The 142,223-nt window shown below is 41.2% G+C and overlaps 9 protein-coding genes across 20 annotated transcripts; 6 read left to right on the top strand and 3 right to left on the bottom strand.

Annotated features, from left to right (window-relative positions):
* The first annotated feature begins 4,749 nt into the window (after positions 1–4,749).
* slc10a3 (solute carrier family 10 member 3) lies at positions 4,750–6,706 on the top strand. The gene has a single exon (XM_028585697.1). The coding sequence runs from the start codon at positions 5,222–5,224 to the stop codon at positions 6,629–6,631; it is 1,410 nt and encodes a 469-aa protein (XP_028441498.1). The 5' UTR covers positions 4,750–5,221; the 3' UTR covers positions 6,632–6,706.
* Positions 6,707–12,748: 6,042 nt separating this feature from the next.
* Positions 12,749–42,791, top strand: fanca (FA complementation group A). 3 transcript variants are annotated; one of them, XM_028584863.1, is made up of 42 exons: positions 12,749–12,977; positions 13,345–13,457; positions 13,842–13,938; positions 14,283–14,437; positions 17,976–18,071; positions 18,732–18,805; positions 20,057–20,166; positions 22,680–22,790; positions 22,975–23,038; positions 23,695–23,807; positions 24,436–24,512; positions 25,030–25,171; positions 25,709–25,842; positions 26,729–26,839; positions 28,012–28,107; positions 28,316–28,378; positions 29,065–29,153; positions 29,310–29,370; positions 29,502–29,551; positions 30,245–30,315; positions 31,070–31,168; positions 31,800–31,933; positions 32,065–32,135; positions 32,395–32,494; positions 32,693–32,880; positions 33,022–33,118; positions 33,350–33,553; positions 33,746–33,819; positions 33,922–34,050; positions 34,933–35,011; positions 35,110–35,276; positions 35,616–35,721; positions 35,898–35,957; positions 36,083–36,187; positions 38,315–38,430; positions 38,940–39,099; positions 39,688–39,750; positions 40,341–40,434; positions 40,633–40,708; positions 41,160–41,295; positions 41,484–41,582; positions 41,790–42,791. In XM_028584863.1, the coding sequence occupies exons 1-42, from the start codon at positions 12,917–12,919 to the stop codon at positions 41,886–41,888; spliced, it is 4,344 nt and encodes a 1,447-aa protein (XP_028440664.1). In that variant the 5' UTR covers positions 12,749–12,916; the 3' UTR covers positions 41,889–42,791. The 3 variants fall into 3 exon arrangements, with proteins under 3 accessions (XP_028440664.1, XP_028440665.1, XP_028440666.1); XM_028584864.1 differs by lacking the exons at positions 41,160–41,295; positions 41,484–41,582; positions 41,790–42,791 and having other exon boundaries at positions 40,341–40,500; XM_028584865.1 differs by lacking the exons at positions 39,688–39,750; positions 40,341–40,434; positions 40,633–40,708; ... (1 more) ...; positions 41,484–41,582; positions 41,790–42,791 and adding an exon at positions 39,797–40,313.
* Positions 42,080–51,735, bottom strand: znf276 (zinc finger protein 276). 3 transcript variants are annotated; one of them, XM_028584866.1, is made up of 12 exons: positions 51,586–51,735; positions 50,461–50,765; positions 49,297–49,615; positions 49,156–49,196; positions 47,932–48,348; positions 47,160–47,241; positions 46,288–46,371; positions 46,073–46,192; positions 45,415–45,490; positions 44,807–44,924; positions 43,465–43,564; positions 42,080–43,270 (listed from the first exon to the last, which is right to left on the bottom strand). In XM_028584866.1, the coding sequence occupies exons 2-12, from the start codon at positions 50,708–50,710 to the stop codon at positions 43,042–43,044; spliced, it is 1,836 nt and encodes a 611-aa protein (XP_028440667.1). In that variant the 5' UTR covers positions 50,711–50,765; positions 51,586–51,735; the 3' UTR covers positions 42,080–43,041. The 3 variants fall into 3 exon arrangements, with proteins under 3 accessions (XP_028440667.1, XP_028440669.1, XP_028440668.1); XM_028584868.1 differs by having other exon boundaries at positions 49,297–49,612; XM_028584867.1 differs by having other exon boundaries at positions 50,461–50,762.
* Positions 51,736–64,571: 12,836 nt separating this feature from the next.
* Positions 64,572–66,406, top strand: LOC114560854 (C-C motif chemokine 24). Its single transcript, XM_028586511.1, has 3 exons — positions 64,572–64,739; positions 65,589–65,706; positions 65,858–66,406. The coding sequence occupies exons 1-3, from the start codon at positions 64,670–64,672 to the stop codon at positions 65,952–65,954; spliced, it is 285 nt and encodes a 94-aa protein (XP_028442312.1). The 5' UTR covers positions 64,572–64,669; the 3' UTR covers positions 65,955–66,406.
* Positions 66,407–70,954: 4,548 nt separating this feature from the next.
* vps9d1 (VPS9 domain containing 1) lies at positions 70,955–96,225 on the top strand. Of its 4 annotated transcripts, XM_028585698.1 has the most exons (19): positions 70,955–70,971; positions 71,225–71,318; positions 72,046–72,260; positions 73,708–73,780; positions 74,583–74,792; positions 74,950–75,115; positions 76,001–76,112; positions 77,872–77,934; positions 78,491–78,543; positions 79,720–79,807; positions 79,955–80,040; positions 81,933–82,081; positions 82,302–82,664; positions 82,835–82,964; positions 84,471–84,676; positions 85,785–85,869; positions 90,825–90,929; positions 92,730–92,846; positions 94,451–96,225. In XM_028585698.1, the coding sequence occupies exons 3-18, from the start codon at positions 72,117–72,119 to the stop codon at positions 92,839–92,841; spliced, it is 2,145 nt and encodes a 714-aa protein (XP_028441499.1). In that variant the 5' UTR covers positions 70,955–70,971; positions 71,225–71,318; positions 72,046–72,116; the 3' UTR covers positions 92,842–92,846; positions 94,451–96,225. The 4 variants fall into 4 exon arrangements, with proteins under 4 accessions (XP_028441499.1, XP_028441501.1, XP_028441502.1 ...); XM_028585699.1 differs by lacking the exons at positions 70,955–70,971; positions 71,225–71,318 and adding an exon at positions 71,482–71,576; XM_028585700.1 differs by lacking the exons at positions 70,955–70,971; positions 90,825–90,929; positions 92,730–92,846; positions 94,451–96,225 and adding an exon at positions 86,223–86,325 and having other exon boundaries at positions 71,173–71,318.
* Positions 96,226–103,027: 6,802 nt separating this feature from the next.
* On the bottom strand, positions 103,028–120,421 carry si:dkey-238o13.4 (uncharacterized). The gene is made up of 6 exons (XM_028585774.1): positions 120,126–120,421; positions 118,888–118,995; positions 107,436–107,575; positions 106,579–106,675; positions 105,159–105,283; positions 103,028–104,563 (listed from the first exon to the last, which is right to left on the bottom strand). The coding sequence occupies exons 1-6, from the start codon at positions 120,298–120,300 to the stop codon at positions 104,387–104,389; spliced, it is 822 nt and encodes a 273-aa protein (XP_028441575.1). The 5' UTR covers positions 120,301–120,421; the 3' UTR covers positions 103,028–104,386.
* Positions 120,422–121,221: 800 nt separating this feature from the next.
* spata2l (spermatogenesis associated 2-like) lies at positions 121,222–127,221 on the top strand. 4 transcript variants are annotated; one of them, XM_028585169.1, is made up of 4 exons: positions 121,222–121,344; positions 122,367–122,733; positions 123,622–123,915; positions 125,540–127,221. In XM_028585169.1, the coding sequence occupies exons 2-4, from the start codon at positions 122,380–122,382 to the stop codon at positions 126,560–126,562; spliced, it is 1,671 nt and encodes a 556-aa protein (XP_028440970.1). In that variant the 5' UTR covers positions 121,222–121,344; positions 122,367–122,379; the 3' UTR covers positions 126,563–127,221. The 4 variants fall into 4 exon arrangements, with proteins under 4 accessions (XP_028440970.1, XP_028440972.1, XP_028440971.1 ...); XM_028585171.1 differs by lacking the exon at positions 121,222–121,344 and adding an exon at positions 121,345–121,415; XM_028585170.1 differs by lacking the exon at positions 121,222–121,344 and adding an exon at positions 121,499–121,684.
* Positions 127,222–128,221: 1,000 nt separating this feature from the next.
* pdf (peptide deformylase, mitochondrial) lies at positions 128,222–131,545 on the bottom strand. 2 transcript variants are annotated; one of them, XM_028585676.1, is made up of 3 exons: positions 131,411–131,545; positions 129,594–130,272; positions 128,222–129,327 (listed from the first exon to the last, which is right to left on the bottom strand). In XM_028585676.1, exons 2-3 carry the CDS (start codon positions 130,216–130,218, stop codon positions 129,170–129,172), a joined length of 783 nt encoding a protein of 260 aa, XP_028441477.1. In that variant the 5' UTR covers positions 130,219–130,272; positions 131,411–131,545; the 3' UTR covers positions 128,222–129,169. The 2 variants fall into 2 exon arrangements, with proteins under 2 accessions (XP_028441477.1, XP_028441478.1); XM_028585677.1 differs by having other exon boundaries at positions 131,416–131,545.
* On the top strand, positions 131,204–140,071 carry LOC114560359 (uncharacterized). Its single transcript, XM_028585675.1, has 7 exons — positions 131,204–131,927; positions 132,489–132,712; positions 133,145–133,246; positions 133,735–133,836; positions 136,097–136,210; positions 136,565–136,673; positions 137,395–140,071. The coding sequence occupies exons 1-7, from the start codon at positions 131,756–131,758 to the stop codon at positions 139,170–139,172; spliced, it is 2,601 nt and encodes an 866-aa protein (XP_028441476.1). The 5' UTR covers positions 131,204–131,755; the 3' UTR covers positions 139,173–140,071.
* The last annotated feature ends 2,152 nt before the right edge of the window (positions 140,072–142,223 follow it).

The following is a 142,223-nucleotide window of genomic DNA, read 5'->3' as shown; positions in this document are numbered from 1 at the left end:
AGAACAAAACTGGTCCAAGCACCGAGCCCTGTGGAACGCCATGCATAACCCTCACGTACTTAGAGGATTTATCATTAACATTAACAAATTGAGATCGATCAGAAAAATAAGACTTAAACCAGCTTAGTGCAATTCCTTTAATTCCGACTAAGTGTTCCCATCTCTGTAACAGTATTGTATGGTCAAAAGTGTAAAATGCAGCACTAAGATCTAATAAAACAAGTATGGAGACAAGTCCTTTGTCTGCAGCAGTTAGAACGTTGTTAGTAATTTTCACCAGTGCCGTCTCTGTGCTATGATGCTTTCTAAATCCTGATTGAAAGTCTTCAAATAAGCTGTTGCTATGGAGAAAATCACATAACTGATTAGCAACTACTTTCTCAACGATCTTGGAGAGAAAGGGAAGGTTAGATATAGGTCTATAGTTTGCTAAGACCTCAGGATCGAGGGTGGGTTTTTTCAGAAGAGGTTTTATCACAGCTACTTTAAATGACTGCGGTACATAACCTGTTAATAGAGACATATTGATCATATCTAGTAGAGAGGTGTTAACCACGGGTAATGCTTCTTTGAGTAATCTCGTTGGGATGGGGTCTAAGAGACAGGTAGATGGCTTTGCTGAAGATACCTTTACCATTAGTTGTTGAAGGTCTATAGGATAAAAACAGTCTAAGTATATGTCAGGTCTAGTCGTTCTTTCTAGCAGTCCTGCGTTGAAAGGTGAGCCGTTAGAAGTTGAGGGCAAAAGGTGATGAATTTTATCTCTAGTTGTTATAATTTTATCATTAAAGAAGCTCATGAAGTAATCACTACTCAGAGCTAGAGGAATAGATGGCTCAGTAGAGCTGTGGCTATCTGTCAGCCTGGCTACAGTGCTGAAAAGAAACCTTGGGTTGTTCTTGTTTTCTTCTATTAATGATAAGTAATAGTCTGATCTGGAATGTCTGAGGGCCTTCCTATAGGTTTTCAGACTGTCTTGCTAGTCCAAACGAGACTCTTCCATTTTGATGGAGCGCCATTTGCTTTCAAGTTTTCGCGAGTTTTGCTTTAATTTACGAGTTTGGGAGTTATACCAAGGTGCAAGTTTCCTTTGCTTCATCTTCTTCTTTTTGAGTGGAGCAACAGAGTCTAAAGTAGTCCGTAGGCAGGCCGTAACACCATCTACACAATTGTCAATTTGAGAGGGACTAAAGTTTACATGAAGGTCCTCTGTTGTATTAAAACAAGGTAATGAGTTTAGTGCTGTTGGAATGTCTTCCTTAAATTTAGCTATAGCACTGTCAGATAGGCATCTAGTATAGTAGCTTTTATCTAATTTCGTATAATCGGGTATTAAGAATTCAAAAGTAATTAAGAAGTGGTCTGATAATAAAGGATTTTGCGGGAATACTAATACATCTTCAATTTTGATACCATATGCCAGCACGAGGTCGAGGGTGTGGTTAAAACAGTGCGTGGCCTCATGCACACTCTGACTGAAGCCAATAGAATCTAGTAGTGAGTTGAAAGCAGTACTAAGGCTATTGCTGTCAACGTCCACATGGATATTAAAATCACCTATAATAAGTACTTTGTCTGATTTAAGTACTACACATGATGAAAACTCTGAGAATTCAGATAAAAATTCAGAATACGGACCTGGAGCTCGGTAGACAACAACAAATATAATTGGCTGTACTGATTTCCGTGTTGGATGCTGAACATTGCTGGGATAAAGCCAAACATCCGCCCTGGATATCCCTCCCCTTCCACTATCTTCACTAACTTTTTCACAAGGCTACTGTCGCTGCATCCGGGGTTTGGCCCCACCCAGGACCAGGACGCTTGGGATTTGTTTAATAGAAGCAAGCCAAAGCGTTTTTTCCCCATATCCCAGAATAGATAAGCGGTGTAGCCAGACCATATGGAGATAGGTCTGGCAATACGAGACTAGGTTACCTACTGTATACTGTGAACAAATGGACTGTATTTAGAAGACATTATTATTAAATTATTAATTTGCCTGTGAGTGTGTAAAACCTGTGAAGTCATCCCAATGTAAAGTCTATGGACCTGACGTTAACAGGGAGGAAAGGCTGTTACCGCCCAGCTGGTTTGGATCTTTAATTGGATCTTGATTCTCCTGGCCTTTTTCTTTCATGCCTGGTGTATCATATATGCATCATATCATATTCAGGCAATTCTCAAAGGCGCCATTTTGGGGTTCGGGATTTCAGTTCTTAAAATACATCTTTTGTAATTCCTGGCAATCCCCCCCACACACTCCCCCTCACACACACACTCGCACTCACACACTCACACACACACACACACACACACACACACACACACACACACACACACACACACACACACACACACACACACACACACACACACACACACAAAATAGATAGAAATCAGGTGTTCCCTCTCCCATGTGACCGCCCCTGTTTATTGGCTGAGGGACGGGGAGAGTTTGGGCCGCTCCGATTGGATTAAGGAATGGTTACGTCAAGGTAGTCGGAGTTACCCAGAGAGAGACAGGAAGTAGAGGTATATTTTTCTTTAAAAAATAAACGCACGACTATCATTGACATATATAAAACGACTATTCGTCATAAGGCTACTAATGACTCATTAGTTATTACATGTGTGTCCATAACAATTTGGAGAAACAGTGTTAGGTAAGAAAACATTAATGATCCCTGTGTGTGAAGTCCAGAAAATATTACAAACCTATATAATATATATCTAATATATAATAATGGCTGGATATGTGAACATGGCTAGATTGACCTGATAAGTGGCCCTGGGAAGAACTGCTCCTTCACCTTTCTGTGTAATGTGTAGCCTAGGCTACAGTTGTAATAAGCTAAAATAGTCCCTGGCCCCAGATCTGCTGTGTGGTAGTTACTTAACTGAAACAATGAAGGTCATTAAAGGGATAAGCCACCTGAAATAGGGCTTATCACGGTCTTCCCTAGCTGTAGATAGGTGGGCCAACGCATGTTTTGTGCATGCATTGTTTTAGTCCGGTAGCAGCGCCGCCGCTAGTTAGCTTAGCATAGTGAATGGAATCCTATGTTGCCGGTTAGCATTTTGTGAGTAAAAGTGAGCCAACAAAAGACAAAAAAACACCTAATTACTTGCACTGAGACAGAAAATGCATTGGCCCACCTATCTACAGCCAGGGTAGACCATGATAAGCCCTCTTTCAACAAACGGTGGCGTATTCCTTTAAGTTCCTCAACATGACAGGGCCTCATAATCAGGTCATCATTTTGTCATTTAAAATGCTCTTCTTTCTTTTCCCATCTACTGCATGTAGGCCTATCTTTTGACCTGCAGGTTGTGAACTGCTGCACAATTGCCCTTACAGGCAAATTGTTGAATTAAATTGACCACCTTAACTCTTGTTGTATTGTCTTCCCGTCGACCATGCACTATTTGTCGTCCCTCATCAGAAGTGACCCGGACTGGTTTGTCTGTTCATAAAAGCATAAAAAAGTATCACCAAATTCTGACTTACATCTTCTTAGCCAAGTTCATTCCAACTCATGTGAACTAGTTTTACACTTACTTTTTGCATTCACGGTCAAAAAAACGTGAAAATGATACGTAATGTCTCAGTAAAATGAGGAATTAAAGTTTTGGATTATAATAGACTGGTATATGTCAAATATTAGCCAGGATATCCCCAGGTCAAAACCAACTGATGCTTTTTTTTCACAAACAACAGAGCAAACAAAAAGAGCAAAACTATTTTAGTCTTGAAAACATTAGGGTTAAGGTTAGTTAACGATAAACTAGCACAGACCAGTTGATACACAGACTGGAGTATTTGGCCCCCTGGAAGTCCACGCACAACATATTATTCAATGGTTTATTTCAGCTCTTTTCTCTAAAAACATTGTAATGCAAATGTCTAAAATTAGGAGAAATATGAAACGACAGGTTTGTATTTTACTGTAGTCCTGGACTAAAGGGCCTGGTTGTTGGGCCCCTAATGATTCCCTTCTCATGGCCCTCCTGTAGCCTACCACCTGGAGGTACCTGTTGCCTCCAGATTCGATAAGGCCAGTGAAACCAGTAGGCTATGCTGGAGTATAACACTTTAATAGAGTTCACTTGTGGTAACTTGACTAAACTCAATTGTATTTAGGAATTTTCCCTATGTGAGCACAATATATAAAAACAAGCTCTTAAAAATAGATTTTGACACAAACCCAAATGAGATAGTAATCCAGTAGCCTACCCTCCTAACTTGATAGTAACCTATGCTTTGTTGTAAATTAAGATCAAATAAAATTAGATAGACTTTATTAATCCTACACTGGGGAAATTCCTGTGCTACAGCAGCTCAAAAGAAAAACAATGTACACACACCAGAATAACACAAATACACATTAAGTAGACATATAATATAACATAGAAAAATATACATAAAGTATAAGAAATAGAATAAATCGAATTAGTTATAATAATAATAGTAATATAGCAATAAACAGCCTTATATAAACAGACAGTATATAAACACAGATATACAGATAAATAGAAATGACATATTGCACAGTTGGAGGTAACACAGAGTAATAAATAAATAAATATTCATAATGCAGAATATTGTTAGCAATATTTAAAATGACCAAACGTATCTGCCCATATCACACTTTATCCAGCCATATCATAGACTGTATGAAGCCTATTCCACCTGTTATTCAATAAGATAAGTCGTTTATTTTGGCATTTGATGGCCGGAAGTCCAACTATACTCGAGCGAGCTTTAAGGATTAAGGAACTAGCCGTGAGCAGCAAGCAAACGGCAGTGAGCTCCGATTTCATCAACCGGGGAGACAATAAGAACGGGAGACGAGGCGAGGCTTTGGTTTACCGGGACACAAATATTCCCTCCGAGTAGACAAAGGGAAGCCCGTCAGAGAGCCGTGTGTGAGTGTGTGTGTGTGTGTGAGTGTGTGTGAGTGTGTGTGTGTTTCCTGCGGGCTGCTGCTGCTGTACAGGACAGGGCGGGGCGGGGTGATGTTTAGGTTCCGGTATAAAGGCAGCGAGAAAATGGGAACCAGACGAGATGTGGAGCCCGCTGCCGAAGCTGTTGGTTCATACCGGAGACTAGAATGAGAAGTGGACCGTCCTGGTTTAACGGGGCGCCGGTGTAACCGTGTGGGGAGGCCGCTGGGCAGGTAGAGGAGAAGCGCCCCTCCACCCCTTGTACGTCAATAAGATGAGGACGCTATTTCCGCTATTCTGCTGTGTCTTCCTTATTACCGGCGGAGCACACCGGGCCACCGGGAACCTAACTGTCGACAGCAGTAACGACACCAGCAGCAGCAGCAGCAGCAGCAGGTATATCGCGATCGGCGACGGGTCATCGCAGGAGTTTGAGTTTCCTGAAAACACCAACGGAGTGATCGTGATCTCCAGCCAGTACCGGAGCGCCGCGGCGAGCAGGAAGGGCCGCCAGAGCTGGAAGCAGACGGTGACAGTCCGCTCCCTGGACCCGGAGGTCCTCTCCATACTTAATGTGACGGATAGCGGCCACGCAGGGCCGGCCAAGAGCTACATTATCAGCATCCGCTCCGGGTTCCCAGGCATGGCTCAGCTGCAGATCCAGCTGCTGGACCTGGACCAGGACTCGGTGCCCGTTCTGGTCGAAGAGAGGACGGATTACTCCATCAGAGTGGCGCCTGGTACCGATGACCCGGCCACCCGGCTCGTCCAGTCGGGTGGCCTGTCCCATTTCTCTGAGAACCCCGTGCTGTTTGCCCTGCTGCCCCTCATCTTCGTCAACAAGTGTGCGTTCGGCTGCAAAGTGGAAGTGGAGGTTCTGCGGGGTCTGCTGAGGAGACCCGTGCCACTGCTGCTCGGGGTGCTGGGTCAGTTCCTGGTGATGCCGTTGTATGCCTACTGTGTATCCCAGCTGGCCTCGCTGCCCAAAGCGCTCTCCCTGGGCCTGGTCATCACCTGCTCCGCCCCGGGGGGCGGCGGGGGCTACCTGTACAGCCTGCTGCTCGGAGGAGACGTCACCCTGGCGATCTCCATGACCCTGGTGTCCACCGTGGTGGCGGCGGCCGCCATGCCTCTGTCGTCCGCGCTGTACGGTCGGCTCCTGGGCGTGCACGCTGCCCTGCACGTGCCCTTTGTGAAGATCCTCGGCACCCTGCTGTTCATCGCCATCCCCATCTCGCTGGGCATGCTGGTCAAGCTGCGGCTGCCCGCCCTCACACGCGTCCTGCTGGCTCTCATACGACCCTTCAGCTTCGCGCTCATCGTGGGGGGCATCTTCATGGCCTACCAGATGGGCGCGTCCATCCTGGCCAACGTCAAGCCCCAGATCGTGGCAGTAGGGGTGACCGTGCCTTTACTGGGGCTGTTGGTTGGGGCCATCATGGCCAAACTGGCGGGCCTGGCCCCAGCACTGAGGAAGACGGTCAGCATCGAGGTGGGGGTCCAGAACAGCCTGCTGGCTCTCGCCGTCATGCAGCTGTCCTTCCGCCGGGTGGAGGCGGACTTTGCGTCCCAGGCGCCCTTCATCGTGGCCCTCAGCAGCACCTCGGAGATGCTGCTCATAGTTGTGGGGTACTACGCCCAGCGGAAGTTGTGTGGGTCTGTCGTCCCCAGGAGTGACGCCTGATTGTAGCCACAGTTCTTTTTGTTTTTGTCAAGGGCATCGGACTTGTGGGGGGGGAGGGCACTGAGTACCCAGGGCCCTCAAGTAAGGAGGGCCCAAAAAGATGCTAGAATGAATAGCTGTGGATGCGGGGAGGGGCCCGTAGAAAATGCCTTTCTACGGGGCCCAGAGTTTTGTGCTACGCCCCTGGTTTTTGTTCAGAACTTTTTGAAGAATCAAGTCTTTTAAACCTGTGGAAATGTTGTGTCCCAGTCTTGGCTACAAGACCCCCAACAATCACCAATCCAGTCATCACTGTTGGTGGTACACAGGACAGTGAATGGACTTTTTGTGTTTTTCCGTTTTTGTTTTCGTATTTTTCATGAAAACCAAAGGCCTTTTACCCCCTTCTGAGACCTTTTTTGTGTATTTATTTTACAGTATGTACTTTTTAAAATCAGATTATACTGTGAGGTACTCAGTGTAAATATTCCTAAGAAGAGACATACCTATAAAAGAAAAGCTATTTTTCTACCAGATTACTTTTTGTAATCAAAAAGCAAAGATTGATTTGCATCATGTTTACAAGAGGTCCATGTGTCTTAGCCTGGGGGAGAATTTTGGGGTTAAATGGAATCGTTTGGGAATCTAACAGGAACATGATGATGATTATGAAAGTATTTGCTACTGATTGTGTTTTCCTGGATCTGCGAATCCATGTACTTGAATATGGGAGTGGAGAAATTAAGAAAACGTAAATAAAAACATTGTTAAAGCAGGTTTCAGTTTGTGAAGGAGTATGTGTGCCACAAAACGCTCCTAACAGGTCCGTGTTGGAGAGAGCCAGCCAACAGGCGCTAGCTGTAGAACGAGTGTGAGCAGGCTGTGTTTTAGCAGAAAACACTCAGGGACTGTTTGGTTTCACCTTTGCACACAGATGGTAGAACGCTTGTTCAGCGTTTTGCATGTTTAAAGAGCAGCTTCATAGTATGTGCTGAAGATTTTGACTTCTCTAATTTCATATGCGTTTGAATTAAAATTACTGATAAAAGTTAAATCTATTTAAATGTCACATTTTGATGCCAGACATAGCAGAAGACCATTGTTTTTTCTTCTTCTTTTGACTAGTGTCATAAGGGAGAAAAAGCCTCTCAAACAGCAGTTACACACAAAACTAAACTCTCCACAAACACAACGTAACACACAAACACCACAAACCTACACCATCAAGTGGAAAAGAATATTGTTATAGTTGTTTTTCCATACAGGCTACATGTGTAGTATTGTGACTGACAAATCAAACATGGCTGCACGGACTGGAATACCTTTTTAAAGGGTCAGTACACAAAAAAAGCAAAATTTCTTTGCTTAGTTTTGGATTTATGAGCTGAGATTTTTGAACAACTTCTGTCACACTACCCTAGTACTAAGGGTGGAAAGTAACTAAGTACATTAATTCATGTACTATACTAGGAACAATTCTAACTTGTTCATTATGTGAGAATTTTAATTCCATGCTACTTTATACTTCTATACTCAGTTCAGTTTTATTTTGTCATTGCTACATCATAACAACGAAATATTGTTAGAGTAAAACTATACTTCTATACTCCACTCCATTTAAGAGGATAATTTTGTACGTTTTACTCCACTACTACAAAGCTTTAGTTAACTTGCAATTCAAGCTTAAATGAGTGTAGAAAGTAAAATGTAAATGACCCTATTGTAAAACAGCTTTAATCAGCTCCACCTTGAACAACATTAAAATGCTGTTTACTTGTTAATGCTAATGGTTAATACTGATTATTATCCAATGGTATAACTGGCATAGTCCTTTTTGACTAAATACATTTTGCTGCTTGACTTCTAAGTTTTCTCAAGTGCAGTTTTCAATGCAAGACTTTGTCTCTTGTATATTTACATTGTGGTGAACTGAATTGAGTTTGTGCTGCTCATAAGTGTTAAGACAGTTGGAAAAAAAGTGCAAAAACTCAACAGTAAAATGTATTTCTAGAGAAATTTTACATTTACTTTACATCATCCACTAAACACAGTCAACACTTTTCCAAGGGTTATTTATTTTTATTATTATTTCTTTGGTACAAAGTGCTTTTAGTACAGAGAACATTGTTTCTGCAAAAGACAGGAACAGGAACTGGAGATGTAAATGTAGAAAAAACCAAAGAAACAAGCTTTGCAAAGGGCCAGTGGGGGCAGTATATTAGTGTAACATGGCCTCAGTTTAGTAAGTTATCCACCAAAGGACAAGGTTCAGTTTAGTGGTAAACTCTTGTTGAGGTAAACTGATAGCAGGTTTGGAATTCAGAATATGTGCTCATTGTTCACAATCAACACACCAACCTTCCTGTTTAGCAAACTGGTCCAGTGGAAAAAAAGGGGAAGTTTTTACTTGCAGGTATTTTTATGTAAAGACTGCACATCCTGTTTGCGCGTCCAGAGCAGCAGCATTTGATGTGCTTTCATTACCACGCCTTGTGAGGGGGTTTTGTGTGGAAAAATAAGGGAATTCAGACCTGCTGTTTGGGTGCAGCAGTTCAGACTGAGCTCTCAGGAATGTAGCACAGCTGTAAAGCTTACAGGCAGAGCTTAAATTGATAAGTAGAAGACTCAGTCAGTGCTAATGGTATGTTTCAACTCTAATGGCCGCCTCTCATAGCAGCAGTTCTGTTTGTGCAACATGATCTTTCTGAGTCATGATCGCTTTTCTCTTCGTCATACATTGGAACACAAACCTTTTTGTGGCTTTCCTATTGATTTTGGTCACTAAAGGCATGTGTAATGGACAGAGCTGTTCTCTGACCTACATGGGTGTGACTATAACCAAACAAAGTTACATAATCAGTGGAAAAAGATGTTAGTTACACATATCAGAAACTCTTTTGAGACATTTTTTCTACTGTCTACTGGATTTGCAGTACAATCTGAATCTTTACTTATTTCTACTTCATTTCTTTCTTTTTAGGTTATAGCTCACTTTGAGGTACTGAACATTGACTGAATTTTTCTTAAACTTGTTTTTTCAGTTTTGTAATTCAAAGATGGGAAAAAATGAATTTTTTAAAGGTCCAATGGTATGAAAATGTCACTTTATTAGGTTTTTTAACATTAATATGTGTTCCCCCAGCCTGCCTATGGTCCCCCAGTGGCTAGAAATGGTGATAGGTGTAAACCGAGCCCTGGGTATCCTGCTCTGCCTTTGAGAAAATGAAAGCTCAGATGGACCAATCAGGAATCTTCTCCTTATGAGGTCATAAGGAGCAAGGTTACCTCCCCTTTCTCTGCTTTATCCGCCCAGAGAATTTGGCCCACCCATGAGAGAGAGACATCATGGCTTTCAAACGAGCAAAGTGGCAGTTGGTCAAGGCCACACCCCCACCCTCCACCTTGCCCCCCCCCTCCCCCCCTTCTCCTCCTCAATAGCTACAGACACAGAAATGGCACATCCTAAGGAAAGCTCATTGTGGGACTGGCTCTAGTGGCTGTAATTCTGCACCAAGGCTGAATTTCGGGAAAGAGACTTCAGATACAGTATTAGGGGACCACTAAGGTCTATATAAAAGATACTTCAGATACAGTATTAGGGGACCACTAAGGTCTATATAAAAGAGACTTCAGATACAGTATTAGGGGACCACTAAGGCCTATATAAAAGAGACTTCAGATACAGTATTAGGGGACCACTAAGGCCTATATAAAAGAGACTTCAGATACAGTATTAGGGGACCACTAAGGTCTATATAAAAGAGACTTCAGATACAGTATTAGGGGACCACTAAGGTCTATATAAAAGAGACTTCAGATACAGTATTAGGGGACCACTAAGGTCTATATAAAAGAGACTTCAGATACAGTATTAGGAGACCACTAAGGTCTATATAAAAGAGACTTCAGATACAGTATTAGGGGACCACTAAGGTCTATATAAAAGAGACTTCAGATACAGTATTAGGGGACCACTAAGGTCTATATAAAAGCATCCAAAGAGCACCATGTTATGGGACCTTTAATAGCCACATAGTACAAAGTCAGTCATTAGTTAATACATAGTAAATAAGTTAGTGATTTCTTCAGGAACAGCTGTAAATTCTGTCTTTTGTTCCAGGCTCTTTTTTTACTTGACATGCATGAAATCTATGTTTAGATTTGGTATTTTTAATATGCTTTATGTGTGAGCTAACCTGCTATTGGAACCGATTGTGCAGTTTTCATGCAATCACAATGACATCATGTTGACATCATACACACACACACACACACACACACACACACACACACACACACACACACACACAAGAAAAAATCCTGCTTAGGTCCAGATTCAATCAGTCCTTTATCCAAACTTTGCCCCCCAGTGTCAGTGGCTCACTTGATTCCAACAAGAGCTGCTACTGTAACTGTGTGTGTGTGTGTGTGTGTGTGTGTGTGTGTGTGTGTGTGTGTGTGTGTGCACACGCGCATGTGCGTGTGTGTCCTCAGGTGTCACTGTGTGTTGTTCTTCATGGAGCTGACAGGTGATGACACTCGGCCTTGCTGGTAGGTTTGCACTCAGCCCCATACATCAGCACTCCTGTTTATATTACCATCCCACACATTAGTGGCACAATAGGAAGAGAGGGCTTTTAAAAATGCATGAGGACACATTGCATTACATTTTCATGAGTTCCTTTCACTGGCTCCCATGAGACGGCTTTCCTGCTGCCTGCTGCTATAAAGCTGGGAAGTCCAGAAAATACACAGGAGGCTGGAGCTGTATACTGTGAGGAATGATCTTCACTCAAACACACAGAGGGCAAGATGGAGCCTGCTGCTGTACAGGGATGGTCCCGCAGTGGGATTAGGCAATGTGTGGCACTCACCATGCAACACCTGAACTGAGTCACAATCGTATTCGTCCTCATCGTTTATTAATCTTGCACATCACAACCTCATTGAATTTAAAAAAAAAACACTGCAGCTTCCCACAGTACAGTACAATAAGTCAACCCTTTCAGACTTCAAAACCATGGGTCAGATCTTTATTATGAAAAAGGGGAAGCTAACATTACAGCCACTCTTGTCCTTACATGCCCTGCATCCTGTACCGGCTTTACAGGGCATTAAGTCATAGCACTTTCACAATGAAGAAATGGATACTGTTGTCCCACAATGCTAGAAATGGAGTAGTAACGGTTGAAAAAAAACTGTGAACAGAAATACATCTTTGGAAAAGTAGATATAGTTATGTTACAGATTCATTTTTCACATAGAAACTATCATCAGCTTATAACATGTGATGCATTACAGCAACAGCCTGTATACATTTACAGCTGAGAATAGATACAATTATGGAAAAAGAACAGACATACCCTACTGGATGCTACGATGCAAAGATGTTGCTATGATAGAAAAGGGTGCAGTAAACCGATGCTCCTATTCTCTTTAGCTGTGTTTCAAAGGAAGGCAAGTAAGCTACACAGCAAAAGTTCAGGTTGAGTTTCAAAACTGCTTTATGCTTAATTTTCCTCTCTATGAGCACGTGAAATGTTGTCCACCAAGTTCACCAACTCACTTCAATTACCAGAGCCTACTTTTGAATCATTACTTTTCAAAAAGGGAATTTATTAAACATACAAAACTATTTGGGGTTACAAAAATAAAAGTATTGGCTACTAAGTTTAAAACAAAAAAACATAGGATAAAGACAACATTTGAAAAATTGAGTTAAATTCAGTTTTAACTACATGGGACCACTCAGAGGAGGAGGCACCAGCGGAGAGTTGTTTCCCCCCCGGTGGGGTGGGACTTAAATGCGCTCTGTCCCTATCCCTTCACATGCGAAGGCATGATCGGCTGTACTATGCCTCTGATTGGTTCAAGAGATACCATGCCTTTTTATTTAATCTGTTTTGCCCCGTTCGCCCCGAACCCCTGAGGGTAGATTCTAGACATAGAGATCGGATCCGCTAGACGTGTCGACGTCACAGGACGTGCCTCGTAGCCCGCCTTATTCTGCCTTATTCTGCTTCTGATTGGCTGACCCTGGTATTCTTACCCTAACCCTAACCAATCCCCACTCCCCAAGCCTTAATCTCAGCGGATGGTCTTTCCTGATTGGCTCTAGCACAGACCAATGGGAGAGAAGGGCGCGACGGGAAACATGGAGGAGAAAGTAAACCAAAACAGCAGCTTCAAAAAGCTAGCCAGAGAATTGACACTTTATTTCTAAAACTACTGTTAACATATAGTTTTCAAACTAATTGGCTTGAACGTCGACTAAAAGTGTTGATACGCATTCAGCCAAAGTAAAATATGTCACTTAGTGCAACGTGTGAGTCGGTTTCTCAGAAAAGGACTCTGTCGAGCCTCTTCGGTGAGTGACATATACACCGAATTAACGCTACGTTAACGTTAGTATGTTTATTGAGCATTATCTTAAACAATACGTGAATACATGAAAACAAACACTCAAACCTGTAGGTTTGTTAACTTAACCACTTTCGGCTATTAGCGTTGAAATGTGAAATTGGCAGCTGTTTAAGTGGAGTTTGGCGTGACCCTTAATACAGAACAAATTATATTTACTTAGGTATATGTATACAGTAACGTTATGTCATCTATCTAATCATGCTTTAAGTTGGCCAACATTTGGTTAACTTAGCTAACTTCAATACAACAAAGTAAGCACTGTTATTACGATACTAAAACTTGTGAACGTTGTCCTGCTGTTGTACTCCCAGCTGGTCGTGTGGTTAAGAGGCTGAAGCAGGAGGATGGTCAAAGGCTGCAGGAGGCAACAATCCAGCTGTTGGAACAGCAGCAGAACATCTGCAGTCTACTCAGGGAGGTGGGGGTAAGTGAGTGGACTTTAGGATGGGTCAGAACTTACTTGTCTGCACAGCCAATGAGCAAACGTTAAAACATTATGATAGTGACATTTTATACTAATCTGTGGACTGAGAAAGAACCCGTAAAAACTGACAGTGTCATGACATATATACATATATGTCATGGATAAAGGGGATAAATACACTGTTGCAAAAGAAATGCTTCTAAATGGGCCAAGAATGCAAATTTCTGCAAGTGCTTCTTGGTGAATTATACATGTATATAATTTTATACATATATATAAAATCTGCTTGTATCATCAGAGGGGGGACAGATGATGATGTAATATGTTCATATTTAATAGTTGCTGATCTTTCATTAATAATATTTCTTTTACACTTTTTTGTAGAATCCACATCTGTGCAACATTTTCCGGACTCAGAATGGAGAACAGAAACAGGCAGAGTCTGAAGGCATCTCATCTGCCATTGCAGTTTCATTGCTGGGTGAGTGAGTGTTTGATACTAGGTCTCAGAAATAGTGTCTGTGCTGTACATCAATTTTTCCAATGTACCAAAGTTGACACGCTCGTGTGTTAGGACTTTCCAACATCTCATATGTGAGTCAGCTGCTGAATGGCAGACATGACCAAATTCCCATAATCTTTTCATTACTCCCATCTTTGTTAATTGTTTATCTTCTGGACAACTATCAGTTTTTCAGATTTAATTTATTGGCATATATATATATATATATATATATATATATATATATATATATATATATATATATATATATATATATATATATATATATGAACTATAGGATGTGTTGTATTGTGTGTGGACAGTGTGTGAGCTAAGGCGTCAGGCCTTGCAGCTGGGTGTCCCGGTGGCGGTGCTGTCAGTGAAGATGATGCTGGAGAGACTGATGGAGATCACTGAAACTGAAGAAGTGAAGGAGGAAGAGGACAAAAGGAGTGGGCTTCTCACTTCCTCTCAGAGAGTGAGTATCTGACAGTAAGATTTGATGTTGGCATAATCCAGGGTGAGCATTCAATCAGTACCCTCATGCAAAAAAATATGAATTCACAAATTGTTAACTGTGGACCATCTAAACTTTCACCAGGCACCTCATCAACATGTTGTTGGTTCAGTAAGTTAGTGCAAGTGTAGCACGTACCCACGACGATTCATTTAGGGGATTGCTCCGGTGCCGGCAGATAAAAATTTTAGCCCTTAAAAAGTCTTAAATTCGTTGAAGTATTGTGTTCTAGGTCTTAAATAATTTTAAACAGGTCTTAATTTTCCTACGTCCATGTAACGCTACCTCTAATGCTCTTTTTTTAATTATTATTCTGTGGTGTTGAAGTTCTTTCTTTCGCTAGTCCAAATATAATTTAGCTGTATTACGACCAACATGCTACTTATATTGTAGCTTTTGTGTTAACAGCGGGAGTTTTTTTTTGGATTGTACCACAGACATAAAACAGATTTTATTCTTCAGCTATGGGGAAGTTCAAGTTAAGCGATACTTGGCTTAAAAAAAAAACAGAATTTAGGGCTTAGTTGATGTTGTGATAAAGGTCTTAAATTTTATTCATAATGGTCTTAAAAAGGCCTTTTAAAAAGCCTTAAAATTGACTTGGTGAAACCTGCAGAAACTCTGTCAAAACTCTGCAGGGTAAATCCAGACAGCTATCTAGACTATCTGTCCAATCTGAGTTTTCTGTTGCACGACTAAAACTACTTTTGAACGTACACGTTCCACCAAAACAAGTTCCTTCCCGAGGTTATTTTGCAGAGGCACCGTGGCTCCGTCCGGAGCTTAGCACCGCCCAAGATGATTGTGATTGGATTAAAGAAATGCCAATAAACCAGGGCACGTTTTTCTCCCATCCAGGAATGCTGTGTTGAGGAAGGTTTGGCAATGCGAGACTAGTGCAAGTGACACTAGAACTATTGTGTGAGAGAATATGTAAATATGGTTTAATAGGTGTGGCAACAATGGCTTTAGGGTGTCGGGTCAGGACACTACTTCAATGTTCAGGTGAGAGTGTGGGAGAAAGGAGATGCAGAGTCCAGGGCAAAAGCAAACCTAAGCTAAAACATAGCCATCTACAAATAGTATGTATAGAGCAATATTAATGGTTAATAATAATAACTAGAGTGCAATGAGCTCAATTAAAGATTAGCAAACACAAAGGCAGTCATGTAAGCTTATAATAATTACAGTGTTTCCTTTAGGATTTATTTTTAGCAGTGGGGGCAGGTCCACAGCCCCCCACCCCCATGAAACGGTCCTGACACTTCGCTGCAACACAAACAAATATATTTATTCACCTCTATTGACACACACAATGAGCACTCTAACAATGCAGCCCTATTTCTGATACCAATGTTGCCGTGGGGGGCCGCCACAGTCAAATCACCATAGAGGAAACACTGAATTATAACAAGCATTTACACGGAATAAACAACCAAAATATTCAGTGCACAGCATAGAAACAATAGCTGACTATTACAGGCTACCGGCTAGCACTGAATCCCATCGTTAACTAAACAGAAACCTAAAATACATCCACGGCCAATAATAAACAATAACTGTGTGCAACCTGACACAACAATTAAACTTACATTTCCATGGACACACACACTAGAAAGAATCTGTCCATCAGAAATCGCTGCAGTCTAAAGTCAAGTCCAGCTGATGTCTGCTCCTCCGTGCTTCTCACTCGCTGCTGTGTTCAGGGGCGTCGTCAGCGTGGGCACACAGAGTGCACATGCAGAGCGCGTGATCAGGCACGGTGGATACAAAATGGGAATGCATGGCCTTTTTTACAACTATATAGGAGGTTGCTTGTATCACGTACTTGTGCACTAAAGTTTAGAAAATTCTGTTTATTATTATTTTTTTATTTCCTGCTGACGTCCAGCAGAAGAAAACAAACAAGGACAAATATACAACACGTCTCCTTTGGCTTTCAGCATCTTCAGTCTACAATATCAGTATTGGCTTTTAAAAACCCATATTAGTTTTAATTTATAAAGATCTCTGACTAACGCTGTGTCAGTATATTACGTCCTTTCTCACATTTAGGACTACTGGTCAGACCATAGTGTTTCCCAAATCCTCTTATTACACACTAATTCTAAGCAGTTTTTTTTTTTTAGGAAATGTGACAAAATGAAGTCTACTGAAAACCGAATACTAAAATGCGATCAATTTCTTAGTCAGCACTATTCTCCCACAATGCAATGCGCAAAGGAAATGGAGGAGCTGCTTCGTGGGGTTGTGGTGAAACAAAAACAAAAAGAATATTGAGAAAGACATTTTGCCTTCTCTTCGGGGTTTAATTGGCAGTGACATTCACAGTTTCATTTTGTTTGACGCACAATGTTTTACTTATTCTTTTATTTATTTCTATAAATTTGGACCAATCTAAAGATTAATATGGTTAGGACGATGTGTTTTTTATGACTGGCTATGCTTGTTCCGTCTTTTTTCTGTCAATTCTTCTGCTGTTCTCAGGTCTCATTTACGAAAAAGATCTTGATCTGTAAGCAGATTGCCTAATTAGATTAAATGTGTAATAATAATAATAATAATAAACAATAATAAATCTGCATTTATTATATTATATATTTATCTGATAGATTTTTCAAAACAATGTCACAAATTCACTTCTATTATAAAGGTCAGCTACCCCTTTAGTATAGTGTCTATAGCATGATGAATGTGTGCCTATGTATTCTTCTCTGACTCATCGTGGTTGTGTCATGCACAGTGACTTAGTGTTCTGGTTATCTTCTCTGGAGCCACAACTTTAATGCTATGTCACTTCTGCATATTGAAAAAGTGCTGCAGATCTTTCATATTTTTCAGCTACAGTGGCAGCCACAGAAGTCTCCACCCTGAGTTTCGCTTTAATTACTGCAGGATTCTTGTTCAGAGTACAGAAAGCATGTCAAATAACATGTCACCAACCAGACTGAAAACTAAGGGTGACTGTGCGGCCGATTTCGGTAACAGCCCCTCGGCTTTGGAACAGCCTTCCCTTCAGTGTGAGATCGGCTGACTCCACCGCAGCTTTTAAACGCCTCCTTAAAACTCATTTTTATAAGATGGCCTTACACTTAACTATGTCTTCTCTTCCATTCTCGCAACACTGCATATTTCCTCTTTTTGCTACTCTCTTATGGTTTTATTTAAATTTTACTGTCATTATGTATTTATATTATGCTTGATTTGTATTATAATTTTAGTGTTTTTAGATGCATGTCCATACATGTTTCTGTTATTGACATTCTATCTTGCACTGTCCCTGTTTTATGAAGTGCTGTTTGCTCTAATTTTTGTCATGAGGGTTAGGGGGGCTTACATGGCTTTCTGATTCCACATTTATATCCTGTAAATCTTTTAATCTGGAAAGCAATTTGTGCTTAATGCTTGAAAAGTGCAATATAGATACAATTATTATTATGATTTTTGTTAATAAATATGACGTATATTATAATATAAGTCCTATTCCTGTCCTCTCTAGGTCCAGCTGTGTCTCCTGCTGGAGTCCAGCAAAGAACTGCTGTCACAGGGAGCCCTCTGCCCTAAACTGCTCTGGCAGGAGTACAGAAGAGATCAGGTGTGTGTGTGTGTGTGTGTGTGTGTGTGTGTGTGTGTGTGTGTGTGTGTGTGTGTGTGTGTGTGTGTGTGTGTGTGTGTGTGTGTGTGTGTGTGTGTGTGTGTGTGTGTGTGTGTGTGTGTGTGTGTGTGTGTGTGTGTGTGTGTGTGTGTGTGTGTGTGTGTGTGTGTGTGTGTGTGTGTGTGTGTGTGTGTGTGTGAGTGAGTGAGTGAGTGAGTGAGTGAGTGAGTGTGGTGTGAGTGAGTGGGTGAGTGAGTGAGTGAGTGAGTGAGTGAGTGAGTGAGTGAGTGAGTGGGTGAGTGAGTGAGTGAGTGAGTGAGTGAGTGAGTGAGTGAGTGAGTGATTCTGTTAAGTTATTGCCTTTGTTGAGCATTTTCAGTCTGAGTTCTACACACATTTTTTAAGAAAACGCATAATCAAGGATTTTTGCCCGCAACAATCACAAAAAAACTCCGCATTTTTCTGGAAGGACTGTATACAGCTGAGTCAAAGAAACAACACAACTAAACAAGTTAAGATGGAATTAAAAAAAAAGTCATTTTCACACGCTTTATTTATCCCTTTACAATTGGTCCAAACTGCCACAGTAGGAAAACCCCATTATGGCTTTCTTATATAATGGATGTAGTAAGTTCAATATTTAATGTGGTGTTTTTACAGAGGCTACCAAAGCTGGAGGTGGTGTACCATCTTCACTTTCACAACATCGTCACTCTGAAGTACATCATAGAGAGGTAAGAAACATCATTTTTTGGGGAAATTTAGTTTGTGCTGCCTTGTTAGGAAACAGGGTTGGTCAGCTGCTGTGGAGCCACAATAGTCTCTAGCATACAAAGATTAATATCACACAACTGTTGGCTGCATAGGATAAGGCAGATAAGTATTATACTTTAGTATTTTCACTTCTACAAACATTATGGAAGAAAACCCATTTGAATCTTATAATTAACTGACTGGTTAACTAAGTTCTTCAATTTAAAAAAACATGATTTTAAGTCAAGTACAAAAATCAGGTTGCTCAAATTGGATTGATTAAATTCAAATAAACAGAATTTATGATGAAAAATTCAAACTTGAACGTCCAGACTACCAAGAATTAATCAGACCTCTGTCCTATCAGGATATCGTCTCAGTTCAGATCCTGGATTTTCTATCTGAATGTGTGAATCCTTCTGGTTATTTCAGAGATTGCAAATCAAACTACATGAATTCATGAAGGATGTTTTTTTAAAAGTAATATCATTCAATACTACAACAAAAGAAACTTGGCTATCAGTTTTGTTATTATAGTGCCCCTGTGTGGATGTTGTAGGGGCCGTTTTTAAATTGTTGAGTTCAGTTCACAGAATGATTTAAATATTAACTCCACACAAATGAGTAGGTTTTTCCAAGTCACCCTGAGTTTGAGGATAGTGAATGTTTGAAGCATGGCTGAAATGTAACCAGGGTTTCCATAGGGTCTTTAAAAGTCTTAAAAAGTCTATTTCAAAATACAATTTTTAGACCTTTTAAAAAGTCTTAAATTCGTGGAAGTATTGTGAACTAGGTCTTAATAATTTTAAACAGGTCTTTAAATATTCCTTCGTCCATGTAACGTTACCTCTGATGCTCTTTTTTTTATTTGTATTCTGTGGTGTTGTAGTTCTTTCTTTTGTAGTTTGAATATAATTTCGTTAGGACTACAAATGAGACCAACATGCAACATATATGGCAGCCAATCAGCTTTCGTGTTATTGGTGAGAGTCTCTTTCGGGTTGTACCACAGACATACAACAGACTTTATTCTTCAACTTTGGGGAAATGAAAGTTTAGCGATACTTGGCTTGAAAAAAAACTGAATTCAGGGCTTAGTTGATGTTGTGATAAACGTCTTCATTCATTCATAATGGTCTTAAAAAGTCTTGAATTTGACTTGGTGAAACCTGCAGACCCCCTGTTTAACTTTTGACTCTGTTCTGCCCTCCTTTTGCTTTTCCTCCATGTAGTGATGAAGGAGTGAGGCTGTGGTTGGTGTCTCAGGCGAAGGCTCTGTGCGGTTGGACGCCTCCACGGGGAGAAGAAGACACCAAACAAGTTCAGCGGAAAGTGTTGTCAAGTAAGGACACAGATTTCTCTCACTCGTCTAGTTTTAGTTTAGAGAATTGATCCTGATCAGCAGGTCTCCTTGAATTTAGTTACCCTGGAAACCAGTTTCATCACAAAATACAATCCGAGTGATAAAGGCTCTGTTAGGGTAAAATACAGATCTGCCACCAAGGCCAGATTTAAATGGCTCGGACCTGAACGCCAGCTGCCTTATTTCAACTGCTTCCCAAAAGGGGGGTCAAATACTTGTTTTTCCTCATCAGATGGTTATCAATTTTAATAAATTCATATGATGTGATTTTCTGGAATTTTCTTTGGGATTCTGTCTTTCACTGTTAGAATGTACATATGATTACAATTGTAGATTTTTGCATTCTTTGTAAGTGGGCAAACCTGCAAAATCAGCAAGGGGTCAAATACTTATTTCCCCCACTGTATGTCACATTGATACACATCATATATTTCCCCATAATTCAATTAAAACCAGATTTTTATCACATTTTGACACAACAGCTCCCTGTCAGGAAAAAGTCTCTGAATCTTGATTCCAGTGCCACCAGCTCGGTTAAGTTTAGTTCAGACCTTTGTTGTCCCACAAAAGTAAGTTCTTTTTGCAGCTAGGCAGCAAAAAAACCCATAAAAGCAGGAATAAGATTGAGTACTAAATTGCGGGTTTTTTGGTGTATTATGAGCGTGTTTTGCACATGGAAGGGATGAAAAGTGAATCCTCCTGCGCTGTATCTCTGAACAGATGGGAGGATGTTAAATTCCTTAGCATGTGTTCACACACACTGTGGCGGTTGTTGGGACGGTCTGGCGAAAACGCAGGTCCTTCCATTCATTGTGAATGGCGGTAGTGCGTTTGCGCTGCAGTGGAGGGGGTCGCAGGGGGGAACCAAAAAACACGGCAGTAGCCTGCGGCGAAAAGTTGAGACCAGTTCCACGCAACCCAAAGTCACCCTGCAGTGTTCAGGAAAATGGGAAACATCACTGCCTCTTTCACTGTCACGAGAAAATGTTAAAACATTATAAGAGTTTAAAAAAAAAAAAAAAAAAACAAAGCACTGAACCGCCCCATGAGTTTGTGTAACACCTGACCTTACCCTTCCCTTCCTTTACTCCGTGAAATGAAGCTGCCTTCAAGTGCGGTCGGAAATGTCAAGATCTATAAACGATCTGACCGAAAACAATAATTGTGAAATATGAATCGTGCTACATTGTTTGGTTAAATAAGACAAATGGGCCATTTAAGTGACACTACCACTGCCGCACAACATGAATCGCCGGATTGTTTTGCACATGTCCTTAAAGTGAAGATGCTCTGGATTTTCTTCAATGGATTTAGCTTTTTGTATCATTTGCTGGCTAAAAAATGGCCGAGATTGAAGGTTGTGTTGAGAAACAGACTGGAAACAACTAATCTGGCTGTGTCCAAAGGTAACAAAATCCGACCACCAGCACATCTTGTTTGTGTGGGACTATTTTTAACTTAACTCAACAACCTTGAGGTTGCCAGGCAACCAGCGGAGACTGCAGGAAGTTACTACTACTGAGCAAGAAATACTTTGCCACATAACCACAGTTAAAACCACAACTTGTTGTTTCTTAAATGTTGCCTCAAGAAAGGGTAATAAGAACTATTTTTTTCACAGCACAACATTCTTATTGGTTACCTAATCCTTTCCAATCAGTATTAAAGAAGAGATGATGTGTGAACTTGAGCTTAAGTTCTACATCATCAGATTAATTTCAGAGGATTCTGAGGATTTCTGTTACTTACTAACTATGGATGCACGATATCAGAAAAATATGCGATAACATTGTTGTATATGCCGATAATTATATTACTTGTGATAAATAATCAGATATTAAAGTGCTCTCAGTTGTGCTACTTTCAGTATTCTGCGGAAAAACAACAAACTGCTTGTTGAGTTTAAAACAAAAGAAAGGAAATAATTTCCAATTTTCTTTTATTGAACAAATTAAACTAAAATTGAATTGAATATAAAAGGCAGCACTAAAAATAATGACTTTTTCAAGCATTCAAGCAGTCTTCTACTGATATTGTCTTTCAACTAACACAATAAATCTCTGAGTGTCTTTCGCGATATGTTTATTGCGCCAGTTGATGTTGCGATGACAATAAAAAACTAAACGATATATTGTGCAGCCCCATTACTAACTATTTCTTTTGTGATCTTAGTGGTTTCTAAGCCCCAGTCCCTTGATTACTTAATAAAACATTTTATTTATATTATTACATGGTACTCAAAGACACTTTACAGTAAAAACCGATAAGCAATACAACCAACACATAAAACAAGCATATTAAAAGCAATTAAAAAGAATAAAACCAGTAACTATCAGGTGAGAAATGTACTTGGTAGATCAGGTCACTTGCAGGGTTACGAGTTTTAACTGCAAAACAAAACAAAAATGCACTCATGGTATCAATTACACTGGATAAAATGTTCTGCTGCTGAGGATGATGCCAGTTCAAGGTCTTCTGTGTGTTTTTTTTAGCTGTGGTTGGAGTCTTGTTGGGAAGTGGCTTTGAGCTGAGCCAGGAGTCAGCAGCTTCAGACAGGAGGATCTCCCAGCTCTGCTGCTCAGTGCTGGACGACATGCTCTTCTGTGAGTCCCACTTAACCCTGTCCTGTGTTGATGAAACATTTAGAAAAAGCACTTGGACTCACACCTCCTGACTCCGAAAGCTATTTTTCTACGTTCTACTTTAACTGCTAAGATGTCTAAGTGTCATTTTAGTACTTTTCCTTTTTTGTCTTGCTTTTAACATTTAATTGTCTGTCTTCTTCAGGGCTTCTAGACACTGTGGAAGAAGGTCTGACGCTGCAGTGTGCTGGAGCAGGAGCTGAGCTATGGTTCTTTGTCTTTTATTTGTCTTATTGTTTCCCTCTATGAAATCAGATCAGGTCTGGTTGAGATTGGAGTCTCTTTCTGAAAAAAAGAGACCTGAAAACAAACATTACAGCAAGATGTGACAGAGAACATACACAGACATTTGGCAAGATATAAGGGCATCATTTAGTTGTACGAAATAGCAATGTTAGACATCATAGAAACATGTTATATTCTGTACAAATGCCCTAAAATCACTGAAAAGGACTGAACATTCTAATTACAGCGAGTTAAGCAGGCTACACCATTTATAGTGTACATAGTGTCAGAGTTGTATTTAATAAATGGATGGATGGATGGACTTTATTAATCCCAAATTAAGAAATTACCATGTTACAAGCAGCAAATTAAAAGGACATACACACATATTCACTCACACACATACAGAAAAACCAAGAAATATACTAGAAATAATAAATAAGATTAAAAAAAAAAGAGTATAAAAAATGCCACAACTACTGACAAAAAGATATATACTTAGAGGGATGAAAAAGAATGTACATGTATATACAAATGTGTTCTAGGTCATTTTATCTGTTTGGCCATTGCCTCAGCAGTGAGAGCATGTATGCTGTTAGATGCCTCTGTTTCTTACTCCTCTGCCCTGTGTTTTGTACAGGATTCAGATATTTGATGCTTCACTGTGTGGAGTTTCAGCGTCAGTGGATACCCTTCAGCGTTTCTTCACACACTCCCTTACACAGACTCTCACTTACAAGCCTCGACTAACAGGTAAATACTGGTCCTAGACCAATTTTAACAGCTTGGTGCTGTTTTTCACGTTTAAAATGTAGCTGTATACACAATAATCTAGTAAGAACTTCAATCGGTGTCATAAATGTCAGGTTTGGGAAGACTTTGAAATAAGTATCCTGATGTACAGTGCATTAGGGGTGGGAATCACCAGAGGCCCCACGATACAATATTATTGTGATTTTTTTTTTTAACATATTGCAATATTCTGCAGTATATTGCAATTTATCACCATTTTTTCTAACATCAAATTATGTCCCCAAAGGAAAACTTTGTCAACATCTGTTTGATCTAAAAAGAAACATCTCTTTGTTCATCTCACTTTAATTTTATTGCTGCAAAATGGGATTGTCAAGCAGACAAACTGAGCAACCGTGTCATTAAAACCTGTCAGAAATGTTGTCTGTACCTGACAAACTGAACTGTTTTGTATTACAGTCTAGTCCAACTTAATAGTTAATTACAGCAATTGATTTTTATTATTCTAGTGCCAAAATTCTTGGGTGCAATTTATATAATAAAAGATTTTATATAGTTTTTTATACAGTGCATGATTTCATAATGGTAACTAAATCTGAAGGGTAACAACTACATCACATATCCACAGTGTCTGATGCCATCACTCTGCAGAACGAGTGGACCTTTGCAAAAGCAAGCCGGTTGTTGACCTCTCTTTTCTGTAAGGTAAATGTAGATCACATAAAAACAAGCTTTGACACATAATAGGGTATAGGTACAATAAACTGTTTATTCTATCTTATCAAAGAAATATTCTCTGCTCTCAGTCTGTCACTCCTGCCTTTGGATTTCACAGCCATCTGTGGATTTTGGTCCGACAGATGACTGTTGGCTGGTGTCCCTGCAAGTGGCTGACTGCTAATATCTGTGCTGTGTTAAGCAATTTTCTTTTATAACATTTTAATTAAGTGAAACTGCACATCATTTCAGCAGCAACAAGCCTCACTCCTCTGCTGCTTACACAGTCAATGCAATTTCTGTATTTTAAACTGTAGACAGATGCAACAGCAGTCACATTGCTTGAGATGTACAGCCTTCGGCCCAGAGGAACACAGCCTCGAGAGTATTGATTTATCTATTATGATGCTCTTAGCGGCAACAAACAGCTTGCATGCCAGTCTGTCAGTCACCCCCTTTGAACTAACAGTAACTCGTCCGTATTGTTGCTGTGTTTCTGTAAAAGCTGGCTGTGATCTTCACTGTGGAGCAGCTGCTGTGTCACCTGCAGCAGGTTTTGGAAACCCATGAGGTCAACTGGAAACACGTCCTGTGCTTCCTCTCCACTCTAATGGTTTACAACCCCTGTGCCCAGAGCAGCCTTAAAGGTAAACACGAGGGAGCAACTGTGGCCCGGGTGCCTGTTGTGTTGGATTCAAAGTGCCAATATTACGAGCTGAGAATGCATTTCTTTCCAACCGTACTTATGTAAGCACACTGTCTTTTTCTGTATGTCTGTATCTCTCTCTCTTGCTCTCTCTTTCTGAAAGCTGTCCTCCCTTACTACTTATTTGGAATACATACAGTATCTGCCTAATCTGTTTATTTTCTACTTGTACCATAATTTATGCTGGTCTGAAAGGGTTTTAAGTTGAAATGTTAATTTTATGTTATTACGCTACTTGTGTACATATTTAATTTTTGTGTCAGCACTAGGAAAGTGTTTATTGAAAATGTGTCGGAATAATCCTATAATGGATGGGCCGTGTAAGCGGCCACGCACGAAAATAAACAATTCAATTAATTTAAATATCAGACTAGGGTATACACACATTGATAGAAATCAGATGTAAAAGGGACTTCTAGTTGTATTGCATAGTGTTAAAAGGCTTGTCCTTTCTGTTGTGTTTCTCTGCCTCTACCAGAGCTGCTGTCCAGACTGCTGAGCTCTGCATTTGAAGGCTATGACCTGGAGAACATGATAACTGCCTTCCTCTTGGCTCGACAGGGTGCACTGGAGGGACCGGGCATCTTCCCTTCCTACAGCAACTGGTTCAAGGTTTCAAATTGGCTTTTCAACACTAGTCTTTAAAAACAATAGTGTCTAGACCACATAAAAGCCTTACACTGACACTCAGGATAATAAAACAAATACTTGTCAAGGTGGACAGCCAGTGTAATGTTGAGTAATTGTGCACTTGTCTAATTGGCACTCTGCATTATATATCAGAGGTGAGTGGCAATGGCTGGCACCAGATGTCGTTCATTTTTATAGACAATTTTGATGGATTTATTCGGGAGATTTATTTTTCCTGCACTATTGTATAACCTGTTCTTTAATGTGCAATAAGTGTGTTCTTACTTTTCTGGACTGTTTAACAAAGGTGGATTGTGTGCTTGTGTGTAGTCTGTATCAACAACGTTCCACTTCTGGGATTGTTCCGTTGCCGGCGGAAATTTCCCTGGATGTCACTCTATTCGGCCAGGTGTCCGTTACCTTCCGTTTTGTTTGTGTTGTAATTTTAAACTCTGGTGGATTTGTGGGGACTATGGTTAACTGCTCCTCAGATCTCTGCAGGGTAAATCCAGACAGCTAGCTAGACTATCTGTCCAATCTGAGTTTTCTGTTGCATGACTAAAACTACTTTTGAACGTACACATGCTCCACCAAAACAAGTTCCTTCCTGAGACTATTTAGCAGAGGCACCGTGGCTCTGTCCGGGGCTTAGCACTGCCCAAGACGATTGTGATTGGTGTAAAGAAATGCCAATAAACCAGAGCATGTTTTTCTGGTTGTTGATCAAACCAACAACACAACTCAAGTTTACAAGATCATGGGATTGTCTGTTGTTGCAGTTTGTTCTTGTCACAGATAGAGGACAGTAGAGCTAAATCTTTCTTCTTTTTTTTTTTACTCGTAGCGTTATTCTTTTCTGCCTTTTCAGATGTCTTTCGGTGGAGGCAGTGGCTACCATGCGACCAGTAAGAAATCTCTGGTGTTTCTGCTGAAGTTCCTGTCTGACTTGGTGCCCTTTGAACCCCCACAGTACCTCAAGGTGACATTACGATTCTGCATATGTCTCTGACTCTGAAATTATTGATTTATTTCACAAGACATAAGATACATGGTTTTTTTTATGTTAGACAATCCTTTAATGATCCCCATGGGCAAACTGGTTACTAAAATGTACTAAATATATGCAGTATAACATACCATAACTACTTAAAAAACTTGTACACAGGAATATGACTTCATACCCACTATATAGTATGCAGCAGTAACTTCAGTATATCCATTTTATGCTACTTTATACTTCTACTCCACTACATTTCAGAGGGAAGTATTGTACTTCTTACATTTATCCAACAGCTATAGTTACTTGTTATTTTTCATATATATATGAAGATTTTTTTGGGATAAAATACGATAAGTTTATAACCTACATTGAGTTTTAAAAAAAACAGTAGTACTCAACATTTTGGGTTTATGATCCCTTTAAAAAAATTGTCAACCTGGGGCTCCCTGTCTTGTTTTCCAAGTCGTTAAGCTGTTGGTAGATGGTTTCGTATAAGGAACTAATCAAGGTTCAAACAGGAACAATCATTTAATATTTCACAAAAAAGCAAAAATTGTGGATTAGTCTGAAAGAAGAATACACACATCTATAAGAGAACGTCGTTTTTCTCTAACCCATTAATCATTTTACGACCCTACAGATTTATTTTGTGAACCTTTACAGGGGGCCCGACCCCTGGGTTGGAAATCTCCGGACTAAACTACCCAAATCCTACTTAGACATATTTGCAACCGTATTAACAATCTAACAATGTGATTATGTTTCAGTCACAGGGCATGTCTTACTGTGTATTGAGTACTTTTACTTTGATTCTTTGAATGTGTTGAGCTGCTAATACTTCTGTTCTTTAACTGAAGTTATATAATGACTGCATGACTTTAACTTGTACATATAATGTTTTTTTTGATAGTTGTATTGGTACTTTTACTAAAGTAAAAGGTCAGAGTATGTCATCCACCACGTATTGGTACTTTTACTAAAGTAAAAGATCAGAGTATGTCATCCACCACTGGTCTGCAGTCTGTGCTAGACTAGAAAACCAGAGCAGTGGCTGAAAAAACAGTTACAGTGTAAGCTGTAAGAAAACACTAGCAACGGAGAAATGACACAGCTGTGATTTTTGACACCTCCCTGTCATGTTCACCTGGTAGGTTCACATCCTACAACCTCCATATGTACCTGTGAAACACCGCAGCCTCCTGATGGAGTACGTCTCTCTGGCCAAGACCAGGCTGGCTGACCTCAAGGTAAGAGCGGGGGTAATAATGAATGGTCCAAGAAGAAGGAGTTTGTCCTCAGTACATCATTACTGCTTTATTTCTAAACTGTGTGTGTGTTGTGTGTGTTGTGTGTGTTGTGTGTGTTGTGTGTGTTGTGTGTGTTGTGTGTGTGTGTGTGTGTGTGTGTGTGTGTGTGTGTGTGTGTGTGTGTTGTGTGTGTTATTAACACATGCAGGAGCCAGTGGAGGACATGGGTTTATATGAGGATGTTTCTGGTGCAGCTGGAGCATCATTGCAGGTAACAGTGACGCCCAGTGGTTTAATTGTGTAATGACACCTGTTGATGAATTGTTAGTGCCTCAGCAGTCTGGCCAATTGGAGATGGTGAGGGATGTCAGTAAAGAATGCCCTCATTGTGAGAAGGCCTTTAATTTACTGAGCTCAGGAAAGTGGCAAAGATATTAAAAACAAACCTCTCATGCATTGTGGTTAAACTAAGATTTGAAAACTGGAAACCTCAGCAGCTGGGGCAATTATTAGTGATGCAGTAAATTATCTGAATCAACTCTTTTACAGATGTGATCATTTTGTTCTGTATTTAACACATATTTCAATATTCTGGTTCTGATACTATTCTTGAGTTTTGTTTGCAATATCAAATAAATCAATAATTAAAGGATAAACATGTTTTCTACAAAGCTTTGAGTTTCATTTAACAGAAGAAGCCAATGTTCTTAAATGGTATCTTATTATAAGAAGCTGTACAAGAACTTTGCCTTACTAAAATTGCCAAAATTCAGATCAGTGTCTGAAACTAGATGATAGAGACATACAGTACAGGCCAAAAGTTTGGACACACCTTCTCATTCAATGTGTTTCTTTATTTTAATGAATATTTACACTGTAGATTCTCACACAATCCAAATGTATATTAAGATACGTATCTTACCAATATATACCAGTATAATGTTTGTGTGTTTGCAGCCCCAGTGCCAGGCTGTCCAGGATGTGGAGAAGGCAGTGTCTCTGTTTGAGAGCACAGGAAGAATCTCTGCCACAGTCATGGAGGCCAGGTATTCAGTCACATTATCACCTCAACTGCAGCGCTTTGATAAAGTACATCACAGGATATGAAGGTCCTTAAAACAATATGGGTTTCATGTAGATGTAAGAACTGAATTGGACAGAGACATGGACAGACATGTCCTGACACCTTTGTCCTCTCACAGTATTTTTCGGAGGCCGTATTTCCTGACACGATTTCTTGCTGCTCTGCTGACACCGAGGATAGTGAGCTCTTTCACCTTACTATTATGCTTTGTTTAATCTACACATTCTTAAATGTGAAGTTCTTTTGTTATTTTGTCACAATTATTTACATCACATGCATGAATTGAAGTTTACCTGTCTTTCAATTCCAGCTTCCTGTCAAAGCTGATGCTCGGATGAGTTTCATAGAAGCTCTGAAAAAGTGAGTTATTATCAGAAGCTTGTAAAATGTCCGTTATAGCTCTTTCCTTCCACCAACTTTTTAGACTTGAGTTTATATAATTTTATCCTGTCCTGTATCAATTGTCTGAATGTGTTCTCGTAACAGATTTAAAGTGGGATAATGGGATCATTTAATTTTAGCATCAGTGTTTTTTTTTTCTTTTTGTGCTTGTGGGCCTGTTTGGAATAACCATTTAGATTGTTAAAGTTATACTTTAGAACAGTAGTTGTCAAATGTATCACTCAAAGTCCTGAACAATTGGTGGTAACCAAACAACATTAAATCAACTCACTTATAACCCTAAAGCAGCATAAATTCAAGTTGAATACTCTGTTTTCCTGGTTCACTTTTGTACAGATACCCAACAGTACCTTTTTTCGGTAGCCTGCTTTCTCTCTGTAATAACAAAAAATAAATTTTAATTGTAAATAAGTTGTAAGACCTATTATCCTATTTAAATTTTGTCTTTTAGTCAGAACATTTTTCACACCACACACAATAAAACCCATCCTACAAACTGTTACACCATTACTGTATATTCAATGTCCTTGACAATTTATTGATCGGTAGAAAATGTATTTTAAAAAAAAGAAAATGTTACACTTTCATAAGGTTTTGAATATAACGCGAGCTCTATTTTCACTGGTATGACTCTTGTTTGTTTGTTTTCAGGGCAGATAAGATTCCTGCTGCACAGTATTCATCTTATGTGGAGTCCTGCCAGAAACAGAGGCAGCAGGATGGTGGGTCATTCACTCATTTATGGTATACTCCCAAAATGTGTACTTTATTTTTCAAGTACATGAATCTGATTTAGTCTAGTAATACTAAACAACCACATACAAAACAGTACAAAGTACAGAAAAAATACTGTGGCAAACAAAAGTTTACAATAAACAAGCAATCGATTTAGCAAGATAATCTTTGCAAATCAACACCACTTTTATGATTTTTTAAGCATAAATGCAATCACCCGAAGTAAAAAAACTAACGTAAACCACCGCTATGTTCCATCCGTTTCTAGCTGATTTTCTGTGTTCAGAATGATGGAGTTTTGTAGTCTCATTTAGCCACTTGTTAGCAACCACCTTTTTGAAGACACGCCCAAGCTACCATATTCACGAATGCGGTATTTACTGCTGTATTTTATGTCATAGAACACAAGGTGACAATCTCTTAAGCTTGTGGTAACCACAGAGCTTATTTCGGGCATCTTACCAAAAAAAACATTCTCTTTTCTTATCATGACAAAGATGGTCTCGCTTTGCCAGACCTTCCTGCACAGCGCTGCTGAGGAGGGTCTGGCCAATCCACACAGCATTCTGGGATGGGAGAAAAACGTGCTCTGGTTTATTGGCATTTCTTCAAACCAATCACAATTGTCTTGGGCAGCCCTAAGCACCGGTCGGAGCCACGGTGCCTCTGCTAAATAACTTCTGGAAGGAATTTGTTTTGGTGGAACTCATGAGTGCATTTACACTGTGTTTTTTTTTTCAGGGAGTGCATTGTGTCTGGACACTAATGATGATCCTCTGGAGGTCCTGAAGATTCAGCTGCAGGAGTTCACAGAGCTGGTTGTTGAGGGAAATGACGGAGGTAGGCAGGTATCGAGGAAGGACACAGTGCAAACACACAAACGTAGTATTCCAGGGAAAAGACTTTAATGATAAGTAGACACTCATGTGGACTTTTTATTGTCCTTGTCATTGTGCTGCTCAGGTGTAAACAGAGTCTGAGATACAAGTTTATTAAGAGCAAAAAGGGAAATGCTCCAGCTTCATGTCTTCTTTGTGTTTCTGTGTTCTGTTTCCGCTCTGTTTAATTGTTTTTTAGTTTTGTCAGTTTGATTTGGGGATGCGTGGCAGTCTAATTGTCAGGTGTGTTTCCGGTGAGGGTTCCATAATTTCAGCTAGTATTCAAGTGTGTCCTCCTTATTCAATGACACTGTGTAATGTGAGAACCTACCGAAAACTGTCACCCGACTGCAGCTCCCCAGCTTTATGGCGCTTCGTAGTGAATTTCAGCTTATTGTTCAGCTGTCCAGCAAACAGGTTCACTCTCACCGCTCTCAAAGTCGCTGTCCAATCGTTAGAAGTTCTGTTTCCTCCACAGTATGTTCAGCCATGTCATGTGACACATCCCCAAACTCAGAAAGACCTACTACACCGTTTGCTGTCTCTTTGAATCCCTCATTTCCATACCTGTCTTGCTGGTCATGTATCCGCAGAGATGTCTGCCCAGCTGTCCAGGATCTCACACACTCTGAGTGTCATCTTTCCTGGCCGTCCTGATGAGCTGATTGGACAGACAGTCATCACAATTCACTTAAACACCCCTCCGTCCCCTGAGCTCCACGTCAAAGTATGCACCGATGAAATTCTCTGTCTTGTCTGTTTTCATGTTTTTATATTGCCAATTCTGCAGTTATCAGTGTTCTGTATGTCGGTCAGTAATAACAGGTATTTCTTTAATTGTCTCCCTTGTGTTCTCAGGTTGTCAACATGATCCTGAGAAACTTCTGCCAGTGCATGTTGGACGCTTCCAGAGCAAACCCTCCTAATAAGTGAGTGATACAACTTCTCAAAAAGAAATTATATTATTGCCAGGGTTTGATAAATAAAAAAAAAAGCTGACAAATATATTATTAAGTGGCCATTCACGTCCGTTTATCTGCATACAGCACAGGGTGTGGAACAGGCACCAAACTCATTAAATCCAGTTTTCAGTGCACAGGTCTGGAAATAAACAGATTCCATATGTGTTATGAGGTTGCCTCTTTCTTTCTGATGTGCGCCTCACCAGATATTTTTCCGTCTCCCCAGACAAAGTCTGTGGGCCTCCAGATTCGTCAGTGTGATGCTTGGTAACACACAGTTCCTCTCCAGCCTTATATGCAGACTCTGGGACCTATTTCATAACCAGGTACATCCATCCATATTCTAATGCACTTCTCTTTTCATCCGTCTTTTGCTTTGTGTCTCATAACTCTCTCTGGTTTACATCTTGCCTGGGTCTTTTAATTTTTAGACTACATTAAAATCACTTTACCTCTTTATTCCTGAATGCCACTTAAACCAGTACATTCACTCGTCAGCTTTACTAACCTCTTCTGTAAAAAAGGGGTCGTCGCTGAGTGCTGCCCACTTACTCGGCCTGGCAGCATTAGTGGTCCATCTCCACGCCTCCATGTCCCATAGTCCTCTGGTTCAGCTGGTCCCGCCCATTCTGCCTACGCCGGTACCTGTTGGAGAAGCTCTCAGCTCGGCACTGGTCTGCAACACACATGTTGACATGCTCTTCTGTGTCAGGTGAGGTTTCTTGTGCAGTGGGATGGTGACAAACGTGAACCTGACTCATTAAGGAATTGAATGTTCTTGTGTTGCGAGTATGTGATACTGGCACCTAGCCTGGTTGCCACCGTGACTCACAGTCTTCTTGTTTCTGTCCAGGTTGTGTGTGGCAGCTGTGTGTTATGGGATCTGCAGAGGGGACTCACTGCCTCAGCAACAACAGCAGGACTACATTCTCAACAGCCTCTATAAGAAGGTGTCTTTCTCTCTTACTTGCCATAATGTCATCTAATCATGTCATGAAAGAGCCACTTTCTTCTTGTGTGCTATTTTGTATGTTTGTTTTTGTATGTATTGTTTGTCATATTAATGTTCAACATGTTTGTTTGTTTATGCATGCACCAACCATCAAGGCAAATTCTTTGCATGTGTAACTCACTTGCAAGGAATCCTTTTCTGATTCTGATGTGACTGTGTGTTTGTTTAGCTTCTCTACCTCATCCCAAGACTGTTGCCTGAAGCCAGAAGAACTGCCATTACTGCTGGCGGTCCAGTTAGTGAACACCAGGAGGAGAAGCTGCCCGGCCTGTGGAGCAGTATCACAGACACCAACAGCACCTGGATGAAGACTGCTTGGCATCTGTGGAGGCACCCAGCGTTCCGTCAGCTTGAACACATGCCACAGTATCAGGTAAAATGGGTTCACTGGCTTGTATGAAGCCTTGGCTTCGTAAGTGCTGAATGGTTTAGGTGTAGAAGAATATATGTTCAGTGGGCATCAGAGAGCAATCAGTATTGCTTTCACCTGCATGTAAAATGAAACTGATTGATGGATTGATCTTATTGACAAAAAAAGTAATCCTCAACCATTATGTTTGTCAAGTTTGTTTTCTCAGAATGGCTGGCTAGTGAGCTCAGAGTACATAGAAGTGAAGATGCTCTGTCAGACCCAGAACGGTAAGACACACACACACACACACACACACACACACACACACACACACACACACACACACACACACAGACTCTCACAGGTAACACGTAACTTTGTGTGTTTAGTCAGGAGTACCAGCAATGGGCCTGCCTGGAGCTCTACCTGTCTCGTCTGGAGGAGCATGGAGGCTGTGGAAGAGACATGAAGAAACTCTGCTCTCATCTGCTCAATGCCATCATGGACCAGCAGTTAAGGTGGGTGTACATGTTTTACTAAAGATCATACATTGACAAATGTATAAAATACTTTAAATCATAATAGTTTTATTTCTATTGTGTAGCTGAATGCTACTGGCTGGTTTGTGTGTCAGATCTTTTCGATAGAGGTCAGCATTAATAACATCCGAAGCGTATGCAGCTTATTGTTAAGAGTACAAGGTGAATTGTACAGTCATTACTCATCAGGTGTTTAAAAAAATAAAAAAAGTCCAAAATCTATTCCTTTGACAACAAAGTGCTCAAGCATATTGGCAGAGCCTTCAGTGTGAAGACAGTGCAGGCAGAGCGCTCAATGGTGTTTTTTGCCCCCAACTCCTCCTTCCAGGCAGCGCTGCGACCGCTGCCTTCAAGGCACCTAACCCTAACCCTAACCTTAACCTTAACCGTAACCTTAACCTTAACCCTAACCATAACCAGTGCCTCCCAACGGTGCCTTCCAGGCAACGGTACCTACCAGGCAGTGCTGCCTGGAAGGCACCATTGGGGGCAAAAAACACTGATAAACAGGCAGAGCGTTGGTGGTTCGATCCCTGGCTGCAATGCATCAAAAGCAACCTAATAACAACACATATACACGTGCTGAGGAAGGCAGTGGCTGAAATATCTGTGTGTTTAATAATAAAAATAACATGTAAGAAGAAGACAGTTTGTGAGTACTTACTTCCCTAATCCTTATATGTGAATATAATAGTCTCTATTGTACTGAAGCACCCTAAATGACTCAAACAAGTAGAGCTTGCTTCCTTCCTTTGTTTAACATAATCATAAAATAAAATAAAAACCTGTAATAAAAAGATGTAAATGTGAATTTCCACCTTTAGTAAAAATGTCACTCTTCTGTGTATTTTATGTGGACAGTGACCGGAGCCTGGAAAAGCTAGATTACAGAGTGTCAGATACAGGGACCTGTCTGCCAGACATCCTGTCCAGGTTACAGGTGTGTACGTTTCATATGTTTTGTTCCAGTTCATTAGACTTATGATGTGGTCCTAAATACATTCATAGTGAAAAATAAAAAAAATTGTGTGTGTATAGGAGCTTGTCTACGAGATGGAAGTGACTGACCTCTTTGGCAGCCGCCGAAGCACAGCTGATGTGTGTGACTTCCTGTTTACATGTGTGTCTGAGAGATGCTCCTCCTCAGCTTCACTGAGGATCAGCACTGAGCTCAGCCTGCAACACACACTGAACACATGGAACAGGTACACACACACTTCATTTTTCATTTATTTGACAGTGATAGTGCTCATTAATCAACAGCAAAGTAACTCTAAATGAGCCAGAGTTAGCTCAGCTGGCTAATTTTTATTCGTTGTAAATGGCAAGTTTTAAAAAGACATTAAAATGACATAAAAGCAACATACACAGAGCAACATTCAGACAGGCACAATGCACAACAACAAGTAACAAACAACACATCAGACAGCAAGCAAAAACCAAGACAAATCTGCAGGCAGGCAGCAAAACACATATATATCAGCTCTATCATTTAATGTATAGCCACTGAAAACATTCTGTGTGTGTGTGTGTGTGTGTCACAGAGTACTGCTGGCTCTCCCAGCAGTGTTATTGATTAAAGTAAAGTCTGATGGGGGGAGGGCGACTCTGGAGTGCAACACGCTGATAGAACATGTCAACCAGCATCAGGTGAGCTGCCAAATTATTTTTCTAATCAGAATTTAATACATTTCTCTTCTGAATCTGATCCGTTGTTTGGAAAAGTGCAGTGATTGTGGGTGAGTAATGTCCATTTTTAGTCAAATGGACTAAATAGTGCTCACGTCTTTCTTTGTCTGCATTCCTCTTCTTCTCTTCAACAACAGAGGAAGGTGTGTTCTCCGGCCGGTTTGCTGTCCTGCCATCTAACAGCACACCTCCTGAGAGTGAGAATCACTTCACTGAAAAACTAATGATAAATAAAATCTTTGATACATTTCTTACAGTATTTCCACAAGCTCATGTGAGAAAATCAAGTGGAGTAAGTCTGCTGTCTGTGTGCCCTCTCCAGGGTGTGTTATGTGCCAGCGTACGTTGCGGACGCCCACAGGAAGAAGTCAACAAAGCCTGGTCTCAGATCAGTCTACGCTGTCCTCTGCTCCTGGTCTCCACGGTGGTACTGTTTGTTCTACATATAGCTAACAAACTTATTAACTTTCCATGCTGACGTCAAGTCCTACACACTTGGCTTCAACCAGTATGCTTATGAGGGTTTAAAACCAAACACCAATGGGTTTTTTTTATGGGCATTTGGACTTGTAACACTAAGAAAAGCACAGGTGTAAATGATCAAATTAAAGACTGCTGAATGCTTTTTAGCTGCTGCAGTTTCAGGGTCCTTGCATTGTTCATGCTTGCACACTGTCACAAAGCCATCATTCAATCAATGTTTTGTACTATGCCAAGGCAAGGCAATTTATTTATATAGTAGCACAGTTCATACAGTCCATGCAAAAACCAAAAAAGAAGCAATTCTTAAACTTAATTCAACAATGGAAAATGTAACTACATGGCTTGAAAATTCTCACCTGTGTTTAAATCTATCAAAAACTGTTTGTGTGTTTTTTTCAAAGACACTCCGTTTCAGATTGTGAGCACAAAGTTTATGTGTCTGGTGAGAATATTCAAGTTGTCTCTCATGTTAAATATCTTGGTATCATCCTTGATTCCAACTTGTCTTTCAAAAAACAAGTGAAAAAAGGTATTGGAATAACTAGATACAATATTGCCAATTTTAGGTATATAAGAAGCTGCCTAACAACTTCAGCAGCAAAATTATACTTGAATTCAATGATTATTCCTCATCTACTATATTGTATGACAAGCTGGACGCAAGCAAACGATACAACCCTTAAGCCTGTTCTTTCTCTGTATAAACAGGCCCTCAAAGTGCTAGACAGAAAACAAAATACTTATCATTATTGTAAAATTCTTAACAAATATGACATCCTTAGTTGGGAAAATCTAATTAAATATAATGACATCTGTCTAATGTTCAAGATCCTAAATGGTAAAGCTCCACCATCACTCAATTCTTTTATTAAACAAAAAAACTCTAAGAATAGAACCACTCGGTCTGTTTTGAGAGGGGACAGTGTAACCCCTTACAGGTGCAGTTCCTTTAGTCAATCGTGCTTTTCTGTTAGAGCTTCTAATAGGTGGAACACTCTACCAAATGAAATAAGAAACTGCACCACCTACCATCATTTCACACAAAGTCTCAAGACCTGGCTCTTGGATAGTCAGACTTGTGAACATTTTTAGTCGCTTAGTATTTTTTATATTAATGTTGGTATTGCTAACCTTCTGCTAATATGTTTAATGTTTCGATATTTTGCTAGGTATTAAACTTAGCTCGCTTTGCGTTGCTTGAATATGTATGAATAACAAATTTGTATTTTAAAATCTTTTACCATCATATTAACCTGTCCTATATTAACGCATCCCTCACGAGTGATGTAACTTATTTTATCTTTTCGTTATGGCTTGTTATTGTTTTGCATGGTTGAACGCTGTTAGAAGATGGCTTGTGGCCTATGTTTCTTGGCCGTGTTTCGATGCTTGTATAATATCTTGTACTGAATGTGAATGCTGTTTGATGTTTAGATATGCTGGTGCTTTGCTGCTTCTTGTGGCTCTGCATGGCAAACAGGGATAGCTTCTCTGATGCTCTAGCTGTCTGTGTTGTGTCTTGTTGACTTCTGTCTGTATAATTTAACCTGTACTAATGTCTTGCTTCTTCCTTTTGCTCTGGTCTAAAATTATCTGGCCAAAAGGACTGCAGTTGAAAATTAGCCGGCTGGCTAACACTGGCACATTTACAGAAATGTTGATTAATGTGTGTTGTCCTTTTATAAATAAAGAATAAGAATAAGAATACACAAAGGCATTTTACATAAGCATACACGTACAAAGCAAATACAACATCAAATTCAACAATCCTAAAAACAAAAACAACAAATTTAAAAGACTTTAAAAGCATAGAGGTGTAGAAATTGCCATCTCTAAGTGACCTCAGTAAAATAACACATGGTTGGGGCAGATTGTAAGTGTTTAGGAAGTTTATTCCATAACTGCGGTGCGTAAAAACTAAAAGCTTCTTCTGACCCTGGGGACGGTGAGTCTGGTAATGCGAGACTACGAGGAAATTGACTATGAACAACAGATGTACTAATGCAAACCTCGTAAATGTTTTTGTTTTGTGGGCTCAGGCCGTATTTTGATGCTGATTTTGTCTGTGTAGCACTGGTGGGAGCGTCTATCTCCATTGCTGTTGTCACTGTGGCATCGGCTGTGTGATGGAGAGCCTCTACCAGAGCATCTGCAGCTCCTCGCTGACTGTCACAACTGGGCCAGCAGGTAGAACCTCATTCTCATAAACCACCATCTCTGAATCTGTGTTCCACCTCACTCCATGCCACTGTTGAAACATTTTACTGTGAGTGTAGTCTATATCCACATCGTTCCACTTCCGGGATTGCGCCTTGTTGCCGGATGTCACTTTTTTCGGCTGTGTGTCCGTCTCCTTCCTCTTTCTTTGTGTTGGTGTTCTAACCTCCGGTGGATTTGTGAGGACTATGGTTAACTGCTCCTCAGATCTCTGCAGGGTAAATCCAGACAGCTAGCTAGACTATCTGTCCAATCTGAGTTTCCTGTTGCACGACTAAAACTACTAAAGGGTCTGGCTAGTCCACAAGCTCTGGCAAAGTGAGCCTACTGTGAGTGTAAGGGATGAAAAGGACTGACATAATCCGGTCCCCTCTGGATCCCTCTGCCCCCTCATGCCCTCAGCTTCCATTTCTGTGTCAGATTAATCTCTCTGGTGGTTTACTTGGCTCATATTGAGGTGAATTCTGTCTGTTGTGCAGTTTAGAGAAGGGGCTGTCGTCGTCGGCATTGCCTGCAGCTGCAGCTCTGCTGCTGGCTGCCAGCCTGCATCGTGCCTGGCGAGGCCAGGGGTGTGGCAACCAGGGCTTCAGTGCAGCCCTGAATATGCTGCGACCAGAGAGGGGCACAGAGTACCGACAGGTGAGAGGAAACTACTTTCTCCTATTCATGTCATTTGTACCACCTCCCATTCAAACCCAACCAGTGTATTTGTATTTACATTAAAAAAAATTAATCTTTATATACAGTAATTTACGGTTGCTATGTTACAAGATGAAAGGAGCACCAGGAGGATGAAGAGGAACATTGTTTTTTTCAGTTATCTGTCAAATGTGCTACTCTCAGAATATAGTGACAGTTTGAGCCAATATGAAAAAAATTTAATTTTATAAAAGTTAAAGTGCAGCTTTAATGGCAGTCAGTAATGGTGGGTAAACTGTATTCCATAAAAAATAGTTGGTTTGTTCTTTATTACATTATATCCGATCATAAATACAAATAAACATGATAGGTGGTAACCTGCAGCTAATTAATATTAATGAGCTATTTTTCTAAGCCTGTATCAACCTTAAGGCCTCATTAGTGCTCCTGCGCTCTAAAAGTGCACATTTCAGATGTTGATCATTTTGTGTCATCATCCACTTGCTCTGTAAACAACCCCAGGTTGCTTTAGGCATTTTTTCCATCTTTTATATATGTTACCTGCTGCTGTCTCATGTCTTTGTCCAGGTGCTAGTTTTTCTGCTTTTCCTGTGTGTAAATGACCATCTGTCATCACTCCTGTATCCTCAGGTAATTAATAACTTTACCCTGCACTGTCCCAAACTATATCCACAAGCTCATTATGTTTAGGTGGAGGTTAGATGTATGCAGTTAGAGAGACAGGTCTGTCTTAGGCCGAGCTCCGCTTCGTAAACCATAGTAAGCAACATGCACACTCACATACAAGGAACTGAACCACACTTGTTTAGAAATACAACAAAGTCCAGGAAGGAACAGAAGTTATTGGTTGTGGAAATGCTAAACGTTTATTATTAAAGTAATGGATAATCAATGTAGGAAGCATACTCTACTGCTTCTCTCTGAACAGACGTGTCAGGCAAATGGCTACATTGTTAAAGGGATAGTTTCATATCTATTCAATATAAAGCTATAGCCAGGAGACAGTCAGTTTAGCTAACATGTACATTTGTGAACATTAGAGTGATATCAATCTACTCATCAAACACTAAGTAAGAAAGCAAATAAGCTTGCTTCCCAAAATGTTGAACTAACTTTAAGATAATGCAAAGATTTTATACATTAAGTAACTCTTTTGCTTCTCCTACACTACAGCATTTGGGAGTCTCTGTGTAATGTTGTGTCTGCAATTATTTCTGTAGGACAGGAGCCATCAGAACGCCACAGATTTATGCACAGACCTTCTGCTCGTGTTAGTGGACTCGGCTGACTGGCTGCTCATCTTTGAATCAAACAGTACGGTGTATACAGTACATCTTGTAAAACCACAGCTCAGTTCCCTCCACGTGTTCAGCTGCTAGTGTACATCAGCTTTATTTTCATTATTTGACGGATTAAATTTAATGTTAGCACTGACATTAAATGATTTTGTCTCGCCAATATTTATTCATTGTCAAATTAGCGGCCTGAATGTTTTTCCCCCCCCAACTCTAGAACAAGGTGTTTACCAGTCGATCACCATGGTGACATCAGATGAGTTTACTCGACTGATGCCTTGGGCCTTCTACAGGTTAGTTTTTTTAACATCATATTTCCACTTTTAGAGTCACTGTAGACACTACCTATAGTTAACTCTCACAACACCTTTAATCAGCCAATTCATGACCAAAACTAACTGGACAATACAGGAGTGCAAACTCATCAGGGGTGAAAGGGGTGACAAAGATAGGGAGGGGGTAGCTAGTAGGGCTGCACAATGAATCGGTTTTGTTTTCATCTATAATTGTCATCGCAATATCAACTTGCACAACAACACAATAAACACAAAGCAAAATGTGTCTCATTTGAAAGAGAGCTTCAGTAGAAAACTACACTTTAAAATGTCGTGTTATTGGTGCCTTGTGTGTTCAGTTCAATGTTCAATTCAGTATGTGCAATTTAGACCTACTTAAATAATTCTCTCCCTATATATGTACAGGACCTACAAAAAAACGTTTTGTGTGTGTTGTTTGTGTATTTAGCCTGCTGCTCCAGCAGAGTGCTGAGCTGCTACAGAGAGCTGTGTGTTGTCCAGGGTTCCTCCAGACTGCTGTCCTCTGCTACATCAGTCTACTGCAGCTTTTCCTGGAAGGACACACACTTACACCAGCCAATCAGGTGACTGAGCCTCAGATCATGGTTTATATCAGGGTGATGACAACATCATTTAAACGTGTGTATATATGCTTACGTAAAGCACTTTGAATTGTCTTTGTGTACGAACTGTGCTATATAGAGTAAATAAATTGCCTTGCCTTAAACCTGTGGCATTGCTCTGAAGTCAAACCTATGAATTGTATTGTCAGATGGAGCCTTTCCAGATTCTGAGCTACGCCAAACAGTTTCTTCTGAGAGCGATCTCGCGGACGCCTCCAACTGCTCTGTCCTCCAGCCAACTCCGACAGGTAGCTGACACACGCAAACTGTACATACAGTACACACTGTATTCAATTTTATGTATATTATCAAATCATAACAAGTTATCTTGAGACACTTTACAGATGGAGTAGGCGGAGCCCCTTGGTAACATCTACTATTGACAACCTTCACTTATCTCTCTCACGCTCTTCTGTCTCCTTCCGGTCTATCTGCTGCTGGGTCTCCTGGTCCAGCTGGAGTCCCAGTGTGCAGACCTGGACCCAGAGGTTGCAGCGGCTCTCTCTGTGCACCTCGACCCTCACAGCCTCAGCCCAGAGATGGACTTCCTCTGAAAAGCCGCAGACTGACGTTCAGACAGAGAAACTGCCTAAAGTGAACCGTGAAACCCACATGACTACAAAAATCTTCTCTATTCCCTCGAGCTTCGGAGGGGTCTCTTTCACAGTAATGGTAACTGACGATTAGCAGGTACTTTATTTGTTTTAATGTAATCCAACTTTATATCTAACAGAAACATGTTCCTCTCTGTCATATTTATTAAACACTGTTTAGATCTTACCAGTTTTACCAACATTTTATTTGTCTTTTTATACATAATGCACACAGGACTTTATTATACACGTTCATCTGAAGCCCTTTTTACAATACAGATTTACACTCTTAAAAGTACTTAGCATTGTAATAACTTAATAAAAAACAGTGACCTAATACAATTGAACTGAATGTTCTTGGAAATCATTCTGCACAACTATTTGCACTGTGAGGCAGTAACACAGCACATACGAGTGCTTCACATATATGAAGGTAACAAGAATATTACATTATAGGACTTAGAATTGAATGCATGTAGGTTACGCAGTTGTTAACCTGTGGCTGCTACTGCGTACTTCAGCTATCATATAAAACTGTATTGTTACTTTATTTGGCTGCGCTGTAAACCGATACGCCAACTGCTAGTATACCAGTGGTTATTTTTATTAAGTCCCAATCTGTGTGGGAACAAAACGCCCCACATGTGACCCTCCAGAGATTTGTCAGTGATACCATGTGAAGGAGCTTTCCTTCTGCTGTTTCCCCGAAAACAAGCTGAAACCTAAACTTGTGGTATAATTGTCCTGACAATGAAAAGAAAGATTAAGTTTGGAATGGAAAGTGATACTTGAAAACTGTAAAGAGCTAGTTTAGAGATGGTAATTATGAGCAGGTTGGTCAATAAAATGAAACTTGATGTTGAAGACAATAGTTTGACTTTGTTGTTGTGACCCAAAAGCTGATCTAAATATATTGGTAGAGAACTGAGATCAACATCTGTATTGCCATACAGCAGGTTCCTACCCCAGTCCATGACCTAAATTTGAAAAAAATGTAAACTAGTGTACAGGTTGTCAGAAACTGGGAAACTCCCAGTTTAAGCACCCGTGCAGCAGACGTGGACCTGGACTCCCTGTCCTTATGTGTCCTGGTCTTGCTGAACCTCCTCCCCGGTCAGAGTGATGGCGTGCAGGTCAGATTACTCCGGTGGCTGCTGCCTTTCTGAACCTCGGCCTGAATCAGCGGGTGGACCATGGACATGTGGACGTTCAGGTTGTGGGCCTTCTCGAACCGCTTCCTGCACATCAGGCACGCAAACTCCAGGTCAGCCTCCGCCTTGTGTTTGGTCATGTGGTATTTGAGCGACGCTCGCTGGCGACACTGGAAGCCACACACCTCACATCTGAAGGAAAAAAAACGAATGGAAGTCCTGACAGCTAATTTAAAAGGCACAGTTTCTGATTACAGGATGTGTGCATTGATCCTTTCACAGTATTATTAGCACCTCCACCTGCTTTATTAAATAAAAGACATGGAAATCTAACATTCTACAATATGGGACCTTTTAAAGCGGTAAATTCCATCAACAGTACTTACTGTAGTGGCTTGGCCCCTGAATGTCTCATCTGGTGAACTGAAAGGTGTTTCCTCTGTTTGAAGGTTTGGCCACACTGGTCACAAATGTAGTTCCTCTCCTCTGGAAACACACAGATGGCAATCTTAAGTACAAGCCAAAATACACATCAACACCTTTTTGATTTAACTGATGGTACAGTCTGTTTAACATGGCACAAATATTCAGATTTAAGACAAAGTGTAGGCTTCTTATGAGTCAAATCATTCAACCATAACAGCAAAACAAAGTTGGTATAGTTTGTATGTAACCTATTACTGAAACAAATGTTTATCTTATCATTCTTCCTATTGTTAACATTGTGGCTAGGTAAACACTAGTGATGGGACGTTTGACACAGAGGCACCGAAGCTTGTATCACTTCCGCAAAGCACACTGGTTCGAAACAGTGTGTTGGAGCTTGTATCAAATTGAATAAGCATGTGACTGATGACGTCCGAAGCTTCGAACGTCACTGAAACTCCAGAAGGGTTTGCTGAATTCATGTCGATACGTGCTTACCAATGGCCCGTTAGAATTCACTGGAACATCGCAGGGTTTATGAGTGTGGCTTGCAATTTATTTGATTAGCCTATTAATGGAAATTAGCCTACTTACCTGTACGTAATGTTACGTAGCAGTAGAAGGTGGCATTGTTGCTGCAGTTTATTGAATTCATATTCAGCCTAATTAAACATACTTACATTCAAATCCTGATCACAGTAGTTTATATTATTATATTATGTTATATTCAAACATAGGCTTTATATTTTTAATTCCGTCATGTCATGTTCATGTCATTTAATTCAAGCCAGTCATGCCATATGCATGTGTCCATTCTGTCTCTCCTATGTTCATATTATAAGCTTCATTTGGCTGTGTAGAGTTGATAGCCGCTGTCATTTCTGCTGACCACCGGATGTCACTGTGTTGTCTTCGATGCTTTGGCTCATTTTGCAATACAATCAGGAAGAAGCTTCAGAGGCTTCACAAGGCTTCATTCGCCCATCACTAGTAAACACTGACAATTTAGACACTCACAAGTTTTTTTTGCTGGAAAAGCCAGATCTGCCCCCCAGCAGACTGCTGTGTGCTGCTGCTCCAACAAACATAAAGTACACCCCCCCCTTCCTCTCTCATGTGCCTCCCCTGAGTTAACTGAGCCGATTGATCAACATCTCTATAATAGCAGTTATCAAGCATCGCCAACAATATGCTTAGTGAAGCCGAGTAACCCAAAAAGAGCCAGACTGAGCTGCCTTATGATACAGGCCCAGCACGTCTTCGCGGCCTAAAAACAAATCCAAATCTTTTTGTTGAGCTCACCTGTGTGGATAAGCTTGACGTGCCGCTGCAGGTAGCGGTCGATCATGAACACCTTGTTGCAGCCAGGATGAGGGCAGGGTCGCGCTCTCACCTCCTCATGATGCTCCTTGATGTGCTTCTAAAAAAAGAAAAACACCCCATAAGAAACCCAGACATCTGTACACAGAATCTGGAGTAGTATGGAGAACAACTGTCTTGTCTGGGGGAGGATGAAAAATGACTGAAACAATATTTTTATTGTTCTCTTATGTCACATCATAGAAAAATAAAGTGACATTATCTTGGTATAGGCTGGACACCTAATACTAACTACTGAAGAGTTCTTAAAAATACACCATTATTGATCCAGTTACAAAATATATATTACTTAAAGCTATAGTACGTAGTTTCTGTCTCCCCCCAGAGCTAATTCTAAGTAATGATATCAACACTGTCGGCGCGTCCACATGATACAAGCCTTCTGTGATCGCGGGCACTGATAGTCTTAATTAGCTTTGTAGAAACTCATCTGGCAATGGTTTGAATGTAACGGACGTTCATTAATATCAAAAAGTTACACACTACAGCTTTAAATAAAAGTGAAATGATGTCAGTTTGGGAATTCTGACCTTCAAACCATCAGGAGCTCTGTAGACAGCTGTACAGCCCTGATACAGACACTTGTAGATGTTGGGCAGCTCCTCTCTGAAAATAAAAAGACAATAATAGTTTGTTAATGCACATGTATGCTAAAGCACAACTATATGAGCTACTGCTGCCTGGCATAATATATTAAAATATACAGTATGGTTAAAAACGACCAAGTTCTAAGAAGTGTATCGTAAAAATGTGGTTTAAAACTGTTATAAAAAGTCAATTTATGACCTCTGGCAGACAACCGCAACCCTGATGCATGGGCAAAGGGTGACCTTAACCCTATGATATTTTTCTCTGGGTTTCCAACAATGTTGGGAACATTTGGGATAATGTAAGTACACAACTCAACATAATATATAACGTAGGTCTAGTCGTTTTTTGACATTTTAATGCGGAAATTCTTTATATTCATATTATATCTTTAATGCCTGTGTGTGCATGTGTGTGTTTTGGGCCTGTGTGTGTAATGTAACGACAACAGTAAAAATTAAATCTCCCCATTAAAGGATTAATAAAGTTCTTCTATATATAAGATGCTTTAAATATTACATGTAGCTTATGCTGAATGGATGTTGTGTATTAAAGGAAATGTAGGACTCAAGTTAACTAACTTAAAATATGCCTCTGTACCCCTTAGGTTTGAACTTGTTTTTCCAGCCGGGTTTGGGTCCAGGTTTTTTTTTGATTTTGGGCTCCTCCAGAGCCTTCGGGTTTCTTCTTCTCTTGTTGGGGATGGCCACCCTGCAAGCTCTGCCAAGGGGGAGAGAAATGTACATTAAACACAGTACCCGGGATTTCTGTCAGAACTCATTTTCAGTCCTTTGCTAAAGAATATCTGTACCCACCTCTTGTCTGAGTACGGCTCGAACAGCTCATCGTCTGATAACCCTCCTTTTTTACTCTCCTCAAAGTCATCCTCCGAGATGACCCTAGAGAGAGAGAGACACACACACACACACACACACACACACACACACACACACACACACACACACACACACACACACACACACACACACACACACACACACACACACACACACACACACACACACACACACACACACACACACACACACACACACACGTCTTGTAGATGTTATGGCCTTTTATCAATCTTAATCTAATCACTTTAAAAGCAAAGTAGAGACGTTCCAATGCCATTTCTTTTTTTCCCGATACTGATTCTGATACCTGATATTGGGTATTGCCTGATACCAAGTAGTACCGAACAGCTGTTTACTACTAACCCTGTATGGATGTGATATGGTTGCTACCACTGTTGTATTGCCTGGCTGAGGCTAAACCCTTTTTGTGAAACATATGAAGGAAATACATACAGAGAATTAATGCCATATAACTTTATTCTATTATCTAATTTGAAAGTCAGTCATAATGGAAAAAGAACATAAACTACTTTAAAAGTAGAGACTAGAGATATTAAAAAGACAAATACATCTGATTGACCAAGAGCTGTGACACTGTTCACACAAAAAAAGTTGGCAAACTTTTCAAAGTAAAGGCGAGTAATTCGGGGGCTAAATGATGTGGTATCGGATCCATGCATAGACTTGTGTACTCGCCAATACCAGCGTTTTTCAAGCAGCATCGGAGGCATTTCTAATACTGGTATCGGAACAACTCTACCCGAGAAGCACCCAAAAACTTGGTGGTTATAAGACAAGAGGAAAGACAGAGACAGATACAGATGACTAACCTGTCGGACAGGTCGCTGTCAGCAGCCCTGTCCTCCAGCTGGGCCGGGCCAGGAGACAACGCTACCTCATGACCTGTAAAATCTAACGCAGGGGACACCAAAACCACATGAGGATTCATACAGACACCACACAAGCCAGACCAACATTCAGAGGATGTGAGGATACACAAAATGAATGTCATTTGACACTGACTGATTTTGTGTTTGGACAAGTAAACTGTGCTATTTGGTTATTAATGCATGTTCCTATTCTTAGGATGCTAGGAATATGTCTGCTGATGGCTTACAAATGAGAAGATCACTTATGGAGAATTGATATTTGAGTACTAGTGGTTTCAGTGGCAAACACAAACACGTATCTACAGATTTGGGGTGGCAGTAGCTCAGCCTGTAGGGAGTTGGGTTGAGAACCGGAGGGTCACTGGTTCAAGTCCCCATCAGACTAAAGTATGGTGGTGGACTGGTAGCTGGAGAGGTGCCAGTTCACCTTCAGGGCACTGCCAAGTTGCCCTTGAGCAAGGGACCGAACCCCCAATTGCTCGGGGTGCCTTTCCATGGGCAGCTCCCTCACTCTGACATCTCTCCATTAGTGCATGTATAGGTACGGAGCATGTGTGTGTAATTCAGACCTGTGTGTAATGTGTGTAATAACAACAGAGTGAAAACATTGGAATTTCCGCTTGCGGGATTAATAAAGTATAAATTATTATTATTATTATTATGATGCTGCGTCACACCTTCTCTGGATATCATAAGCTATAAACCGTCTCACCTTCAGTGTTGCTGGTCCAGTCAGCCAGCGCTGAGCTCGGAGTCTGCACTGGAACTGCAGATGGACTGTGAGGAGCCAGAGAACCTATACTTCCCGCTGGGGTCCTTCCATTCCCGCTGGGCTGCTCTTCTTCTTCATCATCTTCCTCCTCTGACATCATTCCATCACCATTGCCACTCCCTAACGCTCCACTGCTGAAGTTCACCAGGTACTCTGGGTTGGTAGCGGTTGTGCACTGAGAATCCATGACGTATCTGTGACCATTGACGCAACCCCAAACGGCCTTCACGGAGCCCCAGCACTGGCCCTCCAGCACATCCTTCAGGTTGGGACAGGAGCGGCAGGCCTCTCCGTGGTGGTGAGCCCAGGACACCAGGCTGTGGAGGCACTTAGGGTCTGAGGTAAAGGACTGGAATGCTGAAAGAAAACCGCAGAATGTCTAAATGTCAGAAAATGTCCTAATCATTTTTCAGCATATTGTAATTTAAGTGGTCTGAGAGAAAACAAAACGTCTGAATCTACTTTTTGGATCTGTTTTCAGGATGTAGAACATCTAGCCTGTGACAGTTTTGGCCTTTTCTGACCAATCACAGGTCATGAGAGAGAGAGAGAGAGAGAGAGAGAGAGAGAGAGAGAGAACCTGCAGATGCAGACGTTCCTTCAGTGATAGTTCTGTTTACCTTAGCCAAAGGCTCAGGGCTGCAGCTAATTCAAGGCTAAACTATTAGATAATAAAGTCTTTATTGCCATCCATCTATATACAGTACATAGAGGAACAAAATTGTGTAAAAACGTAGTCAAGTTTATTGTCTGTGAAGTGGATATTTGCTATGAAAATAGTCGGGAGAGCTGGTCTGCCTAGCATGAACATTGGCTCTTTTGTCGTCTTTAGTTACCTCTCACACAGCCTTTGGCGTCTCCTCGTTTGGATGGCAGCATTAGTCTGCTACGAGCACCAGAGGCTGAAGCCGCAGCACTGCCTACTGCTGCCATCTGAACCAGGACATGCTGGCAGCGGTGTGAGAGTAAACATAACCACGGAAGGCGAGCTAGTAGTTTAGCCTTCTGCTCACCGTAGCTCACGGCTGCGGCTTATTCAAGTTCATGTAGCTAAGTAGAGGCTGAAATCACAGTATGTCATCTCAAAGGGTTAGACCCATCACTGGCCACACAGACAGACCCTTCTCTTTATTTCTGTTAAAAAAAAGAAATGCTTTTATTTACGTGTTGAGCCATGGTTTACTGAGGCATCTGGACATTTCTTCCTGAAATAGAAAAAAAGCAGTTGCTTATATTTGTAGATTTTCTGCCTGAACAATTGAGAATCCTACAATAAGTACACATTTTTAAAGTTATAGGACTCACCAGCTTTTTAGGTTCTCTTTCCCAACTGGTGGGAGGTTGACTCTCTGCAGAAACCTGATCAGGATGCTATGGCACTTGTAGAACTTTGAGTGGCATTTCTTGCAGATAAACTCTGATAATCGGGGGTCACGGTCCAACTGGACCCCAACCAGTCGCTGGAAGTCTGTGTGGAATAAAAGGGGTGACTGGGCCGCTGAGTCGGACTCATTGTCAACGATATCAATGGAGTCCTGAGGCCACTTGTTGAAGGCGTGCCGCAGGCTTCGTGGAGAAAACTTCCCATGGCAGAGCCGACAGACAGTAGTTGACAGTCTACCTGCTGGGAGGAATAACAGATCAGTGGATGCTATTTCTGATGGGTCTCCAAAGGAAACTGAGTCAAGTAGGTTATCTTAACTTGAATGAAAAGGACATCATAGCAAACTCCATTAAAAAAAACGCAAATCAACCTTGACATTGTTTATGTCAAATGGGTATACAAAACATGGCCTGTCAGTGGTTCCCAAACTTTTTCTGCAGGGCCCTCCTTTTGTAGATAAAAAAATATTTTCAAGCCACCCCCCAAGGGACAAGAGAGAGGGAGACAGAGATATAAAGAGACAGAGAAGAGCGCCACAAGCAGCTGTTTCACCGAGACGTGATAGTCAAGAAAACATAATGTGATTTGACTGTCAAATAAGGTTCCATAGATCAAACTGTCGTCACTACTACATATTTTCTTGTCTTTGTTTTGGTAGTTGTGGCGTTTGATGTGTCTTCATTGTCTGCTTCACATTTACCTGGCAGTCTGTTCACAAAAGTGTCCCAGCTTTGCTAGCAGTGCAGCAGAAAGCATGCATTATTTGTTTATATTTAGCTGTTTATAACTCCTGGCACCCCCAAGTTTGGGAACCACTGGCTTAAAACTTTTTATTTACAGTTAAGACAATCACATCAGCATGCATCTGATCCACTAGCAGCACGTTGTTAAAAATAATCCACTTCCTACTGTCCACTAACACCAACAGAATATTTGATTATTAAATTATAATAATTTTGGTAACAGCAGAACATTACAAGGGAACAGACAGGGAAATATATATTGAAAATGTTTGCTGATAAGCAAAGCAACTCTTCTCAGCTGCCTTTTTATTGAATGGGGTTTTCTGGTACTGAGACACTCACCTGAAGATCTAGACTGGCTCTCTGGATGTTTCTGTGTGTCGTCAGCTGCTGTCACACTACAGTCTAAGTCAGCAGTCTTGTCTGTTGCAGTGGTGTTCTGGTAGAAAGGGTCTGTGGTTACAGGGACAGTCTTCCGAGGTCTCCTTCCAGGTGGACTCTTCTCCTCACTGACGCTCCCAGTTGTCTGTGTCCTGCTGCTCTGTGTCTGTGATGTCTCGAATGACCTAGGACATCTGCTTTTCTTCTTCATAGTTTTCCTTTATACCCGTACACTTGTAGCAGCTGATCCCGATGATGGAGGCCTGCTGTAGAGATGTACAACGTAGTTCTTATGACTTTATCTTAGTCTTATCTATGTTTGTATGATAAACAATGTATTATTTCTCTCTTAAAATGACTGTCCATGTTTCATTAGTTATATAGTCTAAAAATAAATTCTCATTTTTCTTAGAGTAAGCTACTCTTCCCCAAACCTTCTGTGCACCAATTTTTTTCCATTTTAAACATATATACACTGCCAATAAGTTAACATGTTATGTTTCAATTTAGCAGTAGCATTTATTTATATAAAACACAATTTGTTCTGATTCCATTTTCGGTATACGTGTCCCAAATGATGAGTCTTATTGGAGACAGGTTGCCCTAACTCTAACCCTAACACCTGTTCAACAGGTGGTTTAGCAGGTTCATAATTAAGGACATTGTATGGGGAATTTAGGATACTAAACAGCACGTATACCCCAGCTATCAGCAACATCCAGTACAGTTTCATAAATAGCATATAACGTTACAAAGAAAAACAATAGTAGGCTAATAGTTAGAGTTAACGTTGCATTCAAAAACTTTGTATGCTGACTGCTAGTAGGTTAATAAGAGCCTAGAGAAATATATTATTTTACATGGACGTCATTATATTTAACCACATTTCCATTTATGTTCGGGACAGAAACGTAACTTCGACATTACGACACATTTCTGTTCCCTGTTGTTAATTTCAACAAGCTAACGTTAGCTAGCTGGTTAGCCTGAGCAGCCTGAATGAGCCTGCTACGTTACTGCTAGCTACTTTCAAAATGTTGTGTCGTTGAGTAATGATGAGTAATGCAGTCCTGTGGCATAGCCTACCGTCAGAGTCTATGAATCCTAGTACTAGTTATGTTGTTAATAACATAAAAGATGCTTTTCATGAGCTCTGTGGTGTCAACGCTGCTGCCAGTTGTAAACATTGGAACCCGGAAGTGCTGATGGAACAAAATCCAGGAGAAAATATGATATAGCGCCACCCTCCGGAGATACTACTACTACTACTACTACTACTATAGTAGTGATGGCAGTAGTACACACAACTTAAACTTAAAGCCTCCTGTCCACTATCCATAGATATATATCTATGTCAACTATCCATATATCTATGTCCACTATCCATATATATATATATATATATATATATACAGTGGGGGAAATAAGTATTTGACCCCTTGCTGATTTTGCAGGTTTGCCCACTTACAAAGAATGCAAAAATCTACAATTTTAATCACATGTACATTGTAACAGTGAAAGACAGAATCCCAAAGAAAATTCCAGAAAATCACATCATATGAATTTATTAAAATTGATAACCATCTGATGAGGAAAAACAAGTATTTGACCCCCTGGACAAACAGCATGTTAATATTTTGTAGAAAAGCCATTATTGGCCAGCACAGACGCTCAAACGGTTTTTATAGTTGGTGACAAGGTTTGTGCACATTTCGGCAGGGATGTTGGCCCACCCTCCCTGCAGACAGCCTCCAAATCATTCAGGTTCCGAGGTTGTCGCCTGGCAACTCAATTTTTAAGCTCCCTCCAAAGATTTTCAATCGGATTCAGGTCTGGAGACTGGCTAGGCCACTCCAGAACCTTGATGTGCTTCTTCTTCAGCCACTCTTTTGTTGCTTTGGCGGTGTGCTTAGGGTCGTTGTTGTGCTGAAACACCCATCCTCGACCCATCTTCAGCTCTCTCACTGAGGGAAGGAGATGTCGGTCCAGAATTCCACGATACATGGCCCCGTCCATCCTCCCCTCAATACGATGGAGTTGTCCCGTCCCCTTGGCTGAAAAGCACCCCAAAGCATGATGTTGCCACCACCATGCTTGACGGTGGGGATGGTGTTCTTTGGGTTGTACTCGGTGTTCTTTGCCCTCCAAACACGACGAGTTGAGTTGAGGCCAAAAAGTTCTATTTTGGTCTCATCTGACCACATCACCTTCTTCCAGGCCTCTTCTGAGTCGTCCAGGTGGTGAATGGCGAACTTCATGCGGGCCTGTACAGGTTTCTTCTTGAGCAGGGGGACCTTGCGTGCACTGCAGGATTTCAATCCATGACGGGCGTAGTGTGTTACCAACCGTTTTTTTGTAACTGTGGTCCCAGCTGCCTTCAGTTGATTCATCAGTTCCCCCCTTTGTGGTTTTGGGATGATTCCTCACCGTTCGCATGATCAGGGACACCCCACGAGGCAAGATCTTGTGTGGAGGCCCAGACCGAGGGAGGTTGGCGGTGGTGTGGTGCTTCTTCCATTTCCTGATAACTGCACCGACAGTTGATCTTTTCTCTCAAGTTGCTTTCCGATTCTCTTGTAGCCCATCCCAGCCTTGTGCAGATCAACAATCTTGTCCCTGATGTCCGTGAGAAAGCTCTTTGGTCTTGCCCATGGTGGTGATGTTGGATGCAGGTTGTTTGGGTGTTGACAGGTGTCTTTTATACAGGTAACGAGGTGAGGCAGGTGTATTTGATGTAGATAATTGGTTCGGATTGGGGCTGTGTCTTAAAGAAAGACTAACTGGCTTGTAGGAGCCAGAATACTTGCTGTTGTCCAGGGGGTCAAATACTTGTTTTTCCTCATCAGATGGTTATCAATTTTAATAAATTCATATGATGTGATTTTCTGGAATTTTCTTTGGGATTCTGTCTTTCACTGTTAGAATGTACATATGATTAAAATTGTAGATTTTTGCATTCTTTGTAAGTGGGCAAACCTGCAAAATCAGCAAGGGGTCAAATACTTATTTCCCCCACTGTATATATGTCCAGTATGTAGCAGAAGATCATTTAGACGCAGCCTTGTCACTTGACCAGGCGAGGTCGCTGTTACTGAAGCTTCAAAACAATTATTCTCATTGGTTCAGCGCTTCACACCAAGACCCGCCCTTCAATAGCAGCCCGATTGGTTGGGGTTAGGCATTTCACCTCGAGTGGTTAAGGTTAGGATAGCCGATTGGTCAGGGGATAGGACCTGTACCAATGGGGTTACGTTACCTTGCGTAAGCCTGGACGTCTGGCCAATAAATACTATTGAAGGGCGGGTCTTGGCGTGGCCATAGTGGGGTTCGTAATATCGCTGGTGGACGTCGGACTAGTGGGCTGTATGCATGGATGTGTGTGTCTGTATATATAAACACACACACACACACACACACACACACACACACACACACACACATTTGCACAGTAGGCCTATACTACATTTGCACAGTATACTACTGTGTATTCTGTAGACTCTTCCTCAGCCTCCTCAGACCCCAGGTACAACACGCCCAGGACCGGCTGCAGTATGCGTACCAGCCAAATGTTGGTGTGGAGGATGCCATCCTCTACATGCTACACCGAGTCCACTCCCATCTGGATAAGGGAAGCAGCACAGTGAGGATCCTTTTCTTGGACTTCTCCAGTGCTGTCAATACCATCCAGCCCCCTACAGTTCAGGACAAACTGAACAGGATGGGAGTGGACCCCTATCTGGTAAACTGGATCAAGGATTACCTTACTGACCACAGTACGCCACAGTACGCCAGGCTGAAAGACACCACGTCTGACACTGTGGTCAGCAGTGTCAGACGTGGTGTCCTTCAGCCTGACGTACTGGGGCCCCCAGGGCACAGTGCTGGCTCCTCTTCTCTTCACCCTGTACTCCTCAGACTTCTGTTACAACTCGGAGCTGTGCCAAATACAGAAGTATGCAGATGACACAGCCATAGTCGGGTGTATCAGGGGTGACAGAGAGGAGGAGTATCGGAGTCTGGTGGGGGATTTTGCTCTCTGGTGTCACACTAACTGCCTACAGCTCAACACCTCTAAGACGAAGGAGCTGGTCATTGACTTTGGGAGGTCCAGACCAAGACTGCGACCAATCCAGCTAGAGGGAGCTGAGGTGGAGGCTGTGCAATCCTACAAATACCTCGGGCTGTGGATGGATAATAAACTGGACTGGACAACACACACCAGCCACCTGTACAGAAAGACACAAAGCAGGTTGTACTTCCTGAGGAGACTGCGGCCTTTCAACATCTGCAGCAAACTGCTGTTGATGTTTTACCAATCTGTGGTTACCAGTGTCCTCTTCTACACTGTGGTGTGCTGGGGGGCAGTATATCCAAGAAAGACACCTCCAGCCTGCATAAACTGATCAGGCGGGCCGGCTCTGTGGTGAGCATGAAGCTGGACTCACTGGTGACGGTGGCAGAGAGGAGGACACTGGACAAACTGCTGGACATTACTGACGATGCCAGCCACCCCCCCCCTGCACACCGTCATCAGCAACCAGAGGAGCCTGTTCAGTGGAAGGCTGCTCCTTCCCAAGTGGAGGACCAACAGACTCAAGAACTCCTTTGTCCCTCATGCCATCATACTCTACAACTCCTCACTTGGGGGGAGGAGGAAATAGGGTAAAGAGGACAGAACAGAGCACTTTGCAATAAATTATTAATAATCTACTCACATACATACCTGGACACTCTAACTGCTCTTAGCTGCTAATTTATGCTAAATGTCATTTATTTATTAACTGTATAATAACACAATACCATACACAGTCCTATATACCTACAGTATATATCTATCTTTATTTATCTGTAGTTTATTGTTGTTTTACTGTTTGTTTATTTTTGTAAAAATATTTAGCTAAAAGTTTTATTGTTATTCTTATACTGTATTTTTCTATCTTTTTTCTATTTAAAGAGTGTTTTGTAAGATGCTAAAATCTGCTGCTGGAAATCGAATTTCCTTGCGGGAGTCATCCCAAAGGGATCAATAAAGAGAAGTCTAAGTCTAAGTCTACTACTGTGCAAAAGTCTTAGGCAGGTGTGAAAAAAATGCTGTAAACTAAGAATGCTTTCAAAAATATAAATAATGATTGTTTATTTTTATCAATTTACAAAATGCAAAGTGAGCAACAAAAAAAACATCTAAATCACATCAATATTTGGTGTTACTACCCTTTGCCTTCAAACCAGCATCAATTCTTATAGGTAGGCTACACTTGCAAAAAGTCAGGGAATGTTGAGGATCGTAGACACAGTGGTCGACCGTGGAAACTTAGTGCAGCAGATGAAAAACACATCAAGCTTATTTTCCTTTGAAATGGGAAGATGTCCAGCAGCAGCATCAGCTCAGAACTGGCAGAAACCAGCAGGACCCAGGTACACCCACCTACTGTCTGGAGAGGTGTACCGAGAAGAACTGATGCTGTCTTGAAGGCAAAGGGGGGGTCACACCAAATATTGATTTGATTTAGATTTCTCTTCTGGTCGTTCACTGCATTTTGTTAATTGATAAAAATAAACTATTAACAATTCCATTTTTGAAATCAAATATATATAGTATAGAGGAGTTGTGTCAATTGGTCTTGGTATACAGGCCAAAAGTTTGGACACACCTTCTCATTCAATGTGTTTCTTTATTTTCATGACTATTTACATTGTAGATTCTCAATGAAGGCATCAAAACTATGAATGAAAACATATGGAATTATGTACTTAACAAAAAAGTGTGAAATAACTGAAAACATGTCTTATATTTTAGATTCTTCAAAGTAGCCACCCTTTGCTTTTTTTGATAACTCTGCAAACCCTTGGTGTTCTCTCAATGAGCTTCATGAGGTAGTCACCTGAAATGGTTTTCACTTCAATTAGTGGAATGTTTTCCCTTATTAATAAAAAAGCAAAGGGTGGCTACTTTTGAAAATCAACTATTGACCACTTTTCAAGAGCTTCAGGCTTACAATTGAATTTAGATAAATGTGACATTTTAACATTACATGATTATCCCTTGCAACCTCTATATAACATAAAGGTTAAGTCAGAAGTTAAATACTTGGGGATTGTTATTTCCAGGGATAAGACAACGTCAGACAAAATGAATGTATGGAACAATATAGATAAGTGTATATCGCATTGCCTCCATTGCCTACCAAAAAAGAAAGTAAAGACAGGAGAAGGAGATAAAACAAAATAAGGGGAAACAATTGGTAACTGACTTCTTTTCAAAGAAAGGTGAGCACAAACTAGGAAACCAAATCCATGGTGCTAAACTGCTTGAATATCTCCGTGACTGTTGGTGCTAAAAACGGACTGAGACAACCCATAGAAAGAGCAGAACATACACTTTCAAATGATAATTTGGTTATACTTCTGAGGTAAAGGCTAAATAAATAAACTACTCTAGCAATGCTGTTTGCATATAACACACCATTGTAATAGCCTAATTTAAAACATGCTTAATTTTTAAATTAATAGGCTATAATTTCTATAATTAGCAATAATAGGTTGATCAGTGTCATAGGTAGCTTGGTAGCTCATACATATCATGTAAACACTGTAGTTACGTCAGATTTAGTAGAAACATTGTGAAACACATGGCCCTCAGTTTCAGAAACTGTCACAGCAGGGAGCAACAGACCCTTCAGCCTCCTCTTTGGATTTGAGACAAGGTGCGCTTATATTGAAATTAAAGCAAACCATGTTTAGCCATTTTGACTGAAAGGTGTTAAGTAACACTACCATCTTAGTGTGTTTCATTATATTAGGTTACAATTAGGACAAGAGGTTAATATCAGATGTTTCCTTCATAGAGAAAGATGATAGAGAACATCAGATTGAGGATGATGGGAGTGAAGACAGCAGGGAGCATGAGTATTGCTCTGAGCACAGTGTGGAAATGAGAGCTGAGGAACTGGAAAGTAGGCAGAGCAGTGTAGACCAGTTTTTACCAGAGGATCCAGGACTATGGCCAGCATTACATTTAATACTTATTACCCTATAAACATCTAGGCCTACAGATTCATGTGTACAGAGGCCCGATTATTATTTTTATTTTTTTTCGGGGGTTTGGGAGGGGGGTCGAGGGTGTTGAGGAACATGGGGGCCCATCAGGACTGCCTATGCATAGGGGCCAGGGTCTGGTGCTACGCCCCTGATTATAATACTGAGTCAATTATATTCCAGTTATCCAACAATCACAATATAGGCCTACTAATAATATAACACCAACAGAGGCCATTCTGTTGCCTAATGAGTAATTTGTGCTTATTAAAGTAAATGTTGAATATAGGGTCAAACTTTTGCTATAGATTGAGTATTCTTACATTGCCGCATTCTTACTTTTGCTTAAGTTAAGTAAAAGATCTAAATATTATCATTACTTGCAATTAATTAATTGTGTCTGCTTAGCCTTTGTTTGTTTTTTGGTGTAATACTGTATATGGTGATGCCTATTATTGTTAAGGTTGCAAATGCATGCACAGAAGTGATCTAAATAGGTCACAGATGCATTGCTAAACCTGGGTGTGTGTACATATCTGAAAACAGCTGTGATAAGATCTTTTGAACATGATGCTATCTCCATCACTTCGGTCTGCACCGCACAGATTTGCATGAAGGGGAAACTGACTCATGATAGACTGGTGATGTAGGAGGCAACAAAACTATAGAATTTAGTGCTTAGTAGTTTGGGTTTTGTATTTATAATTAGACAGCCCTCTGATTTCTACTAATGAAACCCTGAACTTTGCTATTTCTTTAAAGTCAAAAATATTTCAAGCATATTTTTTTCTCCAATTCATCGTCAGTATGCTGTGTGTGAGTGTGTGTGTGTGTGTGTGTGTGTGTTTGCACATTCTGTCAGACAGAGATCTCATTGATATAACCTGCGACTTTAAACAAAAGTACAGGGGCATACTGTATGTTTTTGGTCTCAAACAATCAAACCAACTGTCTATCCTCAAGTGAGAAAGGACACGGGACAGCTGCTCCTATTTATGTACAAACATATCAACCCTCACACATACTGTAGGTCATTTTGGAATCGTACTTATTGTATTTTAAACCATGCTTAACCCTCTAAACATGGTTAAAAATTAGGGGTCGACGTAAACAGATCATTATATATAATACAAAAGTACTAAGAGAAAGGTACTTTATTTGTAATAGTGAAGATAATCAAAAGCATAAAGTTATATTGAGTGTAAAATGTGAAATACGTACAGTTAATGTGAAAAGAGAAGATGACTTTAAGCTCATTTTATGAGATCCTTTAGAACAATATGTCCCTTTGACTTGAATGTAAGAATAAAAATGGGTTTATTTGTTTGTACTTGATCTGCTCTGTGTAAAACTTCTAAAATGTATGAATAACTTTAATGCTCATTATGACATTTCATGGACAAAAAATGCACCGAGATGTATACGATAGACGCGTGGAAGACTTTTGTTTTCTGAGGTAGGGGAGCTGATTTTAATCTAAACCGTGACCTTTCCCTTCACTGTTAACATCCTTCCCCTAACTAGACTAGACACAGCAGTCGTTCACAGTGGAAGTTCTGTAGGGGAATTCTGCCCCTCATGTCTCATCATGGAAGGATTATTTTGATTATTATGATTATTTTTGGATGGAAAAGATGACATAATTTCGGTTCCACAATGGACAGGGTTTATATATCTTTATCGGACGCAGTGCAAAGAGTCGATCACTGCAAAGGGAGACGAAGAAGAACATCATCATCATCATCATCATCATCACCAACATCTTTTCACTGACAGCATGATGAAGACTCTCTGCTTCACTCTGGGGCTGCTGCTGCTCACCGCCTGCTGCTGCAACGCCATGCGTGAGTGATCTGTGTTTGTGCCTCTTCATCTTCAGAGTTTCATGTTTGTTCTGACTCTAACCATTTACCTTCCTCACAGCTGAAGCTCTGAAGTTCAACACAGCACCTGGAAACTGCTGCTTCAAATTTCACACACACAATTTACCATTAAAGCGTGTGTTCAACATAACCAAGACCCACAGCTCCTGTCAGAATCAGGCATTCATGTAAGTGTGTGTCTTATTCGTCTACCATTTTTTGTCTTGTAACTGGTGATGACATGATGAATAGAAAGATGGATGACCATGACCTCCAGACATCATCACAAAAGAAGGTGGATAAACTGAGTTTCAGTGGGTCCTGATGAACTACTCATGTATCATGTATCATCAAGTATTATTAGCACTTAGGTTATGGTCATGACGGGTATTTCAATCTAGCTATGTGTAAGATTATGCTGCAGTTTAGTGGAGATTTAGTGTTTCTCTTGTGTGTGTTTTGCAGAGTCCAGACTATCAGAGGAAGACAGATCTGCTACAGCGGGACATCCCAGTGGGCTCGAGATGTCTACAATCAGCGCCACAACACAGAGGGCAGCACTCAGCAACACTAAAGATGTCTCATTGTATAATGCTGTGATAATTCGATGCCTGATTTTGCAGACCTAAAGGTGTAAAGACTTTCTATTTTAATAAATAAATATAATTGATGTATTTATTGAGCTATATTGCTGGTTATGTGTATTTTCTGAGAAGAGTGTGTATTAATTAGAGTGAGAAATAGACTGAAAAAAAAATTACTATATGGGGTAAGACAAATCTCCCATGTCCAATGTGTGCCTTTTATGAATTATCAGTTAACAGTCTAAAGACAGATAACATTGAAGATTAATTTCAATTTCCACATTTAATAATTCATTTGTTAAATTTCACTGAATGGATGTGGCAGGCCATCCTATCCTCATACATCAATTAACTATTGTTTTATTTGTCACATGAAATCCTACGAGGTACAATTCCAGTGAAATGTAATCCCATCAGCTCACCAACTTGTGCATCATCATCTATCATCTATCTATCTATCTATAAATAAATTGCAGGAACGTCTGTCTGTGTGTGTGTGTGTGTGTGTGTGTGTGTGTTATGCGCATATCTCTCTAAGCGCTAGTCGGATGGATTTCAAACTTGACTGGTGTCTTGCTATGAGCACGAGTAAGTGCGGTGCCAAGTTTGACTTTGTATGGATTAGAAATGCAAAAGGTATCATATCGGTAAAAGAAGCACACATTTGGCCCCTCCCCCTCTCACACTGCTCACTGACTGAGCTCAGCACAGGACCAGAGACAGAGAGGGTCAAAGAAAGCAGCGGAGCTTCAGACTCAGACCCACAAAAATGTGCAAAGTAGCACTACTTTGTTTACCGCCTTTGACTCTTTTCCTGCTTCCAACATTAGCTACATGATTGCTGGATATACCAAACTTACTTTTCTTCACTTTCCTGGAGCAGCAACATCACGACTGTTGTGTGGAATAAGGTTGGCGAAAAAAAGGCCCTACGCTTTTACATGTCTATTTTTCGCTAAGAGGAAACTAAACAAAAAGCCATTTGCCAACACTAAATATCAAACAAAAGCCAGACACTGTATAGTATTAAGTTGCTGAGCTGTAGCCTACATTCATCACTTCTAACCAGAGGCAGAATATAACATAATCTCTGAGATTATTCCTTCACAGCGCTGTGCAATGCCTCAGAGCTGAACCGGGCAGACACATCAGTTTTCATCAGACTCACCCTGGGTCGGGTTAATTAAGTCTACTGCTAACTCACAACACTAATAACATTACCGTCGCCAAAATACCCCCACTACTACACCTTTAACTGTCAAGCCTCTAAACCTGTATGGAAATAAACACCTCTGCTGAAATGTTAAATTAATTAATGATCATACGACACAACACCGTCTCTCTTTCCCTCTCTCTCTGTGTGCGCGCGCACACACACATACACACACACACACACACACACACACACACACACACACACACACACACACACACACACACACACACACAGAGAGTCTGGTTCTGGTGGTTGATTAACGCAGATATGTGCTGATTAGCTCTCATAATGGGCCGGGTGGGTAGCGCACTGCCATGAGTCCATGACGCTAATTTTTCATTGTGATATTTTGTGATTACATTCTGAATCTGCAGCGTTCTCTGTCAGGTAAATCAGTAAGTTAGTAGTAAGGTATACAGGGGAGGTGCATATGAAGTGGTTTGGGATCCTTCTGTAAGTAATTTTGGGGTACAATTTGGTTTTGATTAATTCTACAAGCAGCAATACCACAGGCCAAGCAATCGGCCCGTGTGTGTGTGTGTGTGTGTGTGTGTGTGTGTGTGTGTGTGGGGGGGGGGGGGGCAATGTTATCCTCAAGGATCGCAGAACTGAATGACTACAGACCTGTCAAAGCACTGAGGTCGTCCAATCAGATGCTCCTCGATGTGCCCAGATCCAGGTTAAGAACCAAAGGTGAGCGAGCCTTTTCAGTGGCTGCTCCAAACCTCTGGAATAGTTTACCTGTTCATGTAAGAACAGCTCGGACCATTGAAACGTTCAAGTCCATGCTTTAGACCCACTCTTATTCATTGGCTTTTAATCCAAGTTGAGCTTTGATATCTTGACCTTATTGACCTTATTCTTTTTTCTACTGTCAGTTATTTTGTATTGTACATTGTGCTTTGTTTGTGTTTATTGTCTGGTTGCTTTTGGAACATGTTAAGCACTTTGGTCAGCTGAGGTTGTTTTTAAACGTGCTATATAAATAAAATCAAACTGAACTGAACTGTCATCACCCTAAACTCTGTGGTTATGAAGTCTTTTGAGCACCTTGTTCTGTCTTACCACAAAACCCTTGTCCATTGCGGAGCCGGCTGGACTCTATCTTTGTGAGTCCGTCTCTCTACTCGGTCCAGTTCTGGTGGTTGATTAATGCAGTTTTTAGCTGATTGGCTCTCATTACAGGCCGGATTGGGTGGCGCATGGCACACTGCCATCAGTCCATGAGACAAATGTCTGTGACTACTCCACTTTTTAATTGTGATACGTTGTAAGTAAATTCTGAATCTGCAACATTCTCTGTCAGGTAAATGTAGTAGTATAACGTTTCCCTCTGAAATAGGAGTACACAGAAAGTCAGTAGTGGGCTATACTGTGCCGCTTTGGGGTCGTTCTGTAAGTAATGTTGGGGCACAGTGGTTCTGGAGAAAAAAAAAAACAAAGCGAGAAACATACTCATGTTCCAGGTGAACTCATGGAAGACATTATGGCAATATGAGACAGGTACTCAGCCATCGGTCAACCTGCTACACTCATGACAGATGGATGTCTTTGCTTTTCAAACTCACTGCCTTGTAGCACAAATCAGTCATGTTTTCCACCTTTTGGTAAACAGGGTTGAGAAATATGATAATCAGTTTGGTTTATCATCAGACTTGCACATTTGTGATATATATATATATATATATATATATATATATATATATATATATATATATATATATATAATGTGCACAGTTATGCATCTATAGTCTATAGTGCTGGAATAAGTACTTATTCTAACATTCAAAAGATCTGCAGCCATTCTGTCAGTCAGTGCTCCCCTGCACAGAATTACACCACATGCTGTTTTCTTGTAATGATAAGATCAGTGAGGTTTTAATGTGACTTGCAAACTTATTACAGAACACCTCGGTTCACATGTGAAGTGCTATGTTTTTCTCAAAACAATTTATTCTTTCTGCCTCTGTGTGACCACACTTTAATACACCTCGAGTCAGCTCAACCTCTGTCTGTGCTGATAGCATCAGGAGAGGCTGCTTATCTGCACGTCTTATCATTTACTGCAGCAACACCCATCCAAACCTTGGATGGAAAAGGTTCATTTTTTTGATCTTGTCAGTAATTTGACTATTCTGATTAGATTTCATGATTACATTATATTTGCTTGGTTCAGGAACACAGAGTCCAGGTACACAGAACGTTGCATGGCCTATACAACATTTAGTGGTTTATTGGAACACACATTTCTTTGTCTTTCTATACTTGAGAGGACCCTGATTGACCTAACCCTAGTCTCACATTGCCAGACCTTCCTCCACAGCGCTGCAGAGGAGGGTCTGGCTAGCCCACACAGCATTTGGGGATAGGAGAAAACGTGCTCTGGTTTATTGGCATTTCTTTAAACCAATCACAATCATCTTGGGCGGTGCCGCTGCAAAATCGCAGGAACTTGTTTTAGTGGAAGTGGAGTTAAAATCAAATGTTCTCATACATAAGTATTTATTACACATCTCAGACATTTTCAATAATGAATATTGACACTATACCAGTTGAATAGATGTATATCAGAAATCAGAATCAGTGCCAGTGCAAATTCATGAAACTACCAGTCATGATTATAGTCCCCTAACCTGACCAAAACCTAATTCTAACCTTTACCTTAATACCATTTTGGCTGCGTCATCCCTACCTAGAAAGGTGTGGGAAGATGTCTGACTGACTGATGTCTTTAGAAAAAACCTAAAACTTGAGAACACATATACTATAAGCCTTCGCAATAATATCTTGCTTCTCTCTTACCTAGGTCAATTCAGTCTAAAGTTACTTATAAGCAAAGATTTGAGTTTTCAGCTCAATCAATCCTGTCCAACACACCCATATCCTGGTTGCTATCAGTTTCTGGTTGAAATGCTGTTGCATCTGGATCATGCTTTAAACTCCCAAAACTCAGAACCAACAGATGTAAACACTCTTTTGTACCTGCAGCCATTCTACTTCTTAATGCTATAAAGAACCATAGATAACTTATTGATTGTTTACTGTTTTTTATTTTTTTTAACTATGCCTGCAAGGTAGGCAATCTCTGTATAGTGTGTATGATTGTGTGTGATTTGTACTACACTATCTGCTGCACAACAAATTGCCCCATTGGGGGACAATAAAGTAACTTGAACTAACTTGAACTTGAAATGCATTTCATGTCTTTTATCTATGATCAAAAAAGCTGCAGAAGTGTTGCTCGTTGGATTTCTAATCTCGCTGTCAAAGTGCTGGGTTGACCCTCAAACTTCCTGTCACTCAAAATTGTGAAAACACCCACTCTGGCAGTTTAAAAAAAATTTTTTTTTAGAATTGTATGGGACCATGAGAACATGTAAGCAGCTATAAGACACAGTGATCAGAGCAGATCACTTCAGACAGGAAAGACTGAAGAGCATCATCCCTCTACACACAGAAGGACACAGGACAGGATGAAGACTCTGAGCTTTACCGGGGGACTCCTGCTGCTGCTCCTCACCGTTTACTCCTGCACTGCCATGCGTAAGTCTCTCAGTCTCCTTTGGGACCAGATTGGAGAGAGGTCTGTTTTCTGGATTAGGCTACTGGTCATTTTTTATTTCATCATTTCATGAAATATACCAAATTATATACATTACAGCTGGGCAACGATTCAATATGATAATTTATCGTCTTTCAATGGAATCATATATCGAGATATTGTGATATACGTTGTCCAAATTGATAACAACATTTTAAGGGTTCTGAAGCACCCCTAGATTCAATCCCAGTACCCCTAATGTTTTGTTAATTTTCAAAGTTAATCTGTTGTGAGCGAAGGAGTTCTGCTCTAAGAATATCCCAGCATCATGAAACTAAACCCAGAATCTAGATATCTAGATCATTGAGAAAAATGTCTGTTTATCCATAAATAAATAGATAAATATCCAATTTAATTTGTAATAGCCCCTGACCTTTGTGGCCCTGTGGCCCTGTGGCTCAGCATTAAAGGAAGTTTTCTAAGAATTGTTGGTGTCTTTCTAGTTACATAATTCAGGGTTTCCCCTATCATGGTGGTCCAAAATGATGTTAAAATGCACAGTTAGCACAGTAGAATAACATTTTTAAAAATAACGTCAAAAGGGTTCCAGGCACCCTTAAACCTCTGATCCTAGAATGACCCCTGTATACGGTGTATAGAAACTAAAAGCTGCTTCTGCAGGTTTGCTTCTGATTCAGTCAGTAGCTATTATTCAGTGTGAGGAGTCAGTGTCGTTTTAAGACTTGAACACCATGAGAACACAGAACACACATGCTGAGCTGTTGTGTGTTGAGCTCAGTGAATGACAGTGGGTAGTGCTAAACGATCCACGTTTTGTTTTGTCTTTTCAGCTCATGCGCTGAATGCACCTGTGTCGTGCTGCGTTCGATTCTTTACAGGAAGGGTGCCGCAGCCGCAAATCATCTCCATCATCAAGACTGACAGCAGCTGTCGCGAAAAGGCATTTGTGTATGTCTGATATTTGTTTATGTCACTTATGGGGCCAGTTTTTGACTGAGCACAAAACAGAGAATGAAGAGAACAAGTAAATACATATGACTGTACATTTCAAGGAAACATGGCAGAGAAATAGTTGAAAATGTATTTTCCGTTCCTACAGGGTCAGTACTGCCAAAGGGATGGATATCTGCGTCAGCCAGAATCTGGGCTGGGCTCAGAGAGCTTTCAACCAACAGCAAGTCATCAAGGACCAATGATACTGTAGTCCTCATGATCAAACATCTCCAGCTACTCAACCTCCAGCCATCGTAGAGCTCTGTCTCTATGATCTTTTTATTATAATGAAAACATATTTTTCCATGAAGCTTTGCACTGTGAACATTCATGCAGCTATTTTCAATTTACATGAAATGAATTGTTATATGCATTCATGAAACAAAAATGAAAAATAATATGTATGTTGTACATAACTCATTCTATATGTCACAGATTTGTGACATATTGAAATGTATCCAACAGTGATTTTAATAAATTAGTGGTTTCAGCATTGTTTCAGCAAAGCTTTCGCTTTTATCTTTTCACATCTTACAAAGCGATTCATTCCTGTAATGATCTTTCTCATGTCTAAAAGTTAACACAAAACATGTCATTATTTAGAAGAGGTCACAAAACAGCCAGTCGGTCAATAAGGGCCTAGTAAGTGCATCATTCGTCACAGTGAATACATGAATGATGAATAAATGCATTTGATGCACCCCAATTTCATTGGTTGTCTCTTTCTTTGAAGTGTGGCCTATTTAACAATTGCTGTAACTCTTACATTCTTTGCGTAATTGCAAATAATAATAACCTACGATGGCTATAACTTTGTCTGTGAGCGAATATCTCAAAAACAAAACAATTTCAGTCAAATTCTTTTCATGCTTTCTCTTATATTATCATAGGTTGTTATTGCACGTACACTGGAAAGCATTTTTACGATTTGCTTGAAAACTGCTAACCAAATACAGTTATCATTGTTATTATGAAATTTAACAATCACATTAGGCAGAATTGTAGACCATAGGTTGATTCAAATAGCCACCATGTGCTAACATGCACAGAATTTCCATCATTTTGAATATTTTGCAAAACCCTTTTACCACCGCATGTTTATTTGTCTGATTATTTGACTAACTGTTCCCAGTGTAACAGCTATTTCTCTGTGTTCACAGTAAGAAATTACTCCAACCCTTTCTTTTTTTTTTTTAACAAGTGTTTTTATTGTTTTAGAGAAGATACAATGCACAAAATTCAATGCAATATTACAATGTCAATTATAGCAAAGCATCTTTCCGTTAACCCCATCCCACCCACAACAAAACCCTTAGGCCAAGGAAAAAAGGATAATAAATAATAAAGATAAATATAAATAAAAAAAATAAATAAATAAAAAAATCAAAATAAACATTATCACTCATGGTAACAAATAATATAATCACTATGCTTTACAATTCTCATCAGTTACTAAGAGGGGAGTGCAGTAAGTCCTTCAAAGTAAGCCAGTAGAGGGCCCCAAATCTTGTAAAATTTATTGGTTGAACCTTTAAGAAAGTATTTGATTTTTTCTATTTTCAAAAACATCATAACATCAGAAAGCCAAGTAGCAGCTTTTGGCGGTATAGATGATTTCCAGTCCATAAGTATTCTCCGCCGTGCTAATAAGGTTGCAAAAGCAACAACACCCTCCATACTACTGGACATTACAAAATCATCCCCCTGTACCCCAAACACGGCCATTGTAGGACTAGGGTGTAGAGCTAGACCAAAGGCTTTGTTTAAGATTCTAAAGATAGATGCCCAGAACTCCCTCAGCATGGAACATGACCAGAACATGTGAAGTAAATCTGCTCTGTCCATTCTGCATCTTTCACAGATGACATCCATGTCAGAGTATATTTTGGCCAACTTAACCTTACTGTAGTGCATACGGTGAAGAACTTTAAACTGAATCAAATTCAAACGTGCACAAGAAGAGGTCCCATTCACCCAGCTCAGAGCTCTATCCCATACAGCATCTGATATACTTGTCCCCAACTCGTCTTCCCATTTTGTTCTGATAGGATCCATGGATATATCGTAGAGTGACATAATAGAATTGTAAAGGTTAGAAATTTGGCCTCTTGAGGTTAGAGGGGTCTGCAGTATATCCTCCAGGACAGAGCGCACAGGTAATCGAGGAAACGATGAGATGTGTGTTTTAATGAAATGACGAACCTGAAGATATCTGAAAAAACTGGACTTATTAATGTTAAATTTACTGACCAAGTCAGTAAAACTGAAAAAGACGTTATTTATAAAAAACTCTTTACACGTAGAAAGGCCCATACTGTCCCACCGTTTAAAAGTGTTGTCCATTTTAGCAGCAGGAAAAAGATGGTTATTACAGACAGGACTGAGTATGGAGAGGTCAGAGAGATGGAACGTTTGCCTAAATTGTATCCAAATCCGAAGTGTTGAGCTTACCACTGGGCTGGAAGAGAAGCATGAAGGGGAGAGGGGAAGTTTTGATGTAATCAGTGCAGCAAGTGACGCTAGTTTACAAAAATTGGCCTCTGCACTACACCAGTCTTCTTCAGGAGATTGAAACCAGTAAACAATTTTTTGTAAATTTGCAGCCCAGTAATAAATCATTAAATTTGGGAGGGCAAGCCCACCCCTCTGCCGTGGTCTTTCAAGGAATTTTTTACGCAGCCTTGAAGTTTTACCTCCCCATAAAAAATGTGAAAGTAGCTTATCTACTGCTCGGAAGAAGGACTTTGGAAGGAAAACTGGAAGACTTTGAAATAAGTATAAAAATCGAGGCAGCACATTCATTTTAACGCAGTTAACTCTTCCGGCTAAAGATAAATAAATGGCGCTCCATCTCTGGAGGTCAGATTTTAGTTTCTCAAGTATTGGAGTGAAGTTCGCATCAAACAGACCAGAAAAAGAGGGGGTGACATGAATTCCCAAATACTTAAACCCTGACTGTGACATACGAAAGGGTAAGTCCGTGTCTCGTATTTGGCGCGCTTTCTCATTAATAGGGAAACATGTGCTTTTCGAATAATTAATTTTATACCCTGAAAAGCTGCCGAAGTCCCCAAGAATCTCCAAAATTACAGGTGTAGATGACAATGGGTCCGTTATATAAATTAAAAGATCATCAGCATACAAAGAAATTTTATATATCATTCCCATCCTGCTAATACCATGTATGGACTGTGTGGTTCTAAGCTTTATTGACAGGGGTTCTATCGCTAGGATGAACAGCAACGGGCTGAGAGGGCAGCCCTGACGCGTTCCTCTGGATAAAGAAAAATATTGTGAGCATAATTTATTAGTGACTACTGCAGCCTTAGGAGAAGAATATAATAGTCGTACCCAGGAAACAAATTTTGGACCAAACCCAAATCTACCCAGCACAGAAAAGAGATAGCCCCATTCGACCCTGTCGAAAGCTTTCTCCGCGTCAAGGGACACCACCACTTCTGGTGTAGCACTCCAACCCTTTCATGTGACTATGAAAGTAATTGAAAGTGATATAACATATGCACATACATAATACATGTATGTACACATAAAATGAAATGAAAAGTAAAGATATAAGTTACAGGACTTGTTTATTAACAACACCAATAACAACAATAGGCTTCCCCACTGAAACCCTGTATTATTCAGAATAGACTAAATCATTCTATGATTTATTAAGAATCTCTCTAGTGTGGAATTAATAAAGTTGATCTTATCTTTAACAGTTTTTTAAAGGTACTCCAAGAGATTTTGTGATAAACACATCATTGTCACTTTATCTAGTTAGCGCTTTTTCTTTCTAAAAGTTCATCTTAAGGAAAGACAACCAGCCACTTTGCTCCCAGCGTGCACTGGAGCGTGCAATGAACAGTTCAGGACCAGCCTGCTGCTCGACCCTGTTCTATCTCTCACCACCTAGGACTGTGACTTCAATAATTATAATGCATGTATTGAATTTCCACATTTCCAACAATGTCAACAAGATCTGTTGTATTGAATTGCAATAGATTGTTCAGGTGTACCTGATAAAGTAGACACTATAAGTGTTACGTGGGCTGCTGTGAATGTGTTGGGATTTGCCTGGATTACCGTTATATGCCCAGCCAGACTAACTACCCCCCCCGGCCCTGCTATCTGAAGCTTCTGCAGATCCTTTTTTTGCTACACTCGATCATATCACAGGACAATAGTCCAGATGTGTCAAAAGCAAGCATTGCACAACCAGTTTAATGTGCTTGGAGAAAGACATAAGTGACACCTTTTAATAGAAGACATTGCTCTGCCAATTTTAGTTATACAATTTCTATATAACTAGGCCAAGACATTCTCATATCAAGGGTAAATTCCCCAAAAGTTTAGTTTCTGTCACATGCTTTATATGAGGACACTGCCTAAGCATCACACACAGATGTATTATTATTAGGCTACTTAGTAACTTGAAGATCTGACAGATTACATTTCATTGAAATTATATTTTATATGATTTCACATGAGAAATAATAAATTGATTGATTGGTATGCTTACCCTGAATTGTGAGACACTATTTATGATAATTGGTGGCTATAAACAGCAGAATAACAGACCAGTAACTCTATCCATTAACAACAATGAAGAAATAAAATATTAAATCTTTCTTTCATTATTAATGGACACATGCCAATTCAACCAAAATAACACAGAAGGTGTTAGGCTCCAGTCAGACCCGGAACTGAGAAACAGGCACACGAACACAGATGAGCAGTTTACAGTGTTTATTAGAAACGATGTTTGATAGTGGAGGAGGGAGATGGCCAGGATAGCTGCTCCAGGTAGGGTCGAAGCCGGAGATCAGAAGGCGGGTGTGTGGCCAGTGTTGAAGTTAAAAAGTTAAAACCCGGCTTATGTTTTGAAAACAATGTTTAATGGGGCCTGCAGCTAAATTTAATCAAGTAACTACACTAATCAGCATTTGACTGCCTCACCCAAAACCTAGCTTTTAAAGAATGAATCAGGTCATGGCTGACATTTAGCATATGAAGAAGACTCATTGTCCCCACAGGAAAGGTAACTATTGTTTCTGGTTTTGGGGAGCCACTCCCTGCAGGGCCAGACGTGATTAGACAGAATCGGCACTACCATGTGAAACGACCTTTGTCTGTGACCTGGGGTAAACCTAAAATCAGAGGTGTGTCTTTAATCAGAGACCCACAATTCCACAGGAATAGAATTCGGAAACTGAGGTGATTTCGGCACTTCAATCTGTGACCCCGACAGGGGAAGCACGTTGAAGTCAGCTGTTCACAGCGTATTGTTTGTCATGTCACATGACTGTTCTTCTGTAACTCCGCAAGGAGAAGCATGAGATCAGTCCGCTGTCAGCTGCAGTGTTTTATGTTTTATGTTTGATTGTGTTTTGTCTTGTCGTTTTCATGCAGTTTCATTAAACCTTTTGCTTAACTTTCAATTCGACCCAGCTTCTCCTTCCTCCTCCAGAAATCGAAGAACACGTCTCTTTTAGACATTTGTTAACACCAGGCAGCGAAGATGACGGCTGGGTGGAATGGCTGGTTGAGAGCGGAGTGGCGAGGTGAGTAGGCAGCGAGGAGGAAGATGAAAGCTGATGAGCAGCGGGTCCAGAGGCAGAATCTGAGCAGAGAAGGAATGCGTGAGCCAGAGCACAAATGAGGCAACAACCAAACTGAAAACAGGGATAAGTCTCTCAAGCACAGAGTAGAGCCACGTTACCACGGGAATGGTTGCAACGAACGGGCGCTGAAGAGGTGAACAGCCCGGGTTGATAACTGTTGATTACTAGAATGATCTGTAGCTGGCTGGAGCAGAGCAGGTGAGAGTGGCCACGCCCCTTGACCTAGATCCTCTTGAGTGACATGGAAGCCGGTGGAGACAGACACAGACAACACACACACACACAAGGGAAAGGGGAACAGGAAAACAGGCAGGGACAGGGAGACAGACACTGATCCACAACAGAAGGCTAATTATCAAACTCTGTGAATTGCAATAAAGATATATACGTGCCTGTTTGTATGTGAAGCTAAGTGGCTTCATGATACATTCCTCTCCAAAGTTAAACTTCTTCTTACTTTAATATTACATATTATATGTATTAAAGTTTATATAAAATATATATTTGGAAACACCGGTATGTGTTTATGTTCACCTTGTGAAAGGGTGAGTTGTTGAAGAATAGTATTTAAATATAAAAACTAAATTATTTTCATGACCCCTGTGTGTGGCTGATACATAGTGACGGAGATATAATGTGGTATCTGTTTACTGTTTTATATATTCAGGTGAATTAGAGCCTTGACTCTGCCAGTACAGTAGGAGGCGGTATACACCATTACTGTGTTTACAGTCTGCCATGACTGGACACAAAGAAGAAGAGGAGAAACGAAGAAGAAGAATCCGGACCATGGCTACAGCTGACAGTGGGGCGAAGCCCCTTCAAAATGCTATGAAAATGGCCAAAGTAGCGATACAGCTGGACGGAGAGAACAAACACCAGGTAGGGTACTACCCGGTTCCACAGCAACGATAACACCAAGGTTTAACCCCCCAGGAAACACTCTGTAATGATGTAAACAGACGATTAGCGTGATCTAGGATGGCGAAGGCATGTCCCGCCTTACTCTGCCTTTGATTGGCTGGTCCTCGTTACCTTCATCGGTTGGATTGGTTAAGATTACCAATCAGAGGCAGAGAAGGGCGGGATATGCCTTCGCCATCCTATGAAACGCAATTTGTGAACCGTAACTGGTTTGCTAGGGGACCTGTCATACTCACGAGTCTTGTAGTTAGCTAATGTAATTACATTTACGTTACTGTCTTCATATACTATTTTAAATCCTACCTGGGCACTTACAAACTGTGAAGCTGTGAAAACCAAAGCCTTATGAAATTAATTTGATTTGTAAATATTTTATTTTAATTTTGTCAATTTTGTTTGTTTGTTTTGTTTTTTAACAATCTCTGAAACTACCTCGAGCGAACATTGCGTTTTATTCCAAAAGCAAGAGCGCTATATGTCACTATACTGCTATTTATGTACTATATTACTGTTATAACACTGTACTTGTATCTGAGACTATTAATAATAATAATAATAATAATAATAATAATAATAATAATAATAATCTTAGGTCACTATTGAATTCGATTTGTACAACTACAGACAGATAAATATTAACTTGACCTTTTTCTGTCAGATTTCCCAAAGCAACAAGCTGTCTTGAACATTACACTACAATTTTATCAATAATACCATTAATTAAATAAGCACATATTAGTTATTAGTAATAGTGACATACTAGTAATAGTTAAGAGTTTCTATTAAAGACAGGCAGTGTTCACACTGGACAAGTCTTAAAACAGTGACTTAGTTTAACACGTACTCAGCAGAAACCTGTAAATGCAGAACAGTAAATAAAGAACTGGCAAGAATAGCAAAGTCATGATGGTACCTAGAGTGACTAGTCAGTAAAATTAGTTTAGTCATTGAATTGATTAGTAAAATGTAGAAATAAATGTTGATATAACCATCTGAGTGTGTTTTAGAAGCTCTGGCATTGAGACAATTTAATAAGCAACAGACAGCACAACATCATAATTAGTATTTAGATGTTAAGAGTTCCATCACACTGCCATACAGTGCAAGAGCATTGGAAAAGTTGCAGGCCAACAAATTGTAAACATTGACATTTGATTATAATGTTGGGTTGGGAACCATGAGGCGTATTTTCTTTGCTGATGAGTTAGATGAGAGATGTCTGACCCGTCTTTGATAAACATGACATTGGCAAACCATTTGTCTCTAACTACACCTGAAATGATCAATGCAGTGTCTGACTTGTTAATATTGCCATGTTTCATTGGCAGTAGTTGTTATTAGTATTATGTTGACCATATGATAATAATCTTATTATCATTGTCTACATGCTATGGTTTTTCTGCAGGAAGCTTACTGTGAATACCTGCGGACGATCAACTACATATCACGTGCACTTTTGGAGGAAGCTGAGTCACAAAGTAAGATCTAACTAGTAACACATATGACTGATGGGAAAAATATATATATTGAGATGCGTTACGATAAATATCTAACCTCGTGATTGTTTTGACCCCCCGCCAAATATGCACACCCAAGTCAAAACACTGCATACATATTAAAAGTAAGTACCTATAGTAACAAAGACGGAGGAGGGGTAGAGGGAGGAGAAGGAGGAGGAAAGGAGCAACCTAATTTTATATATGTGTAATGAAATCACACATGCACACATGCCAAATGGTCATCTGATATAATGTATCAACGTAGATCCCCCTGCCCTCAGTACAACATATTATGAAACTGGTTATGTTTAATTGACCTGCAAGTTGAGTTATTTAAACGGTAAAGAAATATGGGTTTCTTTCAACCAAACTGCCCAAAAATATGCAAGGATGTACATTCTATGGATACGACGTTCTTCGCAAGCAAAATTAATGAATACTTTCACAATTTTGGGTGTTTTATTCAATTTTAGAGCATTTGAAAAAAAAGTGTTTAAACTCCAAAATGAAGTATATATCATATGTCATAGAAATTAGGTTTATTGACCATGAAAGAAAAAAGCGTTGACAAAAGTGACCAAACTTTTTTTTTTTAAAGCGTCAAAAGCATCGAAAAAAGCGACAAAAATGTTGGGAACAAAGCAACAAAACAAAAGTTAATTTTTCATTTTGACCTGGAAGGACAACAAGTTCACTGTAGACGGGAAGACAACACGAAGGGTTAATAAAGTAGACTTGCATTAGGTCGATAATCCATGTGTGATTTTCTGTGTCTGTCCAGCTTCAGAGGAGGGGGACACGGTAGCGGTGGAGGTGGAGCGGATGTTGAGGCTGGCTGAGCAGTGTCTGGAGCGAGCCAAGTCATTTATAGGGAAGAGAGCTGACCCCCCTAACCTCTCTGCGTCTGTCTCCACTTCCCTTTCCTGTTCCCCTGGCCAATCAGAGCCCCATCAGAAGGCCCACCTCCCAGCCACCGTTGCTGCAAACTCTGGTGAATGCTTCCCTTCCAATCTGAAGCCTTTCTTTAAACATACTTAGGAGCCTGCCCCAGGGGTCACAAATCAAATGATCCAATGCATAACCACATGATTTTGTTCTTTAAGCCAATCACCACTTTGTGTCTCTCTGTTTCACTTCTGCTGACACAGTCCCTCCATCTGATAGTCCTGTTGACGCAGGGCGTAGAGCAACCAGCCCAACAAAGACCAGTCACCGCAGGGTGATGTCAGACGGTAGCGGAGAGCCCCCCCCTTTCCTGCCTCCTGAAGTCTTCCAGAGAATACAAACCGTGGAGTCACAGGACACGAGCAAACAGTAGGGGCCGGCTCTTATCAAGGATGGCAAATATTGCACCATTTAGAGACAGATAGCCTTTCTGAAGTAAACAACACAGCAGGGATAGCAGAGATGTTCAAGGACCAGTTGCTTCTAGCAGCGGCCTGCCCGCTTCTTAGAATATTTAATGTGTGTGAGAGTGTGCTCCTAGCGTACTTTTATCATTTATCATAATGAACAGATCATGAAAATATTTTACTGAAGTGTTTTGTGAGAGAGAGAGAGAGCGAGAGATAGGTGGATGCGCTCAGAGCAGACAGCTGTCAGCGAGCCTGTACTAAAATATGAATAACTGATTTCGCTGTGTACCATGTAAACATCATATCCCTAATGTGATCATAACCGCAATATTCACGTCCATGTTAACACACATGATTAAAATGTGCTAGCTCCGTTGGTGGGTTAAACGCTACTCAGTGTCCATAGCAACTAGTTTAGCTACGGATCGAGTCATAAAAATGAACTTTTTAATTAATAGCGAATGGGTTGTTGGTAAAATAACATATAATTAATGAGAAAATGAGCACTGTGAACAGAGCTGCTGTTGGCTGCTGCTCCTGTGTGCATTTTTGACGTGTTGTTGTCATTCGATGCGTTGCAAGTCTCACAGAAAACAAATGTACATACAGCCGACCACTGGCTTCTAGTTTCCATTTTTCATTGAGCACAATGTTTTGAACTGACCAACCAGGTCAAAGCAGCAAACAAATTCAGTAAATTAAGTTACCTAAATATATGATAAAAAACTATCCTATTGCTTTTTTGTATTTTGTGTGTGTGTGTGTGTGTGTGTGTGTGTTTATGTGTGTGTTTATGTGTGTGTTTATGTGTGTGTTTATGTGTGTGTTTGTGTGTGTTCTGCAGGGAGCTGACACCCATAGAAGAAGCATCACGTTTAAACCAGAAGTTGAAAGCCAATTATGAAGCTCGTCTGGCAAGGCTCCCACCTGGTCAGGCCTACCAGAAGACATCGTTGGTATGTGAGTGTGAGTGTGTGTGTGTGTGTGTGTGTGTGTGTGTGTGTGTGTGTGTGTGTGTGTGTGTGTGTGTGTGTGTGTGTGTGTGTGTGTGTGTGTGTGTGTGTGTGTGTGTGTGTGTGTGTGTGTGTGTGTGTGTGTGTGTGTGTGTGTGTGTGTGTGTGTGTGTGTGTGTGTGTGTGTGTGTGAGTTTAACATTAAAGCATGTAAACATGTTCTAGTAGAAACAAAAAATACAAGTATGAACCTGAAATCCAGTACAATAGGTCTCCTTTGACATTTAGCTCAAAGTACTGTACAATTTCTATTAAAAAGATAGTATCTAAATAGATCAATTTGTCTGAATATACTAATACTTTTAAATGAAAGAATTGAATCAGCTCAAAAAAAGACTTACATTGTTTGAGCATCCGCATTTGGACACAGCTAAATCAGGGAAGTTCAACATACTCCCAACCTCACTCAACCTTTTTTTTTTATTTCTCCATTGTTTTCCACAGACATAACGCTCTAAGATTACTTAGTTTGTTCAGTGTGTTTATTGATTAGTTCAAAGGAAAAGCTAAGTCAGCAGCCAGTTCCTTAAACGTCACATAGGTTACATGTGAGTGTGGGAATTCTGAACAATTGAAGGGAAAAACGTAATTGCTCTCATTATAGTTTTCTCAACTTAACCCTTGTGTTGACTTGGGGTCAAATTGACCCGTTTTAAATTTTTGTTTTATATCATAAAATATGGGACGTAGAAATAAGCGAAAAATTTTACAATTTAAAACGTTGGAAAAAGCAAAAACAAACTGTGAAAAAAAGGCGTCATAAACGTTGGGGAAAAAAGTGTTTCTTTCAAGGTTGACGGGAAGACAACACAAGGGAAGCAAGCAGCCTAAACATACATTTGGTGCATGCATATTCTTTTCAAAAGTAGTCCTTTTTTACCTGTTTTGGAACAAGTGTCGTAGGTGCTTTTATTTTGGACTTCTTTTAGTGTTTCCGCTCTGGTATCTACGTCAGCTTGACACATCTTGTTGACGATGAATGGATACCTAAGTGAAGGGAAAGTTGGCTGTGTAGAGACCTCTGGACCGCAAGGGTTATTTAAGGCTATAGTTTGATAACGTCTCAGCTTAAAGGCACAACTTCACCTACTCTCTTAACTGCACTACTCCTCGTATTCATGTCTTTGGTGAAAACTATCTCCAGTCAGAAAAAAAAGATGGTAACGTTAAGCGAAAGACACGACATTTCATTTTTAATGCGAACTAGACGTTTTGTTAATTGCAAGCTAACATTTTCAAATCCCAATATCAATTATGTGTTCTGTTGGAGGTATTTAAATTAATTAACTTGTCATTCAGATACGGAAAATATATCGGCGTCAAGTGGAGCTCCGTGCTTACTGGAGAAAACTAAAGGCGTTTGTAAAGGTAAAGTCATATCGCGAAGGTAGCTAACGTTAGCTGATGAACGTCACGCAGGAAACGTCACGCTCAACTCCTTACAAAAGTCTTTGAAGTTTTCATTTTTTTTCTGCATAATGTCCTATAATTCAACCAGTAGAGGAGCACCGTTAATTGAAAACGTCACAACATTAATTGCATGTTTCATATAAACAGAATAACATTTACAGACTTCTTGTTTCCCCTGGTAATAAGCTAAACAATTCACATATTGATACAGCTCTACATAATATTTGTCCTTGGTCATATTTTATTGCATGAATGCATGTAAGTAATGGCCTCTCTTTTCTTTCCAATGCAGACGCTGTGTCTCCAGCGGCAGATGACGGAGAACCTCATTATTGCCAAAGCCAGGCAGGATGCTGTATCCTTGTAATGTCACCTTGTGTCTCTGTTCATCAGAAGTTACTGTAGGAGCCACATATTGTATGTTGTTTATGGTCTCATTTATATTGTTTGTTGATTGTTGTGTTGTATTGTGGGTGGTGGGCGTTTTCATGGCGGTTTGAGCGGAAGTGATTATATGTTTGTTTGCTTCACCTGTGCCCCTGGGTTTTTTGGGCTTTGACAGAGAGGGGGTGAGCCTGGGAGCGAACACTTACTGTTGACCGCAGCACGCCGAATTGATGCAATTATTTCTACTCACGAGGTAACCATTACATTTGGTAACTGCAGTGCTAAGTGTATTTGACGTGTGGAAGAAGAAGAAAATCATTGCAACACAATCTCTCGAGCGTGTCACAGTGTGCATCTCTCAGTGTTTAGTCCCTCGCAGCAGCACTTTGTTGGACTGCTTACAGCCACAATAATTATTATGATAAAATGCCTTTGTTTTAAACTTAAAGACACCATCACTTACAGCTGATTCATGTGAGGACTATGATGTTTGGAGGTTTCCTTAATGTTGGTCGCAACATTAGCTCCAGAGGAAGATGGAGGAGAGAAGACTAAGGCTACAAGAGGAGGCCAACAGGTACGCCCCGAAAACCCAAACATACACTGAATCAGGTTAAAACTTGAGTCTGTTTTTAGGTTCGGCCTTCATTCTTCCAAGCTACAGTTGGTAACATGTAGACTGTATTAAATTAGGTTGGTAACTGTTATAAAAAAATAAATAAAAATCACTTTTGTCATATTTGCTCAAACTGTCACTATATCCAGACAGTACTACATCAATGACATATTCTCTGAAAAAAATCATGTTCCTCTGCCTTCTCCTGTTACTTATACTTATTACTTGACCCTTATAAAATTATTTTATGAAAGTAAGCTTTTAACCTCCACCCAATACAAAGGGACCCAAATACAAAGGAAGCTGACTTAGACATTGATGTTTGCTTAGTTGACATGTAATTTGTGTGTGTGTGTGTGTGTGTGTGTGTGTGTGTGTGTGTGTGTGTATAAAATACTGTAAACTAGGGTTAGATGTTTGCTTAGTTGACATGTAAAATGTATCTATAAAAGATCATACAGATTTATAAGGTTATTTCCACCTACGTTAGTTCCTTCCAGCGTTTCTTAAACTTTGAAATTAAATTGATTTTTGCTATCTAAGAGTAAATCACTCAATAAATTCTCAGAAAAGGTTCAGAGAGTTTGGGAAATCATTTAAAGCCACACGGGTTTTAAGATGGTTTACAGTCACCAAAAATACCCACTCAAAAATCACAAAGAGAAGGAGAACTCTGTTTTAAAAATTATGCATTTTAACAACGCTTAAATTAAGTTGTATAGGAAGTGAGATATGATAGTACATATATATGTATATGACATTCAATTTTGCATCAACACAGATGTGTGAAATAAAAAAGGCATGTCCTTCCTCTGTTATTTGTGCTTAGTTCAGTGGTCAAGGCAGTAAACTGCATACCTTTTTTATTTTACATTTTATAGACAATTAATAAAGAAAATGCCAATCAAATTAGCCTGTGTAGTAATTGTAATCTGAGATACAATATTGGCTTTTTACACTAAATCCATAAAGATGCAGGTTTCATATTGTGGTTACTCAATGAAGATAATAACAAAAAAAGCGAGTGACTATTAATATCGCACACACTCATGAGGGTGATACTTTCAAGGTTGGCAAGTACAATGTAACTGCAATTATGGATGTATGTCAATATGTTCTGTGTGTTTGTCATCACAGGAGATTTGCAGCATCTGGGGCAATGACTGCAGAGGAGCAAGAGCAGCGTGTTCTTTATACAAATGTACTGGAATATGAGCAAGACCATGTAAGTTTGCGAGTGATCACCATAAATATGTCAAAACTATCGCTGTGCGCTCTGGTAACTTATAGTGGTTAAGTTACCAGAGTGCAAAGCGATGCCTTGAGTAGATGTAGCTGCCAACAAGTCATTGATACTTTTCTGTCTCTTTAGGATTGGCCCAAACTGTGGAAAGCCAACATGAGGAAGAATCCTGATGATGTCGCATTAGTGTCAGGTCTAGTCTCCTACCTGCTCAGGTAACTGACTGCAACAAGAGGGTTTTAAATGTAGTTTAAGGCAGAGATCTTCAACAGGGGGTCCAGGGCCCCTAGGGGGCCCTCATAGTTACTGCAGGGGGGCCAACACATTATTGTTAATTTTTTGACAGTTTTTCATTGCAGAAAAATACTTTTCACATCTATAATGCGAGACAGGTGCATCGAAGGGGATAAATAGGTCAGAAGTTGCAAAGAAACTCCCGCACACTGTATACCTTGCAAAAAATAAATGTAATAGTGGGCAACGTTACTAGTATTATAGTAACTACTACTATTATAAAATCATACCAACAATTATTTTACAGTAATAGCTTAGTATTCTATGCACTAAAAAAATATGTATAAAGGCTTTAGGCTGCCCACATGTTATTGTAGACCCAGTTTAATATGCAACTTAATTTGATACAATATATATAGCAGAGGGTCCCTGCTCATGTCTCTTTCAGTTAAGGGGTCCTTGGCTTAAAAAACGTTGAAGACCCCTGGTTTAAGGTCATTTTTGTGCTTCAGTGTAGTGAAACTTAGTTGAGTAATAACATCTTTTGTGCTGTTGTGACATCAAAACAACGTGTTGGTTGTGTTGGTTGTGTTGGTTGTATTAATGACCTTCCCTGTCAATGGACATTCAAGTGTTAAAGTTGATTTGTCCCTGTGTGATCCAGTATTTAGATCCAAAAAACGGAAGTGAGAAAAAAGAAAAATGTCCCTGGCCTTGAAAGTCCTTGTTAATATGTATGTAGCATAAACCAATGCCACACACCACAATATTTATCGCCTAGGCTAATTTGCAATGCCACTATTTTTGTCGCTATGGCAATTTCTGCCTAAAAAAACTAATCTGTATTATAACAAGTTAACATGATCTTAGATAACCAGGGGTCCTGGACCAGTTTTGAGGCTTCAACTGATGTTCAAGCAGCTTGAACCTGCATTTCAGCCAGTTACTGCCCATGTTACTATCATTCAGGAACACTACACATGAAGTGTTTACTGTTTCATACAAGGGGTGCAGCTTGAACTGCTCTATCTTTAGTTATAGAGATATATATTTTTGGTGGTTCAGAAGGGTTAATGTTTCCTTTTTTTGTTATCTTTAGAGTTGGCTCCAGTTAGTATGATGCTATATTGTTATTCCTCTATACACACTTGAATCAAATAATTATATAACATAGATGTTTTTGTGTACACATACAGTATATGTGTTTGTTCCAGTCTTCCTAGCCCTAAATTGGTCAAGCATCCTAACAGCGAAAACACACTGGGCGCGTAAGTGTAGCGTATAGCCTGTGTAGCATATATATATGCTCTCACCCTCTCTCTGTCCGTCGGTCTCTCTCTCTGTGTGCCTGATCGTGTGTCTCGCTGTGAGAAGTCAAGACAGCCAAAATCACCAACCTGGGTGTTTTATTTTAAAATGTTTTATTTTTGTAAAGTCTCCGGCTGCACTGTGGTCTTCCTGTATGCGATTACCTGCCTGGCTTGACACATTTGCTCGCGTCTAGCACAAAAAAGAGGTGACGCCGAAACGATCACTGCAGCACATGCCAGATTGGATAACATGGGCGCCAAAATAAAAATAGCTGCTTTAGGTGGCTATATGCGATGCTTACGTGCCCGGTGTGTTTTCACTGTAAGGCTGTGTCCACCAAAGGGTTTTTACTCATCTGAAAACGTCAGGCCCCTTCTCTGAAAAAGAAGGAAGGAAAGAATCTTCTTCAGCATTTAGCAGCAGACTAGGACACTTGTTGACGAATATGCTGCCCCCGTCAGGTCCAGAAGAATAGCATCCCCCAGTACCTGTGGTACTGTACAGGACATTCAGCATCTTCAGGCCAAATGTGGGTTGACTAACATATGTACTGTGTCCTCAGCCGGTCTGACCACCCAGTGGTGAAGCTGCTGAGGAAACACCAGTACCGGGTTTACAACAGGCTCTACCCTATTGTCAGTAAACGCCTCCCCCAGAGTCTTGCCCTGCCATTGAGGTCTTCTCGCAGCACTCACAACCTGCTTCATCCAGGTAGGGCCAGAGCCAGGTGTTTGTGAGGTGGGTTGATCTGGGAAAAGAGGGTTCACGCTTACCTTTTTTAATTATCTCGGCTTCTGTCTATTTGTGTTCTGTATAAAATGTCTTTTGAACATTAAAGCATATTCTAGTAGAAACGCAAAATACGTATGAATCTGAAAACTGTATACGGTATAGGTCTCCTTTAAAACGATCATCGATGTTGATCATACAGATAGCCAGACGAAGCCAACCAGGGGCAGTAGCGTTGGTGGCCAAAGCTTCAGCACCGGCTCGTCGCTCTCCCCCTCGCTCTCTCACGACCGCCACGCCAACTTTGACGATAAGGAAGGGGAGGAGCCTCATGCACAGGTGACGGTGGATCGGGAGAACTCATTTGAAGACCTGGAGCAGTTCCTGACCCAGTTGGACTGGGCCCCGCTCTGGCGCAGCACAGATGACACTGGCTCGGATTCCGAGCTGGGCTGTGATCCCTCGATGCAGCCAGAGCAGGATGAGGGAAACATTCAGGAGATGGAGATGAGAGCGCTGACAGAACACCTGAAGGCCGTTGTTAAAGACATTCATATTGCAATTGGTGAGCATGTTGAAAGAGGATGGATGGTTTGTGTAGCATGCGTAGAAAGTGTCTTACTATGCTGATTTTCAGCAACAATTTCCTGTTGCTTTTCAGGCTGAATTTTACATTAACAGTCAATGTAAAATTTGTTGGATAATAAATGTTAGGGGTGTTTCTTTATGTTTCAGATCAGCTTCTGTCACTGTGTTTGTTATCCTTTGAGTGTCTAAACACAGCCAACTCTAAAGACCTGTGCCTTGTCAGCATAGAGGAAGCCTTCTTCACACCGCTGTGGAGTGCCCTGTTGGCTCTTTTCAGGTACTGCAGCCTAGATCCTCATGTTGCCAAAAAGTTGCATTTGAACACACCACACGCAAAGACTACACCCAATTTTGGGTAGCTGTGTTTGCCCAATTTTACTACATTATTTTGCGGCTTTCATGTTTGATAATCCTCTCGGAAAGATGCATGAGATCCTGAAGCTTTAGAAAATGATTCTTAAAATGTATATGCTTTGTAAATTGTAATGTAAAAGTATACATAACCTGTTGGCTTGCATATGCAAAGACACAGCAAAGGAATGATTGCTCATTGAATGTTGACACACTGTTTGACTTTCTTGCATTTATGAATGGGCACAGTACTATTTCACACAACAAAATTGTGATATATATATATATTTTTATATTTTAATATTATATATTTAAATGTACTGTGTAGGGCTGGGCAATATGGACCAAAAATACTATCTTGGTATTTTTTGGCTAAAATGTGATACATCTCAGTATTTTCTACGAAGTGGGTTAAATGTTCAGCTGTAAGTCATGTGAGACGTCACAAGCACTTTCATTAAAAAAAGAATGAGACAGGGTTTCCTTCCCTGTTTGGAAATGTACAGCTGCAATACATATACATATAAATGGCTTAACAATATATACAACTGTGCAAATAATAGTAATAAAAATGTTGGCAGGAGAGCCTGTGAGAGAGTGGAACGGGGTTGGTGGGAGAGTGTGAAAGGAGAGATGCAAACGCAGGCACAGCTTTACGGAAAAAATGGGTTATGTAACACAACGTCAAACTGTATTGATATTCACGGTAATGTCTCATCCCATATCTCGTTTAAAAATATATTGATAATACCACCCAGCCCTAGAACTGTTAGTATTTATTCATTCAAATGTCCGTGGTATATTTTGAGAAGGTCAGGGGATTCAGACATTTACTATTGTTAAGGTTTATTATACTGCATTAAAAGCAAAAGCAAATATTTAGATTTGGCATTAATTGTTTCCTAGAAATACAGTGTGGGTCATGACCAGCATGTGGCAGTGCTACTCTGTCAGCCTCTTCCAGCTTCTATTGCTGGTTTGATGCAAAGTTATTAGAATGACCATTACTGACTTCTACGTCATGGGCCATATTTCAATCCTATTTGCAAATATGCCATGCTAGTTTCTGCATGTCCTATACTCAAAGAAGACCTCCTGGTTTGAGAGTGTTTAGACAAATATTAAAAATAAGTTCATCCACCAGCATTTTCTGAATATCATCCTACCCAAATTATTCTTCATGGACCTTTACTTATAGAGACGCACTGGTGTAACTGATATTATTAATGATTGCTCGGTCCCAGCATTTATTGTAATGCAATGTAGGATGTAGGAGATGCTAGTGGAGCCACAAGGATAAACTAAATAATCAGTAACTGCAACTTCATCGCAAATACCATTCTTTTGGTAGTGTTCCTCACTTACAAACATTCATTGTTGAAATGTATTCCCTGCCTGGGTTTTCTGGTAACCTTTTGTCCTTCTTTCTCAGGAGGGTCCACAGGGAAAAGGAGCAGGCCTTTGAGAAAAGTATGAAGCTGTACTGCGATGTTTCACCAGGAGATGTTGGTGTTCCATTGAAACTGTTCCCCGAAGATCCTGGCGCACTGCAGGGTTCCTACCCCTATGAGTCTGCTGTTCAGGAGCTCAAGCTTCTCATCAAAGACTGCTGTCCACAGAGGAAGTTGGAATGTATTGGTGAGTCAGGTCATTGTATATGCTTCCCCTAGGCCACTTAATTAGGCAATTTTGAGATATAAGTTACCATTTCTACACTGATGACATCCAGCTGTATGTCTCATTTAAGCCGGAGGAAAGTAACGTGTCAGCATTGCTCAATTGTTTGTCCTACAATTTCTTGCAGCTTAATGAGGCTAAGACCGAAGTCCTTATTGTCGCTCCGGATACTACAGCCTCCAAAGTTGTTAATCTTCTGGGGTCCCTTTCTTCAGTGGTACAGTCCAATCTTAGAAACCTTGGTGTTATATTTGATCAGAATATGTTTCTTGAACAACATATCAGGTCTCTGACCCGTACATGTTTCTTCCAACTGAGAAACATTGCTAAACTTAGGACCATGGTTTCGCAAGGGGAACTTGAGATGAGTTCAGGATCCAATTTAAGGTTCTAGTTCTTACATACAGTATAAAGCATTGCATGGACAGGCGCCTGTTTATATCTCTGACCTGCTCCAGCCGTACATCACTACCAGGTCCCTCAGGTCTTCTAACCAGGGACTCCTGGTGGTCCCACGCACTCATTTAAAGACTAAAGGTGACCGTTCCTTTGAAGTGGTAGCTCCGACCTTGTGGAACGCTCTTCCTGTTAACCTACGTTCTGCAGTCTCGGTTGACGCTTTTAGAAAGCATCTGAAAGCATACTTGTTTCAACTGGCTTTTGTCTAATGTTTGTAATTTTTTTTTTTTTTTTTTTTATCCTCATTCGAACTGCATTTGATGTTGCTTGTTTATTTTCTGTTTTGGATTTTAATGTATTTTAATCAAATGTCTTTTGTGTGAAGCACTTTGTGACTCTGTCTGTGAAAGGTGCTATATCAAATAAATTACTTACAATTACTTACTCTTATCATATAGTTTCGATACTTTGGTACCAAGTTGATGCCAAAATTCTAAGAACGTGACTAGTTGTATGTAGTTGTGTTTTTATCTACGGCAAGCCATTTTGCTACATTGCTTAGCTGCAGACCACCAGTGTTTTCTTTCTGTATCTGCATAATTTTATTAATTTGGTCCAAGTACAGAGGTTATACATTTATATTCATTGCTTCTGCTATGTTTTGTTACAGTTAGGACTTTACGTCTGATCTGTGCCTGCGCTGAGGATTACAGGTGTCTTCATGACGTGGAGTCCACACCAAAAACTGCTGCCATGTGAGTAAATCATCATCTTGGGGGTTTTGGGGTTTGTCACTGCAGCAAATATAAAATCACTCACTGAGGAATGTTTACTGAAAAATGGAAAAACCATAAAATACGACCTGTGACATTAATGTGATGATTATAGGGTAAGAACATTTTACAGAACAGTGTAGGACTGTTTGGGGTTGTGTTATTTAGTTGAATTCCTCTAAAGCAAACGCACCCTCTTAAACTTCAAAATAAGAGCCCTTTTTCCATTGACTCCACGCTTATGATATATAAGACATTTGACTATGAAAATGAATATACAATTGTAAGAGTGCATTCTAACATTGGCCTGGTAATGTCTGATTGATCCCAGCCAGTTGCCGAATGGGCATCTTGAGGACCTTTCTATCAGCAAGTAGAAGTAAACAAACAACCAGAGTAAAGCACACGTCCATGAGGTGAAGTGGAAGACACCAACGAAAATGTCATATAAGGACATTATTTTATTCGTTTTTGGTAATGTGTATGTAAATCTTCTAATGTTTATGTCTCCCGTTGTATTGGTTTGCCCTCTTATGGGCATAATATTTGCGGATAGATATTCAAACATATGTTTAAAAAAAAAAAAGAAAAAGAAAGAATATTCAAATGTCATTTTTGGCCAATTTTGACGGCTCTAGTGGAAGTTCACAAATATCATTTTATTTTAAGATTATTTTTGGGCTTTTCCGCCTTTATTTGACAGGACAGCTAGGTGAGAGAGGGGGGAAGACATGCAGGAAATCGTCACAGGTCGGATTCGAACCCTGGACATCTGCGTCGAGGCATAAACCTCTCAGTACATGTGCGCCTGCTCTACCCATTGAGCCCACCCGGCCACCACAAATATCATTTAAGGGCTCTCTGCCTTGGTAGCTGCACTGTCAGCTCTCATCAGTGCTCAGTTAAGACTGGCACAGCAGGGGTTGTCCTATGTCTATTGCCCCCCTACTAAGTGGCTCTTCCTAACCAGGCCCAAAAGTGGGTCGTCCTGTCTGGGTTTGAAACAGACCCAGGGCCCAACAAGGGGGTTGGGAAGAGAAGAAATTAGTTTTTGGAATCCATAATGTTGCACAAAGAGTTAGACAAAGGCTCAGTGGGTTGTATCGCCCGTTGTGGAGAACATACAGTGTGTTGTGGAAATTTAAATTGGTTTGTGTAGACAAAGTTTGAGCTCTGTTATTTATGTGGATCATCTCGTTGTGACTTCACATTATCCCCAGGATTCCGCGGGGTCTTAAACATTTCAAAATCAAAATGTTAGACCTTAAAAAGTCTTAAATTATTAGGAAGTATTAGGTTCTAGTTCATAATTTTAAACAGTTCTCAATTTTCCTATGTTCATGCAACGCTACAATGCTCAGTTTTGTTATTCCGTGGTGTTGTAGTTCTTTCTTTCAATAGTCCAAATAAAATGTTGCTGTATTACTACAAATGAGACCAACATGCTACGTACATAATATTGCAGTTAATCTGCTTTTGTGTTATTGGCGCAAGTCTCTTTCAGATTATACCACAGACATAAAAGGGATTTATTCTTCAGCTTTGGGGAAGTGCAATACGGGCTTAGTTGATGTTGTGAAAAGGTCTTACATTTCATTCATAATGGTCTTAAAAATGTCTTAAAGTCTTAAATTTGACTTGGTGAAACCTGCAGAAACTATGATCCCGCAAACCACATCCAGGAGAGAAAGCAGTGAAGTTCTTATAATCAACCTCGTCACTGCCTTGTTTGACTCTCATCTGTAAATTAATGGACTGAGAATACTTTTGCATCCATATTACATAAGCAGAGACTGGGACTTCTAGTGAACACCCTAGTAAACAAACTGAGAGCTGAGATTTTTTTTCCCAAGGTGGATGTGGATCCAAAGCCCTATTCACACGGGACTAGTATTACCTGGGGACTTCTAGTAAATTGTAAGGCCGGTTACACACTGCACGCGTCTCGCGAGCGTGGCATTTCTGTTGCGTCTCAGCTGCGTGGATTGTTCTGTGTCCTACACACCAGAAGCGTGTCTGACGCGGTGCTGCTCCTACTGCTAGGTACAGGGAGGGCTGATTTCAGGAAATTGCACCGACAGAATCAAACTCTGAAAAATGGGTAAGTGGGCTGTCCGTTTATAACAACTTTGTGTAGCTGTAAAGAGCCTATATAGCCTATCTGATGTTGGACCGTCACTCACACGCACACAACTTTATCATAGCCTATCCTACCATTTATATATAGCCTTCTGATTTGATTAAAGCAAGACAACGTCGGCATTATTGACTGCAAAATATGTTACATAATATTTCATTCTGTATGACCGGTGCAATATTCCAACTAAAATCTTTTCTCTGATTGATGTCAAACCTACACTTTTCAAACATCAACATGTCTTTTATTAATATGCATTTGTGTCTAAATGACATAAACATATTTTCCTATTCTATTTTGCCTGGAAACGCTTCCAACACGCTCGCGTCTTGCGTGAAAAATAGGCGTCGGTTCTATTTCTAGTAGGCACGCGTCTCACGCCGGCAGTGTGTAAGCTCTAACCTGTTACCATGGGAGCCGAAATATAAACGGACACGCCACGCGGCTGACACGCTCGCGCGATGCTTGCAGTGTGTAACCGGCCTAACAATTAAGGAGGTCGTCTGTCATGTCAGTAATTTGTTAATTCCACCCACAAATTACCTACCATATTTCGCCAAACACAGAGGTTGTGTGATAATGTTAGTCTTGTGTAAATCTCTGTGATTTGTCAATTATAAATGAAAGATTTGACAGTCTTGATATCATAATGTCAGTAAATTTGATTAAAATGCAGACTTTGCTTATCCCTTGCAAATGGTATGCAAGAAACAAAGACGTGGGGGGTAATTTGTAAATTGCATGAGGTCCCCTGGTATTACTAGTCCCGTGCGAATAGGGCTTTAGTCCTAGAATAGAAGCTTTTAGTGGTCGTTTGGAGAGCCAGTCTTCAGTTAGGGTTTGACACTTTTTTTTAATAGGGCCTAATACCACTGACATGAAACTCATAGGTTACGTCACCAAAATTACCAAAGGGCTTTATGTGTGTATATGTGCACAGCATTAATACTTGTAAAAGTCCTCTGTTTAGTGTGTACTGCGACCACAAATCCCCCAGTATCAGGGAACAAAACATGCACAAGCTAATGTTCCTTCTCCAAAGAGTTATCTGATATGTTCATACTTTTTTCATAAACTCTTGACCCTGTCGCTTTATCTCTTTTATTGCAGCCGCTAATGATTTTTGAGAGTGGCTGAGGCTATGTCTCCTGCTCCATATCTGTCTCTTTGTATTGGAATATGTGTGAAGTGATCAGAGACGGCGGAGTAGAAGACTTGACCGGGCTCTTTACCCCAAACAGTTGTGACGTTGAAGAAGTTTTGTGTGTACTCTCAGTATGGTAAAACTGAGTCATATTGTGGAATTTGTTTTGTTACCTGGAAACACGAGTCTAACACGGTCAATCCACAGAAGGGATCTGAATCGATGATTTATTTTTTCTTGTTTATATTGTAGAGACCAATAATGTGCGACTCGTGTGACATCTCAGGATACAGTCTGTACTCATTTTGGTGAACACCATTGCAGCTCAGCCAGAAATAAACACAGAAAAAAAAAAAAAAAAAAAAACTCCCAACCAACTGTTTTTCAATGTCAAACTGTGGTACTATAATCTAGCTAGTGGCCACTGGCAGCTCTAATAAAACTTTCATTTAGAAGTGAACCTAAAACGTTGCCTCTAAATTTAATTCCAAGCTCATTGAAGATGGACTCTTTACTTCCCTGCCTCCAATCTGCCAGTATTCACATTTTTTTCTGTCCTGATTGCAGCTTAGTATAGGCCTATTTGGGACAGCTTTTTTTTTTTTTAGTCCATCTAAATACAGGTTGCCTTTCTGCGTGTCACCGTGACTCACACAAAGTGTTTTTGATCAAGTCCTGACTCCGATAGAAGTGCTGCAATGTTCTGCTGACGGACAAGCCCGTCGGATTTTAGCATGAATTTGTCTATTTTGTATTTACATTGCATATTTAGCTCTCTTCATTGTTTGTGCTTATGTTTTCGCTGCACCCTATCACTTTCTAATTTACAATCTCACACACACATAATGTACTCTCTGCCCTCTTTTATTCACTCAAGAGCATTTCCATTTTCATCAGTTCTTTGTCCTTGACCAACTGGGAGCTCATTTGTTCTCATGTTCTTTTGTCCAGATCCCTTTTTTTCTCTCTTCTATTGTGCTGCTAAATTGGCCACCAAGAATTCTTTCCCCTCTGCCCATTTCTGCAGGTTATTTTTCTAAAATTGGAATGCATTGCAAACCCATAATGGAGCCTAATCTTCTCACTGAAATCGTAATTTATCCATGTGGGAAGAGTGCATTGTATCTTTGGAATGCAGAGACACCAGTTTTAGTGGGAGAGGATCAATGTCTGTGTTTACAGTAGTGAACTCAGAAGATTAAAATTCAGAGTTGTGATTGTGTATGTGAGGTCCAGCTCTCAGTAGTTACATGAGCCTGTCCACACCTTCCTGAATCCTGCACAAGGAGAGTATTCAGTTGCATGTGGCCGGGTCAGTCGCGGACCAACAACCTACCTTCTCACGCAAACTAGCAAGCAAGCAGTTATGCCTGCGTGTGAGTCCTGATAAACAAATGGTCACTGTCTGCACACAGGGAGAATGCTATCAGGCTGTCATCATCTCCAAGGCTGCAATTTGTCCTCCCAACAGATCTCGGGGAGAAAAAAAAAGATATCATTTCCATCCCTGAACACGCATCCCATTAAGAGCTACGTTTCATTTCCATTTAGTCCTCTGGGGAGCACAATGTCACTCTCTATTTTTTCCCTTCTGCTCCACTTATTTACTTGTGTTTTACTTGATCTCACTGCCTCCTTCCTTCTTTGGTCTGACAGCGGGGCAGATGACCTGTTGCCCATCCTGTCCTTCGTGGCTCTGAGGTGCCAGTGTCCTCAGCTGGTGTCTGAATGTGCTGCTTTGGAGGAGTTTATTCATGAAGGGTGAGTCGTCAGGATGAAAAAGGATGGAAAATGATTTCCTTTGTTTGCACCAAATACACAAACATTTGACTGAGTAGATTTATCCCAATTTTGAAGCAATGTCTACATCTACACTGCTGCTAGAGTCCTCACTAAGACCAAGAAACTGGGGGGGCCTGGAGAGCTCATGTGGTTGAGCGTGCGCGTACGTACTGCGGGTTCAATTCCGACCTGCGGCCTTTTGCTGCATGTCATTCCCCCTCTCTCTCCCCTTTCACATCTTCAGTGTGATGAGCAGGAGGCACCGGAGCCTACGTATACTTGTTCACTGGTGTGTGCGTCGATCTAATGGCGGCCGGTGTGTGTGGTAGAATGAGTGAGAGAGTGATGGTGGTTATCTTCGAAGCGAGAAGTGACTCTGGAGACATAGTGAGAGAAACAGTGTCTCCCCTGTTCTTTTTGAGCACGGTAGGAAATCTGGAGCAGGAAAAGTTAACCCTCTCCTTGATCTCATGTTGTTTATGGAGAAGGAGAACCAGGAAATGATTTGGGGGACCACACCCAAGAGGTCTACTCACGGCCATAAAATCAGTGGGTTGTAAAAGCCAGCTGGTTAGACTGGCAGTGGCCAAGGAATGTAAGGATATTTAGGATTTGGTTTTTCTTTTCTATAAAAATACAAATAAAGTCCCATTTGATGTTTATGTAGCTCAGTGGTTTGGAAGGGTTCAAGTCAAGAGAGAGGAGGAGCCAAGACAGGCCTCAAGACTATGAGAGGGTGGATATATGTTCTTGGTTTCCAAACGCTGTGAATGAGTTTATCAGTTTATTTTCTCGTTTATCGGAAATTGTCATTCCCAAACTTTGGCTGTTTGAAAAATAGATTGTGGGGGTAGAGTGGTTGATCAAGTTTGACTGACAAACATGTCTAAAAGGTGTGTGGGAGTGGGGGTGTGGGTGGGTGTGTTGACTGACCGTAACTAAACAACCCACCAACTGTCTCCAGGTTCTGGTTCATATCTTGGTAAATCCTGATTGCTGTGTGGAAGATATGTTCCATTGTGGTTTTCCAACTGAAAACCACCCACTTCAAAACCAGTGTGAGAAACAACACCAAGATATCTCAAGGACAATAACTAAACATGGGGAAAAAAGGTTGCCAACAAATATTGTGTCAGCTACAATGCTTGGTAGTTGCTTGTTTAGGTTTGTTGTATTTGTTGTATTTTTATGTATTAAACTTCAACATGGACATTTGGGTGCTAAGCTAAAGCCACATTAGCTATATTTTATTAACAATTTACAGACGGCAGTCAAGGGATAAGCATCTTATCTCCTTTCCTTTCTCAATCTCTCCCTCTTTGTGTCCATCCGTTCAGTGCAGTGTCCGTGCTTCAGTCGGTCTCGTGTGTTGCTCTCATTAGTCAAAGTTCAGCCAGAGTTGACTTCTGTCTTTCCTCATGCTGCCCAATCTTTTAATACTTGTATACTGGCTCTAAAAGTGGAGAAAAAAAGGCAGATTGCTTTCACAAACTAATGTGTTCAAGGTTGAGCAGAGATGTTTGGTCCTTGACTCAGTATGGGAAAATATTGATGTGGGGATTTCAGCAAAATTAATAAATTGGATCTCTATTCTGTGCTTGGATTGTTGGAATTTTTGTGGGCAGTCATGCCTCATTTTGTTGAGTTCTGTTAGAATAAAAAAAGTTTTCAGTTTGTGTCCCTATTTGACTTCTTAAGCCCAGTTCAGACCAACGATGTGCAACTTCCCACCATGTTTATCACTTCTACTGTCTTATGTTCGCTTCTCTTTTTTCTCAGCTATTTGATAGGAGAGGAAGGCTACTGTCTGACCTCCATGCAGAGTGCCTTGGCCTATGTTGAGTCATTGTACACAGAAGAAACTCTGCTTCCTGCAGAAAGCCCCATTTGAAAAAGGTAAAGGAAACCTGTTGACCTTTGTGTGAAGTAAGCTGAAAGGGTATATACTGGGCTTCTGCATCTATTACTGCACATAGCCTCCGTCGATTCACCTCAGGGCGGTGTGGTGGTGTCATTTAAATGGCCCATGTGTGTGACGTCCTGTTTTGTAGCACAAGAAGGCTTTGTTTTTATGATCTCAACATTTCTGAACGCACTTAAAGGCAGCTTCATTTCACCTAGAAAGAGACAAAGAAAAGAGACGGAGGGACAGTCAGTTGTTACAGAAACACCTGGGCAGTTAAGTGCTTGTTTCGTTTTTTTACCCTCATAGTTTTTTGTTGTTTTTACTTTCTTTCCACTTTATTGTATGGGACTCTCACACCGCCCCACTGAAAAAAGTTAGGACGTTATAAATAAATCTTTTTCAGGGCTGGTTTACAGACAGGTCTGAATGTGCTGTTCACTGCTCTACACTGAAATAAGATTTTACCCATTTTAAATATTTAAAAAAAAGAAAATTGGACCAGCACAAATAAATCAATGTATTGGAAACAGTTAAAACTAATTTGAGGGATATTTGGTGCCTTTTTCTCTGAGCTGTTAAGTTTTTATCTCATCTCAGCCTTCAACCAAACTACAAATTACAATGTAGACTCAGCTAATGTGGAGGTAAGTAAATGAAAAACCTTTTTCGTTTAGACTGATGTGCTCTTTATAAAAATGACTTGACACAATGACCTGCCTCTAAGTCGGATTACTGTTAGATTTGATCGCAGAACAGACTGAACGCAAGACTGAACTGAAGCGCAGGTCACTCTTTTCAGCAGTTTTGCCAGCAGTTATGAGAAGGGGGGGGGGGGTGATGACACTGCATGTTATAAGATGTGACATCCTCAACTGCCATTCCCCAAAACTCCCAGTGACACAATTATTCCACTACAGCCAAATATTTAACTTTGCAGATTGCTGTGCTTCACAGAGCTGTCACTCATCTGCCAGGTGGCTGGATTAAGAAGTGAAAGCATTTGGAGTATTTCTTAATACAGGAACAGATTTAGTTTTAAATATGGTTTGTACAATATGTAGACAGTTACATGATTTTACATGTCTTCTCTCTTACGCAAAATAGATTTTGACCACATTGATATCTAATAAGTTGCTTCTAGCCAGAGCTTCAGAAATCCTTTAAAGCGTCCAGGGTAAAAACGTGAATATATACAGACAGGTATAATAAATACCTCCAAATAATGGAGAAATGTAACTGATGTACTGTAGGTGAATCCTGAATACTGTTTTTGTTTTGCTGATTTTCAAAAGCCACGGTGTATGAAGTTCGTATGCAATTTTGTCACTACAATAATTTCAAAAGTAGACTAACCCAGTGATGGTTGGTACAGTCTGTATGGTGCTTTTTCCAGTTCATCTTAGGGCCTCTGAGTCTGATCATTGGGCGGAGTGAGGTGTCTTTGAAAGCACCACTGTGGACTGGGGGGAGCCTCAACATCTTCTCAAAGCTACAGTGGCTTAATACCACAGACAGGCCGAGTAAACCAAAGGATTGAGAGACTGAATACATTATTTTTTAAACATATTGCAAAATGTTCCATTTTGTTTTATAGGCTGTTGCCGTCAGAAGAGATCCTTCCGACGGTTCATCCAACATTTCCTGCTGCGAGAGAGACCGCAGCTGAACCTGCAATTCCCTGCAAGTTGTGCAGCCGCATGGTACCTTGTACACACACCAACATATTGTATATTTATGAAGGATTTCCTTCTGCTCTGTTTCAAACCAAGGACTAAACCAGTGCCTATGAGTTGGGTCCAACCTTTGCTGGGACCTCTAAAGAAAATGCAAAGCATTGCCGCATTAACTAGCACTGGATTGTTAAAGGGATTGGAGTTGTCTTAGGGAACCTTTGGATGTGAAGCTGTTGATAATATGAATGCTTACAGAAGAAAACCTGCAATATGGTTTACTAATGAGGGAATATACTGCATTTGTTAAGCATATTGGAGGTCTTACAATTTTTCCCTGAGTGAAGGAGCCAATCGTGTGTGCTTTGACTAATCGATTTCTTTCTTAGGGTATGGTAATAGCATTTCATAGAAAATCCTTTGGAAAACTATTTCAAGCCATGTTCCCTGTGACATTTTCTGTTCTAGAGTATCTATTTGCAGACAGACTTGCCTCAGGGGGAGAGATGGAGAATTTCAGAGATGCCATCTAAAACCAATGTTAGACATTGGTAGAGCACAGGAGTAACTGCTGAGTGACAGTCACTGTGTTTAGATGTAACAGCATGTTGGTTAACATTTAAGTTTGGCATACAGGAATATAATGATGTAGTAATTACTGTTGTAATACAGTTGCACTTTGTTAGGTGTGTGTGTGTGTGTGTGTGTGTGTGTGTGTGTGTGTGTGTGTGTGTGTGTGTGTGCCTCAGAGCATCTATCTTTTAATGCCAAGGTTCAAAATCAACAAACTCCAAAGAAAAGGTAAAACCATTTTCATAGCTTATTTTACACTTTTTACCAATTTCCTAATGCTTCCCTTGATGTCTACAATTGCCCCAAATTCACTATAGAATGGGAGCAAAATGGCACCCTATTTATTTGGAAGTGGATACAATAGATTTTGAGGTGCTTAAAAATGATCAGATGTATGGTATCACAGAGATTGTCATGTTGATTTGACGTGATTGGACGAACTTCTTAACTGATATTTGACATTTTCTATGAAGTCCTTCAAGCAGTTTGGTTTTAAATAAATGCAGCCACCAGAGTCAGTGTTTACCTAAAAGGGTCTGGTGTTCTTGCATTTTTTTAGCCGGTTGCGTTCAAATCATGTTTACTTGAGTGACCGTTCTCTAAAGCATGCTGTTTTTTAACTTCCTTTAAGTCTTGAGTGTGCGCTTGTCCCTTCCAGGCAGCCATTGGTTTCTATTCATTTTACCAGGGTGTACAAATAACTTGCAAGTTCTGGAAACTTGCTTTGAATCAGCCCCTATTTGTGTCCAAGTTGTGTTATGGTTGCAGTAATACAGTTAAAACCTCAAAATGAATTGAAAGCGCCATTGTGGTGCATTCTTATTCATTGAGATATCTTTAATCATGTTTTTATTTTGTGTTTTGAAGACCTGAAGCAGACATGGATCCAGTGTCACAGCCTGAAAAAGTACAGTTTTTGAAATTGTTGTTTTATTTAGTTTGGTTTGTTTGCTGATATTTTAATATTTTATTTTCCATGGGTCCAAAAGATGTAAAAAGATGTCCCAAGAACTGTTAAGAACTGAGTTATGTCAATATTTAACTGTTTTACTGTGAAATGTTGGGAATATGTGAATGTGTGTTTGAGAGATGGGTCAATAAAGAGAGCAATATTTAAATCCTTTAATGTGTGTTGACTCGTTATCTGTCTTCAGGGGCCTGTAACATTCTGAGGTAGGCCGACATGAGGTGAACTACAAAGCGAGATTAATGGGTTATTAGTGAGGTATGTTGAGCCTAAAGAGTTTTCAATGTCACGATAGTGGCTCTCTTTTAACCTGCTATGACAGGTTAAATTGTCTCTTGTGAAAAGGGCATATGGGTCTCCTAAATAATAAATCTTTCTTACGGAGGTTTGATAACTGCTAATTTGGAAGAAAGACGATAGCTTCAGTATTAACAGACCGATACCATTTTACAGTGGCCCTTTAAACGGTGAGAATCATATAGGATGTATGCTTTACTGAGAGAGAGGAATGGATGTAGAACTGGACCGGTTTAATTTTCCACTAAATGTACAGCAGAGGCAAAACAATTATTCAAACAATTCAATATCAAACAGAAACCGTCCCTGCCTCTTGACACCCAATACTAAAGAACTGATGGGACGTGTTTTTCTTGGTTTGTGTTCTGCGGCTGCCAGTTGTGAGGGTGTCTGTGTGGGGCTGATGCAGGATGCTGTGAAGGTCACATGGCTGAACAGCAGCAGAAGCCTGTGAACTTGAAGAAAAAGCAACATGCCACTCTGAATCAGTCCCAGACCACCAGAAGCCACAGCACCGCTGTCATCCTCCTCTTGCTTGCGTTCTCTTGCTCTTTCTCTTCATGAATGTTCTTTTTCCGTCTCACTGAGTGTTCTTTTTGTCTTTTTCCAGTTCACTTACCTTGCCGCCCCCATACCAGCTGAAATGCAGTTCCAGAGTTCCTTGGGTCCGGTCCAGGTCAGCGGGGTCATCTCCTCCTGCTTCAGGTTCAAACAACTAGCATAGAGCGCAGTTTCAGTCCGGGATATGGACCCATTATCGGCCCTGAACAATTATCGGGCCGTTTTTTGGCAGTTTGCAGATGATCTGTATCAGTATTGGGAGTAACGCATTACAAAAGTAACGCAATTACAGTACAGTAATGTATTCCTTGTTGCTGTAACGCAGTAATATAATGCATTACAAATTACAATCTCAGTAACGCGAGTTACAACGCATTTTAACCAAAAACCAAAAACATACCACTAGTGGTTAGTTTAGTTAGTTAGTTACTAGTTTAGTTTTTCACCAACACTAACCCAACACATTTCTTCACAGAAAAAAAAAAAAAAAAAAAAGCCGTGAGTATTATTTCCTGTCGCTGGATCCGATGGTTGAGATGACTGCAGAGACAGATAGATTTGCGAGATGGATATTATTTTCACGCTGCGTTTAAGCGAGCTGTCCCGTCTCTGTTCCCCGTGGTCTGAGCCAGAACCAGAGACGGTACGGACAACATCTGTGTCCCAACCGGGGACAGCAGTGTGTCCGAGCTGCTGACCGATAGAAACATGCCGGGAATTAATGTTTAGGCTTGATACACGTAAATATCATTACATTTTATCAGCCGTGGAGAGTAACTATGCCGTATTTAACTGCAAGGTACTTTTAATTGAGTATTTTCATTTTCTCCTACTTACCTATAGCCTACGTTTTCATATGCATATTAATTATACAAAATATTATGAATAATGTATTAAAGTGGATAAAGAGGAGACTTTATTGAGCCGGTAGTGAAATTCACAAGCTACCTGCCAAGTCAAACTTCTGCTGTTATTTTGGTGAAAGTAACTCAAAAGTAATGCAATAGTAGTGTAGTAATATTGTAATATAACTAATTACTCTCAAATAGGAATAAGAATCTAACCTAAGAAATGAAATTCATAACAATAAGATCCTAAACTTCAAAGGTTATACTGTTTATGTTTAAAATGTCATGGTTATAAAGAGTAGAGTAGAGCTTCTCTACTTCTACATCCTGCAGACATGGAATCCCACCAGTGTCCACTGTCCGCCCTGCTGTTTGTGTCTGTATGAGTGAATCAGGGACTTAATCCCACAGTAACACCCAACCTAAATCTTTGTATAAGGGACGAGTGTAGGCTACTTATTTAACCTTCTCGTTGTCCTCGGGTCAAATTTGACCCATTTTCAAAAAGTTTCTATATCAGACATTTGGTTTTCTTTCAACCAAATTGTCAAAAAATAATACCATTCATGGTTCCCTACAACGCTCCTCGCAAGTCAAATGAATGACCAGTTCACTACTTTTTATTGAATTTGGGTGTTTTATTCAACTTTATGGCATTAGAAAAAAAATTGCTAAAAGAACTGCAAAAAAAGTTGGAAAAAGCTTTAAAAATGTGCAGGGAAAACATTGAAAAAATATCGGGAAAAATTACTGCTGGTTAAGGGGAAAAAAGAATAATTTTAAACTTTTTGTCCTGAAAGAAATATGAATCCTAGTGAAAGAAACAAGTGCTCCTTCAAATATGACAGGTGTGATAAAATGTTCTCTCACCCTGTTGTCACACTTTGGCATTAAATGCTTTACAAGACCACATTTTGAACCAATTAGTCTATAGTTGGTTGACTCTGTGTGACATGCTGGCACACATCTGTGTTTACGAGTGTGTTTTACTGCAGCGTCAGGGATTGTGGGACACACCCAGGCGGAGATGGCGTGACTCGAGAGTTCTGACCTCAAAGCTGGCTGCTGATATGATACAAGCCTCTGGGGTGTGTAAACTTATATCAATCATTTCCAAAGCAACAAGCATGCAGGCAGCTGTTACTAAATAGATACTCAGGGTTGCAGCACGCAAACCATTGTGTGCAGCACCTAAGCCGAATGAAAGTAAAATCCATGTGGACATCAAAACTAACTAAATGACAGATTTTCTCAGATCTAATGATTGTCGTTGGTCCCCAGCAGGTTTTTGTCTTTAAGCTTTTTTAATTTTAAGATAAAATGTTTTGGGTATTTTAGCCTTTAATAGACAGGACAGGGGGAGAGAGAGGGGGAAGACATGCAGCAAATGGCCACAGGTCAGACTCGAACCCTGAGCCGCTGCGTCAAGGACTGAGCCTCTGCATCTGTGATGCAGAGGCATCACAGATGATCCATGATATCTCTCTGCTCACACGAAAGACAGCGCTGTACTGCCAAGATCACAACTTGTTTTCCCATCTCTGGTTTAAAATTTTAATCTGTCTGGTCTCAGCCACTCCAGCTTTTAATCAAAAGCAGAGGGGCATTTTGACACAGCTTTTAACTGTAAAACTTCTCTTCCTTATTCGTTGTTATCATCTCCGTGTTCTGACAGTAATCTGTTGTATCCAGGGCTCAAAATTGGTACCAGCCACCAGCCAAATGCTGGTAAAATATGCAAATGCTGTTAGATTTCCTTCACTCACCAGCCAAAAAAGGTATATTAAACTATTGAGTGGCTGGTAAAATTTTAACATTCACTAGCCAGTTGGCTTGTGGACAAAAAAGGGAATTTGCACCCTGGTTGTATCATTAGGTAAAGGGCAGGTCTGAACCATCTTAGTGGTACTAATACTGCTGAGTCACAAAAAATTTAAATATGAACCTCATGGTGGAGCCAGAAACATCTGGGGGTTTTAATATTTGTGATGACCTATTGAGTTTTGCTATTTGTAGTTGCATCTACACTCACCTAAAGGATTATTAGGAACACCATACAGGGTTCATACGTTTTGAAAAAACCTGGAAAAGTTATGGAATTTGAAAAATGCAAATTCCAGGCCTGGAAAAGTTTTGGAAACATAAAAAAGACCTAGAAAGTTTTGGAAAAGTCATAGAAATTTTTATAACACAGCATAATAATAATATGTGATTAATAAATGTATTTTCACATCGTCTTAACCTCAGCGTTGTATTCGGGGAGCGATATGAATCCCACTATGAAGCACAGACGTTATCATTCATTTTATAGTTAAACCTCTGAGGGGAAACTTTAACACATTATTGTATAATGTCGACTGACATTTTCAGGAACACATAGTCATGGAAATTTGTAGGGCTGCTCCCTCTTAGTCGACTAATCAGTCGTTTTGGTCTTAGTCAACTTAGATTTCTTTAGTCGATTAGTCATGTTTGATGCTTTTTTTTATGCTGAATGACTTATTTCCAAGAAACGTACGAGCACATCTCTGCTAAACACAAGAATTAAAGTGGTGCTTTTGCACGACTCTTTGCAGAGAAACTCAGATTTACAGATCTGTCGATTTAAATCAACTAATCGATTAGTCGATACAATTGAATGAGTGTTAGTCGACTAAGAATTTCTTTAATCCAACACAGCCCTAGAAATTTGACGAAAAGTCATGAAAAAGTCATGGAAAAGTATTGGTTAAAATGCGTATGAACCCTGACCATACTAATACCGTGTTTGACCCTATCCTCTCAATATGGGCCAACATTTCTAAAGAATGCTTCCAGCCCCTTGTTGAATCAATGACACAAAGAATGAAGGCAGTTCTGAAGGCGAAAGGGATCCCCCCCCGCCACACCATTACACCACCAGCCTGCCCAGTGGTAACAAGGCATGACCGATCCATGTTCCCATTCTGTTTACTCCAAATTCTGACTCTACCATCTGAATGTCTCAGCAGAAATCGAGATTCATAAGACCAGGCAACATTTTTTCAGTCTTCAACTGTTCAATTTTGGTGAGCTTGTGCAAATTGTAGCCTCATGTTCCTATTTTTAGTGGAGCTGAGTGGTACCTGGTGGGGTCTTCTGCTGGTGTAGCCCATCCCCCTCAAGGTTGTGTGTGTTGTGGCTTCACAAATGCTTTGCTGCATACGTCGGTTGTAACGAGTGGTTATTTGAGTCAAAGTTGATCTTCTGTCAGCTGGAATCAGTCGGCCCATTCTCCTCTGACCTCTAGCATCAACAAGGCATTTTCACCCCCCCAGGACTGCAGCATACCGGGTGTTTTTCCTTTTTCAGACCATTCTTTGTAAACCCTAGAAATGGTTGTGGGTGAGAATCCCAGTAACTGAGCAGACTGTGGAATACTCAGACCAGTCCGTCTGGCACCAACAACCACACCACGCTCAAAGTATCTTAGATCACCTTTCTTTCCCATTCTGACATTCAGTTTGGAGTTCAGGAGATAGTCTAGACCTGGACCACACCCCTAAATGCATTGAAGCAGCTGCCATGTGATTGGTTGATTACATAGGCGGCTCCAGGGAGGGGCTAGGGGGTGCTGTATCTACCCCTAGGATTGCCATAGCACCCCCAAGAAAAATGCCCAAAAAATAATAATAAAAAAAAAAAAAAATCTTGGGAGGAGAGAGGCAACGGGCAAATGTGTTTTTAGATTGATGCGACGTCCTTTCCTCTAAACTATCTTGTCGGGGCTGTACCCGATAGTCAGAACATTAATATAGCAGCAAACTAATATTTGCTATGTAAAGATGTAGTGGAGTAATGGTGTCCTGAGTAGAGAATAAAATCACACATTCCCCCTGTGTGTGTGTGTGTAATCTGAGTGCATGTGAGTGCATTGTGCGTTGGTATCAGATGCCAAAAAAGCGTCGGTATTTGACGGGTTGGGGAACAGTCTGTGAGAGCCGCATCCCTGACAACTACATGATGACAATGGCAAGTTTCAAAGAAATTTGGATGGTGCAACAATGCAGGCCTGCTTGGCTCTTTCGGTAAATGATTGCAAAGATTTACAAAGAATATGTTTACAGCATTTCCTCTCTAACTGGGACGTTTTGGGACTGATTTCCGGGATTCCTGGACGAAGTACACACGGTGATACACTGGTAAGAGCATAAGTCATAGCGATTTACCCTCTGGACACAATTGACATCAGTACCAAGTTCAATGGCAATCCAGCCAATCCATCAAAAAATGTCAACCTCATAATGGCACTAGAAGAAAAGCCAGAGGATCCCCAACATACTGTACTGTATACTGTATACTGTATCTAAAGATATTTCAGTGTGGACCAAAGTTGTGAACCGACCGACAGACCATCATTGCCATCTCTAGCACCATGCTGCTGGCGTGACTAAAAACAAATCTAGATTCCACATTATTCTTTTGGCTGACACTGCTTTTTCACATCAAAGCCAGTGTTTCACCCAATTTTCTCTCATTTAATTTAATCTGTTCATCCACATGTCCTTTCTGACTGATCCTCACTCTATTGAGTCTCTTTTGGAAGGCTGTGGCCCCTCGTTCCCTCATAAACAAAAGCCAGTTTTCTTTTCCTATTAGAGTGAGATGAGTCCTCTTCACAGGGTGAACATGGCCGTTGTGTGGGTGTGTTTGACTGTTTCCGTCTTTTTCAGTGGGGAGAGAAAGGAAGGGAGAAGGGCAAAAAGAAAGCGGGGCCCAATGGGTTCTGCCTCGTGGTTTAATTATAATTTGGCCTAATTGAGCTGTCAGCCGACAAGTTCTAAACAAAAACTGTGACTGATGACTAAATGTTGCCCACATCTTCAGCACAGGCATCTTTATTGGCATGACAAATTAACATTCTTGTCATGGAAGCATGTATGCATTACCAGGGCAAGTAAACAAGACAACACCCCCCCTTTCATACTGCAGTTTGCTGTGGCCCCCAACCTTCTGTTTAGTTTATCTAAGGCTGGTTAGTTTCTATGAAGACATGCCGGCCCAAATAACGGGTGGCAGATAAAGGGGCCCATGGGGGGGTCGGTGCCGGTGCTTGAGAACGGGACAGAGAGTCACGCTAGGGGGATGTACCGTAAATGTGTCAAACCCACCCCACCCCAAAGATCAACCTACTTGCTCTGTATTATTTGCATTAATTTCCTTTCAGTGCTCCAATTTCCCCATAGAGACAATCAATCTTGTCTTTAAAAAGCAATAAACACACAGGATAAAAGATGTGGCACATATCTTTGTTTATTGGTACTTGAATGCAAAATGCTGCATATTTAAACTTTAATTTTCACCTTAGTGTGCTTCAACATAGTCAAATTGCCTGAAAGGGGGGTTGTTGAGGTGACAAAACTATGCAGGATTTCAACTCTCTTTTTTCATTCTTCACACTTTATTCTAACTCCTTCAGTCACGTTTTGTGTTTACAACCTAGTGCAGCACCATGAATGTCTTCAAGTAGAGACTGTAGGAATGTGTGTGCAGTCATCCCAATTTGTAAAGTTCAGTTACGTTGAGACTACAGTCGCCAAATCTGTCCACCGCTTCGCAAACGTTTTAAAACTCTCGGGGCAAAAAAATGTCAATCCTCGACATACGTATATTCCTAAATCCTAATCATATCAGGACACGACATGTAAGTATTGTATTGCATCTCCTCTTCAACCATGTTGCACTTTTAGCCATTTGTCAAGATGTTAAAGATACCCTGTGGAGTTGTCATGTAATCAAAGTTACACTTTGCATTCTGTAGGCCTAACAAACATGTTGAATACCATTTCCCTCTTCATTAAACATCTGCAAAGTCAGTTTTTGTCTTAAAAACCTGCATTATTTACATATTTGTTTGCTAGCTAGCAATCTTCTTGATTTTTACTTGGGCGTTGCTATGTTTATGAGCAGTTAGCGCCACCAACTGTCAATCAGTGGAAGATTATGAAGCGTCCTGTTACGCATGCTGATACAGAACAAAATCCAAAATCAAAAAATTACTCCGTAGCTTCACAGGGTACCTTTAATTCCAGGTTTGTAGATACATACGCTCAGCTAATCTACAACCAAACAACCTCTTCTTTTCAAATACCAGTGGGGAACTCAAAATCCCTCCTTCCTGCGCTTTCAATCTTCACCTGCTCTGTCCAATGGTCTGGGCTTAAGAGGTCTAGTTTCATACCAAGTGTATTAAGTAGAGCCATGTAGTAATGGTGGGATTACATTGGGTATCATGCCTTCCAACGATGTAGAAGACAGAACAGAATTGTGCGATAATATTTGTACAGAAGCCGGCAACAATGAGAAGGTGAGTATTTCAAATCCTGTGCAATTTTTTAACAGACATATCACACATAACACGTGCATAGAAAACTGTTAATCTGAGAACAGGTGGCGGATTATACAGTATTAATTAAAACAACAGACAATTCACATACAGTTGGGCATGGATGGGGTACAGACTTGTGGGAGAAGAAAACACAGGAACCAAAAACAATTTAAATGCGTTTTTGGAGAGTTCAGTAAGAGTAGGAGCAGAAGACGTGTAGATGTGTCGCCGTGACAACAAGGGAGAGCTGAAGCAAGGGTTTCCAAGTCTAAAGGTTCTTCTCCAGAAGGACAGTTTTTAAGTCTGCAGGACAGTTGACAGTGAAGACGGTGTGGGAGGTGTTTCGTTTTTCCACGAGGGTGGCAACCGCCTCGCCCAGGTCCAGGTGGTTCAGGTAACCAGGTGTCATGCGCTCTGGAGTGGCTACACCCGCGTCGATCTTCACCTGCCAGAACCAATCAATAAAGGGAGACAGGGATGAAGAGAGAGGGGAGGATACACGCAACAGTGAGTTAGAGATGACAGGAAGGATATGAAGGAGCAGGCTGTTCTTATGAACCATTCGTTCAAATAGCTACAAATAGTAATTGTATGCATTCCACCACAATGACTACGTTAACATGCACATAATGTTCCGTTTTTTTACACTTTTTCGGAAAAAGATGATATTCCGACTAAGCTGTTTACATGGCTAATGAAAGTGAATATTCCACTAATATTCCTGTTTACATGTAGCTGTGCAAAATAGGATTTTTTCTAAGTTTATCTGCGGTGGAGGACTTGTTGTGAACACAGTGTCCCTCTTTCATTCCTTCAAGCTGCTTCTAGAAAAGGTTGGCTTGGCGATGTGTGCGCTATTCTCCTTCTTATCGGGTCTGCAGCCTGAAAACTGTTGGCTGTTTGGATCCAAAAACACAAGTCTTTCAAACGGCAGAGCGGAGTTTGATTCCCAGAAGAAGTTCAGGTCAGGTAGATATCTTCTATCAGCTTTGGTGTTTTGTTAATTGAAGTCTTGGTGTGTAATCCCACTGAAGTCTCACCTGGTTGAGTTTGCAGGGCACCTCAGGATACTCCTCTCGTAGAACCTGGCAGAAGGCCAGGGTGCTGGCAGAGCCCACCGTCAGGAAGCCCGTACCAGGCATCAGCAACTTATCACCTGCTCCTCCTGTGGCACGCAGGAAAGTCACAGTTACCAAACAACCTAACTGGCTTGTATGATTTTTACATTGTTTAACCCTTGAGTTGTCTTCCCATCGACCATGCACTTGTTGTCCTCCTGGGTCCAAAGTGACCCGGTCTGGGTTGCCAGTTTATAAAGCATAAAAAAATCTAAGTCTGTGTCTCTGTTACACCTTCTTAGCCAACTTCATTACAACATATTACCACTAGTTTTACACTTCTTTTTGGAATTCATGGTCAATTAAAGGGATGTGTAGGATTTTCTCCCATCTAGCGTTGAGATCATATATCACAATCAACTCTCTCATGCCACGCAGTTCTAAGAAGGTATTACAGCTACGGTAGCCTTCGCGCTTCAAAAAGCCGGTCTCTTGCTCTTTTCAATCTCCTTTTTCTTTTTCTGGGCGAAGAAGAAGAAGACTCCTGTTCCTGAAATGAGGATTTTGAATACGTGTGGTCCTCCATGTTTCCTTCTTCAAACTTGCCGGGGCCGGGAAGCTACGATACCCGTTAGCAGCGTTAGCAGCACCTGTGAGTTTATCATGTGACAGCAAAAACGCGAAAGCCAGAGCAGTGTGTCCTGTATGTCCCTTACTGGCTAACGTATTTCAAGATGGCGCATGAATATGGGGCGTCTACCCCAGTTCATGAGAATGGAAATGTAACATTTCCAGCCAAAAGGAATACTTGGAATTGCTGGTGGTGGTAAATAGTCATGAAAAGGACAAGTTTATGAATGGGCAACACAGATTTTGATAATGAACAACTAAACATGTTACACACTGGACCTTTAAACTTATACCATTATACCTAATTTTTGAGTTAAAGAAACTGAAATTATGAATTATTTTGACTAGTAGGAAAGTTCAGAGTAACGTATGTTGATGGATTATCACAGACTGGTATATGTCAAAGTTTACTCAGGATACTGTTATTTTGATAATGCATTAATTGGTTTGAGTAATTTTTTATTATTATTGAATACTGAATCTCTTTGAGTTGTGGACAAAACAAGACTTTTAGGATGTCATCTTGGGCTTTGGGAAACACAGAAAGATATCTTCCACCATGTTCATAAACCAACCAACTACTCAAACTGCCTTTGAATGACTCACTCATTGTGCATGAGCCTTTGCATTTGGCTTCTGTATGTAGAAAAACCAAACAGCAGTTCCGTTCTCTCAGTGTTTCTCACATGCAATGATGAGCAACTCCTACACCCCATTACATAAATTTGACAGACCCATGCTAATGGTAGAAATAAACGGCTAAAGCAATCACCTGTTATGAAGGTGTAGGTACAGTTGGAGTCGTCCCTCACCAAGGGGAAGAAGGCCTTCCATGACACAAATGTGCTGAAAAGTAATGTCTCAATTACCTGCAGAGTTGATGGGAGATGAAACATGAAATAATCAGACAAGGTTCAGAAATGTCATTCTTGTAGCAGAGGAAAAGCCTCTGCAACAACATTCAGACACGATGAAGTCTATATACACAATGTTCCACTTCTGGGATTGTTCGGTTCCTGCCGGAAATTTGGCCGAATGTCCCTCATTTTCAGCCGGATGTCCGTCCCCTTCCTCTTTCTCTGTGTTGGCGTTCTAACCTCTGGTTGATTTGTGAGGACTATGGTTAACTGCTCCTCCGATCTCTGCAGGGTAAATCTAGACAGCTAGCTAGACTATCTGTCCAATCTGAGTTTTCGCTCGCACGACTAAAACTACTTTTGAACGTACACATGTTCCACCAAAACAAGTTCCTTCCTGAGACTATTTAGCAGAGGCACCGTGCTTAACACCGCCCAGGATGATTGTCATTGGTTTAAAGAAATGCCAATAAACCAGAGCAGGTTTTTCTCCCATCCCGGAATGCTGTGTGGACTAGCAAGACCTTCCTCCGCAGCGCTGTGGAGGAAGGTCTGGTAAAGTGAGACTAGACATGATCTAACAGGAAAACCAGGACATGCTTACTATGACTACGCTTACAACTACCATTACCTCCACTATAACTGTTAAAAGTAATAGAATGCATATAGCCTATAGTTACCTGAATGCAAAGAAAATTCAATATTTAATCAAAACCATTGGCAGTCTCATGTATTGGTCTAGCCGATGTCTGGTTTATGTGTGTGTGCTCACCCAGTGTAGGTCTTTGACAGACTGGGTGTGTGGGGGTCCTCCCTGCCACCAACTGAAGCCCAGAGAGGAGACGATGTCTGTCACCTTTCCCACCGCTTTCAGCAGGGCCTGCTTCGCCTCCTCTGCTCCCTCCTCTGACCCTGGAACAGAGAGAAGAATTTAGGAGAGGAAAAGCTTCCAGGTGGTGGTTCCGCTGAGGCAGTTAAGGCAAGGTTAGTTTATGTCCACGACGTTCCACTTCCGGGATTGCTCCGTTGCCGCCAGAAATTCTGCTGGATGTCACGCTTTTTGGACCAGATGTCTGTTACCTTCCTCTTTCTTTGTGTTGTAATTTTAAACTGTGGTGGATTTATGAGGACTATGGTTAAAGGCATACTATGTGACTTTTCCCTCTTCGGTCCCCCTACAGGTTGTCTCATTGGAACTACAGCTGCGTGAGATCTCTGCAGGGTAAATCCAAAAAAGCTAGCTAGACTATCTGTCCAATCGGAGTTTTCTGTTGCACGACTAAAACTACTTTTGAACGTACACATGTTCCACCAAAACAAGTTCCTTCCTGAGACTATTTTGCAGAGGCACCGGCGCATAGCACCGCCCAAGACGGTTGTGATTGGTTTAAAGAAATGCCAATAAACCAGAGCACATTTTCTCCCATGCCAGAATGCTGTGCGGACTAGCCAGACCCTCCTTTGCAACGCTGTTGCAAGACAAGTCAAGTCCCAAATCAAGTCACTTTTTTCGATTAGCAGCGGTGGTCTGGTCTGACTAATGAGGCTTCATCGGGGGTCTTTGATGTTGTGTTGCCATAGCAAGGACTGACTGCCAGTCATCCAATCATGACAGTCACATACCGGGACCTTTTTAAGTCGTCCAATCATGATTCACAGTTTGCACTGCTGCCGCTACATAGCATACTTGATAGTTAAACAGAAAGTTATAGTATTTTGTATTTACAGCTATCTGAGTCATCATGCCTCAAGTCAAGTCTCTAGTCATTAAATTGGCAGTAGCTATATGTAACTTTCAGTTTGTCTTGATTCTAGCAGCCACTTTGGACAAAAGCAGTGGTGTTTTTACCACACCTGCTGTCTTAAAGTGTATATTACTGTAAGTTAGCATTTCCAGGAGGTCATGGAATAGTGATGAATGTTTTGCTCGGACAGAAAATCATTCATTTATGTTGAAGGTAGATGTAGGAGAGTCGTCGTGAGCAGATAGTGACACTCAGGGTAGTCAAAGATGAAGTTTGGAGTGATGGACTTTTATTAATTTCTGTCCAAATTAAGGCCCACAGGCAAAACAAACAATTAATAAAACCAAAATTAAAGGAAAAAAATAAAAAATACTTTCACGAAAAATAAAATAAATTGACATGAGTCAAAACTTATGAAATGGTACCAAAAATACAGATACAGCTGTATATAAGTTGACTTGTGAAACTAGTCACTAGAGCCAACCCACGTCCACCCTCTTCTAGCTCCCCGAGCAACTGAAACTGACAGCCTATATAGGCCTGTAGCACACCCCTGAAATTGGAACATACCAACAACAAATAAAATACAGGGGTGGCTAAGGCGAACAGACAAAAAAAAAAATACAAACAGCCAACAATAATAGATCTAGTAGACTAGAAATTTACTGAAGATTTATACATGACATTAAGCCACAAAATACTTTAACAGACAAAATAAATAATTACTCAAAATTACTTCCTGTAACCCCGGATGTAGTAACGTCATTTAAACTCGCCGATCGCGGCAAACTTTCCTTTATCAACAAAAGAGCAGACGCCGGTAAGCCACAAAGACTACCTGTTATGCTGTTAGCTTTTAAACTAAATAAACAGTTAGTTAACAAAGATGTAAGTGTTGTAAGTGTGATTATTATAAATGATGTTTGTGACAAACCGTATGGTTTTAAACCGACTATGATGATCTCCGTGAACCATCACCTTATCGTGGTGGAGAGGTTTGTGTGTCTCTGTGAACCTGAGGGCTGTGTTGTCTGGAGCTTTGTGCTCCTGGTAGGGTCTCCCAAGGCAAAGTGGTCTCAGGTGAGGGGCCAGACAAAGAATGGTTCAAAAACCCTATGAGTGATCGAGGTAGCGATGGAGTGACCCTGCCCGGAGGAAGCCCAGGGCCCCCGTCTGGAGCCTGGCCCAGACGGTGGGCTTGTCGGCGAGTGCCTGGTGGCCGGGTTTGCCACGGAGCCCGGCCAGGCACAGCCCGAACAAGCTACGTGGCTCCCATCTCTCCAGCCCATGGGCCCACCACCTGTGGGAGGAACCGCTGGGGTCGGGTGCGCTGCCGCATGGGTGGCAGTGAAGGTCAGGGGCCTCGACGGACCAGACCCGGGCGGCAGACGCTGGCTCTGGGGACGTGGAACGTCACCTCTCTGTGGGGGAAGGAGCCGGAACTAGTGCGGGAGGTGGAGCGCTACCGGTTAGATCTGGTGGGCCTTACCTCTACGCACAGTCTCGGTTCTGGAACCGTACTCCTGGATAGGGGTTGGACTCTTTTCTTCTCCGGAGTTGCCCAGGGTGTGAGGCGCCGGGCCGGTGTGGGGATACTAACAAGCCCCCGGCTGAGCGCCGCTACGTTGGAGTTTACCCCGGTGGACGAGAGGGTTGCCTCCCTACGCCTGCGGGTTGAGGGGGGGAAAACTCTGACTGTTGTTTGTGCATATGCACCAAAAAGGAGTTTGGAGTATTAGGCCTTCTTGGAGATCTTGAGTGGAGTTCTGCATGGGGCGCCAGTGGGGGACTCCATTGTTCTGCTGGGGGACCTCAACGCACACGTGGGCAATGATGGAGACACCTGGAGAGGCGTGATTGGGAGGAACAGCCTCCCTGATCTAAACCAGAGTGGTTGTTTGTTGTTGGACTTCTGTGCTAGTCATGGATTGTCTATAACGAACACCATGTTCGAACATAGGGATGCTCATAAGTGTACCTGGTACCAGAGCACCCTAGGCCGAAGGTCAATGATCGATTTTGTAATCGTTTCATCTGATCTGAGGCCGTATGTTTTGGACACTCGGGTGAAGAGAGGGGCAGAGCTGTCAACCGATCACCATCTGGTGGTGAGTTGGGTCAGGGGTGGGGAAGACTCTGGACAGACCTGGTAAGCCCAAACGTGTAGTGCGGGTAAATTGGGAACGTCTGGAGGAGGCCCCTGTCCGACAGACTTTCAACTCACACCTCCGGGCGGAGCTTTTCTGGTGCATCCCTGGGAGGCTGGGGGCATTGAACCCGAGTGGACAATGTTCAAAGTTTCCATTGCTGAAGCTGCGGCGAGGAGCTGTGGTCTTAGGGTCTTAGGTGCCTCAAGGGGCGGTAACCCACGAACACCGTGGGGGACACCGGTGGTCAGGGAAGCCGTCCGACTGAAGAAGGAGTCCTTCCGGGATATGTTATCTCGGAGGACTCCGGAGGCAGTTGCAGGGTACCGAAGGGCCCAAAGGGCTGCAGCCTCTGCCGTGAAGGAGGCAAAGCAGCGGGTGTGGGAGAAGTTTGGAGAAGACATGGAGAAGGACTTTCAGTCGGCACCAAAGTGCTTCTGGAAAACTGTTCGCCACCTCAGGAGGGGGAAGCGGGGAACCAACTAAGCTGTGTACAGTAAGGATGGGACACTGTTGACCTCAGCTGAGGAGGTAATAGGGCGGTGGAAGATGCACTTTGAGGAACTCCTGAATCCGACTAATACGCCCTCTATGTTAGAGGCAGAGCTGGAGGATGACGGGGGATTGTCGTCGATTTCCCAAGCGGAAGTCACTGATGTAGTCAAACAACTCCACAGTGGCAAAGCCCCGGGGATTGATGAGATCCGTCCAGAAATGCTCAAGGCTCTGGGTGTGGAGGGGCTGTCCTGGTTGACACGACTCTTCAACATTGCGTGGAAGTCTGGAACAGTGCCAAAGGAGTGGCAGACTGGGGTGGTGGTTCCCCTTTTTAAAAAGGAGGACCAGAGGGTGTGTGCCAATTACAGGGGTATCACACTTCTCAGCCTCCCTGGTAAAGTCTACTCCAAGGTGCTGGAAAGGAGGGTTCGGCCGATAGTCGAACCTCGGGTTGAGGAGGAGCAATGCGGATTCCGTCCTGGTCGTGGAACAACAGACCAGCTCTTCACTCTCGCAAGGATCCTGGAGGGAGCCTGGGAGTATGCCCAACCGGTCTACATGTGTTTTGTGGATTTGGAGAAGGCGTATGACCGGGTCCCCCGGGAGATACTGTGGGAGGTGCTGCGGGAGTATGGGGTGAGGGGGTCTTTACTCAGGGCCATCCAATCTCTGTACGACCAAAGCGAGAGCTGTGTCCTGGTTCTCGGCAGTAAGTAGGACTCGTTTCAGGTGAGGGTTGGCCTCCGCCAGGGCTGCGCTTTGTCACCAATCCTGTTTGTAATATTTATGGACAGGATATCGAGGCGTAGTCGGGGTGGGGAGGGGTTGCAGTTCGGTGGGCTGGGGATCTCATCGCTGCTCTTTGCAGATGATGTGGTCCTGATGGCATCATCGGCCTGTGACCTTCAGCACTCACTGGGTCGGTTCGCGAGCGGGAGATTGGTCGGAGAATCGGCGCAGCGGGTGCGGTATTACATTCAATCTATCGCACCGTTGTGACGAAAAGAGAGCTGAGCCAGAAGGCAAAGCTCTCGATCTACCGGTCAGTTTTCGTTCCTACCCTCACCTATGGTCATGAAGGCTGGGTCATGACCAAAAGAACGAGATCCAGGGTACAAGCGGCCGAAATGGGTTTCCTCAGGAGGGTGGCTGGTGTCTCCCTTAGAGATAGGGTGAGAAGCTCAGTCATCCGTGAGGAGCTCGGAGTAGAGCCGCTGCTCCTTTGCGTCGAAAGGAGCCAGTTGAGGTGGTTCGGGCATCTGGTAAGGATGCCCCCTGGGCGCCTCCCTAGGGAGGTGTTCCAGGAATGTCCAGCTGGGAGGAGGCCTCGGGGAAGACCCAGGACTAGGTGGAGGGATTATATCTCCAACCTGGCCTGGGAACGCCTCGGGATCCCCCGAGTCGGAGCTGGTTAATGTTGCTCGGGAAAGGGAAGTTTGGGGTCCCCTGCTGGAGCTGCTCCCCCCGCAAACCGACACCGGATAAGCGGACGAAGATGGATGGATGGATGATTTATTGATGGATATAGCTATAGCCTTTAAATCACCGCAGTATTAGCTGTAAATTTGTGCACAAGAACGCTACGGGATTACTGTGTGGAATTAGATAAATGGCAAGTTTAACAGATGATTTGAAACTGAGCATATCAACATGCTAACAAAACATACACCGGCAACATTCGCACTCCGTCTTTGTTAGCTAAACTAGGTAGTGCATCGCTACAGTGACGGCAGCTATGCGCCCCGTCACAATTTACAATAAGAGAATAAGTTACAGATGCATCATTGCATTTCGAGTGTTGCATACGGCTACCTACTTCGGATGTATTGCGAGCTAAACCAGGTATCACTGTCACGTACAAGTCCAAGTCGAGTCTAAAGTGATTTATTTTTTGTCAAGTCAAGACGCGTCGACGAGTCATCAAGTGACTCTAATCGACTCGAGTCCAAGTCACAAAGTCTCAAGTCCACATCTCGGAGGCAGCCACTGAGTAAGTGAGTAAGGGAATGACGTAGTGATGAAGTTACAACATTGGTCAGTCGAGTTGGAGTTTCCCCATTGTTTTTTTTTTTTTTTTTAGAATTAATAGTGTTTATGCTGGTAACAGTCTTTTGCCTTGAAGAGCAAACAATCCCCCCCCCTCTCCCCCCACTGAAGAGACTGCACATGTGGTGGGTTCAGTGGATGAATGTATGGAGTTATATTCCTATCTTTATTCAAGAGCGCATTCTTTCAATTTGAGAGCATTTCTCACTGATATTACGTTCAGATTTTGTAATAATTTCCCTCAAAACCTTGCTCTCACACTCAAATGGTCATGCTCGCGCTTGGATTTGCTCTGCTTGTGCTCAAACTTTGTGCTCGGACTCAGATATGTTGTTCTGTGGACAGATTTCCTGCTCTCAGCTTTGAACCTTCTCCTCGCACTCAGCCTGATTCTGCGCGCTTGCAAATCTGCTGCTCTGGATCTCTCCTGCGCGCTTGGATTTTTCTGTGTTACAACACTATCAAAATTCCACAACCAATAGAATGCCAGGTGTAGTGTTGACCAATGAAATGATCCCTGCCCCGTTGAGGGTGCGTTCGTTTTATGTGAGAACATCCGTTGCGGCTCCTCTGTAACCATGGGTCTGTAACCCAAGTTTATTTAACCCCGCCGTCCATCGCTTTATTATTAGTATATGTCAATAATGTGCACAGAATGGTCGACGGTCTTTCACCTGCACCCATCAGGAAACGGGAGAAAGCTTTGAAGTGGGACATATCAAGTTACGTAGCTACACAACAATAAGGGTGAGTAACATAAATTAAGCACATAGCATATGGCGCCAGCCATAGCTAGCCTAGCTTGATGTCCGTAAACAAATAGCTTTTCTTTATATCGGTAGTTTAGCTAGCTAGATAGATTGAACGACATACTGTATGATGGACAGTATGTCTGTATTTACAACTGGTATTTAATGACCCCACTTTGTAATTTGTCCTCGTTTGGTTAACCATGTTCCTGGGGATTTGGCTAATTTCAGACATGCTAACATACAGCCTAGCTTGATGTCCGTAAACAAATAGATTTTCTTCATAGTTTAGCTAGATTGAACAACATATGACCGACAGTATGTGTATTTTTCCTCGTTTGGTTAACCTTGTTCCTGGAGATTTTGCTAATTTAATGTTAGAGCCAATAGTAAAACCTAAACTGTAATATAACTGAAAGAACACCAGAAACTGGATTGTTTGTGTTCGTTGTGTGTTGTTCATCAGAATTTAGTTTTCATTTCTTCATATAACATTAGTTTGAAAAGGATGGATTCATATCAGTCTGTATAAAACGTTGTAATGTTAAGTACAATGTTATCACTATAATAAAAACAGATCTAGAATAATTTGCTCCTTAAATAGCAGTTTTTTTTTAATGAATACAAAGCAAACTGAACAGAAAAAACAAGCATTTTCTTTTCTTTTCTTTTCTTTTCTTCCAGTTGAGAATGAAGGGCTCGACCAATGCTGCATCATAGCAGCAGAGTCTTATCACCAGCCCATGAAAGCTAGAAGTCACCCTGCTGCTCCAGATCTACCTACTGTATGACTGGCTACAGACTACAACCATCTGCAACATCATCAACAGCTGCAATTAAAGTCTCTTGGGGTCATATGGGACTCGGTTGTTCTCCATACTGCATCGTACACTATATTATTTTTCGGTTTTGTTATATTAGTAGTCTACAGACAACACTAAGTATCATTACTTAATCACAGTATATATTATTCTGGTGTACACTGTTGATGTGACTCACTGCTATTGATTATACGTCACTTTAGCTTGCTACTACCTCATAACTTTGCCATAATTGCTCTTGTTTAGTTAATTTATTTTCTACTAGTTTTTTATATATATATACAGTGGGGGAAATAAGTATTTGACCCCTTGCTGATTTTGCAGGTTTGCCCACTTACAAAGAATGCAAAAATCTACAATTTTAATCATATGTACATTCTAACAGTGAAAGACAGAATCCCAAAGAAAATTCCAGAAAATCACATCATATGAATTTATTAAAATTGATAACCATCTGATGAGGAAAAACAAGTATTTGACCCCCTGGACAAACAGCAAGTATTCTGGCTCCTACAAGCCAGTTAGTCTTTCTTTAAGACACAGCCCCAATCCGAACCAATTATCTACATCAAATACACCTGCCTCACCTCGTTACCTGTATAAAAGACACCTGTCAACACCCAAACAACCAGCATCCAACATCACCACCATGGGCAAGACCAAAGAGCTTTCTACGGACATCAGGGACAAGATTGTTGATCTGCACAAGGCTGGGATGGGCTACAAGAGAATCGGAAAGCAACTTGGAGAGAAAAGATCAACTGTCGGTGCAGTTATCAGGAAATGGAAGAAGCACCACACCACCGCCAACCTCCTCGGTCTGGGCCTCCACACAAGATCTTGCCTCGTGGGGTGTCCCTGATCATGCGAACGGTGAGGAATCATCCCAAAACCACAAGGGGGAACTGATGAATCAACTGAAGGCAGCTGGGACCACAGTTACAAAAGAAACGGTTGGTAACACACTACGCCGTCATGGATTGAAATCCTGCAGCGCACGCAAGGTCCCCCTGCTCAAGAAGAAACATGTACAGGCCCGCATGAAGTTCGCCATTCACCACCTGGACGACTCAGAAGAGGCCTGGAAGAAGGTGATGTGGTCAGATGAGACCAAAATAGAACCTTTTGGCCTCAACTCAACTCGTCGTGTTTGGAGGGCAAAGAACACCGAGTACAACCCAAAAGAACACCATCCCCACCGTCAAGCATGGTGGTGGCAACATCATGCTTTGGGGGTGCTTTTCAGCCAAGGGGACGGGACAACTCCATCGTATTGAGGGGAGGATGGACAGGGCCATGTATCGTGGAATTCTGGACCGACATCTCCTTCCCTCAGTGAGAGAGCTGAAGATGGGTCGAGGATGGGTGTTTCAGCATGACAACGACCCTAAGCACACCGCCAAAGCAACAAAAGAGTGGCTGAAGAAGAAGCACATCAAGGTTCTGGAGTGGCCTAGCCAGTCTCCAGACCTGAATCCGATTGAAAATCTTTGGAGGGAGCTTAAAATTCGAGTTGCAAGGCGACAACCTCGGAACCTGAATGATTTGGAGGCTGTCTGCAGGAGGTGGGCCAACATCCCTGCCGAAATGTGCACAAACCTTGTCACCAACTATAAAAACCGTTTGACATCTGTGCTGGCCAATAATGGCTTTTCTACAAAATATTAACATGCTGTTTGTCCAGGGGGTCAAATACTTGTTTTTCCTCATCAGATGGTTATCAATTTTAATAAATTCATATGATGTGATTTTCTGGAATTTTCTTTGGGATTCTGTCTTTCACTGTTAGAATGTACATATGATTAAAATTGTAGATTTTTGCATTCTTTGTAAGTGGGCAAACCTGCAAAATCAGCAAGGGGTCAAATACTTATTTCCCCCACTGTATATATATATATATATATATATACCTCCTTTAATTCAATTATTCTATAACTTGTGTTGCAATACCTGAATTATCCCTCTTGTGAACACTAGGCTTATCTTTATTTTAGTTCATATCATAACCCTGCTCACAAACTCACCTGTACCTGGGTCATCAGTTTGCCAATATCAATGTTCCTGCTACAGTAAATCCTACAGGCAAAGTGTACTGCTTCACAGGAGTATGAACCATAGGCTTTTTAGGTTTTGTGTCAAATATTGTGCAGTTGGTTATTAATTACTTATTGTTTTGACAAGGTAAATTAAAGCTGCAAGTGTCCACTCTGGTAAATTTAATTATACTGGTTTTAGATTTAGATTACAGAAAATGAAAAACCTATTTGCCTTGATAAGGGTTTTAATTTGTTGTAAGTATGAACATGGCTTTAATAATCTTATTGCTCTGAAAAATCACAATGATTTAAGAAATATCAGTGATACTTAACATGTATTAATTGATTGTTTGTGTGCAGGCATTACAGGCACCTATTCATGTAAGCAGAGAACAAAATAGTTTGTTCTCTCTTTTATCACTTGGATTATGCAGGTGATGGTGCAGAAACGGGTGAAGTCCTTGTAGATCTCTGGCACTTTGAGGACAGACCGATCCAGCAACTCTCCACTGTTGTCTTTCTATAGTGTGCTCCTATTTAAAACAAATTCATAGACATCAACACATAAGGTATTAGGTGTACATAGCTTTCTTTAACATCACTACTATCTTACCTTACCTTACCTTCTCTTCTCTGCTTTGGATTTGTCAACATCACAGTAATTGTCTCTCCTGGGCCTTGTTGTGCACCCTGTGAATTTAAGCAAGAAAGAAATGATAAGTGTATGTAACATGATTTTACAATTAAATTATCAGACTTGCCAACGTACTTGGTTTGTGCCACTAATGCCTGCCCTCTGCACGCAGGTGAGTACAGGGGGAACCAATGGGATTTTGCGTTTGGAGTAATGTACTGACTGGAACAACACAGTAGTGTGGTTGTACAACACTGGTCCATGCACACGGTGCAGCTCAACAGGGGTACTTCAGCCCCACCTGGAAGAAGGGAAACTGAAACTAAATACTTGTTTTTTTTCTGTTCAATTTGCTTTGTATTGATTTCATAAGGGTAAAAATAAATAACTGCTATTTTAAATAGTGTTTTATTATAGGAGTGGAATTGTACTTAAAACTTTCTATACAGATATATATATATATATATATATATATATATATATGAATGTTATTGTTAAAATAAGATAAAAAAAGAATTTAGAACATCTGAAAACATGCAACAGTGATGTAAAAACTGATACAAACAATCCAGTTTCTTTTGTTTTTCAGTTATATTACAGTTTAGGTTTTACAATTGCCTCTAACATGTCTGAAATTAGCCAAATCCCCAGGAACATGGTTAACCAAACGAGGACAAATTACAAAGTGGGGTCATTAAATACCAGTTGTAAATACACACATACTGTCCGTCATATGTCGTTCAATCTATCTAGCTAGCTAAACTACCGATATAAAGAAAAGCTATTTGTTTACGGACATCAAGCTAGGCTAGCTATGGCTAGCGCCATATGCTATGTGCTTAATTTATGTTACTCACCCTCATAGTTGTGGTAACTTGATATGTCCCACTTCAAAGCTTTCTCCCGTTTCCTGATGGGTGCAGGTGAAAGACCGTCGACCATTCTGTGCACATTATTGACATATACTAATAATAAAGCGATGGACGGCGGGGTTAAATAAACTTGGGTTACAGACCCATGGTTACAGAGGAGCCGGCCGCAACTGATGTTCTCACATAAAACGAACGCACCCTCAACGGGGCAGGGATCATTTCATTGGTCAACACTACACCTGGCATTCTATTGGTTGTGGAATTTTGATAGTGTTGTAACCATAGACAGTATATGGTTGTAACACAGAAAAATCCAAGCGCGCAGGAGAGATCCGAAAGCAGCAGATTTGCAAGCGCGCAGAATCAGGCTGAGTGCGAGGAGAAGGTTCAAAGCTGAGAGCAGGAAATCTGTCCACAGAACAACATATCTGAGTCCGAGCACAAAGTTTGAGCACAAGCAGAGCAAATCCAAGCGCGAGCATGACCATTTGAGTGTGAGAGCAAGGTTTTGAGGAAAATTATTACAAAATCTGAACGTAATATCAGTGAGAAATGCTCTCAAATTGAAAGAATGCGCTCTTGAATAAAGATAGGAATATAACTCCATATGAATGTATGACACACAGCTATCTACAGTAGATGAATGATTGATGGAAGGATGCGTCACCCAACTTACCCACATTCCCCACTATAGTGGTGAGGTTATCCTTTGTGTTGGGAGAGACAAATGATTGGAGCCTCTCCAGCCGGCTGCTGTCCCTGGAGATCACTGCGACTTTGAAACCTACACACACACACACACACACACACACACACACACACACACACACACACACACACACACACACACACACATACATATCAGATACTACAGGAATCTATTGTGCAGACAGACAAAACCAGCACCTTTGACACATATAAATTAGGACTAATCCCTTTCACATGAAAATTAACATTCACTAACAGGCATACATTGTCAAAGTCTGTTTATCAAGGCCATCAGAGGGACAAACTGACAGGGCAGCAGATGGTAACTTTCTGCTCAATCCAAACAGCAAAGCTATGGATGCGCAATGTAAATCCAAAACAAGTGGACTGTCATCACGGCATGCTGCACTGTCTCCTGCACTGGTTCATGCAGAGCACTGAGGCAGCACAGCACAATGAAGAAGGCAAATAGATTGCATCTTATATGGAGTAAAACTGCCTCTAAACAGGGATGAAGATAAAACCAAAATTACACTCAACTAGCTTACTTCCAACCATAAAATGTAATTTTATAATAAAAAAGATGATGTTTCAGAGTCTGAAACCAGAGCACAGATCCAATAATTCCAGAGTGTACGGGACCACCAGTGGAAACATCCCAACTATAATAAACCAAAACGCTCACAACACATACTACAAAGACATGTACATTATTTAAAGGTTAGCGTTTGACAATCCAACCGGCACATTACGCACCGAATGTAGGCTACAGCAAAACAAATACCTGATTATTGGATCGTTCAGTGGAGAGCTTGGAGTTTGGAATACTTTACGCACGCAGACGCACCATCAACGTAGGATTAATAGTCAGTCATTTAACAACTAAAAGCCAGAATATTCTCACAAAATAGAAAATTACTCATAAATGTCTGCTCTGCAGTTTGTCGTGAAGCAATCCACCCTGCTTAAAATCCGCGAGAGTTACCTGTGCGTAAAACTGTTAAGACAGTTTCCAAATTAATTTGCATGTGAGACGTAGAAAATATAATATCCTTATCGGCTTCATAGAGTAGTATATTGACAATATTTCCGGTCGATTTAGCCGTAGAGAAGTTTGTGTGTGTGTGTGTGTGTGTGTGTGTGTGTGTGTGTGTGTGTGTGTGTGTGTGAGTGTGTGTGTCTCCAAGTAGCCCCTGGGCAGCTTACCTTTGTCCAGCAGTGCTTTCACTATCCCAGAGCCCACTGTGCCCGCTCCTCCTAGAGCTAACACAACCCTGTCCGAGTTTGACATGCTGGCTGCAGCTGTACAGGCCTGATGGAGGATGGAGGATGACTCTGTGTGTATGTGCTGGAAGTGAAGCTGCTGGCTTGTGTTGAGCATCTTGGGCAAACCAGGATGCTTTAAACTAAACTCAGGGGCCACAGTTCCGCCCTTCTACCGGTGTCACTGAAGCCACGCCTGCAGATCAACAAAATAGGCTCACCGCTGTCTTCACCCCGGGACAGGGGTGTCAGTGTGTGAGAACGACAAGGGCTATCGGTTCATGTAGAGCAGAGGTCCGGCACCCCTAGGGGGTCCTCAGAGTTTCTGGATGGGGGGGTCGCAGCATATTATTGTTTGATAGTTACAAAAAAATTCCTAAATATGTCTGAAAATATACATTTACATGAATCCAACATATTATTTATTTTGTAAATCTTTTTTTTTTTTTTTTTTTTTTAATTTACAAAACATTGATGGTATAGGTAAGGAAGCCATCCACAGATACAGTTAAACTTTAGGATTAACTGTTCCACATTTAACAAAACATGATTTATAAATACATGTAAACAATTATTATTTTATTAGCTTAGTATTGTATGAGCCATAAAAAAAGGTATGTCTAAAGGCTCTATGCCGCCCTACACGTTATTGTAGGTCCAGTTTAATATGCAACTCAATGTATTATGATTTAGAAATGTAAGGGGTCCCTGCTCCGTCTCTTTTTCAGCTGAAGGGTCCTTGGCCTACAAAACGTCGAAGAGCCCTGTAGAGGCCATAGATATATATATATATCTGTGTAGAGGCCAGGGGGGCGCCTGAAAGATGGAATGCTGCCATCTAGTGGACGAATCGCGTTTGACAGTAGCCCATAAGTAGGCTAGATCATTTTTATCAATGATTTTCCCCATTTCTAGTTGTCGTCTAGCATGGTTTTCAATTTAGTTTGGAGCATTTTGAGTTCTGAAGTCATGTTCCCACTGCAGAACTCCTCTCCCCCGGCCGGTCCTGGTGCTCCTACCAGGCGCACCCGTCTGGGAAAACCCGTGCCACGTGACAATGTTTACTTTATCCCTGGACAATCAGCTGCACGGTGCCTGTGTGACAGGACATGTTTTAGTTCCCTGATTAATCGATACACATCTGAAGAAGTGCCAGACACAGGTGAGTTTGTGTGCATCTGGTGTATCAATCAGAGCTTCTACTTTGATCAAACTTTCAGCTGAAGCGGCTAGGTAACGTTAGCTTAGCTCCGACACCAGTACTTTTCTTTTGGATTGAGATGTCGTTCATAATTCTAGTAATTTAATGTTTCCTTGCGGATCGGCAAAAGATCATACCTTCTAAAACCCGAGGCACAGCGATACCTACATTATCGAGAGTCGCCCTTTAATTCGACGTTAAACTATTATTTACATGACATGTTTGAGCTTTTCTAGGGAAATGAGGCGTTACTTCCTGGGGTCTTTCCCCACGGTAGAGAGCGGCTGATATCGTTGTGATTGTATGTTAAGCGAATTGAACAACAGCTTGCATATTTCTTGTAGTTTATATATAATCTGTTTGAGTAAACAAGGTGGAGAGTTTTACATTTGCTCATATTTATAAAACATTTGGTGTGGATTTCTCGCCATTAAAAAAGACCAAAACGCAACAGTAACAGGTAGCAAAACTAGCTAGTCAGTGTGGAAATAGGTTAAGCTAATGCTAACGTCAAACTGAGATGCTGAATACTGTTACTTTTTCTCTGACTGATGTCATTTCATATATTACCGGCCAGTTTTTTGGCCAACACGGTATTTGGCTCATAACGAAAGTAGCTAGGCCAACGTGTCAGAAGTTTCACTTTCGGTAATCATTATTTTTAGTGTGTTTACTCTCGAAACAAACCGCTAAGCTACCGTAGGTTGTGATAAATCATGCAGATAAATGTTGTAATATTTAACTTAACATTTCCAGTATTATTTAACATGCAAGTTTCCTACTTAATGTCATCCAGCTTTTTATTTAAGAAAAAAAGTTCTTAAGAGGGAATACTGCACAATAAATAAACTTTAAAAATAATAGTTTAGATCAGTGTTGGCTAAATTAAATTATGTAGAAACAGTTCATTCATGAGCAGGGGAGATACTGTACGTGCCACAGTTTCCTCCTTCATTTTCATGTCCTGTTTGTCCCACTCTCAGCTGAATAAAAGCGATGAGCGCCTCCAGGCACCGAGCCAGGGATCTATTGGCCACCTACGATCACAGTCTGGAGCAGCAAATTGTGGGACGAGGCTCCAACCTGGCATGCAGAGATGAGGAGCTGTGGAAGCAGGTGGAGGGCTTGCTGAAGGACGGAGATGCTCAGGAGACCCACTGCCTGGGTCTGGATCCACTGAGCGTGATGGAGGAGTCGCTCACAGCAGCCGCGTCAACAACCGCAGCCAGTGCAGGGCCAGCCAGAGCCAGAGGAGGGCTGCAAGGCCTGGCTAAAGCTTTCGAGGTCCTGGAGCAAGCAGCCTTAAACCTGTACCTCGGCCCCTGGAGGGACGAGTACAAAGTAGTCAAGGTTGGCTGAAAAAAGAGCTGCACATTGAATTTCTGATTTTTATTTGTGTTAAGAAATAATTTTACTGCTGAGTTTCTTCTTTCTAAGTATTAGATGGATGGATGGATGGATGGATGGATAGATAGATGAATGGACTTTATTAATCCCAAATTGGGAAATTACTCTGATACAGCAGCAAGTTACAAGGACATACTTACTCAAACACGTACAGAAAATACAAGAAATATACTAGAAATAATAAATAAGATGGCAAAGATAAAAATGTCACAACAAAATATACTTAAAGGAATGAAAATAATGTGCGTGTATAAGTGTAGAATAAAATGTACACAATACAAGGGTTTCCCCCAGAAAAGTTGTTTTGCCCGGTGACAGGTGTCTTTTTGTGACAAGGGCCCGGCCCAGACAGTCCCAGACCGATGGCAGCGTTAATGTGGAGCCCAATAGTTTCTGTGATCACAGATCCATGGAAGTAATCGCAAAATGGAGAGTTTAAATAAGCTGTAAGACGGATTCCAGAAGGCTCTACATTAAATCAGAGCTAAAAGCTAACTGGAGATTTAAAAAATATGACTACATCTAAGTTTCCAACCAAACTGTAACTGTAGTTTTAAAAAACATCTTGAAATACATTAAAAAAAATAACTCCCAGTGGCCTAGGCCTGGTGGGGTGCAACTTTGGCCCGGTGGGCCACTAGGCTTGCAGTACATTCGGGGGGAACCCTGAAGTCCCACCAGCTCCATACATGTTTTGTTTTTTTATCCACATACTATTTACAAGTCCAATGTTTTTTTTTCCAACTCTGACAAGAATAAAAATCCAGTGTTAAACACTCAGAAGTTTTACTTTTGGACGTGACAGACAAAATCTTGTCTTTTGTGTCCTAGATGTACTCTGGTATGTTCACCCACTATATCAAACCGGTGCTGTCGATGCCACAGATTGAGAAACTCTTTGGCCTGCTAGGATACCAGCCCAGCTCGTCTCGGCACGAGCAGCTCCGTCTGCCTTCGGCCAGAGTCAGTTCTGCCTCTCTGGAGAAACTCCTGGGCTTGTCGTGTGCCTTCTTCCTCGCCCGCTGCGAGTGTCGCCTCCTTCAGACGGCTCTGGGGAAGCACGTTGGCGAGGCCCAGTGGGAGCTGAGCGTGGTCAGGGAGAGGCGGAGAGGAAACGGCGTACAGGTATGTCTGCCTGGCATTGGGCTAATTCCTCTATCAATCATGGGAATCTATAACACCTGTTTTGTGGAGATGGAATGCTTTTCCTCTTTTGCAGCCCCACTAAGCCAACCCATCCGGTGGGTCAGTCATTACAAACTCATGCTGTGCTGCCAGACATTGTTTTTATTCTATTGGAGATCTCAAAGTTTCCAAAGATGCCAAATTATTTGTTCAGACACACATCCCACATAGACGATGGGATGTGTGTCTGAACGAAGAGGTGACAAAGTGTCATAAATATGTTGACACATACGGTTGTGTTCAGCTAGGGCTTCGTCAAACTGCTCAGCTGTGGTGATTTTGAGTGAAAGTGAACTAGGGCTGCACAACATATCGTTTCTTTATCGTCATGACAATATTAGCTTGTATTGTCTATTATAGAAGTGGAGGTCTGGGACCCTTAGGGGGTCCTCAGAGTTACTGCAGGGGCCCCAAGTTATTGTTTAATCATAAAATAAAATATACATAAACATGAGTCCAAGATATTATTAGCAAAGATAAATCGGCCTATTTGTGATTAGTTTTTAAATTTACACATTGATGACGGTAAGGTATTCATGCACAGATCTAGTTAAGCTTAAGGATTTACTGTGCTTCATGTATGTTTAACACTAAAACATGATGTATAAATGTATGAATGTCAATAATTATTTTAATAGCTTAATATTGTATGCACCACAAAAAGGTATGTGTAAAGGCTTTAGGCCGTCCTTCACCTTATTGTAGGCCCAACTCTGTCTCTCTTTCAGGTAAGGGGTCCTTGGCCTAAAAATCATTAAAGATCCCTGGTCTATTACAAACCTGCTACAGTTTGCGAATTTGTGCTTCCTAGGATGGCGAAAGCATGTCCCGCCTTACTCTGCCTTACTCTGCCTCTGATTGGCTTACCCATACTTACCAATATCACGCAACGACTAATCGTTTAATCTTTGCAACTCTACAGTTTGGTGTTGAATACATTTCCTTCCACATCTGTGAGTCTCATTTACTGAGTAGCCTTGCTAATATTATCTGTCTCCTATACTTTTGAAATATAAATCCAGTTTAGATGGGCTTCTAGGCTCATAAAATGCAACAGAAATCTTGCTAATTCAATTTTATTTATAGTATCAAATCATAACAAGAGTTATCTCGAGACACTTTACAGATCTAGGTCTAGACCACACTCTATAATTTACTACTACTAATAATTATTAGTAAATTATTATTAGTAAATTATTAGTAAAACACTAATAATAATTTACAACAATTTCAACAATTACAGTAATTCCCTCAAGAGCAAGCAGTGCTAACTGCATCTTTGAATGATTTTATATTTTGCTTGGATGTCCCTGGAACCAAACCTTCTCTCTGTATTGTTTGACATACCCAGCCCTCCTAATCTTTGAGTATTACAGTTTTAAAATCTCACTGCTGTGGCCACATTTCAGTCAGTACCAAAAAAGGATTGAGGTTTGATACTTAGCCCTACACCACTGTTGGGGAACAGCAGAATGAACTGAACACAGCATCAACAGGATCTCATCCTAGTAAACAGGAAATGCATTGAAATAGTTGAGAATTCATTGTCCATGCATGTCAACAGGTGGCCCTGGACAACACCAAGAAGACTCTGGATGTCAACCAGCCACTGATGGAGCCGTTTGATGGAGAAGTGGATCTGTACACAGACGAGCATGTTAACGGGGGGCGGAGGGAGCCGGTTGTTAACGATGACGAGAGTCCGCGCTCTTTAACCTGGGTGACGCCAAGCAGCGCATCACCCTCTGCTGCCAAAACACACAGCAACGGAGTCCGGTCCTTGTCCTCCTCATCCAGCGCCCTCTCCGCTAGAGACAACGTCTGCATCTCTACACTCAACTGCCAGCTGACTAAGACTACGCCACTGGAATCGGTGATTACCAGAAGCTCCTCGGCCAGCGGGCGGCAAAGCAGACGTTCCTGGGAGGAGTCTAGGTTTGATGAAGCGGACTCGCAGTCACGCAGTCTGCAGGGAGAAGCAATGGGGCTTTGCGGGAGCGAGGCTGAAGCCAACCACCTTTGCAGCTGTCTCCAATCTTCTCTTCGTTGCCCTCCGTCAGTCTGTGTTGAATGCAAAGCCTTGCACAACATTACCTGTGCCTTGTTCCAGCGTTGCTACATAGAGGGCCACTGCATTCTTCCCTACCCTGACAATACCACCGAAGAGATGAAAGAATTGTTGCCACAGGATGGGAGCCTCAGGGTGAGTGATATGAGCGCATCGCCAACTCTCACCAGCAGCAGCGCAGCAATGTCCTCCCTATCTCTGCGTGATGACCCTAAGTCAATAATTCCATCTCATCATCCAATCAGCTACCATGGCTGCTGCGACCTCGCCCAGCTGGATCCCCAGGTCCTGTGTCTCAGCTGCGGCGTCTTCCACTCTGGTTCCTGCAGAGAGATAGACTTCTGCCAAAATCACCACAAGATCAAGCCACTGGGAGTGTGCTCCTGTGGGAGGGCCTGCTTCAGAAAGCCCCTGGTTCTGTGCAGATATTGTGGAAATGAGTATTGTAGCGATTGTTGGTACAGAAATCCTGTTGTGTGCACCTGTGGCCAAACTTTTGACCAGTCGTCTTCTGTGTGATTTGTATTTGAAAGGTATTGCACTAATGAGGCACAGCTAGCAAAATCACAGTGCCTTAAATATGCGTACTGGAAACAGAAATCTTTTTTTTTTTAATCAAGTGAAATGTATCTAAATTCAAATGTTGCCTTGACACTACTGAAATGCAGTATTGAGTGTGCTCCAATTTTTCTATTTTGGTCCTCCTTTCTGAGACTCTCATCACTCTGTCATCATGGGCACGTTCAATCTCAAAACGTCCCGGGTTAAAGGACATGTTTCCTCAGAAAGGTGTGAAAGTGTGCAACGAGCTTTGAGCTATGTCTTCTCTCACTTTGTGGCTGTGTCAGAGATGTTACCCAATCAGCAACGAGTATGGAAACTCGTAATAAAAAGGCAGTGCACCGAGCACACAGCAGGGTGTTCAACGCATCCGCTTTTTCAGTTTAAAAAAACATTTTGTCTGGGCTGAACCTGCCTCTAGTTATTCTGTACGTGGCCATCTTTACCATTACCAGCATTATGAACATGTTATGTATTGTTGAGACTTGTAAGTTGTGATTAGTTTGTGCTCTTGGTTCACTTAAATGTAATTTAATGTGAAGCACAAAGAAGTTTGTTTTCATCTGTATGTGTTGCCTGCACACAGACTGGAGTAAAAAACAAAAAAAAGGTCAAAACGCTGTGTGTCTGTGTTTAATGTGTTTTATAATACATAAGCAACTTACTTTGGTGACACTGGAGTTAAGTATGTACCAGTATAACTCACATTTAATATATTAATGAATCATAAGGCCTTTCATAACATTAACAGTCCAAAGGTTTGGGGCGCCCCGGTAGCTCACCTGGTTGAGCATGTGCCCTCTGTACAGAGGTTCTGTCCTTGCCGCAGCGGGCCGGGTTCGATTCTGACTCTCTCTCCCCCACACACACTTTCCTGTCTTAAACTGTCCTGTCCAATAATGCCATGCCATTTGGCTCTCTCTTTTTGTATTTATTTATTTATATAGATTCTTTTTTTGGGGCTTTTATGGCCTCTGATTGCTAGGATAGTTCAAAGACAGGAAAGGGGAGAAAGCGGGATGACAACATTCAGCAAAGGGCCGCGGCCCAGACTCAAACCCGGGCCGCTGCCAAGGACTCAGCCCACATGGGCGAGCCAGAGGTCTCCTGTGAAAACGAGCTAGGGCTGAGACTAATGATTTTCAACATCCATTAATGCGCCAATTATTTTTGATCAATGGTTCATAAAGTGTCCATTTAAATTGCTTTCTTGGTCCAACCAACAGTCTTAAAAACTATGGACACAGAATTTTTGTAATTAATGGATTATCAAAAATGTTGCATATTATTTTTCTGTTAACCAACTTGACTAATCGTTTCAGCCCTAAAACATTTATTTCGGTTAGGAGTATTTTTTTTTTTTTTTTTTTTTTTACAGGTTTTCAGTTTTAGAGAAAAAACTACTTTCTTTTAAACACAAGGGGTGGTATGCATTTGACCTATTAATCAGAAGTTTAGCTTTCTAGGGAAAATGTCCTTTTTAAGCTGAGTGAAAGAACAGTAGTTGGATAATTTAATGGCTTGCTGTGTGGCCCAAGGCCAAACTGTCCCCTAATGTTCATTTAGTATTACACATTTAGTGTTTTGGAAATGCCATGCTTACAAAATAAATGAAAATTCTGACAAATACTCTTTATGGACATAAAAGTCATGGAGATTGACATGCAGAAAGGTGAAAACCTAGATGCAAAGTGACCAGACTACTGAACCATTTCAGAACATTGTGATGTTGTGGTGTCATCCTCCCTTACTTGCTCTTGCAATATAATGCAGACTTTTCAGTCAACTCACAATGACACAGAAACAGTTTAAATGTCCTAAGCATAAAGACAGATCCATGAAAATCTAAACAGTAAAATATATATACAGTATATATATATATATATATATACATATATATATATATATTTCAGCTGTTACTTGTGTTTTTCCTGGGTCATGCCTGCTCATGTCTCATGTCCAAACTTGATTAGGTTCACGCTCCATCCATTTCTCCATTCACATGTAAAACCAGTAGAATGACCAGTTTTACAAGTTGAACAAAAGGAAGTCATTGAGAAAAATGGGCAATCTCCTTTGCTCCATTTTAGTTGTATTAATTCATCGAGATGGTGGCAGACGTTTATGATTCTACTCTTTTTATAATGAACATATAAGCCTCTTTATTCATTAAACATAGACCTGAGGGCTACAGAACATGGCTCTATTGGCTTACACTTTAATGTGACATACTGCAACATCATTTCTTTGGGGTTTCGGCCCTGCAGCTTCTGCCATTCCCAGAAACTTCACTGCCAGTGATGGATTTTCAGTTCACAATGATCCTGACATCGAGCTATTATTCCAACCAGAACCAGAAACCAAAATGTATCACTTTCCGCAAGCCACAAGATTTTTCACATGAAAGATGAAGCAGACACCACGTGCTCAAAACAGCAAATGTAGAAGCTTTTCATCAAGACAATTTAGGTTAATCGGAGTTGAGTAAAACTTAAATCAAATCATTGCATGTGATCAGATTTAGAGATTCTTATGTAAACGTGTATGCTCTGTCCCAAGGATCTTCTATTCATTGTGTGCCTGCCAGTTGATGTTGATGAAGGTCTTGCTGTCCATACGGTCGATGTAGAGGACCCCATCCAGGTGGTCCATCTCGTGCTGGAGGATACGAGCTGGCCAGCCACTGGCCTGCCACGTGACTGCTTCCCCCTTCTCATTCAGACCTGAAGGGTGAGCATGTAGAGGGACAAGAACAAAATACAGAAATGCATCAGAAATTGCCCTTTGATGTATCTGACAATGAACCTAATGTGTGTTCAGCTGAAAGCCCTTTTTTATTTTATTTTTCATGTTTTAGATGAAATACAAAGCCAAATTTTACTCAATGTTCTTAGTTTTTCATAGGCTGAACAGTCTCAGCAAATGAGATTTTGGCACAAAATGATTTAGAAGTCACAAAAACACAGGATTAAGCTATAAACGTCCATACCAGACACTTCCACGGACAGGTAGCGTGGAACTGTGGCAGAGAAGCCTGAGATGCTCTCACAGGCCTCCTGAAAGAGCACGGGCCGTCCATCGAGGACCCTCAGCTGGGGGTTGACAAAGATCCTCAGGGGCTGGACGGAAAGACCACGGGCCTCCCTCGATGCAGGCAAACTCTCTTTCAGCATCTTCTCGGGATATTCCAGGGCCAGGATGCGGAGTGGTACCCCAATCTGAGGCGCACTCAGTCCCACGCACTCAAGTTTCCGCATCACTTTCACCAAAGTGTCGATGACCTGTTGGATCTCAGGATCTGTTATCGACGCAGGGTCAACAGCGGCCGCATGTGAACGCAGCACTGGGTCGCCTACCTGGCACACATGACTGTATGGAGGACAGGGAGGGGGTATGAGCTTGCGTTTCATGTACTGAAGATAGGGGCGCACCTTGATGCTGCTGGAGTAAGAGCGACTGCAGGGTACAGGCGACCGGGGCGAGATGTTTGGAGGACAAGCAGGAGTCAGTACTGTTAATCTCGGCCCGACACCGCAGCGAGGCCCTTTGGACGAACAAAGTCTGAACCCCATCCTGGAGCGCTGGAGCAGGAACACACACGATTTTGCGTTCATGGTAGAGCTGAAGGTGGGATGACATATCACATGAAAGCGGGGTGACGCACGGCGCTGTAGGAAAAATGATACAAAAGGACATTTAGTTAAAGTCTTAACCCTGTGGCGTTAAGACCCAATGGCACATTTTGAGATTTTATGAGATTCCTGCTTTGATGACAATGGCATATTTGTTCAGGCCCAATCATGCCCCAATGCTTGATACACTATGTGTCCAAAATTGAGCTGCAAAGATGAATTGATTAGTTGTTGATTTTTAAATGAATCCCCAACTAATATGATCAAAAAATCTCTGATTCCAGCTTTTTAGATGTCAATGATTTCTAGGTTCTTCTCTCCTCTGTGACAATAAACTGAATATCTCGGAGTTGTGGACAAAACAAGACATTTGAGGATGTCATCTTGGGCTTTGGACAATACCGATCGACATTTTTCACAATTTTCGAACATTTTATAGACCAAACAACTAAGCAATTAATATTATCGATATCAATTACAACAATCGTTAGTTTCAGCCCTATCCAAAAGTGTGTGTGTGGAAAGACAAATAATAAACGTAAAGTAAAATAGAAGTCTGTCAACAGGTGTATCAACACACTTTTTTGCCGAATTTGTCAGTTGGTAGAGCGAGCGCACACATGCAGAGGTTTATTCCTCGATGCAGAAAGTCAAGGGTTCGAGTCCGACCTGTGATGGTTTTACTGCACGTCTTCCCCCCACTCCCTCCTATCCATTAAAGGCGGAAATGCCCCAAGAAAAAAAAAAATACTAATACATTTAAATTGCTGCAGCTACATAGTCCTTATATATATATATATTTATATATATTAATATATATTATATATATATATATATATATATATATATATATATATATATATATATATATTTATATATTTGTTATTGTTTTTTTTCACCTGTTAACACAAAACATTTGCGGTTAGTTTGGCACAGCGCTTCCTCCGTACTTTTGACAGTCCAACACATCACATCACATCACATCACATCACATCGCCGACGGGATACGCAGGTGCTCCGAAACATGCACACTGCATACGCGCATATTCAACAACAGCTCAAGCCCACAGTCGTTAGCATGTTGGTGCAGTTATTTGGAATACGCTACTAGCTACTTAGCGTAGCTACTAAGCGTAGTAGTGGCACATTTAAAGAGGTTGCAGAGTTCCGTTACCTTACACTAACGTGTGCGCCTTCATGCTAACTGAAAAGGACCAAATATTCAGGACTGAAGGTGAAAGAAACAGGGGAAGAGATGTTCACGGCTCTGTCTAACTAGTTCCAGGTCAACAATGTAAACTTCACAATAAATGTCCACACGTGTTGTGCACGTAGTTATCAGAGCACACAGAAAACTTTATTTTGAAGGCCAGTCAGTTGGACAAGGAAGTAATTTGTAACATTTTTCAAAACTAACCAAACGGTCCCAGAACGGGGACATCCGTAACTTGCCGGTACATGTCCAGCTGTGTGTGTGTGTGTATTTGGCAGCCCATTCATGAATGGGAGTTGAAAAAGGATGAGCGGGCCGATAGCCGGTGCTTTCCCCGGCGGTCTGAGGTACACTGAGCATCTGATGGAAGGAGTGGAGCTGCAGCCTGCTGCCGACAAATGTTTGGAGGATTTCCCAAAGTTCCCGCTGTGGATCATAGAGTATGTCTGGGCTCACCAGATGATCGATATACAGGAAGGTTGGTTTATTATATTACTACCCAGTTAACTTATCTATTACGTCAAATCTATCATTTTGCGTCATTTAAATGATTGCAAACAGTTGCGAATATAGTAGAACTGCAGATGAAGATCGAACACGCCATTTCAAATATGGTCTGGCAATGCGAGACTAGTCGGTGCCTAAAAATAATTGAATTAGATATCCCCCCACGCCAAATACAGTGGTACAGGGTATGTGATGATGTGGGGGTCTATTTTAATCCCAAAGGCCAAGGGAACTTTATCAGGATGCATAGTATCCTGGAGCCTGCCTGCCTCTATGGGAATCTAACATAAATAACATGTCCTTAAGGGTTGGATTTTTCATCATTTTTGTATCTAATGCATTAAGATCAATTTCCAAAAGATGATTTTTTTATTCCTCTTTTTAGTCCACTTTAGCATGGGTTCATCAATTTATGAGCAGCACTGTATGTGCACCTAAGTCTTCCACTAACCTAGGAAAACACTGCTTTTGACAGTTTCAATGAAAGTAAATCCCGAGCGGATGTGACCTGCTTTATTTTGGTTCTTTACAGTTGTGGACCCTTCCAACTGGCCCGATGTGGACTCCCAGCCTCTGAGCCTTGAAGATTCCTGGAGGCTGCGTGTTGCCTCTGCCCGGGTCTATTCCACCGTGAAGACCAGGGACATGGAGCACTTTGAGAGAGTGATGGGCTTTCTGGAAGCCACTTACACACTTCTACCCAGACTGGTGGCTCCCATCAAACACATGAAGATCATGTTTGGCCTCAAGACCATGGTATGGAGATGAGTAGTGGTCGCTTTCATCATTTGACTTAAGCTTGATTTATGGCTCTGGGGAGGCTCGACACAGGTGTGTGTGTGTGTGTGTGTGTGTGTGTGTGTGTGTGTGTGTGTGTGTGTGTGTGTGTGTGTGTGTGTGTGTGTGTGTGTGTGTGTGTGTGTGTGTGTGTGTGTGTGTGTGTGTGTGTGTGTGTGTGTGTGTGTGTGTGTGTGTGTGGTAGAGCGAGGGAGAAAGTGAGAGAGTGACAGCTATTAGCTTCTGTACTGTACGTAGCAACGGTGTAGATTTAACACCGAAGCATAACTCACGCTTATGTTCCATCTGCAGGTAATTATTGGTTGTGTTTCTATATATTTTTTTCTGTTTCACACTTTATGTTGATCTCCATCTCTCTCTCTCTCTCTGTCTTATTGTCTCCCCATCCAGTTCATTATGTGGATGCTCAGGGAGGGCAGAGGAATGGTTGATACTGTGTTTAAAATCAGCAAGTTCTTCCCAAGTAAACTACCTCAATACCAAGATCAATGTGTAAGTGTCCAACTCTGGAACAATCTATTCTGTACATTTTTAAGTCTTTAAAATCTTCTCGGGGCATATGAACTCCATGACCTGATAATATTGTAGAATAAATAGCAGCCACTTATTTAAATGGATGAATATTAGAGGACACAATTAAAATGGCTGCCTGGATATTGTTATGTATACAGTATAGCTATTATTTCTTTAAAAAATGGGCTTTAACAAGTGATTTAAAAAAAGTGTGGTTCAGCGAACTGGAGCCAGACCCAGGTGTGCTTTAAAAGGGATCCGTAAAATCTTAAAATCAATTCTAAAATGAACGGGGAAGCAAATGGAGCAAAGCCCGGATTGGTGATGGGATGTCGTCCCAGCTGCTGCATTCTGAGCCAGTTGGAGGCGAGAGAGTGACCTTTGGTTGATGCCCGTGCCTAACTACTGCTTATATGAAAAGCTTACTCATTTGTTACCGATGTTTTGTGTCCTTTTGTCTTGCACAGAGCCAACATGAAATGTTCCTGATGAGGAAGAACCACGTGGACTTCAAGGCTCTGGCACAGGCCCTTGCTATGGACAAGGACAAACTTGAAGATTATATTAAGGTTAGTTTACTTCACCACATTGTCTAATAACAGTAGAAGTAACTGCCAGAATGAGTTTAAAGGGCCCAATTTTGTCATTTGACATGTTCACATTGACTTGTCCTCCGTATGTGGTGATGTATAGCATCATTCAGCGGGGCTGGAAGGGCATCAGAAGATTTGAAAATGCAATTTGTATCATTGTCATGTATTCTCCCAGTGGGTTGCTGTTTTCTCTCTCAGCCCCTAACTGTGCTATCCAGCAGGGTGCAGTGCTGATCCACATTTTTAAATACCATTTAAATGTAGGCCTGTCCATAGTCCGTACTCAAAAAATGATTTAATGAGGAGTAATACATGCTTTGCATTTATGGTCAACTACATCTAATAAACTCTATAATTCTGTAAGCTATAAACTTTGTGGGAACTGTTGGAGTGGAATTGGAATCCTCTGGCACTTATTAAAGTTTACTGGGCCGAACCGTAAACTAGGGCTTCAACTAACAATTATTTTCATTATTGATTAATTTTGCTGGTTATTTCTCTATTAATCTTTTGGTCTATAAAATGTCAGAACATGGTAAAAAACACTTGCAAGGCACTGAGGGCCAGATGTACGTACATTTGCAAAAGTAGTGTTATCAGCGCCGTGGCCAACCCACAGAAAGTGCACACTGTGATACTTCAGCTTACGTCGTATTCACCAAACATCCGGTTCATCGGGTAATCAGCGCCTTTCTCCGCCCACTATACCGTAGATTGCGCACATTTAAAAGCGCAATTGAATGGCCGATGTCAAAGAAATCCTGCTTGATGTGTGTTATTTCGGCATTAGTGGTGATGAAATGTATGTATAGACTAGTGCGCTGTAGCAAAGTGTTAAGTCCTGGTGCTATGATACAGCTGAGTGCAGACTGCCATATTCTCACTGCTGATGCTAGGACCGTTTGAAATGATCCTGATGACAATATTTGTAATGTAGCGAAGAGTTTAACAGCTGCTGAGTCAGAGATATGATGTCATCTTTGATTTTTTTCCAGTAACTGTAATATTGCATGGCTGCTTAATCTCTAACGCTTAATGATTTTGTGTTCACTCAACTGATAAAGTGTGATCCTTGTGGCAGCTCGTCTGCTTGTCCTATGTCTTGGTCTTGCTGGGATTACTGCCGCCATTTCACCAGGAGGCATATGCCAGGAAACCCACTTCCTGGTTTACAACTGCTTATAAGAGGCGGAGAATTTTCACTGCAAAATAGAGGCACGCTTTCACGGGCGTTTTTGTACGTACTGCAGAATACATAATTAGGCGCACTTTACGCTTTCCCTCCCATCTCTTTATGGGAAACTCCCACTTTCCCCTCCACCCTCCCATGAATACATATGCATGACACAGAAAAACGCAATGTGCCATTTTCAGTTCCCGCGACAATCTGCTCTTTTACCTCAGTGTGGCCTGTTTGTACGTACCTCGCCATGCTTTTATGCACACGTTGCGATACAAATACGCCTGAAGTGGGTGGAAAAGCATTCATACAGTACATCTGGCCCTGTATCAGTGTCCTAGATCCTAGATCACCCCTGTCTCAAACACATCGCTCAAAGGTCCGCATCTGATCTTTATTCCAGGTCAGAGGTCGGGAACAATTGGCAACCACAACAAAACATGCGGCCCATTTTTGAGCTTCATTTAGTAAAAGTACAGAAGTATTCTTAGCTGCTAGAGTAAAAGGACATTTTTGCATCTTTTAAACATTTTTCTCATTTTTTGTCTGGCATTTTCCCGCCTTATTTCAAAGTTGTTGTTTTTTCTCGCTTTTTGACATTTTTGTCCCCTCTTTGAATGTTTTTGTCACCTTTTTCAAGGTTTTTGACAATTTCTTTCATGTATAGACATTACTAACAATTTATTTAAGGAAAAAGAAAAAAAAGTTACACTTCATAAGGTATTGTATCCATAACACAAGGTATGGGGCTGGTCCAGATTGACTTGCCGTTTGGTCCGGACTTTGAGAAGCACTGCCGACTACGTTATACCATACAATTTGTATGTGACGGATAATAAAAGTTTCTTCTTCTTTTCTTCTAAATTAAACAAGCTCTTATTACACAAAATGATGCAACACAACTTATACTTCTTAATTACACTTAACCTTGAGACCTTTACTTTCTAGATTTTGGAATGTGTAATTAAACTCAAAGTACTTAACTGTATGCAAATTACAGAAAGTCTGATGGAGGGGTGTATCCAGGTGACATGTTAAGTGCTTGTTGTCTTTCAGAATCAGATGGAGGAGCAGTATGGTGAACATTATGCCCAGAAAGTAGAGGACCGACTGCTGCACTACCTACACCAGCTGGAGACTGTGTTACCAGGAGATACCTACATTGATAAGGTGTGTGGTAGTGTGCGCTTTAATCTTTGCTTGCTGTTGGGTTGGGGTGTTGCCCAAAACAAAGCTATGTGACCGAGAGGAGATATTTACTGAATTTGACAAAAAGTGTAGTGGATTAACATCCCTTACTATATCTTTAAGGTACCCTGGAGGGTTTTCTTGTAGCGTCATTTTTACATTCAGTGTTTCTCACCAAAACACATGTTCTGGAGGCCCGCTCATCAAAACTTTGCTTCATAGCACCACTAGTGGTCACAAACTCCTGAGAACACAAAAGGCTGTAAAAATGACAACACTTGAATTGCCTCTGATATCATGATATTGATTTCTCATTGATTGCATTTTTTGAACTAGATACTGAAGCAAGAAAACCCTGCGACTGAGGAGGAGAAGCTGTTGTTGGAAGTCATTACCTCTGACTCCACGAACATAGCAACAACTCTAAAGAAACTGCTGCACTGTGGTAAGAAATACAAATAACATGCAAGCTCACTTCATATGTGTATAGAGAAAAAAAAAATGTCTTTGCAGTTTTTTTATGTTTTTAATGGCAGTTTCATTCGATTGCATACGGAGTACTTTAAAAGAAACAGAAAATACAGAAAGTGATGGACTCAGTGGACGTACTGTAATTCCATGACACAATGTGTCTTGATGTATGAAAGTAATGGACAAGGCATCTCATCCCCTATTTTCCAATATAAGGGCACCTCAGAGGGCATTATTGTCTGGATAATTCCTGAAAAATATGAACATGTGAGCAAAATGCTTGACATAAAACATGTGAGCAAACAGAAATTAAATTAGAGTACCAAGTTGGTAGTTAAGATATTCAGTTTATTTCTGATTCCTATTTTTGTTTGTTTGTTTTCTTTCCTCGAGACCACAGAGGGTGGGGGGTGGGAGAGGGTTGTTGTTCTTGTTCGGTTGTGTTTGTCTGTTCTGTATGTTTAAAAAAAAAAATATATGCAGTTTACTGTCATAGAGGAGTGAATAAACTAGAAAATGTTCACATTTAAGAAGGTGGCATCAGAGAATTCCTAGAAAATGACTCAAACCAATTAATCAATTAGCAAAATTGCTGCCGATTAATTTAATAGTGGACAACTAATCATTGAATCGATTTAATCTTTGCAGCTCTGCATTTGTTACTCAAAATGCATTACCTTTCTGTTCTTTTTTAGATGTTGCTTCCTGTCATCCGGGCAGGATTTCTCAGTCCTCAGCAAATGGAACGAATGGAATGGAGAGCTCTCAACTCTCAAAGTCTGCTCGGCATGTCAGCTCTTCAAAGGCTCTCCTCAAGTCACTGGAAGCCAAGACTCTCCCACAGTTACAGCCAGAGGTTTTTCGTGGAGGAGAGGCGGCTGATCAAGTTGTGTCCAAAGACAACCCTCTTTTGTTGAAGGATGACAATGTTTCAGGTGTTAGCAAACATCAACAAACAGAAGAGGATGGTGAGGTAGTCAAGAGGATGGATGAAGACGCCATTGACAAGGAAAAAGAGGAAATCAGTCAGAGGAGCAATGAAGGTGGTCAGGAGGCTTCCTCCTCCCCTCAGTTCTGCTCTAAACACCAACGATGGGTGAAGAGCATCCTGCAGGAGTGTCCCGACGAGTGCTCTGAAGAGCTGCTGCTTCAGGCCAATGTTTCTTCCTCTCCCCCACTGTTTCACTCGTCCTCGTCCACCACATCATCACAAGACCTTACGCCCTCTGACCTCATCCCGTGCCCCTCTGACCAACAGCATCCATCTTCACAGACCTCATCTCAGGCATCTAAACAAGCAAACCCTGAAGATGAGCAGAAGCCTGGATCAGCAAGTGATGCTTCTCAAACAAAACTTCTACCACAGCCCTCTTCATCCAGAGACACTCAGCTGCCCATCCTGTTGTCGCCAGTGGTCCGGCTGATAGACATTGCCTCCGTCGGAAGGATCTACCCTAACTTTAAACCACATCAAGTAGCTCCAAATCACTGCACCATGTCTAGTAACGAAAGGGCAGATTCTGCTTCCTGTCCTTGGGTACTAACTTCTCCATGCCGCTATGTGTCAAAGAACAATACCATACCTCGAGGAACAATGAAAGACTTCACGTTTGACCAATCAGACACTGTGGCCCCAACAAATCCCCTGAACAAAACTTACAAAGTGCAAACAGCTCCTTCATCTCATGATGCATCTACCTCAGCCAGCTGTCAACCACCAACTCAACGTCTTTTTTCCAAACTTTCAAGAAAGTTCCGACGGGCTCGTACTACCACCAGACATTCACAGGCTCTGGACGGATTCAGTCAAAACCCATTAGCTGAGCAGTTCAAAAAGGCCCCAACTACCTTTAGGATGACTTCGCCCTTACGTGACTTCAATGTCTCTGGGTTTCCAGAAGGTTTTACCTATACTGCTCAATCAGGGACTCTATCGTCAGTCCCTTTATCACCTGAATTATCTCGCCAAGTTGTCCCTCAGAACTCCGTCAAACCTCATGCTCACACACTCAACATCACTCCTTTTCAATCAAAGACCCTACCATGCTCCACTGTCGTCTCCTCTACCTCCAACTCCAATTGCCCAACCGTCAGTTCTGAGACCAGCAGAGTCCTCAGAGCACAGCTGAGGTTATCCCTGCCAAGTCAGGCTGTGCTGCTGCAGTCCAAGCTGCTCCAGCCTTATGTGACTCTCCACAGACTGAGCACTCAGGAGTGTTACAGAGTGACAAAACGAAGGTCCTCCACCAGAAATGTAGATCCTGTGGTACAAGTCAGCAATGATGAGGACAGGAGGGAGGATGAGGAAGAAGATGCAGATTCCTCTTTTGATCTGAACACTCTTTACTCCAGTCATTCTTCAAGTAGTGACATCGAGGACTCGCTTGATTGCGACCCCGATTACAAACCGTGCTTCAATAAGAAAAGACTTCTCTTAGAGTATGAGACTGCAAGGATCCTGAATCATATATAAAACATTTGAACAATCAGACTTTAGCACGACCTACACTGGCTTTTTGACACCAATACTGATATTGATATTCAGAGTTTAAATAGTCAGGTAATGATATATTGACCAATAGTATTTTCTTTAACATTAACAAACAATCTTGATATGCACCATTACATTTTTTAAGTAAAAAGAGAAGAGAGATAAGATAAAGAAGTGGTACATTTTATAGTGTAGAATTGCCAGTGCTCTCTGATGGATACAATATTTAAGGATGACACTGTTTCTGAATGACCACAAACCTAGTTTTTACATTTCTGTACCATTTGTTGTTACTTAGAAAGCCACCATCTTGTTTCTGTGTTCACTTATTACAGTATTATCTTGAATGTTTGGGTTTTGTAACCATATGAAATGGTTTATGGAGGTAGATTTGTTGACAATTCAAAATAAGTAACCCAGTGGGCTTCTCATCCCAGCCTTGTGATATGTTATTTGTTTGTCAGTCAGTCGGCCCAGCAACACTTTGGTCCATGCTGAAATATCTCTACAACTGTTAAATGGATTGCCATGAATGTTTATGAAGGCTTTTATGGTCCCTTTTATGGAGGATAACCTACAATGATAATCCTAGTGCTATTAGCAGATCAAAGTTTTCACTTGAACAAGTGAAATATCTCAACATCCACTAAATGGATTGGCAACACAGACTGTAAAATAATGGACGAAGCTTCCGTGCCTTAAACCTGCATTCTATCTATTATTCAGTAGGGGGCAACTCCACCGGTTGCAAAAAGAAGTGTTTCTACAGAAGTCTATGGGAAAATAACCCTACTTTGTGGCTACACGCCAACCTGTCAATCATCACAGAGGCTAAGCAATGCGTATCCATGACACTGTACATTAAAATAGCTGTGAACTTGTTTTTGGGTGTTGTCCGTGTTTCTTAAACTTTGACCCTCTTTGATGAAGTTTTCACTTGTCCCCTGGAAACACCATGAGGTTCATGTTTGTGGTTTTGATTTTAATGTCTTGACAAATATCAGATGAACTGCCATGAAATTTGGTACAGTAATTCATTAGTCTGAGTTCATACAGACTTTAGCTTATTTTTTTAATACTTTGGGTTGAGCAGAACTAATGACATTCCCATCAGCCTCAGCTGTACTATATGTTCACTTCTAATCAGCAAATTTTTACTTGACAAATTACAGACGTGGCTGATTCGCACGGGATTAAGATCAGAGGCAACCTCTGTAATTATTACAAATGACTAGAGGTCACCAGGTAATACTAATCCTGTGAGAATAGGGTTAGAGCCATAGGCATGGCTGCACTTTAGAATCATGGACTGAATCTCATCCCCCTTATTTGATAGCTCTTTGACTCCTCGGCTGAACCGGACGTTGTTCTGTCCCTCCTTGTTGGGACGTACCCGTAGTCTTGTCCTTTTAAGGGATCCCGTGAGGAGCCATTTGTGCATAGGGCTGTAGAGGTAAGTGTTCTGTCAGCTCCCAAATCAGTACAAGTTCCAGATCCATTCCATACTTCCATAAGAGCCTGGCTTTGTTAAAAATGTTATTAGCACAACATATTTCCATCTTAAAAACAAATCTTAAGCTATAGTGCATAGTTTCTGTCTCCCCCATGAGGAATTTTAAGTAATGACAACAAAACTGCCGGCGAATACGGTGGCCCTGAGAGGCCACAGCACGCAACTAAAAGAAAACACGCAAATACACCACAACACAACGGAAGTGTTTCCAGGGGACACTTTTAAGTGATGCACACATGCGTCAACCATTGGTGTTTCCAGTACATAGACAGACCAACAACAGGACAATTTTAAACATTTTCTCCAATTTATTCATCACTAAGTACACTTCTGAGAACGTTTTAGGTGAGAAATGAACTGTGCGTGTGCGTCGGCTAGCCAGCCCGCAAGGTTGTTAAGCCTGCAGGCGCTTTGGAGTTTAACTCCGAAAAGACAGTTAACCACAAGTCCCCGTTTAATCTTATGATGGACATGTGTTGTGATATTTAAACCGACGAACCGTCAACGGCAAAATAAAAGCTTCTCATTTACGAGAGAGGTCTGAGAGACCTCCAGCTTAGAGCGGGGTCTCCGAGCATTCCTGGCCGAGCGACGAGCTGCCATCCCCGGCAGGCGCCTGCTGGCTGTCCCGTCACTTTATGGAGCTCCTCAACTCCGAAAACTTTGAGGCAAATTGTCAATTTGGCAACGATTTTCACAAGACTGCCTATATTTGAAATGTCAACAGTTCATTTCTCGCCTAAAACGTTATCAGAAGTGAATTTAGTGATGAATAAATTGGTTAAAATTGACCAACTGTTGTTGGTCTGTCTATGTACTGGAAAACACCAATGGTTGAGGCACGTGTGCATCACTTAAAAGTGTCCCCTGGAAACACTTCCGTTGTGTTTGTATTTGTTGTGTGGTGTATTTCCGTGCGTTTTCTTTTAGTTGCGTGCTGTTTTATTTGCGTGCGTTTTCTTTTCTTTTTTTTTATATTTATTTTTATTAAGTTTTCTGCAGACATATAATGGGTGTTACAACAGATGTAGGATGCAACAAGGTGTCTGAAAGAAAAGAAAAATCAATAGAACAGTTCCACACAGCAATATAGACCCACACCCATCAACCCCCCCTTCCCTATGGCCACCTGTAGTACTCACAAGTAAAAAATAAAAATAAATAAATAGAAAAAATAAAATAAATAAATAAAATATATATAAAAATAATAAAACAGTAAACAGAAGAAGAAAAGTCTTCCCCCCTCCCCCCCCCCCACAAGTTTAGTCAGGAGGTCTTGACATTACGGTAAGGCCTTCAATAGTAGTCGGTATAGGGCTCCAAGTTTTATGAAATGATCTCAGCGAACCTTTAAGAGAGTGTCTAATTTTTTCAAGGTGGATGCATTGCAATACCTCTCTTATCCAATCGTCATGTGATGGAGGAGAAGCATGCTTCCATTTAAGGAGGATGGCGCGCTTGGCCAGCAAAGTAGTAAAGGCAATGACGCAGTGCGCTGTAGCTGGTATACATGTGATTGG

This window comes from Perca flavescens, chromosome 8, assembly GCF_004354835.1.
Source record: "Perca flavescens isolate YP-PL-M2 chromosome 8, PFLA_1.0, whole genome shotgun sequence".
Taxonomy (NCBI): Eukaryota; Metazoa; Chordata; class Actinopteri; order Perciformes; family Percidae; genus Perca; species Perca flavescens.
This window is presented reverse-complemented; position numbering and strand designations above follow the sequence as displayed.

Bases quoted from the DNA above. Each gene is read 5' to 3' on its own strand.
- slc10a3 (XM_028585697.1), top strand. From the start codon at position 5,222: ATGAGGACGCTATTTCCGCTATTCTGCTGTGTCTTCCTTATTACCGGC.
- fanca (XM_028584863.1), top strand. From the start codon at position 12,917: ATGTCACTTAGTGCAACGTGTGAGTCGGTTTCTCAGAAAAGGACTCTG. The intron at 24,513-25,029 runs GTAAATGTAGAT...TTTCTGTAAAAG, and splicing joins TGACCTCTCTTTTCTGTAAG to CTGGCTGTGATCTTCACTGT. The intron at 32,495-32,692 runs GTACATCCATCC...TCTGTAAAAAAG, and splicing joins GGGACCTATTTCATAACCAG to GGGTCGTCGCTGAGTGCTGC.
- znf276 (XM_028584866.1), bottom strand. From the start codon at position 50,710: ATGAAGAAGAAAAGCAGATGTCCTAGGTCATTCGAGACATCACAGACA. The intron at 48,349-49,155 runs GTAAATAAAAGC...GTTTTCTTTCAG, and splicing joins AGTAAACCATGGCTCAACAC to CATTCCAGTCCTTTACCTCA. The intron at 47,242-47,931 runs GTGAGACGGTTT...CCCCTGCGTTAG, and splicing joins CTGGACCAGCAACACTGAAG to ATTTTACAGGTCATGAGGTA.
- LOC114560854 (XM_028586511.1), top strand. From the start codon at position 64,670: ATGAAGACTCTGAGCTTTACCGGGGGACTCCTGCTGCTGCTCCTCACC. The intron at 64,740-65,588 runs GTAAGTCTCTCA...TTGTCTTTTCAG, and splicing joins TTACTCCTGCACTGCCATGC to CTCATGCGCTGAATGCACCT. The intron at 65,707-65,857 runs GTATGTCTGATA...CCGTTCCTACAG, and splicing joins TGTCGCGAAAAGGCATTTGT to GGTCAGTACTGCCAAAGGGA.
- vps9d1 (XM_028585698.1), top strand. From the start codon at position 72,117: ATGACTGGACACAAAGAAGAAGAGGAGAAACGAAGAAGAAGAATCCGG. The intron at 80,041-81,932 runs GTAACTGACTGC...CTGTGTCCTCAG, and splicing joins CTAGTCTCCTACCTGCTCAG to CCGGTCTGACCACCCAGTGG. The intron at 82,965-84,470 runs GTACTGCAGCCT...CTTCTTTCTCAG, and splicing joins GCCCTGTTGGCTCTTTTCAG to GAGGGTCCACAGGGAAAAGG.
- si:dkey-238o13.4 (XM_028585774.1), bottom strand. From the start codon at position 120,300: ATGCTCAACACAAGCCAGCAGCTTCACTTCCAGCACATACACACAGAG. The intron at 118,996-120,125 runs GTAAGCTGCCCA...GTGTGTGTGTAG, and splicing joins GAAAGCACTGCTGGACAAAG to GTTTCAAAGTCGCAGTGATC. The intron at 107,576-118,887 runs GTAAGTTGGGTG...TCTCTGTTCCAG, and splicing joins CACTATAGTGGGGAATGTGG to GGTCAGAGGAGGGAGCAGAG.
- spata2l (XM_028585169.1), top strand. From the start codon at position 122,380: ATGAGCGCCTCCAGGCACCGAGCCAGGGATCTATTGGCCACCTACGAT. The intron at 122,734-123,621 runs GTTGGCTGAAAA...TTTGTGTCCTAG, and splicing joins ACGAGTACAAAGTAGTCAAG to ATGTACTCTGGTATGTTCAC. The intron at 123,916-125,539 runs GTATGTCTGCCT...GCATGTCAACAG, and splicing joins GGAGAGGAAACGGCGTACAG to GTGGCCCTGGACAACACCAA.
- pdf (XM_028585676.1), bottom strand. From the start codon at position 130,218: ATGAACGCAAAATCGTGTGTGTTCCTGCTCCAGCGCTCCAGGATGGGG. The intron at 129,328-129,593 runs GTATGGACGTTT...CTCACCCTTCAG, and splicing joins CCTGTCCGTGGAAGTGTCTG to GTCTGAATGAGAAGGGGGAA.
- LOC114560359 (XM_028585675.1), top strand. From the start codon at position 131,756: ATGAGCGGGCCGATAGCCGGTGCTTTCCCCGGCGGTCTGAGGTACACT. The intron at 132,713-133,144 runs GTATGGAGATGA...CTCCCCATCCAG, and splicing joins TGTTTGGCCTCAAGACCATG to TTCATTATGTGGATGCTCAG. The intron at 133,247-133,734 runs GTAAGTGTCCAA...TGTCTTGCACAG, and splicing joins CTCAATACCAAGATCAATGT to AGCCAACATGAAATGTTCCT.